This window comes from Amphiura filiformis, chromosome 11, assembly GCF_039555335.1.
Source record: "Amphiura filiformis chromosome 11, Afil_fr2py, whole genome shotgun sequence".
NCBI classification, from domain to species: Eukaryota; Metazoa; Echinodermata; class Ophiuroidea; order Amphilepidida; family Amphiuridae; genus Amphiura; species Amphiura filiformis.
Genome location: NC_092638.1, coordinates 31154765 through 31298943, shown reverse-complemented (window position 1 = coordinate 31298943; position 144179 = coordinate 31154765). Strand labels below are relative to the sequence as shown.

Here is a 144179-nt window from a genome sequence, read left to right as displayed (position 1 = left end):
AAAAGCCTAATAATTCCCGCCGATCACGAGCTGATCAGAGTATAGCAATGCCTTGTCTCACACAGTCTGTGTTTACACTACACGGTTGAGTACATAGCACGGGGCATAGCATCATAAGAGCTGTGTGAGCTTCAAGCTGGTACCGTCCGTAACTAGTGGAAAATACGGCATCTGTGATTGGTTGTTCTCAAAACCCCGAATGTTCCCTTCATCCAATCAGAAAAGTTTTTATATCGAACAAAAGCTAACACTTCCCTCTAAAAACACTTTTTCCATTACGTCAACAGATGACGCAATTCAATGTTTATAGCAAGGCGAAAGTGGTAAATCTGTTGAAAACGACCTATTCACACACAATTTTTTTGACCAAAACTCCGAGTGATCCTTAAAATATTTTTCAAATTTTATGTCATTAAAATCATAATCAGATTTCCACAACAAAACAAACGAACAAAACATGAAAATGTATTACATAATTTATTTTACTTTTTTAATTCATGCCTAACGGGCACCTAACCATAGTTTCTTTATTTCTCCCTACTTATTGTCCTCATTTCGTCTTTTAAATAAGACGGTGGTTTTAACCCTGGAATCATGAAAACTTTCGGGGCTCGTAACTGCTAAAGTGTTGGTCTAAAGATTAAATTGTTTTTAAATTCACAATTTTGAATGTGTTCGGCGCAAAAAGTGAAAAAATTAATGTTTCACAAATATGTTCACTTTAAATTTATACCCTCTCTAAAGAAGACAACTTAATTTGCCATCAACTTGCTGAAATCCTACATCATTAAAAGTGATGAAAAATGAAGTGCTCTCGCTCATGTCCCACAAAAAATACTGTCGAAACGCAATATACGCTCATTTTGGATCCCTTAAGAATATAAAGGTATATTTTTAGAATGGCAAAGACTTGATGAATTCAACTGTGAGGTCAAATTTGGGCAAAAAAGCTCATTTTTGGAAATAAATCCCCCAAAATGTGTGTGTTTTTTTGTTGTTTTTTTTACCCAACTTTTTTTAAAAACCAGATGAAAATATTTATAGGACTCGTTTTTTTTTCAGGCTTTTTATGATTTTTTTTGAAAATTTAGCGTTTTTTGACCATTTTGGTGCAAATTTCTCAAAGTTGGGCTATTAAAGCAAGATAACACTCATTGAAAACAGCTCAACTGATTAAATCAGATCTTCTCCGGTTACACGACACATGTTTCTGTTTTTACCTGTGCAATGAGCAATGAGCTGGTATTATAGTTTCAGTTAGGTGAACGATTATAAAGCGAACGCAAGGTAACAATATTGTATGCGCTTTTGTTTACGAAATGAGACAATTTTGTGCTTATTGTTAACCAACGTTCTTGAAAATGAGAAGCATAATGGTTTGCAGGACTTAACACGGTTTGGAAATAATAATTTCTTTCATATCCTTCCTAAAACACAAAAGTGCGAATATTTCCAAACACCTAAATTAGCTAAAAATTTAGGACATGTTACAAAACTATATTTTCTAGAATTTCAGAGAATACTTTAAATATTGGCCGGTTATTTTTCACACAGTGGCGTTAACTAGGCAATTGCCTATACTTCTAACATAAACTAGGCTACTTGTAGAGGTCACGCGTGAATTGTGAGAGCTCTGTGTATTGTGTATAGACGAATCCAACGAGCCAAGTCATGGTCAGGATTTGGTCGGCCATATATTAGGGTCCCCGCATGCACCAAACAGGTGTTGTGAGTGCCCAATTGGGTGGATTAAAATCGCTTAAGATTCGATGTGAGATTCTTTTGTGTTGTAAACTGTCATCATTCTTTGTCTACGTGTAACACGGGTGATAGAATGCAGTTTAAAATACCCTTCAATGCCGCATCATTTCACATTTTGGGTGATATAGTTGGGTCCCCGTCGCGGCTATGGCCGCCATTGAGGTGCAGGAATGCGTGAAATTGGATTCGTCTATAGGAAAACGGACAGTAACTGCAGTATGCCTTATAACATCGCGGATTAATATCAATAACAATCTTATTTGGAGAATTGTCATGTGGCATCTCGCCTGAAGTATTACAAATTATTAATTGAAGTCCCATACTTTGTATACTTTCTTTAACCATGATCAACTAGGCCTATATCACACTTAACGTACGGGTCTACTTTTCGACGTAGTGGTAAAAGCCTAATAATTCCCGCCGATCACGAGCTGATCAGAGTATAGCAATGCCTTGTCTCACACAGTCTGTGTTTACACTACACGGTTGAGTGCATAGCACGGGGCATAGCATCATAAGAAGTATAAGAGCTGTGTGAGCTTCAAGCTGGTACCGTCCGTAACTAGTGGAAAATACGGCATCTGTGATTGGTTGTTCTCAAAACCCCGAATGTTCCCTTCATCCAATCAGAAAAGTTTTTATATCGAACAAAAGCTAACACTTCTCCCTAAAAACACTTTTTCCATTACGTCAACAGATGACGCAATTCAATGTTTATAGCAAGGCGAAAGTGGTAAATCTGTTGAAAACGACCTATTCACACACAATTTTTGACCAAAACTCCGAGTGATCCTTAAAATATTTTTCAAATTTTATGTCATTAAAATCATAATCAGATTTCCACAACAAAACAAACAAACAAAACATGAAAATGTATTACATGATTTATTTTACTTTTTTAATTCATGCCTAACGGGCACCTAACCATAGTTTCTTTAATTTCTCCCTACTTATTGTCCTCGTTTCGTCTTTTAATTAAGACGGTGGTTTTAACCCTGGAATCATGAAAACTTTCGGGGCTCGTAACTGCTAAAGTGTTGGTCTAAAGATTAAGAATATAAAGGTATATTTTTAGAATGGCAAAGACTTGATGAATTCAACTGTGAGGTCAAATTTGGGCAAAAAAAGCTCATTTTTGGAAAAAAATCCCCCAAAATGTGTGTTTTTTTTTTTTTTTTTTTACACAACTTTTTTTTAAAACTAGATGAAAATATTTATAGGACTCGTTTTTTTTCAGGCTTTTTATGATATTTTTATCTAGTTAAAAAATATTCATAATAATAATAATAAAAAAAACCAAGATTTTTTTGTTACGTTGTCCGAAAAAAAATTGGACTTATAGGGGTAACTTGGGGCAAATTGGGACACAGGGTAATTTGGGACAGTGATTTTCGGAAATACTTTTATACCTTAAAATAGTCACATTTTGCCCATTTTTGCAACAAAATAACTTTGATATAATGTCTATTTATATTTCAAACCGTTTAAAAGTACCATTCTTCATTAAACAGGAACTTCTGAAGGCCGTAAGCTTAACACATCAAAATAAGTATTCCATTTTTTTGTCCCGTCTAAGCAGAGGTCACGACTTGTGGCTCAATATCTGAATCAATGGTCCGGATTAGTGTTTCTCAAATTAAAAAATAACTTCTAAGCTACCCTTTCAATTAAATAAGACAAAATTGTAACTTTTTTCTTCGAAAATTATAAGAAAAGCTTTCTTTTAGAAATATGCCAAATTATAAAATGGGACGCCATTGATTTACTGTGTGCTGACTCAAACTGTCCCATTTTGCCCCAACAAATAAAGTCCCATAGTAAATCAATGGCGTCCCATTTACCCCAGCTGTCCCATTTTACCCCAGCCTCTGTTACAGAAAAATCTTGCAGTGGGGTAAAATGGGACGCCTTAAAGACACCTTAATAAAATAATGAAGCCGGAAGCCGACCGGCACCAATTTTTGTGAAACGTAAGTCTACTAGACTCTTGGCGATGTACATTTTGTTTTGTAGTGGTCACTTGTCGCAAGTTGCCGGGTATTAGTATTATAGCCGAGTAAAATCTGGTGGGGCAAAATGGGACATTAGGTGGACCAATTTGCCCCACTTCCCCCTACCGTATACGTATACGTACACATATAGGCCTATGTGTAGGCCTACGTACCCAGCCAGAATTCAATACCCCCCGGGCAATACCCCTCTTCCCCCAGGGTCTGAACACCGAGTCTGAACACTCCCTTTAAAATCTGAGCTTCTGCACATTGGTAATCTTATTAGAGAATTTATAAGAGTTTCTAGATTAATTAACATTGCCAGTCTTTACTTCCTAGGCATATTCCAGAAAAATACAGCACCAACTTTTTGGAATTATATTATCTTGTTTTGCCAAACGAAACATAGCTGAATCCTAATTTTTTAGTCAGTTCTAACTGGCAATCAAAGTCAAATTTTAATATTTGGACAATTTGATGGATGGACCAAAAACATGCAATTTTCTAAGACTTGGCACAATAAAGCATTCAATTTGATTGTATAGGGTAAGACTGTAAGAGTGAGCTCAAATTGAAATATTAAAATGTTATTTTTGATAACTTGGTTATAGACAAATTATTACAGGGGGCCTATATTTAAAAAAAACCGTGTTTTCCAAAAGGTAGAATGCATAACTTGAAATTAGTCTTGTCACAGCATTCGAAAAACACCCTAAAAACGTGTGTTTTGGGCCCTTATTTCCAAATTGACCAAATATTAAAATTTAACTTTCATTGCCAGTTGTAACTAAATAAAAGATTTAGCTGCGTTTCATTTGGAAAAACAGGATAATTTTCATTTCATTAAAAAAAATTAGTGCTGTAGGGCCCTGAGACTAGTAATATAGGCCTACCTGAATAACCTGATACTAGTCTCAGGTATAAGGGCCCTCTAATAGGCCTACTATGGAATGATAATTGGTTCATTGCACATATTCTGTAGTCTATTTATAGCACCCTGAGAAGGGCTGAGAAGTTGAAAACTTTGGGCTCCTTCAAGAGAGCTCAAGAGATCAAAAACTTTTCTGTGCCCCCTAAAATTTTTGCCCCAAGCATTTCTGGACACTCTCTTTTTAAATCTGAGCTTCTGCACCATTGGTGCTCTTGTTTATCAAGTGTATTTTAATTATTTTAGGGAATTTGTTTGCGATAAGAGTTTCTAGATTTAAAATGACATTGCTAGTCTTTTACACATGCATAGTTCATTACACAGCTATTCACGATCAATTTCTCCGTCCGGGTCCAAGGCTAAGCAGGGTGTTTCCTCATGACGTCAAGATTTTGTTGACAGCGTGAATGTATGTGTCACTGTCGGAAAATATGTCGGTTTATAAAGTTTGTGGAGTGTCAGGAAATGACACAATCCCCTGACAGGGCAGCGAGTTGGCACAACTTGTGGACAAGTACCTTGTGCTTATTTTAAGTTATGTTTGGATTCTATTGACGCTGTAGAAATCGAGAATCAAGGACGACATTTTTACTTCCCACAACACGTATTTCACGTCAGCCAGTACACACTAAAAATACGCTGGATCAACGCGTTATAAGCATGTCGGCTGAAGCGGGGACCACCGGCAGTGCCTTACGTCCGAGCCCCACAAATACAGCAGCGGCGGGGCCAGTTGCCAATGCCGCGGCCGCTGCTGTAGGACAGCAATCTGCTGTGAAGATCAGAGGATCTCCCAGCAAATATGTGAAACTGAATGTTGGGGGCACTCTGTTTTACACAACTATTGATACATTGACTAAACAGGACAACATGTTGAGAGCTATGTTCAGTGGCAGAATGGAAGTCCTAACAGATTCAGAAGGTGCTTAAAATAATGACTGTCACAGTGTCACTGACATGACTGACACTGTTGAATTCGCCCTTTGCACGGAGCAGCCATCTTGCTACCTAAATGAGGTTCTCCCTGCAAATGTATGCAGAAAAAATGTGACAAAGTTTACGCATGTGCAATGTTATATTATATTACGCACACGTACGCAAACGCAAAACATTTGCGGGTAGAACCTTGTTTTGAGATGAACGTGCTATCGGCGAATAGTTTGTATGTATACTAAAATGCAGCAAACCTTTTACGAGCGCGACTACCGTGATGTTGCAAATTCGGCGCTAACAACGCGTACGGCGCACAGTTCATTCATAAATTTCCACTCAGCAACAATATATCGCCTTAGCAGCCAATCAGAGACAAGTGCGTAACGCAGTATATACTGCTGATGTATCCTTACAATACACGCGCTTGTCTAAGGTTTTCTGCATTTTAGTATAGTGCCGTAATTTATGTTGCTACTATAAGGCCAAGTAAAATAAAAAACATGTTTCACGTCCGGGTTTTTGAAAAAAAAAGGAGGAAGCTTGGGGGATTTTTATTTTTTATCGCAAAATTGGTGTAAATACCCATCATTAGAGCTCTTTAGGCTAATGAAAGTTGATTCCCAGTTTCCTGTTACCCTACTCCGCTCAAAACAATTTGCTGGCCAAATATTTCATTATTTTGAATAAAATGTTGATTTCTAACAAACTTTAACATACAAATAAATAATTGTGGTTTTAAATATATCATAAATCTCTTTCTGTTGATTTTCAGGAATTTTCTTTGCAGTAGGAGCATGGTATATGGTTAATAATGAATTATTAATGAATACCTACTCAATTCTCTGTCCCGCACTTTTTGATCTGCTCTGATCTCATCCCGTAAAAAATATTGTGAAACTTTTGATAATAGTTGTACAATCACCTTCATGTGCTTGTAAACTACATCTGTAAACTACAAACAGTGATTTATCACATTTATACATGGGTAGTTATTGGTTTACACATGTAACAGATGCAATAATGAAATGGTATAAAATAATGAATAATGAAATGGTCACCTACACAGTCATGAAAAATAATGTAACGGGAAACTGGGAATTGACTTTCATTAGCCTTATACAATAATGCCTGGAAAAAGGAGGAGGCCTCTTTATTTGCTGTTCTCAGAGATAGGCCTCTCTAACTATCACAAAACCTTATAATTTAGCATTTCTTGTATATTAGCAAAGGCTATAGAAAGCATCTCTACTTCCTAGACATATTTTTTGAAAAGTTATATTAAACTGAATTTCAAAAAATAAAAATGAAGAAACCTCAAAAAAGGAAGCGGAGGGGACGTGAAACCGGGCGTGAAACATGTTTTATTTTTTATTTGGCCTAATCTGTTGCAAGGTTCAGGATACATGGATCAAATCCATGGCTTCCTACAGTAAAAATGTCAACAAAACATGCTACTGCAGAACGATGGCACACATTCGATGGGTGTAGGTTCAGGAAGCATTGGTTTTTGTGTGTTTACTTAGTCCTGCAAGCAAGACTTCAGTCTTTATCATTTTACAATGTACAGACCTGAACTGAAGTCTTACATAGGAATTCACTGTACATTTAAGAAATCCAAAGTTCAAGCATCAAGAAATATACCGGGTACCGGTACCTATAGTCTGTCCACAAAACTCCACATAGAAGTACAAAGTAAATAGACCTCGGAAACTGAGAATAATTATTTCAGACAAGTGCAATGGCATTGGCGCGCCAACTGCTGCGCGATTTGTGCACCACGCTCTTTACGCGTCGCGCTCGCGTGTGATGCAAAGCATCGACCCCCGATGCCACAGATTTGGTTTGTACTTCTAAGTGGACAGACTGTATGAATTTTTCAGTTTTACCTCAGAGATGTTGTACATGTAGACCCGCTCTACACAGTGTAGCACTAGCAACATCAAAAGGAGAGTGAGCCAGCACTGTTCAATATATGATACGTATGCATGTACATCCAAATAATGAAAATTAAGAAATTTTGCAGAGCAATATTTTGACTACCGGTACTTTTGCAATTAGAACTTAAGAAGTAAATTACTCCCATGAAGATTGCAGGTTTTGCCAACTCAGGGAATGTTGAACCCACCCAAAAGATGAGATCAATTGTCTCAACTTAGTTGTATGAGGAAGTACAATTGGATTAAAAACATGCCTAAATCCCTGTACAATGGGATTAAAATCATTCACACATGCCTGCCCTTGAGACAGTTCCTCTACAGCTACATTCTTGGAGCCCAAAATGAGCCCACATATTTGTATTCCACTTGTTTACAAGTGGAACATGGAGCACTTCTCAGTAGGCCTATCCAATAACATACTGAGTTACAGTTCTCAACTTGCCTGGTTTACATGTATAGGGAACTAGTGTTCACTGTGCTCTGTTGCTGAAATGAATGTGCGTACGGTACATGTAATCTCTTTTACTTTGAATCAAGGGCTTAGGCAGCCAGCCGTGTAGGGAGTGTTTTACACACCCAAATGTGTAAATACATTGTATACACACCCAGTTTTTGTCTACCGGTAGGCCTACATGACCTATCGATACTTTGTGCACAAATCTTAAATTTACACACCCAGTTTTTTTAATTTACACACCCAAACCTTCAAATCCTGCCTAAGACCCTGCTTTGAGTCTTGTATGCTGCGAACTGTATCTTGAATAATGTAGTATTGTAGGTTGTACTAGTTCCAGTAACTGTAACTCATCATACCTAGAGTTACAGTGCACTCTATTGATATCTATATGTGGGCTCATTTTGGGCTCTAAGGATGTAGCTGAGGAACTCTCTCAAGGACAGTTTGGGCATGCACTGATGATTTTAATCCCATTGTACCAGGGTTTGGGCGTGCATGGATGATTTTAATCCCACTGTACTAGTCTATACTCACAAAGTTGAGGTAATTAATCTCCATTGATCTCATCTTTTGGGTGGGTTCAAAATTCCCTGAGTTGGCAAAACCTTCAATCTTCATGGGAGTAAAAATACTTAGTGCAAAAGTGGTCAAAATATTGCTCTGTAAAATGTCTTGATTTTCATGATTTGGATTTATCATATTGAGCAGCATTCTACTTGTGATGTTTCTACACTGTGTACAGAGGGTCTACAGCATCTCTGAGGTAAAACTGACAAATACAAGGTATATTTCTTGATGCTTGAAGTTTGGATTTCTTAAACGTACAGTGCATCCCAAGTGCCGTACTATTACGCAGACTTTCGTATTCGGCGAGGACGATTTCGACCTCCTGGTTTGTTTACAAACAGAGAGGTAGACGAAAAACCGTTCCGCTTGTCCAAACACTCAAGTATCAGAAGGATGGTCCTCAATAGCCTGATTCACGTAACATGAATAGGGATTAAAAAGCTGTCACGTAGAACCATGTGCTTCTATTGTCCAATTTGCCATCAAGATTTCATATGGAAACAGTTCAGACCCAGAACCAGACACTAACCTAAACATTATTTTCCGAGGCACAGAAGTACACCAAATTGGTGTCGGGTGACCTTTGACATTCTTTTGTGGCGAGTGACATGGTCTTTCAATTCACGCCGAGTGTCCTTGACAGGCTTGACTATGCTTCAGTGGTCATGAAAGAATTCAAAAGATAACCTCTGCCCCAATAATCCCAAGCTAATGTCTGAAACTGCACCTCGGAAGATGTATGGTAAGAACTCAGTCCTCAAATGATAGTCATATAACGACCAAAAGATAAGTGACTGACTATCATTGAGGACTGAGTTCCGCAGTCTAACCCAGAACAGGATCATGTCAGAAATTAATATTTTGTTCTGGGTCTGATTATTCGGACTAAGTGCATCCCTATGTACCGCTGCAAGATTTCAGGTCCGTAGATGTCATTATGTTTATGATAAAGACTGAAGTCTTGCTGGCAGGACTAAGGTTGTACTAGTACCATTCTCTCGCCCTCTGGATCGTGAGATGGAACAATCCCTATTTTTCCTGTGCAATTTTATAAATTTTCCAATCAAACATGAAACATCGCACTCAAAATTATCAAGAAAAACAAGCCGTCACCAGATCAGTTCAACAATAAATGTTTTATAATTATGCAAGTGAAATTCTGCATTCATAGACTGAGCTATTTTTATTTTGTTTTATTCCATACAGGGTGGATTTTAATAGACCGCAGTGGCAAACACTTTGGTACCATACTTAACTACCTCAGAGACGGACATGTGCCCATCCCAGAGGCCGTCACAGACATTGAAGAACTCCATGCCGAGGCCAAATATTACCTGGTCTCGGGTCTTGTGGACAAATGCAACACGGCATTAAAACGCAAGAAAGACGAGTATAATCCAGTGTGCCGTATTCCGGTTATAACATCGCAGAAAGAAGCACAAATGCTCATCAGCACCTCACATAAGCCTATAGTAAAATTACTATATAATAGACAGAATAACAAGTATTCTTACACCAGGTGAGTGCATGGAATTGGAAGTGAATTAGAGAACGAAGGAATGTTATTCTGAAGGTTCGTTATAAGCATAACATTGTTCCGATGGTTCATTACTCTGAAGGGTTTTCAGGTATCTTTCGGTTACCTATCGTTTTTCAAAAGACTGTTATTCTGAAGAGCATTATTTGGAAGGTTCGTTAAATTCTAAAGGTTGGTTACTCTGAAGGGTCTCTACTCCGAATTTACAACATGGCTCGTCATTCCAAACGGTCAATACTCCGAAGGTTTAAATATGACCCCTCAAAATAAACGAGCCTTATTCTAAACTAAATTCGGAGTATTGACCCTTCTGAATAACAAACCTAGTTGTAAATTCAGAGTAACGACCCTTCGGAGTAACAAACCGTCAGAATTTAACAAAGCTTTGAAATAAAGACTCTTCAGGATAAAAGTCCTTTTGAATAACGACTGCATGGAACCGCAAATTATGTACTTGTGTATACATTATTTGCTGAGATTGCGATTTCAGGTATGCAATTTCGGCAAGAATCATATAATCTAGTCTTGCATAAATTCTCCTGAACTTGGTTTGTGATTCACTGATAATTTTTATTTTTAATTACAATGTATACCGGTAATGAAAAGTTGTGTCAGCATTTTTATAGTACATGTATTTTATTTTAAGTTTGGAACTGCCAATTTTAAACCACTGGCATCCCATTATATTTCTGGGGTGTTGATGAGCTGCACTACCCCAGTTGTGCCACCTATGATACGTACATGATATAATGTACAATTTATATACCCTCTAGATGATAATTATGGGGGGGTAACTCATGGAGCAGGCAACTACAAGATTCAACCTCTACACTAACCAAATTTTGCAGTGCTCATCTCAGTCATCTGGAATGGAAATTGCCAGATAACTTCCTGTGCATATTTAATAATATTGTATATCATGCATACTTCTACAATCCTGCTTTAACCTAACCTGAGGTGAAATAAAAGAGGAAATGTTCGTATTACATATATTTTCACGCTTTTCGCATTCCAAGCTGCTACCCCCAAAATGCCAAACGCACAAATATATTCCTTTTGTGTAAAGGTCAATTTACAAAGCGCAAAAAATTAATCATGTGAAAATTTCCACTGTTACAGTTAAGGATGGTTTTGGCTATCCAGGTGATGGTGTAAACTTCTTCAACGTTTGTCCTCCTGTTGACACATGCCGATTGGCCAAAAAGAAGTTTTCATTATCAATTGACCCAATCAGCAACATTGTTAGAATAATTTCACCACACACAAAAATTGGGTGAATTATTTGCAAAGCTCCATTCTGATTGGTGATTAAAGTGAAAATATCATGTAATTGACCAATCAGAGGCAATGTTCGATCGGCAGGTAGTGCTCAGGCTAGGGGGTTAAAAACCTAGTATCTATAATTTATTACCATACATGTATTTTCTTTCCCACAGTAATTCCGATGACAACATGTTAAGGAACATAGAGATGTTTGACAAGCTGTCTGTGAGGTTCAATGGTAGGGTAGTCTTTGTCAAAGATGTGATCGGCGGAAATGAGGAGATTTGTTGTTGGTCTTTCTACGGTCTTGGGCGCAAGGTGGCCGAAATCAGCTGTACTTCCATTGTGTATACTAGTGAGAAAAAACAAACTAAGGTAAGGCTCAATTGAAAATTAGGTGGGCAATAACTGTAAATATAATTGTTAAGAAAAAAATAACCAACCTGTTTTCAATAAGATAATAAACACTACATGTAATGTGAACTCCTGAACACAATTCTTGTTGTATATATTTGAAGATTTATTGCACTGATCCTACGATCAAATATAAACAACGGTGACGATGATGTGAGCAAGGGGTTTTCCCCAAAGAGGTCAAACCTGATTTCCAGTTTTGCGATCTCTCTAGACCACTCTCTTGGTTTGGTTTAGCGAGATTGTGATCGCTAGACCACGCTCTAGTTGTGGTTTAGTGAGATTGATCTCGCTAGACCATACACTGTGTTACAACAGCATATGTGTAACTGGATGGTATTTGTCATGGATAACAATAACTCACGGAACTGAAAGTCTGAAATTATTGCGCTCTATAAAACCCCATTTGCTTCATCAAAACGCAAAAATAATTTCTTTTGCAAAAAAGAAAAAACTTCATGCAAACCTAGCGCGACCCCATGCATGAGTCTATGGCAACAACATTGGCCCCCTCCCAATCCATGTATGTTATAAAAGCTACTGCAAGGCAAGGAACGACACACTCAAGGGATGAGAGTAGGATTATTTGCCAGAGGAGGTGCAGCTCCCAGATCTGCGCATTACTGATGAAATCAATTCCGCACAGAAGATAAAACAAGAAATTATAGATTGTAAAACATAATTCACCATTTTAATTGAATTTTCTCAGAAATACACACACCCCCATCCCCTTATGGAAGACAAGGCCTTAATCTCCCACACAAGAAGTGTGAATTTCAAATGGGATTACCTGAATGGGAGAGGTAGTCCATTTGAAATCTACATCCCCTGTGTGGGAGATTAAGGTCATCCATAGGGGTGTGTAGATTTCAAATGGAATAGCTCATTTAAATGAGTCTACCTGTTAACATGGGGGTTCCATTTGAAATCTACACCCCCCTGTGTGGGAGATTAAGATTGTCTTCCATACAAGGGGTGTAAGAATTTCAGATGGTATAGCTCATATAAATGTGTCTACCTGTTAACATATCATGGGGTTCCATTTGAAATCTACACCCCTGTGTGGGAGATTAAGGTCATGTCTTCCATATACAAGGGGTGTGTGGATTTCAAACGGACTAGCTCATTTAAATGAGTCTACCTGTTAACATAGCATGGGGGTCCATGTGAAATCTACATCCCCCTGTGTGGGAGATTAAGGTCATGTCATCCATATAGGGGGTGTGTGGATTAAAATTGGAATAGCTCATTTAAATGTCTACCCGTTAACATACATTGTAGCATGGGGTTCCATTTGAAATCTACACCCCCTGTGTGGGAGATTAAGGTCATGTCTTCCATAGGGGGTGTATGGATTTCAAATGGAACCGCCCGTTTATATGTGTCTACCTGCTAATATTGCATCAAAATGTTTCTGTTTGATCTTGATACAGGTTGAATTTCCAGAAGCCAGAATCTTAGAGGAAACATTGAATATTCTGCTCTATGAGCGGTTAGACGGTGCCACAAATTTTGATCCTGACAGCATTCCGCAGGTTGGCGGTAAATTGGCCTCCATCAAGGCGCAGTCATATCAAAGCGACGAAGACGAGCGACCGTAATAGCAGCCACCGCGTTATAAACACTATATGACTTCCATCTTGGTTTGTTTTGTGATCCATAGCTGATAAATAATTACTCTTTGTGTTGGTCCATATTTGTGTTTTTTATGCTATCCCCAAACCAAACTAACACCCTGAGTGACTCCCCTGGAATAGACGGGACCGGGTAACACAGGGCACCCCTAACCAATTCACCCATGTGTGGTTAGGATTAGGTATATAGGAGATATCGATAGGATAAGGTAAACAGGATTTTAATTCACTTAGAAGGGAAACACAACACAGCAAAACAAAAACCAGAAGGTCACCTATGTACATGTAGCTGATATATGGTCCCACACTACTATACAGTCTAGATACTTTACTCGGGCCGGATTTACCATTGGGCCAGATGGGTCCGGGTTCAGGGCCCCAAAAATTGCCCTGTGCATGCTCCTTTTAGCCCGAAAACACTGGTCATGTTTTGGACCAAAATATGGAAAAATTGTGTGCGAAGCTCGCACTGGCCCTTTTTATTACACAGCAAAATCTAACTTCATTTTGGGCTAAAACAGTCAGAAATTGAGATATTTTTTTCTTTTTCTCAAAACTACAAAAATAAAAAGATTTATGGTAGCAGGGTGACAATGTTAAACATATTATTGAATCAATAGTCTGTCAACTGAGTAATTATTATGGGATATGGATCACAAGAATTCATTTTTGTATTTGGTACGTAAGCATATTTTTTGATGACATAAATATTATGATTTTAGGCTTTTAACATTTTGCAATTTGTGCATCTATAAACTGATGACCTCAGTTATATGGGTGATTTACTCCCATTCCAGATAAATACAGTACTAATTTTTAGGGATTAAAAAAATATGATCAAGTTCTGCAAAATAAAACATAGCTAAATCCTAATCCTTTAGTTAGTCCTAACTGGCAATAAAAGTAAAATTTTAATATTTGGCCAATTTCTTGAAAAAGAGCCAAAAACATGCATTTTGTCATGTTTTCTGACAATCGAGTCACAAAAATCAAAGACTTGGAACAAGTCTAAGCATTCAAAATCTTGAGCAGATGCCGCAATTTTGCTCTAATTTCCACTTTTTTGTGTTACTATAATTAAATAATGGGTTATAAAAATGAAACATGTCTTTTCCAAAAACTAGAATGCATAGCATAAACTGAAATTAGTCTTAGTACAAGTCTTTGAGCTTGATTGTCACAGCATACGAAAAACACCCTAAAACTGCATGTTTTTGGCCCTTATTTCCAAAAATTGGCCAAATATTAAAATTTTACTTTTATTGCCAGTTAGGACTAACTAAAGGATTAGGATTTAGCTATGTTTCATTTGGCAAAACAGGATAAAATTTTTTTTATCCCAAAAATTAGTGCTGTATTTTTCTGGAATAGGGAGTAGTTAAAATGGTGAACTTGTCATGGTCACAGTTTGGAAGTGATCAATGTTTTGCATACATTTGTGACATGATCAAGGGGAATGATTCACATGTTGACCCTGGTCGAAAATGTGTTATACAGTATACGTTTCCAAAGAGGACATTTAGAGCTTTCAGAAACTGAAAACCCCATGTTGATATGACTTTTCTTTGTGAAGTTACATCAATTTATCAATCGCTGAAAACAATTTAAAAACAAAAGAATTTGAATACTTTCTTTGCCAATATGTCAAAATCAATATTAGCGGCATCCGACTCATTTCCCTTTATCGTGTCACATACGTATGTGAAAGATTTGCCAAATTTGAAATTTCTCTGTTTGATAAAAGTGATAAATCAAATTATCTTACATGTATATGGAGAGCTTGGACGGTACAACACTGCTTAATTTCTGTGTAACTCCCCTGGGTAATGTAATGGACCTTTTCATTTATAATCCACATTACCCCTGTGGAGGATTTATGAATAATAGACAATTAGGTAACTTCCATTTGAAACACTCACTCCAGTTGTAGAAGATATAGGTAAAGCCATATACAGGGGGAGTATGGGTTTCAAAATGATTAACACTGACCAATTACATTTGAAAAACATACTCCCCCTGTCGAATATATTTCCCAAATCTTCCACAGGGGTACTAAGTGTGGATTTCAACTGGAATAGCCCAATGTAGTTCATGAACATGATTGCATTAATACACAACCTCACCCAGGGGAGCTAATGGAGATTAGACTGCGTTGCACTTAGCCCTCAAAATTTCATTCAAGTGAGAAGCTGGTATGTTGGTCTCCATCCACAATTAGTGTGTCTCGTCTCAAGGTGAGAGTATAGTGTAGTACCATGTTGGATTTTGCAATGGCAGATTTGAATTACACCTTTGTGTCGCAAACGTACGGCCAATGTCGCCTTCCTATGCGTGTGTATACGCCCGCTGTATTAAGTTAGCGTGCGCGATTCAATGCTGCCACTGTGAAATCCAACATGAAGTTACTCTCAACTTGAGATTAGACAGACTATAAATGGTCCCAGGGTGCACTACTCCTACATAAAGATGCACGAGCTCCCTGAACCTTACCCTAACACTAACCTTAATTACCTTATCCTAACTTCTGGACTTACTAATGAACCCTTTGTATGTTTTGGACTAGCAACCTGTTTTTGGACTCGAGAGTTAAGACTAGCACCTACAGTCCTACACACTGGTATGTGGACATGTTTAATTTGCCGGGGGAGCTTGGTGCATGAATGCTTGTGAAATATTGGCAACAAACATTATACAAGATGCATGATTTAAAAAGAATTTGTGTGATGGATTGAAAAGCAAAGTAAATTGGGCTGTTCCAGTTGAAATCCATACATGTACACCCTTCTGGAGGACATGACCTTAATCTTCCACACAGGGAGTGTGAATATTAAATGGGGTTACCTGAATGGGCGACTCCATATGAAATCCACACCCCCCTGTGTGTGAGATCAATGTCATGTCTTCCATAGGGAATAGCTCAATGCTAGGGCCAGTAATATAGTCTGTTGTTTTTGTGTCCGTTTTGTTGTTGTTGCGACAAATGCTGTATTGTTGCCGAAACAATTACCATTGTTTGAGGCAGCTTTGTTCTTCTTGTCAACATGTTTTTTTGCATAAAGGACAAACATCAAACTAAATGCTGGCCCTTATACTTTGTAATTAAGCTATAAACTGTTATGTATCATGAGATTGTTTTTATATTGCTGAATAATTTATATTCATATATGTAAAATGTCAGTGAAATACCCACACAGCAGCGTTTATGTTTCACATTGCCCAGCATTAGAAAGTTTCTAATGAATTTGTAGATTACACATGTGTACACATGTATAATTGAAATTTTTTTACATTTCTTTTGTTGGATTTAGTTACTGTTTTTATGTTTAACCCCCAGGACACTACTGGTCATCTAACAGCATTTCTGAATGGTTGATAACTTCAAATACTCATTTCAATTGCCAATTATGACTAGGCTTTAAACTATTTATGGTCAAACTTGCAATTGCAGATGATCTTATTAATACCCTTTTGGATTGGTTCAAAGCTGGACACGATATTCATTTTGGCCAATCGGCAGGTAGTTCTCATGGGGATAACCAATGATATTATACTCAAAGATTACCGAATCAAAATTACACCATACATGTTTCATGTAAGGTATTGGTAAATCTGCCATCTTGGTTTATCGCTCATTGAGGGCAGATAATGTACTTCTGGCAATTGTTGACAAGACCCGGAAACAAATAATTTGCATCTTTAAGCTTGAGTAATGAGTATTACAAACAAAATAGAACACTGCCTCCATGAGCAATACACAAACATGGTGGAGTTGGTACTCTTTGGTTCTACCTCATTGGTTATAACAGATGAGTAATATCCACAGAAATAGATATCCCTATATACTGCCCTCTGTAATGCCATTGTCTGCCATGTTGAGGAACCTTTGGGTAGGTTGTTTCAGAAGACCAAATGGCAATTCTGTTTTTTTTTTTTCTCATGTGTCTACCCTGTAAACACACACAATGTTTTGTTATGGTATGTTTTATAACATTTCGCAAACATCTTTGAAAAATGTTCAAAAATGTTGGAGCATTTTTTAATACAAAACCTGTCCTCTGTGAATTTTGTTCATTTTGAACAATTCCAAGTAAAAACGAAGTTGGTTTACTCACGTTTTAGTGACGTTTCACCACTACACTAGTGGCTTCATCAGACTGGCAACTCATCACTTCTGACTGCTTGCTTTTATAGGCAACAGGAAGCACCGAAGAGGGCGTGACGAGTTGGTCAAAGATGTTGTTGAGCGAGTAGGCCCCCTCGTCCTTGTTTAGAGTGTCTTGTCCTTTTCGGCGGATCCAGATGGCTTCTTTCAGCCACCTGGTGGTCTTGTCGGCTTCGCGATCAATCACTTTTGAGTCCTCCCAATTGATAGAGTGATTTGTGGAGGCTACATGATCAGTGATGGCGGATTTGTGAATGTCCGTGACAGATGATTGGCGTTTTGCTTTCGAGTAAATGGTTTTGATTCAAATTTCTCCACCTCTTTCTGGTGTTCTTTGAGTCGGATACCAAAGGCGACCAGTTTCACCAATGTAGGAACTTGGGCAGTCACCGCAGGGTATTTCATAAATGGCTTCCGCTTTCTGTTGAGGGAGAAGTTTATCCTTTGGATGGACGAGCATATTGCGGATGGTACGATGCGGCTTCATGGCTGTGGAAAATCCGTGTTTTTAAACACCCTGGACACACGCCGGATACGCCCTCTATATAGGGAACCACAACCATGCCTTTGGTTTTTTCACTATCATCTTTTCGTTTTGAGGAAAGTTTTGTCTTAGGAGTGGATCTGTCTTTTTGACTTTATTGATTGACCAATCCGGGTAACCGCCGCGTGGTCAGCGCTTCGCGGATGTTACCCTCCTCTTTTTGTCTGTCCGTTTCTCGGTAACCAACGCGTCACTCCTGTCTAGCAGCGTTCTAACAACACCCAGCTTTTGATGTAAGGGGTGGTGGGAGGAGAACTGAAGATATTGGTCAGTGTGCGTTTTCTTGCGGTACAGAGTTTCACTGATCCGTCCGGCTTTCTAGTAATTAAGGTGTCGAGGAAGGGAATCGAACCTTCTTGTTCTTGCTCGTAAGTGAACTTGACACTGTTGGTAGGGTCGATGGAATTTAAGTGTTCTGTGAGGTTGTCTACTTCTCCTTTGCGTACTATTTCCAACACGTCATCTACACAACATCTTTGACCAACTCATCACGCCCTCTACGGTGCTTCCTGTTGCCTATAAAAGCAAGCAGTCAGAAGTGATGAGTTGCCAGTCTGATGAAGCCACTAGTGTAGTGGTGAAACGTCACTAAAACGTGAGTAAACCAACTTCGTTTTTACTTGGAATTGTTCAAAATGAACAAAATTCACAGTTGATATCAACATTCCTAATGAACTTGTTCAAACAAAACCTGTCCTATTTTCAGGCTCCCAGGCATTTCTGAAGACCTGCAGTTAGGGATTATACTTCAGTTATTTAGCCCCTCTTTGAGTGAGACTCCCAAAATTGTAGCTCTTAGGAAAATTTTTGGGAAAATGTGGAATTATCATAGCTTCACAACATTTATATATTTTGCCCAATTTTAGTGAATTAAATCCAAAAAAAATGTTGACATTTCAGCTCAGAAGTCCCTATTTCATCAGAAAATTACTTCTCTGTTTCTAAAATCTGGTGGTCTACGCCACACACCTACTAAATTGAAAGTTGAGTGTCTCTTTTACCTATTTCTGTGGTCATGTAACACTGCAATTCTTTCAACTAATTTGTGTCCATCGTAGAACATGTATATGTTCCATGATAGCCACGCTTTTTTGTTGTTGAAAGACCTGTATATGCCATTTACATTTGTTAAAAGTCATGTAAGGGCAGGGTCATATCATATCAATTATCTGTGTTATCAATGTTATACATGCAGGTTACAGTCATATCAAAAAAATCATATTACAATGATGACAACATGGGTCATTGTTCATTTGAATTGTATATGAGGAAGTGATCATAATCGTTAATCGGGTCAGACACCACTGTATCATATCTCTGGTAAACAAACATTACCAAGTGTAAGGAGTGTCTGACGGCGAACCTGCTAAAAACTTACTATTCGCCTATTGCACGATTCCGCCATAAGCAAGGAGAGCCTCGAACTGGCAATAGACATGAAAGGAAGTATTACGTAACTTAACGCAATGTTATATGACTGGTTCAATTCCCATTCATGCATGCTGCCAGGTTGAGGCTCTCCTCGCATATATCGGAACCGTGCAATGGGTGAATTGTTGTAAAGAGTGAGATGAGTGAAAAGATTGAATTTAATTTTTCCTAATGGGGTTATAAATTCAGGGTTCCTACGGTCTTTGAAAGTCCTTGAATTTGAAAACACCTTTTCAAGGCCTTAAAAGTCCTGGAAATTTGCACAAGGTCCTTGAAAGTCCTTGAAAATTGGAATTTTACCTGAAGTATAATTTTGACAAAATTTGGAGAGTGGAGAGGAATTGTCACTTCAGTTAATTTGCAGCTTTTTTTGTTGTTGTAAATCCTTGAAAATCATGCTTTTGGACCTTGAAAGTCCTTGAATTTTAAAGGCTTCAAGGTGTGGGAACCCTGTAAATTACTCCAAGTGTGATCACCTTACTTGATTTTAATGTAAACTTTGATGAACTGAACAGCATAGCAAAGTTACAACTTTTTCATGTATGTGGAAATCAGAGAGATTCAAGACTAGCAGCCTTTTGAAATACAACAGTATATATTATCAAACTCTATGGAAAAAAACAGCCCCTGAAATTTAACTGTGTGTTCCCAAATTTCTTGATACGAACTCTTTCACATGTTCCCAGTTAATAACAAGAACTTGAAATGGATAGGCTTCTGATAAAGTTACTGAACAGCATTTTGCCTTCAGTATAAATAAAGTAAATTATTTACTTAGTCGTGAAGTCAGTCTCCTGTTGCGACTATTTGACCTTTAAGGTTCAATGTTCAAGTGGTCACTGTGATTATGCATAAAGCTATGCGAGGTTTGCTATCATTTTTTGTAATAAACTAAACCCTGTAAATAGTGTGTAAAGCATCTCGTTTTGTAAGGGATTGTGATACAGTGTACATTGGATTACATCTATTGCATTTTTGATAAGGAAACCGCATTATATTATATTGTACTCAGATTTATATTGTAATAACCAGTAGCCGTTTGTATGCATGTATAGCACTTCCTAGTTTGTATTGTTATAGAAAAATAATTTAATTTGTGTACATCGTGGAACAGTCAACCTGCTTGTTACTCTGCGACAAATCAGGCTAATACACGAGTGTACAACGCCACTCTACACGTCCATATTAGCGAGGTTATCTGCGTACAATAGCTTGCCACGCAAAGAGTATGTTCCACGATGTACACAAATTAAATAATTTTTCTATAGTACATAAAGTTTTATATGGAAGGGACTGGGGCCTCTCATCGGTGCAAAAATTGCCCCTCCCCCGGCCTGGTTCTCCTCCCATTCTTGAGTGAGATGGTCTCAAAAATTCTCATTTTAATCATGTTTTGATCCAATGAATAAAATTAATAACCAGTCTGGATTGAGACCAATTACTCATTGTAGCAAGCTGCATGGTATTCCTAAAATCCCAGCAAAATGACACATTAAAAAGAACAAACTTGAAACAAAATATTGTACAGGCTGTTCCTTAGGCACCAGAACCAAATTTGTTCGATCATTGGATCGACCGTCGATGCTGCTTCAATGCTTGTTGTTTAAAAATGAACTGACAACTAATTAATGAGAATTAATGCTAAATTTGAATTGGTAAATATCAATACATACTATGATTCATATGTTAAAATATTTCAAAATAGTCAATTAATTGATTTCTTAAATAATAAGGATTGACCAAGCATCGATCGAACGATCCAGCTAATTTGTTTCTATTGCCTTATGAATCCTTTGTGGTTCTATAGTATCATGGCTCAAATTTAACATTAGTCCATTAGCAGTTGAGAAGGCACTGGGCAAGTTGTAAAAAGCAGGATTTCTTTGCACAGCATAGGCCTACATATGCAATCGCGAGGCTGAGAGGGGCTTATCGGCATATATCATTTGAGCAGCCAATCAGCGACACTACATATAATTATGTGCAGGGGTGCTTATGTCGTGCTTCCTATTAGTTTTGATATCCAGTTGCAGGGTCAGAAATTCGGCAAGAATCCAATGAATCCATTCTCGCAATTTAGATTCTTGTCAACAAAATTGCAAGAATCTAAATGGATTCTCGTAAATATTTCGGTTTAGCATACAAAGTTATTGCAAAATACCACTGGGAGAATCCAAAAGGATTCTCGCACTTGGTTGCGAATTTCTGACCCCGAGTTGTAAATTTCACCTAAATTGTTGTTCTTAAATTGTCGTACTTTTTAACATCCGGATCTGAAATGTCAGCGGACAACATTATACAATCAGTGTCAATTGGGAAAGTTGATAAAACTGTGAGCCCTGTTTAAAACTAAATCATAATCAATTTTGATTTTAAAACCGGTTTATCCTTTTAATCTGCTTTGTTTATGTAAACATTTCGCACTTGGTTGCGAATTTCTGACCCCGAGTTGTAAATTTCACCTAAATTGTTGTTCTTAAATTGTCATACTTTTTAACATCCGGATCTGAAATGTCAGCGGACAACATTATACAATCAGTGTCAATTGGGAAAGTTGATAAAACTGTGAGCCCTGTTTTAAACTAAATCATAATCAATTTTGATTTTAAAACCGGTTTATCCTTTTAATCTGCTTTGTTTATGTAAACATTTCGCACTTGGTTGCGAATTTCTGACCCCGAGTTGTAAATGTCACCTAAATTGTTGTTCTTAAATTGTCGTACTTTTTAACATCCGGATCTGAAATGTCAGCGGACAACATTATACAATCTGTGTCAATTGGGAAAGTTGATAAAACTGTGAGCCCTGTTTAAAACTAAATCATAATCAATTTTGATTTTAAAACCGGTTTATCCTTTTAATCTGCTTTGTTTATGTAAACATTTTGTTGTTACAGGAAGTACAATGTATGTGTATGTAACCCTAACCCAACACTTTCTGCTTTCAGTTAATTTTGGTTTCCTATTAAAAATGCAATGAATGTATTATTAAATATTATTAATTTCATAGTAAAATGAGCTTTGTACAAAAATAATGATGTGCACAGCAGCTGTGCATGTGACATTAAAAGCAAGAATGCATGTCACAACAATTGAATGATTGTCTTTGTGATTTATTTAAAAGTCTTGACTTGCAGGGCTTCTTATAAGATGTATGGCTTCACAAATTCACAACAAATGTATAATGGGCTATTCCAATTGAAATCCACACTCCCCCTGTGGAAGAATTAGCTTAAGTCTTCCACAGAGGGAGTATGAGTTTTGAATTGAATAAACAGTTGGATAACTTTCATTTGAAATACTCACTCCAGCTGTGGAAGATATAGGTAAAGCCATAATACAGGGGGAGTGTGGGTTTCAAAATGATTAAATCTGACCAATTACATTTGAAAAACATACTCCCCCTGTGGAAGGTATTTCCAAAATCTTCCACAGGGGTAGTGTGGATTTTAACTGGAATAGCCCAATATGGACTGTTTGGAGAACAGGAATGTTATTATCTGTAAGCGACATCGGCATTACAAAGTCCTAAAGCATTATGGGATGGTTTTCGCAGTTTTTGGACATGTTGAACTTTGAGCTATTGGGGAAATTGTGTTAACTATTATTCATTAATGTTATCATTAAATTACTTGAAATAATAACCATGTTTTCATTTTTTTTAAATTTTAGTTTTGTTTTATATTTTGTACACACAAAAAAACAATTTCCCTGATAGGTCAAAGTTTAACATGTCCCCAAACTGCAAAAACTGTCCCACAATGCATTGCTAATTTTAATGCCGATTTGGCTTATTCCAGCTCCATAAAGCACCTCATTATGTCCCTCCAGTGACTGATGGCTATCGAAACACGTAAGCATTGTGGCATGTAAAATCTTGTTACTATCTTTTGCTCTAAATACACAATCAATACAATTTTATACAAGCTGCAACTGTTAAATTCAGGTTTTTTTTCTTTAAAAATATTGCCGGGTTGTTAATATTGAACGAAATGTGTGAATGAGGTATCAAAAGGCAAGTACATGTACATAAACCACCTTTCCTCCTATGGTACAATATTCAGTGGCGTAGCATAATAGGGCAGGCACGTGCCCCCAATCGATCTGTAATTTAACCCGGATTATGCCCCCCAGCCGACCTGGTGCCCCCCAATCATGGTCGGTGCCCCCCCATGTAATGACCCATGGTACGCCACTGACAATATTATAGTTCTGCAGCTATTCAAGCAATTTTGTAATGGCTGTGTTACTTTTTGTGAAGTCTTTAGATCACACTTATAAATAACTGCACAACTCACTACACACTATTCAAGCAATTTTGTAATGGCTGTGTTACTTTTTGTGAAGTTTTTAGATCACACTTATAAATAACTGCACAACTCACTACTTTATTAATGACATCATTTACTGATCTGATCCATGATCAGAATTGCACTTCATGTGACCTTTGATCCCACACTTTATTCAGTGCAGAAACTGATATATAAATTATACTGGAAAGCAGGAAATTTTTGCGGGGGTTTCATTTTCATGCTTTTCGAGGTCAAACAGGCAGCCGCGAATTTGTAATCCCGCGAAAATATTTATTACACATAGTACTTGATGTGAATATATTTGGAAATGTGAATTAAACACCCACTAAACTGTCAAGAATTGATAAAATCATGAAAAATTAACCCCGTAAAAATATCCCACTACAGAGTACAAACATATTTTTCATCCTTCTCAGCAAGTTCATTAAAATTAAAATTTACTTTGAGGGTGTAGATTATTTTTCAAAGAAAATTGGGGTCAACAGAATTGTTAAAAAATCCAAAGTATATGCAGCAAAATTAATGCGGTTGTAATTTTTAGTTTTCATAATAATCAATATACATGTATAAGGCTGAATAAAAAAATACATGTTTAGCGGCCAGGTTTTTGAAAAATAAGGAAGGAGGGGCTTTAAAAAAAATGGTGGAAAACCCTATTTGATCTCTGCTTTTGCATACACAAAGATACTTGGAAAAAAGGAGGCCTGTTTTATTTTGTTTTACTGGCAGGATAAACCCCAATACTGATCACAAAACTTTCCTGAAGTGCTTCTTATACATTTGTAAAGCTACAGAAGGCTATAGAACTTCTCAAATATCTTCATTAAAAAGTTATAATTGAAATTTTAGAAAATAAAAAGAAAATTTAAGAATCTTCAAAAAAAGAAGCGAGGGACACTGAACATATTTGTTTTTTACTTGGCCTAATTATGCAGAATATGCATGGAAAATGATACTTCATTTATTTAACAAGTGAAACCAATTTACTTTCAGTACTTACATGTACATTTTATACACATGTACTTGCCCATATACCAAGTGATTGTCATTAAAATTACACGCACAAAAGGTGACAAGTAAAAAAAAAAGTTCTACCGGCAGACAGCTTTTAAGTGGGGTTATTGTTTAAATGACCCTAAAATCACTGAAATCTGTCAACAATTGGCACTTCTTTGCTTCACCCTCATTTTATGAATAAAATCAATCAACTTTTAACAAAAAAGATTATTTTACATCATTAGATGCATATATCAACAACAAAAATCCCCAACATGCAAAATCTGGGTTGATTAGGCCCTTGGAACAGTTTTTCTCCATTGCCTTAGACATGTGAGGTTAAAAAAAAGAAGCGATGTCTCAAAGCCGTTTATGCCGTAAAATCATGAAATTCTAAGACATTTTGAAGAAAATTTACTTGATTTGATACTTGCATATAAAGCAATTGATATTTGTTCTTCAATTGTGTAAATCGGCCACAATTTTATGCTGTGTACTTTTCAACACTCAAAAATTACATTTTAACTCATAATTAAGTTTTAAAAAATCTTTAACAAATAATAATAATAAAAAAAACTTGTTCCGCATTCGTTTTTGAAACTGCCATATGGGCTTTGAGACATAGCATTATTTTTTTAGCTTACGTACAAGTATATAAAGTTATAAACCTACATTGTGATCCCAAGTAAGGCCTAAAAAATTGGCGTAACATAATTTTTTAGTGTTTCAGCTAGATCAAAAAAATATGCTATAATCTCTGATGCACTCATGATGCTGACGAAAAATTACATAGTACACATATGTACACATCTATTTTCAATATACTTTTTATTTTACACATTATAAAAATTATACATATAATATTGTTTGCAAAAATATGTGATTTACATGATTGAATATAATACATGTATACATTTCCTGATTGGTCCTATAGAAGCTATTGTACACATAATACTCTTAAGTGGACATTTTTATGGAACATAAATTTTCATGCTTTTTGTGTTCAAAGCAGCTACAGTGAAAATAAAATCATGGCAAATAAATAAGTTCTTTTATGTCTAGACCTTTTCATATAAAAGTTCCACATCGGAAATATTCAGAAAACCAAGTCACATACAATGCCTACGACTGTTCGTAGCATAATACGCTTGCGCCCAACAGCTGCACGAGCATACTGCTATCTTTGGAAAACTTTGATTTGGAAAAGTCTGCACATATTTGTGATGCGATCAAGCAAAATCAGTCAGAACTTCGGAAATATTGATTTTGAGATATAGCCAAACAAAGCGAATATTTCCTTGTGTTTCCTTCTGTTTTTGAAATTCTTTAATCGCTGAAGTGGTTGTTCAATTGGAATGGGGTTTTCAGCAAAAATGCAGCTTTGTAAATGCTATTTACTATCCTATAAGAAACTGAAAATTTAATATTTCCAAGTTTCGACTGATTTTGCTTGATCGCATCACATGTGATGCAGCACATCAAAAGGGGGGACTTTGCTGCAAAGCAATTTTCAAGATATAGATTTTATAGAAAAAAATAAGTTAAATAATAAGAATTTGGGATGCTTTTTCACTTATAAAATATGAATGCCTTAGCAAATGAGGTGTTATTTTAAAGCTTGTAAAATGCTTTGAAAACACAAATAATGAACTAAAATTTACTTCACCTACGATCGCGAAGTCCTCCCTTTTGATGTTCTGCATCACATTATAAGAAACTCTATTGCAAATTTGAAAATAAAAAAAAGAGTATAAAATTGGCAAAACTTGAAAAATTACACATGTATGCAAAAACTACCACTTTTGCAGCACAGTAATATGTGACTTGCATCAAAATATTCCACTTCCTATACTGCTGCTATAATTAATATTTCAAAAATAAACAATTTTTAAAGCAAAGAATACTTCTGGCATTTTGAATTCTCTGCAGTCATTCATCCAGCTGAAATAAATTGTTTAGGAGCTATGCAATAATTATGTGTACCCGTGGTGGTGAATTATCAAAATGCTTGCTTAAAAATCGCTTGCCACCTCCTTTGGCTATACCGAATGTCCCTCCCTCTCCCTTCAATGTGCCTTTACAAATACCAGGTTTTTGGGAAACAATATTTAAAACTTTAAATGGTCTATTCATGTAATGCGATCAAGATATGTTTTCCTAACATAATTTATTGCACACCTTTTGAGTACATAATATCGAAATGGTGCCCACCCCCCTCCCCCCCCACCCCAAAAAAAAAATCTGTGCCAAAAACAGCTTGCCCATCTTCTTTGACCTGCCAAAAATTCTTGCCCCCACCCCCTCCTTTGGACTGCCATAAATCTTTACCCCACCCCTTATAATTCACTACGCAGGGGATACACATAATTCTTGCACCACCCCTAATTTATTCCAGTTCTGAGACAATTACAAGGTAATTTTCTCAGTTTAAACCTGGCATCAGAAACTTGTTGTTGCTGTATCCCAACTTCCCAAGACTTTACATGTTTTCCAATTTTGTACACAAAACAAAATAATATATTCAATTTGACCTTTTCAAATTGAAAACAGTTGCATGTAAAAACAGGGTAATACAGCATAACTCATACTATAGCAAATTTAAAATACTTGTGAAATTCCTTGCTTGAAACTGAAACTAGCTACATGTACATGCAGTTTTGTACAAACAATAATTACCATTTGATTGGTGATAACGATATCATATATATGGATGGCATACATGTAGCTATCCTTTTTATCTTGCAAATCAACAGTGCTTATTCAAACATGATCATGTGATAGAAATCACAATTTATACAAATATGTACACATTGCAAATGTAAAAATTTTATTACCGTAGTAGAATGCATCCAACATGACATACATGGGCTGGTCCAGTAAATGGTTAACACCTACTGATAAAGGATTCCTGATACTGTAAAATATGTACTGTTCACAGAAAAAAAATGTGAATTTTGCCAGTGACAAGGATTCGCAAAAATTTGTATGGTTTGAAATATTTCTTTTCCCAAAAGGCCTTTTAAGAAAATGTATGAATTTGGCATAAATTGAATGCCACAAAAATTATGGTTCAATTCAAACAAAATCATAAATCACACATATTTTGAGCTGCGAAAATATGCTCTAGTATTTGTAAAACTTGGGCAATACATGTGTGTAGCAATACCATTAGCAAAACCAATATTCATGTATTGTGATCCACAGCCTCACCCCCAAGGGTGAAAATAAGTGGGAGACGGGAGCCGTCCCCTTGTTGATTAGAAGTAGCCCCTGGTTCCATTTCTTATTTTCACCCTTGCTCACCCCCCCCACCCACTCTTCTCAAAAAAGGTTGAGATTTTGACCAACTTGGTCACAATTTTTTGCTTGAAAATATATATTTTCTGATTTCTCAGATAAAAAAAAAAAATGGAGTAAACTTCATCCCCAAAACAAAATGTGTGCAGCCTACAGAAAACAAACACGTTTTTATATGGGTGAAATTTTCTATTTAAAGGAGGATTTCGTGATCCTAGCATCCTCTTTTTATGACATTTTTCAGTAGATATTCACGAAAAAAGCTTATTTCCAAAATTTCAGTTGATTCCGATTTTGCGTTTGCGAGTTATGCATGATTATGTGTATTACACTGCTCCATAGACAATGTGTTGTAATTTCGTTCTGGTGCACCAGAACGAAATTCAAATTTAGCGATATTTTTGCTAAGCGAATTAATTAAATATTTGGTACATAAACATTATGTAGCCAGAGGTATCCAGTGGTGTAAAAATCTCAACTTTTTTTGGGAAAAGTGTGGGATGAGGCTGTGGATCACGAAATGCCCCTTTAAGATTTTTCATCACTTTTAATGATGTAGGATTTCAGCAAGTTGATGGCAAATTAAGTTGTCTTCTTTAGAGAGGGTATAAATTTAAAGTGAACATATTTGTGAAACATTAATTTTTGCACCGAACACATTCAAAATTGTGAATTTAAAAACAATTTAAGTACAGTAGTCCAAAAATGGGCAAAGTGCAATGCAATGCAAAAAAAAAGACCACTTTTACAGTAATAAAAATATGGAATGATAGCGTACTATAAATAATATACCGTATTGTTTGTAATAAACGCCCCGGGGGCGTTGCATTTTTCCAAAAGGGGAGCGTTTATTGGAAGTGAATTGTCAGTGAAAAAAGCTTAAAAATCGGGTCCAATTTCCCGATGGTGCTCCTATTAAAAGGAGGGATTTACGACTATACATGATGGCGGCACCCACTGAAAAAGATATTTTCGTAGGAATTACAACAAAATTACAGCTGTAAGTGCATGGAATTAGTGAAATTCTACCATAATTAGGCAATGAAATGGATGGGAGTTGAGTCATAATAGGTTTTGTCCATTCAATTTAGCGATCGTGACTGACATGACTGATGCAAGTTTTAAGCTTACCTACACGATATGGCATGGAAATGGTTGCATTTTTGTCAATTTTTCACAGAAAAATTGGGAGGGGGCGTTTATTAGAGGGGGAGCGTTTATTACAAGCAATACAGTATTATTATATAATATGAAGCTTTTAGCTACATGTATATCAATATCACAAATATTTAAATACTGCACAGTAATTGCCATGTAAGATATTGTGATACTGAACGGACGAGCACATTTTGCATTGGCGGGTGCAACTTGAAGCGCTTTACCACGCATACCTGTGCTTGCGGAAAGACCAATAAGGCAGGCGTAAATATGCAGTTTGTTGTTTTGTACCGCTGGTAAACATGATGAAAATGATTATAGTATAAATGACTGGTTTTTAAATTGCACCAACATGTTTATTTGGGTACTTTGGCACTCAATAATCATAGAAAAAGCTTCAAATTATATAATAATAATAATATTGGATGGCTTAGTTATTTTCATGTGATACAAGAATATACCGCATTTGTCATAAAAATACAGGACTCGCATTCCGCTCGGTCGCTATTTTCATGACTCATACCGATGCGGTACATTTTCGCATCACACTCAAGCCATCCAATATTATATAAGTTACACACACATTATTAAGGTTCGGACCTTTGCACGATGGCATTATTAATTTTCGCAATTAATATCGATTGCATTTTTTTGCGCTTTTTTATGTCCAATGCTGTTCAAATTTGAAGTAAGCTTAAAATCAGCAAACAACTATGAAGTACATCTCACAGACCTGTTCAAATTCAATATTAAAGTAGATTTTGTTATTTAAAGAACTGAGTAAATCATATTTATATCAAACCATCAAAATGTACTCACATATCCAATTTCATCCCACATTTACCGGTAAATCATGACAACATGCAGAAATTGAACTTCCTAAATGAACTGGAAGGGAGATGTATTAATGCATTTTTTGGCCTGTTTTATAAGCGTATCAAATTTGTTTGCATTTTGTTGAAAACACTAGTGCATCTTTGCTGTCGTAAATTGCACAAAAGTCCAATCCTTGCATTATACTGTGAGGGTTAGACTGGTGTTGCATTTACTCTGCTTCAAGTGCCTGTTTCAGCTTTTCTTGGTCCTCTTTTCCCAAGCCAATATACTCTAGATAGCTTTCTACTGACCCATATCTGAAAAAAAAGGAAAGACAAGAATAATGATGTTGTTTTAATCCATGGAATGATTTGATAACTAGAATGATATTCCTTGTAATTAATGTGGCCACCACAACAAAGGTGTAAATACAAAGAATATGCAAATAGGATCATTCATATTCAGCACAACAGGTCATCATGCCCTATAATCCTACATGACGGCTATTGTGTTTCAAAGTGGATGATGGAACGTATGGCAAAATATGCAAATAATCTCATTAATATTCATATATTTAACATGACACAAAATATAAACATCACAAGGGGTCATCATGCACTTCCACCCTATCATCCCAAGGCATCCTCCTCAACATAAAAGCTCTATATTTTTAATACTGGGATTTTTGGGGGTGTTTACAGATGAATTTGGGGATGTGCTTGGTGAGGTGGGTTTCATTTGGGGTGTTTCGGGTTTGGTGGGGTGAACTACACAGGGTTCAGTCTGGAGTGTTCTGGATGGAGTTTAGGTGTTTTGGGTGAACTTGGAGGTGTTTCGGGTGGGGTGGTGTGAAACGGAAGTGGTCTGGGATTTCTGCGATTAGTCACTGTGTACTTACGTGTCATAAATATATTGCAGCGTTGTTAACATAGTCTCTTTCCTTGCATGTGTGAAAGACTCGTCAAAATGAAAACGATCAATGATTTCAACCTCCACCCTCTGCCGTATGCCTTGCAATCCTATCTGCATTATGAAAGTGAAACAATGTGAGAATTAAGCATGCAGCATGAATCAAATAAAGCAAGAAGATATAATATTTACTAAGTTATCTTTACATGAGTAACATAGACTATAATTATTATTTCTTTTCTCAGATAGAAAGGTGTACCTGTATTCATTTTGGATGGGTGTTTATTTTCTACATTGTTTAGGCCAACAGCACGTACATGTAAAAAAGGTCCAAAATATTAATCTAGCATTCCAGGGTTTCCATCCTTATCAAATTTTTCTTCTTTATTTCTCACAATTTCCATTTACTAAATTGAGAAAAATATATATGGCATTGCAGAAGCCAAAATCCTAGATGCGCTGGCTGAATTGTATACAATACAAGATCTTGGGATACCCCTATTTGTGAGTCCCGGGACACCAGACGATCTCATGTTATGGGAACTACACGTTGCTTACAGGGGTAGCGCTACAATGTAGAAGTAAACACTCCAGTGTCCGCAGGGACCCCTGAACTTGCAGAAAATTAAAAAGTAAGGGGTCCGGAGTAGAGTTTGGCGAGTCCGAGTTGCACAAATGCAGCATAAATAGTATGTCTGCAATAGCGCTAGATTGAAAAACTGGGGGTCTTCAGGGACCCCTGAACTTGCAGAAAATTTAAAAACAGGCGGTCCGAACTCTATTTTGGTGGGTCCGGGACCCCAAAAAGCAACCTAGCGCTACCCATGGTTGGTTAGCTACCTGGCCAGTATATCAAGAGACCCACGTGGCTACAACGATCTCTTATCATGTGCATAGCTGCATTAAGGATTGTGACATCACATTTTGTGAAATTGCTGCAAAATTGTTGGAAAAAAATCAATTTTAAAATAGACTCCACATTTTCACACTGATACCCATGGCCTAGTACATGTATTATGACACATTTCTTTTTGCAGGAAAAAGAATAAAGCCATCAGATATGTACTCTGAATGATCCCACCAGAAATTGGCTCTGATAACGCCCAGCTAGTTTCATGTTTCGGGATGCATTAAATAGCTAAGCACTTTTCTATTCGAGTGCCCAGGAAGATATCTCCCACTTCCCACAATGCATTTCTTTCCTGTACCGGTACTGATTTGCTAATTCAGTGCAACATGGGTTGATATAGTGACTGGAAATGCCTCAATTGCCAGATCTGGATGAGCACTGTTAATTGAGGTATTTTTACCACAATCGACACATGTTGCAGTGGTACTTACAGAATAGCAAATCAACACAAGGAAGAAATGCATTGTGGGAAGTGTAGGATATCTTCTCCGTCGGCTAATTACTCACCTCAGATAAGGCATATTCTTCTGCTACGTAGTCTGTTGATTTCCCCAGTAGTAACTGCACTAACGCTACAACTATTCCTGTTCTATCTTTACCATGGGCACAACTAATAAGGGCTGGAAGGTTCTCTGGTTCCGATAGCAAACGCAATGCTAAAAAATAAAGCAAACAGATTTGTCAAGGCACTAGTCTTTAAAATGGCATTTCCTGAATGATGTAAAATTTGTTCAATCTATCAACCAATCAGATTGCCGGTCTGTTGCCAATCAGCCAATCAGAACCCCCCTCTTTGTTTACGCTGTGTACGCTCATCACGAGCACGAGAATTCCGTTCATCTCTGGAAGCTAGTGTAAACATCTATCTTTACACTACTATTCAATAGTCTGTCCTGTCTCAAGTTGAGAGCTGTTGAGAGTACCATCAGTGCATTAGGTTAGCATGTACAAAAAAAAAATGTACAATTTGAAAATACTGCTGTGAAATCCAACATGTTGGATTTCACAGCAGTATTTTCAAATTGTACATGCTAACCTAATCCCTCAGGCCATATGCACATGCGTAGAAGGGCAATTTATCCGTACGCTGACCAAGCAACCTTGTAAATGCACTGATGGTACTCTCAACAGACAGGACAGACTACTGAATAGTAGTGTAAAGATAGATGTTTACACTAGCTTCCAGAGATGAACACATGGATGCAATACATCTTCAACAGGTCTAAAAAAGCATCTCATAAATTGAATATTCATAAGACGCAGGTAATTATTTTTAATATTTTATTTAATAATACTGTTATAATAACTACTTAAATTCTCACCTATCTGAATCTGTGTGCTACTGTACTCCAAAATATCAATATACTGTTGACCTAAACCAGCTGGATTGAGAACGGTAACCCCGAAATACCGCACAAAATACTTGAAATGATTCCTCATAATCAAATCCACGATGAGATACAAAAGAGAAATCAGCTGTTGATACCAGGTTGCTCTGACGAAAACCGCTTTGATGTAATTAAACTGGAAGAAATCAAACAGATACCGGCGTTTCACGCGGGATTCATATTCTGGGCCCGGCGGATTCACCGTAACTTTCTTAGTCCGTATTGGGCTGTCTCTGTTCTTTTTGCTTGGGACAAGTGTGGATACAATTTCTGTGTTGGCGTCAAATAGTTTATTGCCACTTGCCCGTTTGTATTCACTTGGGGAACGAAAGTCAAGTATAGTCCTGATACCAAGTTGGTTGAGTTTCTTACAATCTTCAGGGGATACCAAATCTTGTCTTGAAGAACGGAAGATTTTATTGGTGGAATCCACTCGTCTGAGGTTAGGTAGCGTCGCTATAGGGATACCTAATTCCTCCATGTTTGGTCCTGAGACTGGAATGTTTTTTGTCACATCTGCCATTCTGCAAAGACAATTGGAAATGAAACAAATGTGCAATTTTTATGGTTTTAATATCTGACTCTTGATTTGTGTCAATGCGATAGTAGAAATTTAAACTAGAATAGAATTACACGGTTCATAATTAAGGTGGCACCCACACAAAGGTGGGTAAATAACAAAGGTTTCAAGTACAAAAAATAATGCAAATTTCGAAGTCATTAATAATAATATTCATTATGCAAATTTAGCATGACAGAAACTATACAACACCCTACCAAGTACCAAGTTCGTTGGGAAAAATTGCATGTATAAACTTCAGAATGGAATTTTGCAAATAAGGTCAAATTCAAGTAACACAAAACGTGCAGGGTGGTTTAATGGTTAATGCTAAACAACTAGGCATCATCTGGATGATAACATTTCGCCTTCCACATATGTGTGTGGGCCAAAAAGGTTTTAAAAAGCACTGTTTGTTTTAACTTTCAACCTAAAAAACCATCTTGTTGTCAAGACCATTGTCGTTGTAATCAGCGTGATTGTTTATCACGAACTGTGTTTACGCTCATTGCTCATGAACACTCGGCGCGCACAGCACCCGGGCACAGCACAATCACCTGAGACAGAACTTCGGAAGTATTAAATAGTTTTTGTCAGAGAAGAGCGGCAGTTAACTTATTTAGTTTACATTTTGAGACCGTGCAGTGCGTATCACAGATGGTTCTGATTGGCTGAATCAATCATCTTACAATCATAGCAACTGACCGAAAATCTGATTGGCCGATTATGTATGCGTCCAAACAGAGGGCTGACAGTAAATTTCGCTGATCCCTCCTGTCGATTTAACACACGATTCCCGCTGTTGTTTTGGTTCCACTTTAGCACCCCCCGGTACACGCATGGAGGTCACCATTTGAGGTTTTAGCACCCACTTTAGCACCCGGCTTCCATGGCTATGCGTTCAGCATTGCATACAGTACGCGTTCCCAACTGTCAATCATTGGGGGTCAATCACCTCGAGCTTGACAACGATATCTGAATAGTCTATCGCCAAGTCTTACGTGTATGTGCGAAATTTAGGTTAATTTTCGTGATTGAAACAGCCTATGTTTCTTATATAAATCTTGCCCCGTATAAGCGGGATTGTTGGTTGATACATTTGATAAATTAGGTTCATGGATGTGCTAAAAATATAATTAAAAGTATTAAAAAAGCTGTTCAACATTTGAAAAAAATGCACTGTAGCAGGTAGGGTTGGGATTTTCGGGTAATTTTGTGCCCGGGTACCCGTTTAATTTTCGGGCGGGTACCCGGGTACCCAAAATATAAAAAAAAAAAGAAAGAAAAAAAAACAAAAAACACGCATCATGATTTCTTTTCGGTTTAGTAGTGTCCCTGGACCTAGACCTAAATGCTAGGATCATTCATGGTTGACCTAAAAAAAAAAAATTTCAAGATGTTTTGTATTTTTATTAATATGAAAATTGATAATTTGTATTCATGTCATAGTCTATAAATGATTCAAATTTGAATGCATTTTGAAATCATTTAAAATAGAGTATGACATACAAAGTATCAATTTTCATATTAAAAATGCAAAACATCTTGAAATTGTTCGATCGCCGATAACGATGTGATATGGGACTTACATAGGATTATACAGAGATATTTCTTGCCAAAATTTGACCATTTCTAGGCAAGTTGGCCCTACTTTGTCTGCGTTATGTGAAAAAGGAGAGTCTTTAAGTGCAACGCTTTTGATGTTTCGGGAGACTGGGAGGGATCATAATAAAAAAATGATGGAGCCTATTCTTGACTGTGTAATATTCCTTCACCACATTGCCGTACGGTAACAGTCTTATACGATGGACAGATAGTATCAGTTTGTGAATGAGGACATCGTATAGTTCGCAAGGCAAACTTAAAAAACCGGGCAAAACAGACGTGTCATTTATCGGTATGACATTTTCGTTATTGACGATGCCCTATTTTAAGTTTGCACAGACATGACAGAAGAGGCCTCTCAGTTTGAGTGCATCGATTTGTCAGTAAAGTACACATATACTCACTCTAAATTGTTCATCAAACTAATCCTGTGTTCCTTATGAAAAGAACCATATGCTGCATTGCATGGATTGTACAATCACCAAAAAAAGATGGCAAATGCCATCTAAAAACTTCAGTACATGCAACCTACGGCACTAAAATTGGAAGTCATATTTTATGTGTCAAACTCTAATTACACAGGGCGAATTACTCCAAAGGCTTGATTCATAGACTAGTGCACATCGTTTATTAGTTGATTGCGTACGGCCATGGGTGGCTTTTGTCATAATTGATGCTTTTGCAGCGACTGGGAAAACAGCCTAAACATCGCTTTTGGCCAGTGTTCGAAATAAGCACTTATCCTCTTGTCCTCTTGTCCACAAATCACTGGGGACAACCATATTGAGCTATGTACTTATCCTCTGGACAACCACTATATTTGACCTCCAAAAGTATGACACATTTGGGGACAACCAAAATGTATTGAGGACAAGCAGAATTCATGCTTTAGTTATCCTCGGGATAACCTTCATATTTTCCTTATTTCGGACACTGCTTTTGGCACAGAGCTGACATGTAGGCCTACCACGTGACATCTGATCATGTGATATTTCATATTTACGGCATTAAAAGTTGAAGTTACATTGGGATTGTGTGCTCCGGAAAACTTATTTTTTTCTGGATTCATAATGGAGTATTAATTACAATTTCAGCCATGCACGTTTAGGTAAGAAGTACAACAACCCGTGTAATTAATATTATGACAAACATGCAGATCTATATTTAAGCTTCTGGAGCCTTGTACTGTTTATTAATTGCTCTAATTGAAATTATGTTGCACTCGCTTTCTGCATACAGATCCTCCCATACCGTACTAGCAGAGCTAAGCTTACGGTATGGGTTCCTCGTACTAGACATCGTATAAGTTCCTTGTACTAACACTGGTAATGGAAAACTACTCGTATTGGACACTTCTACTCGTTTTCAAAACCTCCTAACAATGAGGAATTAACCATTGTTCCTCCTTTGTTATGTTACCCAATCCACTTTAATACGAGTAGCAAAAACGAGCATCGCCACTTGAAAAACGAGCATCGCCACTTGAGAAACGAGCAGCAAAAACGAGTAGCAAATCAGCAAAAAGCACCCAATGCACAGCTTGGGTGTATTGGTTATTTTGGGAGCTCCAAACCCACTTGAGCCGAGATAAGTACCGTACATACTTCAGCGTCGCCGAGTGATAAAAGGTTCGATCGATCGTAGCAAATTGTTGGATGTCAAATCAGTAATATAAATAACCTAATTTTATCAACATTACTTTTAGCATGACCATCTTCTTGTCTCTAGAGTTTGCCGTTTAATATTTCTGTCACTGATTGCAACACAACAGCAACACGTGTTGATCACCAAGTTAAAATATAAATCACTCAAAATTTACATTATACTTGGAATAGGCCTACGAGCTCATACGTATTTTTTATTCATACTTTTTTTTGAACTACGAAGGAGAAAATCATGTGTCAATTAAAATTAGATTGCTTGCGTCTTTAATTAATAATATTTGTTTGGCTGGCGATAAATTGTGTTGTCCCGCTCTGCCATGGATCCGGAGTAGGCCTACTAATTAATAACCAATGGATCAAGAATATCTATAAATGAGAACTAAGATCATGACAAAGTCTTTTATATCCGTTGTTTTGAAAGTTTATAAATCGGCACGGACGTGACGCAACGTGAAAAAAACCAACCTGCGTATGTAGTTTTATATGCCTACCGTATTTTTGGCTTGTAACTTCTTTCATCTCGGGTTTCATCTCAATTTATATTCCTTGTAAGTTCATGAGTTGTATTGTTTGACGGACGTGTTCTGCTCCTTTCCAATTTTTTAGAACCAAAGCACTACACATAATTAATAAATCACGTACTTAAGTCCGGATCCAAGTGCAAGCCCATAAGTTATGAAGGCCGGGACAGTCCGGGATGATAACCCACACCGCACCGAGACCCACCGGCCACCCAGCCCGGCAGTTCCTGGCCGGTGAAATAACCAAATTTATGCAACATGCCGAGCATTTGTGAATTTAAAGTTGAAAGTCGATAAACCACCAACAAAATTGAACTGAGTCCTGAATTGAAAGAGTCGATCCTGCAGTATCGGGCAGTAGGCCTATTCGTAGTCGTACTCCGTCGTCCACGAATCTGAAGAAAGCCCGGCCAAGCACCAACGTGATCTTCATCTCCGGTCTTCATCTTGTTTTTACTGATATGATAATGCAAATGGACCGGACTCGTGAATGTCTCTCGGGAATGTCCATTAAGCAATTTAAAATTAGGCCAGCGCCGCCGGATCAGTTGACTCGATTTCAGCCCAACTGAACATGCTGAATTGATCATTTTCATTGCGATACATTTGATTTGTTTATATTGAAAGTTGAATTCCCTCATCCATGTGTATTAACTGACTTTGATGAGCCGAACCTCATTGATGTTATTTCTGGGAAGCGGTCGTGACCGCCCTAGTTATTTAAATGAGGGTATCCATGCCCAGCTAGGGAACACATGGTATATGGTACCTATTTTTAGAACCACATTTCGTCGGAGAGTACATGGTTTACCGCGCGCACATAAAATGTAAACAAACGTGTAATTTGGGGAAATTATATTTTCAATTTCATCAGAATCTGTATAATTATGTGCTTGTAATTTTACGAACTTGTTTAACTGATTTTCAATTTTTTTTTAAATCAAACCATTACAATAGTCTGTATTTAATTTACACCAATACTGAGACCATATAAGGGGTGGTGCAATAATTATGTGTACCCCGGAGGGGGTGAATTATAGGGGGGGGCAAAGATTTTTGGCAGGCCCGAAGGGGGGGGGCAAGCATTTTTGGCAGGTCAAAAGGGGGGTCAAGCGATTTTGGCAGGTCGAAAGGGGGGGGCAAGCAATTTTTGGCACAGATATTTTTGGGTACCGTTTCTACATTACGCCCTAAAAAAGCACAGGAAAACGTTAGGAACACATTCAAATATGCAAAATTTCCTGCTCGCTGCGCTCGCATATATGATAAGACAATTTAAGGTTTTAAATTTGGGTTCCCCAAAAATCTTGCATGTGTAAAGGGGGGGGGGCAAAGAATTTTTGGCACGTCAAAGGGGGGCAAGCGTTTTTGGCAGACCATTTTGAGAATTCACCCCAGGAGTACACATAATTATTGCACCACCCCTAATAATGAATATAAATAAAATCATGCGCTAAAAGGATCTGTAGGAAACCTGGAAGAAACATCAAATAGAACACCCTAATAAAATCTCCGACTCCCAAGTCATTATTTATTGTTTCTATTTATAGGTTTTTAGGTGGCGACAGATGATTGCGACAACATGGGAAAATCCCTAGCTAGTACCATAGCTGCAGAGTGCATGTACATACCAATTGATGATTTTTTTTTAGTTTTTGAGGAGTGTTTTATTTATACCAGACGAAATGGCGCCTACACAGGTGTGCGTGTGTGCGGTCACAATTTTTGGTCCATGCTCTGATCCAAACATTATAAGGGACGCACCATTGATACTCAGGGGGTAGGAAGTTGGGGTCAGGGGAATTTTTTTTAAATTTCATCCATTTATACACAGTTAGGTGGGGGAAGTTTTTTTGGGTTTTTTTAGTGTTGGTGGGGAAAGTTTTTTTTTTTGCTCATGTAGTGAAGTTTTTTTTTTGAAAACTTCCCACCCCCACCCTGAGAATCTAATGGTGCGTCACTAAATAGACCACAGACCTTGTATTAAAATGCGCAGTGGCGGCACGGGGAATTTTTAGTGGGAGGGTGGGAGGGGGTGCTTTTTCGAGGTGAGCATGGTGAGGGTGCAGGGCCCATGTGCATGTTTACCGGCTGGGAGGGGGGGGCAGAGTTAATGCAGGGCGGTGGTGGGTCCGACTGGGTCGGTAAATGTGGAATGTTTTCTGCAATGATTTATGGTTAAAGGGGGTGGGTGGGTGCCCCATGGGCGCCGACTCTTCCCCGAGCGCGTTAAAAAAAAACCACGATGGGTGGGTGTAGTTCTGTCCTGGCAAGAAGGTTATGTTCGTAAATCATCTGACCTCAGGCCCCCTCCCAGGGGTCATCTGAGGTCAAATTACTAAAACTGTCATATGGGCATGAAACTTCGTAGGTACAGTCAACATTTAGAGCTAAAATTTTGGAAGATCATTTTTGGGGTCATCCGAGGTCACTCAGGGGTCATCTGAGGTCAAACTACTAAAACCTGTCATATGTGCATGAAACTTGGTGGGTACAGACAACATTTAGAGCCAAAATTTTGCAAGGTCATTTTGGGGTCATTTGAGGTCACCCATGGGTCATCTGAGGTCAAATTAGTAAAAACTGTTGTATTGGCATGAAACTTGGTGGGTACAGTCAACATTTAGAGCCAAATTTTTGGAAGGTCATTTTGGGGTCACCAGGGTTATCTGAGGTCAAATTAGTAAAAACTATCATATGGGCATGACACTTGGTGGCTTCAGTTACCATCAGCCAAGTAATCGCGTCCAGCCGAGAACCGCCAAATATGGGTAACCGCCAAGTAATATTATATTTCAATGTTTTGGGTTTTTTTTTCATTTTATGCCAAGGGGGAGTAGATTTTGTTTGGGGTCAGCAGGTCCCCCCACGTTCATCCCATTCTATACACGAACAACAAAAAGTACAAGCACATAATTATAAAATTCTTAGATCATGCTTGTATTGAGCGCATAATTTGGAAACGAGAGTTCAAGTTTTGCGCTCATGCATAATACCATGTAGGCCTATTTTCATTCAGTCATTACGGGATCAAAATTCTAATAAAAAATGGATAGTACAAAATTAGAGCGTCCATCCGACCCACACTTACACACGAACACCCTCCCCAGCACCCCCCACACACACACACGCACCCCCACCCCTACACTCAAGCACCTAAAACATTGAGCGCAGAATTCGGAAACGAGACTTTAGCGCTCATGCATAAACCGGGTGATTTTTATTTATCATTACGGGATCAGAAACAAATGAGTAGGAATTCATTTAAAATTGAATAGCACGATATTAGAGTGAACACCCGACCCACACACCCCAGCAGACACACACCCAAATACCCCCCAGCATTATGACAAAACATAATTGAGCGCAGAATTCGGAAAAGAGAATTTTGCGCTCATGCATAAAGAAACTGGGCGATTTTCATTCGGTCATTACGGGATCAGAAACAAATGAGTAGGAATTAATTTTAAATTGAATGGTATACGAAATTACAGTGTATACCCGACCCCAAACCCCATCATACACACGCCCAAATACACCTAAGCATTATGACAAAACATTTAATATTGAGCGCACAATTCGGAAATGAGACTTTTGCGCTCATGCATGAAACCGGGTGATTGTCATTCGATCAACAGAAACAAAATGAGTAGGGTTTCAATTAAAAGAGAATAGTGCGATATTAGAGTGTAGGCCTACACCCGACCCATACACACCAGCTGACACACACCTAAATACACCCCAGCACATGATAAACATTAAGGGGCGCACCATTAGATTTCCAGGGGGGGCATGGGAGTTTTTTGAAAAAAAAAAAACTTTGCCCACTAGTGAGAAAAAAAAAAAAAAAATTTTGCCTCACTGATGAGTAAAAAAAAAAAATTTCCCCCACCCAACTTTGTATAAAAATGTACATTAAAATTGAAAAAAAATAACTTCGCCGCCAAAGGCGGCAAAAAAAAAATTTGGTGCTCTTGGAGGCGAAAAAAAAAAAATTCCGCCGCCTTCGGCGACGAAAAAAAAAATTCTGCCTGACCCAAACTCCCATGCCCCCCTGAGAATCTAATGGTGCGTCCCTAATGAGCGCAGAATTCGGGAACAAGACTTTTGCGCTCATGCATGAAACCGGGTGATTTTCATTCAGTCATTACGTACCGTATGCGTCCGGGATCAAAAACAAATGAGTAGGGAGAACCTACAAAGTACATCCGTCGGTCTCCGACCCACACAAACACACACCCTACACTCACCTAAATACCCCCAAGCTCATGTGATTTATAGGTTAATAATTTTAGATGCAAACACAAACACAAATTCGGATTTAGGTGCGCAAAACTAACATTTTACATTTCCGGGCTCAATTCTTTGAATTGGTTCGTGAAGGTGTGTGTGTCATGTAGGGGGGGTAATGCAGAGTTTCGGGGGGGCAAGGTGAAACCCTACATACCACCAAGACTATATAACATAAAACATAGCATGAGTAGGCCTAAGCAGGTGATAAAACATTATTGAGCGCAGAATTCGGAAACACAATTTTTGCGCTCATGCATAAAACCAGTTGATTTTTTCATTCGGTCATTACGGGATCAGAAACAAAATGAGTATAGGAATTCATTTAGGTGGAGACAACGATTTTTTTTTTCAGTCGAAGGTGTGGGAATACCGTGGAAGTATGAGTTCCATGGGTACTAGTCCCGGGTATAGATACTTGTCTAGTCTCAGTCCATATCATATGCATCATCACTCCGGGAACACGTACATGTTTCATGCCCATCCAACAGTTTATACTAAAATTGACCTCGGATGACCCCTGGTGACCCGGAAATGACCTTCCAAAATTTGGCTCTAAAATGTTGAATGTAGGGGCCTACACCCACCAAGTTTCAAGCCCATATGACAGTATTTACTAATTTGACCTCAGCTGACCCCTGGATGACCTTGGACGACCTTCCAAAAATTTGGCTCTAAATGTTGACTGTACCCACCAAGTTTCAAGCCCATATGACAGTATTTACTAAGTTGACCTCAGATGACCCCTGGATGACCTTGGAGGACTCTGAAATGACCTTCCAAAAATTTGGCTCTAAATATTGACTACCCACCAAGTTTCATGCCCATACAACAGTTTTAGTAATTTGACCTCAGATGACCCCAAAATGACCTTCAAAAATTTGGCTCTAAATGTTGTCTGTACCCACCAAGTTTCATGCCCATACGACAATTTAAAGTTATTTGACCTCAGATAAACCCAAGGTGACCCCGGATGACCCCAAAATGACCTTCAAATATTTGGCTCCAAATGTTCGCTGTACCCCTCAAATTTTATGCCAATATATACGAGTTTTAAGTTATTTGACCTCAGATGAACCCTGGGTGACCCCGGATGACCCCAAAATGACCTTCAAAATTTGCCTCTAAATGTTGACTGTACCCACCAAGTTTCATATACCCATACGACAGTTTTTGCTCATTTGACCTTAGATGACCCCTAGATAACTTTGGGTGACCTTGACCCACTAACCAATACAAACTTGTTCTGTATTGGGTCAAGATGCACCCACCAAGTTTGAGGAACGTGCGACCCCTAGTCTCCGAGAAAATAGGTGCACCGACAGACTCACAGACCGTGAGAGTCACAGACAGCCTGACTACCAGTATTAATCATATAAATTATTGATCACGTGACCCACGTTTCTCAGGGTGGGGGTAGGAAGTTTTTAAAAAAAACCTCACCCACAACATGAGCAAAAAAACAAACTTTCCCCACCAAAACACTAAAAAAAAAGAAGTATTTTCCCCACCTATGCATGGAATTAAAAAATTCTTTCCCTGACCCCAACTTCCAACCCCCCCCCGAGTATCAAATGGTGCGTCCCATCTTGAAAGATTCGTAGATATGATAATTAGCAAAACATTTATTATTACAAACAGCCTGGGACAAATTATCAATTGTTTACAACTTCAAAACTTCGCGTATATCGTATCTCTTCCGATGATTTATGAAGACAAGCAAGCACACACGTGTTATGGTATCATCCCGTCTTAACTGTGAGTTACCATGGTGACGGTGGATGGACCTGGTACAATGGAATGCGGCGCAGCACATATACCCTAGACGGCGACCCTGTGTATTCTACAAAACCCTGGATTTGCATCTGGAGCCGTGGGAATGTTTTGAATTGTGCGCGCGACAGCAGGTGCGTTTCAAATGAGGACGGACGACTGGTGAAATGTTTTGAATGATTTGGTTGATACGGGATCTTCTCCAAGGAATCTTTGATCTTCTCTTCCATCAACCCTTTTTCTTGTGCCTTTCTTAATCACTCTCTCTCACACACATACCTGGAATAAATAAATAAGGAAGTATCAAAATAGGAATGAACAGCTCTTCAGGAAAATGAAAATCGTGAATACATCCCAGGATTTTATCGCCTCAAAGAAGAAGACGGAAAGGCATTCGATGTCGGGCCATTTCTATTTAATGGAACATCTATGGACATTATTTCTGGAATATATAATTGCAGCTTTTATATTTTCGATGATAGGATTTTATCGCCTCAAAGAAGAAGACGGAAAGGCATTCGATGTCAGGCCATTTCTATTTAATGGAACATGGACATTATTTCTGGAATATATAATTGCAGCTTTTATATTTTCGATGATAGATTTAATATAGGCCTAAAGGTAAGATATTTAAGCCAAAAAAAGGCCGGGTCCTCAAGCTCCCACAGACGCACGGGCCACGCCCGGGGGCCACGGCACTTGTCGACTCGGCAAGAAACATCAATGGTGCCCGGTAATGGTGATGATGATTTTGTGGTGAAGAACGTAGAACGTGAAGAAAAAGCTTCATAAGTAGCCCGAAACTCACGACCTTCTCTTTCGTATCCTCACATGAAGACTGTTGAGTGTTTCGGGCTATCGACGTTGTTTTTACATGTAGATAATCTGAGTGATACCGGCGATGGACGGAGCTCGGGAAGTCATTTGGTTTGGTTTCATGCTTCTTTGTTTCTCTCTTCAACTCTGGTAGCAGAATAATCTGGGTATGACCCAGAGCACAGCAGAGAAATCCTACTTTGTGCGGTGACATTTTGTAACGAACCGAAGGGAATAAATTTAAGCCCAATGATCTAGGGCCTAGGCCTACTGTATATTTTCATCATGTTCTTCCATCGATACATGTTATTTATTTTTCGGTGGTTCTTCATATCTATTTCTTTTTTTACAATTAGATATTGAGTAATGATATGATGATACACACCCAGGATACGATCTTTCTCAACTTTCCTGGATACACACATTTGCACAAATTGTTAGCTACTCTATTACAATACATCTTTATGAAAAATACATTAGAAACTAAATGAATACAAATGTAATTTTAAACATGTAACTAGTACGCCCTATAATACATAACATTTTAATCATGCCCGGTATGAAATTTACATACGACCGGTTTAGACCATGTTTCAGAATTTTTTGTGAATAATCAGCACGTTGTTTTATACTTGAACACGGTCAAGAAAGGAGTTTTAAACGACTGTATTTGATTGGATTGGTGAAGTACCTCTCTCAAATGTGTTTGTACTTATCAAGTGCTCGACAAAGAAGAGCAAATGGGATAATAGGCTTTATATGCCCCGCACCAACCCGCTCATAAATGATAAATCGCTGGGCAGTCGTGGCTGAGTAGAATAACTTTCGACGGTATTTTAATTTATGTCTTACGGATTTTTATCAATTGATAAATCCTCTTGTACTTGCGGTGATTTGTATGTTTATGTTTGCTTTTTCTATAAAAACAAAATGACCAAAAAACAAACGTTTAGTACTTTGTATAAACCGTAGACAAAGGCTCAAGACTAGAAGAAGACAAGGAAACTTGCCGTTATTAACATGAATAAATATGCGCGACAGGTTTATGTTCTTCAATCATGCATGTGTGATCCATCGGTAAACTTTTTTTGATAAAAAAATGCTGATCCTGCATGACCTGACATCTCGAATTTACATCATTAGATGATCCTGACATCACGATTTATAATAATATTAAAATATGATAAACGCGAATTGTAGCCTACTGTTAAATTTTTATCTCGATGGTTTGATGCTATAAATAAATAAACAAAGTACCGGCTGTCGCGTGCGGTATCGATCGCGAGGGTGTTGAATACTGCATTCATTTTGGATGGTCTTGACTGTCGACTGCATTGGGTGGAAATCATATCGATTAGGGTGCTCTGTACTACTGTCGTATTTGCTACTCGTTTCTTTGCCATCACAATGGTTTATGGCCCATTGTTAGCTAGAGATTGAATACGAGTAGATTTGTCCAAAACGAGTACTTATGGTTTCACAGTGTAAGGCTAAGGCTTAAGCCCAGCTGCTAGTGCAGTAGTGGCAGCTCTGTAGCTCATTATTAGGCGCTCACATCAATCTGAGCAAGGGATTGCCGTTCTTCTCAGAAACTCAGTGTAAGAATTAACTTTACAGTCAATGTCATGTATCAAATTGATATGCTGCAGACTAGTCTAGGGCAATGCACACTGAATGACTGATGCATGCAATTGCAATGCATGATTCATTCAATTATTTTTTAGGCCAGCGTCAATTTCATGTCCTTCCCATGTTTCAAATGAAATGGCACACCCAAAACAAAGCTGCAGGCTATCTGGATTAATTTTAAGTAAGTCTGTATAAACATTTGTACTTACATGACTGATTATAGGTGAAATAATATACACATTTTTCAGACCGTGCAGTTGATTTTGGTCACTGGTACACACCGGCTACAGGCGTGATCAAATCAGCTGATTTATAAATCACATCATCCTCAATGAACACTGATTTCAGCCAAAGTTCAGTCCGGCTTTCAGCAAGTGTACCGCACCTTCCGTGTGAAAAGGACATTGGCTTCTTCGTTGATGTTATTCTGAAAAATCACGGTTGCCAGTCGGTTACTAATTGATTGCTTTGCTAAAAATCATTAAGGCAAATCCCTGATGAGATCATAAAATTAGGGAACGTTCAGAAAAATACTTGTTTAGGCTAAAAAAAGAAGAAGAAGAAAAAAAAAAGCAAAAGACAATCTGTATCAGACATATTTGGTAAAAAAGCTAAGTGCTATGCTTTTTTTAATTTTCAAAATTTTAAGAAAATGAGCTATGCGATATCTGGTGGGATTTTTTTTTTTTTACAGCCAAGGCACAATGAAAAAAATTTAAAATGACAGCCGACGACGCCCCGGAACGACGCATTGAGCTTAGTGCAAAATTGTAGTTCATATAGCAATGCGCATGGGTGTCTAAGAATCCAGTGGCGGCGCTACGGGGGGGGGCAAGGCCTGGGGCAAGGGAGGGGGCATTTGAGGCAAAAACCCAAAATTACGTACATTTCCGCTTTTTGCGGCAATTTTGCAACAATTTTGCTGATCTTGCCCCCCCCTCCCTGAAATTCACTTTTCCCCCCAATGCCCACCGAAAAAAATTCCTGGTGCCGCCACTGAAGACAGACTTTTCTTTATTATGGCCTTAGGGGTCGGTCGCTGGTCATCGGGAGCAACATGAACTTGTTTGATTATATTTGTCTTATATCTGAAAATGTTTTTTTAATTTAAAAAAAAGGAGGAAGTACCGGGGCCTACTAAATTGTTGCATGCTGACTCATATTGCCCCAACAATAAAGTCCTGTTTTTGGAAGATCGAAGACCATAGTTTTCTCTTTTTAATGAGCTCTTTTAATAGATTAGGCCTATATAGTAATGCAACCGGGAATTTTTTTTTGTCTTCTCCCCGATTTTTTTATTTTGTCCCCCATCAAGAAAGCCCTGAGGTTCTTCAGCAGTGGCACCCGGGGGGATTAGGGTGGGGGGCAACATGAATTTCAGGGGCAAAATCAACACATTTTGCGCAAATCACCACAAGAAGTGGACATTTTCGTAATTTTGGCTTTTTTCTTGGGGCAACAGGGGGGCAAGAGTTCTGACTGGGGGAATTTTCACCCTACCCCGTGCCCCCCCCCCCCCACCACTGCCTTTAATCTTCAATCAGGGGCTTCGAGTCAGTACGGGGGAAGTTGGGCGGCACATAGGGCTGCGGTTCTAGAGCAGTTGGGTGGGGCCACTTCACTTGTAGAATATGAAAATGGACCGCCGTTTGTTTAGTTGAAAAAAAAAATAGAAAAAAAAAATAATTAAAAAATGTGATGAAAATCTACAAATTCATGAAATTGAGAATTGTCACGTTAGGCAACAGCTGATTTAAATGAGGGCGCTATTGCATTCCTGAAAATCAAATATGGCGGCCAAAACAAAGGATGAAATTTTGTCTGTTTGGCAGAATCAAACTTGTGTTTTATGCCAAACTTTTATTTTCTAATGATGCAGAGAAAGCGTATGGAGTTCTTGAGGATATCATTATGTATTTTTTGTATTTCAGTGGTACAATCCCAAGGTAAGAAGTGAAATGTTTACCTTCGTTACCGGGATTGTTTACGGTGACTGTGGAATTCGGCAGTCTTGCATTCTGGTTCTGGTTCTGGTTCAGGTACTGCTAACCACCCCCTTGCGGGAGCCAAACTAGCAGGACGGTGCCCCGCTTGGTTACTTGGTGTTGACGTAATACTGATTTACTGCTGCCTTGAACTTGTCTTTGTCCTCAATTGAGGTGATGTGTTTGGGTATGGAATTCCAGTCCACCAGTGTTTTTGGGATGTAGGAGTACTTATAACAGTTTTTATTGGCTTGAATCTGGGTGTATTTGACGTGTCTTGATGAGCGTTGGGTTGGGCGCAAGACCTTTTGCATTGGGATGGCGAGGCTACCCTGTAGAGCTTGGTGGAATATTGTCACTCTTGAAATCTTCCTACGCACCTCCAGAGGCTCCCACTCCAATTTGGTCTTCATATTCGTTACACTGCTTCTTCGTTCATAATCCTGACAAACAAATCGAGCCGCCCTATTTTGAACAGCCTCTAGTTTCTGTTTGAGTTCTTGTGTGTAGGGATCCCATACGGATCCACTAAACTCCATACACGGCCTCACAAGTGACTTGTAAGCCAAGTTTTTTATATTTTGGGAGCATGAAAACAAGTTTCGCCTAACAAACCCCAGAGTTCTGTTTGCTTTGGACACTATACCATTCACGTGTGGGTTCCATGATAATTTTGAGTTAAGTGTAACACCCAAGTATGGGTGTTCATTTGTTTCAGATAATATTGTATGATTGAGAGTATATGTATGAGTTTGTGGTGTTCTTGCATGTGTTATCCTTAACACAAAACATTTTTTTGCGTTAAAACTCATTTGCCACCGTGATTGCCATTCAGTGAGTGTATCCATATCCTTTTGCAGTTCGCTAGCATCCTCTGGTCCAGCTACCTTCCTATAAACAATACAATCATCTGCAAATAGCTTCACGTGTGAGTTTATATTTAGTGGCAAATCGTTTATGTATAACAAAAAGTCCATAGGCCCAGTTACTGTGCCTTGGGGACACTTGATTCCACCTTTATCCATTCTGAACTTTTTCCCTCAATGACGACCCGTTGCTTTCTCTGTGTAAGAAATGCTTCTGTCCATTTAAGTGTTTTACCACGGATTCCATAGCGGGGCATTTTGAGCAGCAATCTTTGATGGGGCACTTTATCAAACGCTTTCGCGAAGTCCATTATAATCATGTCAACCTGTTGTTTTTGGTCTAACTGCAAAGCTATATCTTGGATGGTGTTGATAAGCTGCGTTTCACATGAATGGTTTCTCTGAAAAGCCGTGTTGATTTTCACACAATATATTATAGGTATCAAGATGTTGCATTACATTGGATTTAAGTATATGTTCAAAGATTTTGCTGCACACAGATGTTAAATTCACCGATCTATAATTCCCTGTTTGAGTTCTATCCCCCTTTTTGAAGATTGGCGTGATATTTGATAGCAGCCAGTCTGTTGGTACCACTCCAGTGTCGTACGACAACTGAAAGATGATCCTTAGTGCCGAACCAATTTCGTTGGCCACTAACTTCAAATATTTTGGTGATATCTGGTCTGGTCCCATCGCCTTGTTGGGGTTCAATTCCAGCAACAGTTTGATAACACCTTCTTCATGTATTACCATGTCTGCCATTGATGGTATACCGCTATCTGGTTCTACAGGAAAATCCTCCAGATTCTCCTTGGTAAATTGCGATTGGAATTGTCTACCTAGGAGTTCTGCTTGCTTAGCGCTATCTGTTACGAGAAATCCTGTGGATGGGTCTTTCAACGCTGCAATCCCAGAGTTATCGTTATGTAACGACTTTATAAAACTGTATAATTGCTTTGTAGAACCCAGACAATGATCATGAATATATCTCCTGTATGCTTTCCTTGTTCTCCTTTTCACTTCTTTCCTTATTTTTTGAAAGTTTTCCCAATCAAGTTCTGAGTTTGTTTTCATAGCTCTATTGTATGCCCTTCTTTTACGCCTCTGATAGCGTTTTATATCTTGGTTAATCCATGGTGATATATTTCTTTTCTTTATCATTTTACTTGGTACATTTTTTTCTACTGATGACTCTACCCTATCCTTGAACTCATTCCAGAGATCATTGACCTCTGCCCTGTCAAGATCTTTACTCTCAAAGTCCTCGCTGATCTTCCGGGCATCAGTCATAAGATCCTCAGAATTTGCCCTGTGATAGAGGTACACCTTTCTTGGGCATTTTTTGGATTTTTTTGCAACCATGTCAATTGTTATAGATGGAATACCATCATGGTCGCTCATGCCTGGCAAATTCACCGCCTTAACTACCAAGGTTGGATTTGTGGTTAGAAATAAGTCCAAAATACGACCCTTTCTTGTGGGTTTGTTTACCATTTGCTCCAGACCGAAATCATTTGCCAAATCTATCAACTCCTTACTTAAGGCACCTTTTGGACAACCTGGTTTGATTGTTTATGGGCCAGTCAATATCCCCAAGTTTAAGTCCCGGCAAGCCATATATTACTATGCTGAGACTTTTTTATCTTGTTTAGGGATTCTCTAAGTTGCCTGAAGTACGCCATATCTGATTTTGGCGGTCTGTAGTACGCTCCAACATTGATCGACTTGGCTCCAATGATTTCTATCTGTGCCCAAACTATCTCGCACTCAGTGTCTAAATCCACTCTGTGCAATGCAATGATATCATTTTTGATGGCAATCAAGACTCCTCCATACACTTTACCATCACTGTAAACCGTTCTGTCCTTCCTTATTACTTGATAATTTGAAGGAAATAACTCACTACTTTCGACATTGCTGTCAATCCACGTCTCCGTTCCAATTACTAAATCTGGGTCGTTTACTTCCAAGCATACCGCTAGCTCTGCTGTTTTACCACGTATACTTTGAAAGTTCACTACCAGAGTTTTCAAAGGTCGGGAGAGATTCTTAGACTTTGTTGTTTTCTTTTGTGTTTTACCCTTCACTTGCTTAGTTTTTTCCTCCTGTGTGTGTCCTTTAATTTTGTTTCTGTTATGCGGAGACGAGGTAGCAATAGGTGATGTAATAGATTGCATCTCGTCCTCATCCATTGTAATTGACACGATAACAATAAAGGGAGTCTCCGGCAATCATAACATTATGCCTAAGTTATATGTTATAAAAATAATTATCAAGCACGAATCACATGGTTTTATTTAAAACAAACTCATATTGACCAGGCATTAAAACGAATAAAAACAGTCCGCTCACACAGTCCTTCCCTGACTTAGTTAAGGTAGGTATGTGTGACCATTCCTTACCTGAGCATGCGCAATATTCAGCCTCTCTCAGCATAGGGAAATCGCGCACCCGGCGCCATTTTGGACATTCATTACCGGTAGTAAATTTTACGGCAATGTTTTTGAGAAAAAAAATTGGTTGGAATTAGATCGAGTTAGAAACAATTATACAATTCCAAAGCTTACAAGGTCAAGTCAAAAGGTTAAACTTGATCATAACCCGGAAGAGGGCAGATGATTCGCACGTGGACGCTGCAAATTTTGGCGACTTTTTAGTAGGTTTGAAAGTGACGATCTCGATCTAATTTTTTTCGAAATTACTCTCCAAATATCTAATTAACGGAGTTGAGCGGTAAGTTGAATGAGCACGCGGTGAATAAAGGTAGTTTTTTGTACATAAAAATGTTTGGTTTGATGAGATTGGATGGATGCCTTGCGCAAAAAGTGAATAACCTGGGGACTTTGTGTAGTACGAATTTGGCGACTTTTGCCAGTGAGTGAACATGTTTAACCCGGCATGGTTTATGTGATACGGTACTAATTGAATGGGCTCATGCTGTGGATGCTGGGATAGATTCTCATTCTGCGCCGACTATGAGTCGGGGGAAGAAGCAAATTTGGACCTTTCCTATTCCTATCCCATCATGCATAGCGCTAGCCAGAGTCTTAGCCAGAAATCAGAAACCACCCGTCCAAGCAGACACCAAAATTTGACCCTCAAATATAAAGCAACTTGTCTATACCCATGGAAGGGTCACTAGGGTCAAATATGTCCTGATTTGGCCTTTACATGTCAATCTGAATTAGTCTCAAGTTCATATAAGACCTTAAAATCATCTGTTTTAGAGCTATCACATCTGTAAAATCCATTAAATCCACCCGGCTAAAATTAGATTAGGCCGTCATAAAGACACGTGGACGCATGGCTGGCTAAGACCTTGGCGCTAGCAGATTTTTGCTATGCTGAATGACTAGTACCGGGTAAATGACTGGGGTGGGCACATCGGGTATGATGGCCGGGGAGGGGGGGGGGGGGGGGGGGTGGGGACACAGGCCGTTTTTTGGCCATTTTCCTATTTGATTTCCTAAAAGTTCAAATTGATGGGGGGGGGGGGGTACTCCTATGACGCTACGTCATGGGGGGGGGGTTTAACTTGAGCAGGAGTGGCCCCATTCTGATGATCAAGTGAACTGGCCCTCGAGTTTCCGCAATGATCTTCGGAATAGGGAGCTTGCGCCAGCCAGTGCTCCAAAGGGTGCCTGCTCAAAGACAAAACTTAAGCTGGGGAAGGGGTGGGGGTCATACTTGAGCAGGAGTGACCCCATTCTGATGATCAAGTGAACTGGCCCTCGAGTTTCCGCAATGATCTTTGGAATAGGGAGCATGCGCCAGCCAGTGCTCCAAAGGGTGCCTGCTCAAAGACAAAACTTACGCTGGGGAAGGGGGGGGTTCATACTTGAGCAGGAGTGACCCCATTCTGATGATCAAGTGAACTGGCCCTCGAGTTTCTGCAATGATCTTTGGAATAGGGAGCATCGCCAGCCAGTGCTCCAAAGGGTGCCTGCTCAAAACATTTTCCTGGGGAGGGTGTCAATGCATCAGCTAGTGCTTATAATAATTAAACATTTTAAAGGGTGCCCCCCTCAAAACAAATTACCCCCCCCCTTGTATCAGTGAAAAGGTATACTCCGGTGGGTAGTATCAAAACCGTGAGTTTTCAATGACAAAAGAATAAAAATAAGACACTTGAACACAAATTTCATTGTTTTGAATAAGTTTTTCTTTATTTTTGCATTTGGTGTTGGCCCTCACTGCGGTTTCCCAGGGACTGCCTTTTTGAGGAGAGCGAGAGCAATCGCTCTCCACTGCTCTCCTTAAATCGGATATAGGAGAGTGATTTAGTTGACCATTCTCTCATTACATTTTATTGTAAATGTTCTAAACAGCTCTTGAAGGCTCTAGAAGAGCTATTTAATGCTCTCCTGCAAATTCCAAAAAGACAGTCCCTGGTTTCCATCCTCTGTAAAAGCTGGAATCTGCATCAGAAAACAGAAATAAAACAAAATGTTACTCATACATGTTCATTACAAGTATATTAGGGGCTATCATTTTCTGCGGAAGGGGGCTCCCAAATTTACAAAAAGTCAGCATCAATAAAATTGCAACCCCCCTATTTCGGCCACAAAATTTTATGACCCTCTCCCCCACCACCCACTGATACAGCTTACAATGTACATGTATCCCCTGAAGAGGCTAAATTTGTATTCAGTCTTTTTGAATTTAACACACTATCTGTGGTCATCTTGCTACTCCCTACATTTTGGTCATCAAAATTTTATGACCCCCCTATTTTTCTTTCCAAAAAAGTATGCCCCCCCCCCCTTCCAAAGAAAATGATAGGCCCTTATGTTCACATTCTAGGATTACATTTACAGTTCAGTACCGGTAAATAGCAAGTGCTTGTTTCTTAAAATTGTGTACTCACAATGCACAGTATAGGCCTATAAGCATTTTAATATGTGCATGCACAAAAAGTTTGTACAGGAAATTTGCTGAAAATTTTAGACATTCAAATTAGCATATCTCCGCAACCACATGTCGTATGACATTCATTTATGCCTCATCAGTTTTCTTTCATTTAGCTCTTTAATATGAGATTACTTTGATGAGAATTTTTTGTATTATACGGTACCTAGTTAAGGCGAGTGGTTAATCACTCGCTAGCATGCAAGAAGTCAAATTTTCACCACTTATTTGGGTATACTACTATCAAGTCGAGCTTCGTCTTAAAACGGTATTGATGTATTTATGTTAAAATGCACGCGAAGCGCTGTAAAATTTGTGAGTTACTTTCTGTGCTTGGAGGGGCACAGAATCAATTAAATGTTGAATTGGCTGATTCGATGGCTGATTTTTGGGTGATTCGCAGTGCCAGTGAGTGATATTTTGTGCCTATGGCGAATGGAGAAACGCTCACTAGAAATCGAGTGTGGCCGAGTGGTGGCGAGCGAGAGCGATCGCTCGCCTCAAACGGCAAGGGCCTGCGCTCTCAACACGCGATATTCAAAATTCCTGCGCTGCAATGTGCAATGCCACTAGCACTATTAATGCTTATTTGTGCTCAGTTGTTGTCAGCCTTCATTGTATTACTGGGACGTCACTGCACTTGACAATTTCGGCGCCCGAGAATTTTGAATATCGCGTGCTGAGAGACAGACAATTTTGTTTTTATGATCACTACGAGGGGGATACCCCTCGTATATGAGTTTGTTTTAAATAAAACTATGTGATTCGTGCTTGATAATTATTTTTCTTACATAAGGCATATATTGTTAATTGTTAAATGTTGTGATTGCCGGAGACTTTTTCCTTTAACAACAAACAGGGTTATTCCCTTGATCGAGAAAGCAAACTACTATCCGCGACGACACGATAGTTGCTATAACTGCTTCAGTCTCTCAATCATCGCCAATTTTGAAACGTATTATTTGGCAACTTGCTCTACAAAAATTAACGAAATTTTAAAATAAAATGCAAGGAAAACAAACACAAATTAGACATGCCATTCATATAATTTGCATTGTAGATTCACTCATGCCACTCGGCAACTTGAAAGTACCAGTAGAAATAATTAACCCACATTGGTTCTCGCAATGTAGTCTATTTAAGGTTTTGAGGAATTTTGAAATTTGACCTGTGTATGAACTTTAAAGGACATACATGTAACTCTTGTCTTAGCAAACTGTTGGAGATTTAAATGAAAATAAAAACATAACAGTATTTATTGTCACATGTTTCTGTCTGTAGGTGACATTCATGGAACTGTTAATGTGGGATACTGCATTAACAGTCCTGAGAACAACAAGACTGACATGACACCACAACTAATCACCGTCACAGAGAATGTACCGTCAGCAATTCTACCTGTTTACTTTCTCTTGGTCAACAACTCACAACCAGATCTCCAGGATTGTCTTGTCTTAGATGAAGATGTAAGTTTTGTCGGAATAATTCTGGTATACCCTGCACACATAACCCTAAGGCCTAAAAATGTTTTGTGATTGGTGTAACCGGACTGACCCTAAAAATAGGCCTGACCCTAGACTTTTTTCATAGAGTGAGAAAATCAAATAATCAATAATCCAAAATAGTTGTTCTAAGCTAAATTTATTTTAAGTAATTCTTGGCCAAGGTGGAACTTTGGCCAGGGGGCACTCAACTTAAATTTTGGTAGGGGTGTGCGGCGTGGAGCGCGGAACTTTGGGAACTAAGAACTGATTTTAAGGGCTTGATGAACTGAAATTAGGGCCAAAGGGAGTTAAAAAATTCCAATGTTAGAATTTGAGGCTCAAAAAAACTGGAGCAGATCCAAATGTGGGTCTTAAGGAACTGCCGGAGAGCCTGAAAAAGGGACCCTTGATCGCTGCACATACCCGTACCACCTTTACATGTGAGTGCCCCCGTACATAGTGAAAGGCATGTGTATGTAATCTTCTTTGACTGTGTTATGTGTTTGGTTATCGAACTTATCATCTAGAGCTAATAACCATGCTGAGTATTCCTTCTTGAGCAAGCATAAAAAATACATAGAGTGGGAGAATCATAAGATCTCACACCACCAAATTCCAGTGCAATATAATAGAGATGTGGATTAAATTTGCCTTCAGAAAAACATTCACAAGAGTAACTTGGTTCTTAGTGACAGCTATAATTATTGAAATCAGCCCTTGCTTGATCTCTCTGTCTATGAAATACAATAGGTTGACTGTTATTATTTTTATGATTGACCCTCAAAGTCTATGATGTCTGGGAATTACATGCTTTCCATGCAAAATCATGCTACATGTATCTAGAGCTTCTTGACAGGAAGCATGACAAAAGGGTTTCTTACATTGAATCATTAAAAATTAGTCAATCAATCTCTCATTAAAAATTAGGCAAGTGTACCATAGGCGTAATGTTAAAGCATTAACATGTACAGCTGTAATTCATTGGGTGACTGAAATCTACACGTCTTGTGTGAGCGATTAAAATAACATCTTCCATAGGGGGTGTATGGTTATAAACTAGAATTTTAAAAAAAGCGCAGTTATAGTTTATAGTGCGCTACGCACAGGCCTCAGCACACTTTACACTTTAGAATAGCCCAATGTCTTCATTTGACCATGAACATGACTGTTCATTACAGGTGACAGTATCCTGTAGCATCAGGATAAATTACACAGATGGTGACAGTGTGGTAGAGTTGATGGATACTGTTGTCAGTACTGGACAAGATAGTGGTGCCATACCATTCAGGTAAGTCTTGCCTATTTGTGCTGGTTTTTATGACAAGCAGTGATGTGTGCAAAGGGGGAAGGGGGTGGGCAGAGGCCACAGCCCCTTTTTTGTCAGTCAGTCGGGGATAATGCACACGGTCGGAATTTTTTTTACCTATTACTATTTTTGAACAGTCGGGGGAATCGCGACCTGTGGCCACCCGCTTATTGAAAACCTTCAGACACCACTGATCACAAGGATTACAATTATAATACCCTCTCTAGTGAATATTCCATGTCACACTCTTCAGGATATTTTGTGTGGTCTTTTAAGTGTCAGCATTCAATTTACCTGGTGAAGCACTAGCAGAGCAAAATGCTCCCCATTTTGGACAACCTGCTGCACAAATATCAGCTTGTATAGCAATTTTTACAATGTAAACATATATGGTTATAATAAGGCCAAGTAACAAAAATAACATGTATATCGTCCCCGCCCTCACCGATTTTTGGAGATTTTCAAATATTTTTGTTATTTTTCCTATTTGTTCCCTTCCTTTATTTCTAAAATTGTTGTGATGAAAAGACATGTTCAGAAGTTCTTGGTTATCATTTATAAACACATTGCAAACACTTCCTTTAAGCTAGGGGTAGGGCTTTGGGGAAATAACAAAAATATCTGGGGGCCTCCCCGATTTGATGATGTGTTGACAAACACTTTGCAATTGCAATTTTACACAGAAATGAATGGTAAAAAAATAACACTAATAACAAATAATAAGAACCTCCCTCACCGATTTTTGAAAAAGTCCGGACGATATACATGTTATTTTTTTTACTTGGCCTAATATCGTACTATAATTTAACATCACCTATTGATATGCAAATTTTTTGAAGTGAATCAAACCCTGTTAAGTGATCAAGATTAGATATCTACATTTAGGGATACTGGAATAAGCCAAAATTGTTAGGGGCCATTTGTGCCCTTGGGTTAAACATTTTCAGACCCAAACTCAAAATGTTAACGTTACTCTGGTCCACAATTTGTGACACTAGGTGTGTGATTGCAATGGTATGTACCGTAAAAAAAATGGCATGAGCATTGTAGTAGAGCTTAGAAAGCAGTGGCATGTGCAAAGGGAAGGGGGGCACTTTTGCTAGTAAGTAGGGGAGAATGCACCGAGTCGGGTGAAATTTGGGATTTACCTATTTTTTGAACAGTCGGGGGAATTGAGACATGTTTCCCCCCACTTTTGAAAACCTGTGGACACAAGAAAGGCAAAATGTTCAGATTGGTGTAATGGTACCAAACCAACTCTAGAAAGGAGAGGCTATAAAGTTTCTTTTAATTGAATTGAATTTATTCCACCCTCAAAATGATCTGTGTTATGTTTAAAGAGTGTCAGAGAAAGGTTTCTGTATAAATTTAGTCTGAAATTGAAATGTGTAAAATTCTTATACTAATTATGTAATTTGTCATTGTACAGTGTTGTTCAGCAAGGACGTGCAGTTGAAGTAGAATGTTCAGGTGAAACCATCAACCCGGGGACATCTACTCCATTTTTCACAACCAACTCATCTGTAGGAGTAACTGGGTAGGTTCTATGCATGGTACATTTAAACCACTCCACACGGGTATTAATTGATTGCAGACGACAAGTTCCAAATTTTCTTTTAAAATTCAAAAATTTCAGAATTGTACATTTTCTTGACCATATGTGATGCAGCACATCAAAAGGAGTGACTTTTGCATATGAAGTCAATTTTGAGTTCAGTATTTCTGCTTTGAAAGCATTTTGCAAGCTTTAGTGGCTAATGACTCTGTCATCACATATCAAATGTGCACTGTACGCTACGTTCCCAGCGCCTGTTAGCGCCCCATACATGTGTCAAATGTGTGATACATATTGATGATCACGCTCATTACTTAAAATCTAGCACCTCCTGGCAGCTCCCATATTTGTGTCAAATTTGTGATTCATGGTAACTTATTTTCAGGCTCCCTAGCATGCAATTTTGGCTAGTCCAAGTTTTTATGGGGGGGGGGGCGGGGGGCTGGTGCAATCTATAAGCCTTTGTGTAAAGAGAGTTTTGGAATTAAATCTAATACTGGAACTTACTTTTTGCAACTATTGCGACGTTGCGTCTGGAACCACCAGACTTCATCAGGCAACTGACCTGTTGGTCACGTGATAGACGGCTATCACGTTCTTTATCTTTGTGTAAAGAACTTGTGAATCTATTGTTTTAATGATTGGTATTTATCATTTTCAAATAGAAATGTTGCTGTAAAGAAGAGCCCTCAAGTGAGTCTATGTGATGACATAGTTATAGTACCTAATTCATTGTTAATAGAGGAAGGACAAATAAAGCTACAACTTAGGTAAGTCATTTTGACCTCTGACCCTAAATAGTGCCTAATTCACTGTTGATAGAGGAAGGACAAATAGAGCTATAACTCAGAGACATCATTTCAACCTTTGACCTCATAAATAATCACATTGAGGCCTGTACCGAAACAATATGATTCACAAGTTTTGAGGTAAATTGCAATAGCGGATTTGAGATTAGTAGCAAAAATGTTTGTCGCATCGGCAATCATGGATGTGGGTTCCTCATTTGCTGAATGAGCAGAATCCTGTGACCCTAGGATGGCCTGACATTCTTTTACACATTAAAATCGGCATGTGCAGCTGGGTGTGTGTGTATTCCAACTGGGGAGATTCACACACCCACATTTAAACTGGGGACATTTTTATACACAAATCTGAAAACAACCGCCATACTGTGGAGGTCATCAAATCAGAAAGTGGTATGTAGTATACCCCCTGTATGGTGGTAAGACCCCGTTTTGAATTTTATCTCCAACTGTGGAGCTCCACGGTTGTTAGCAGACTCCATAGTTGTTATGTGGCAAAACATATGCACCTCCACAGTTTGTATGCGGTTACAAACACCTCCACACTTGGCAGCATTTACAAGAGGGTGTGAGTGTGTATGGGACTCTGCCAATGAGAAATGGCAATGCTGATCACATTCCTCATAGCAAATATTCAAACCAGGATTGTGAAATTTAATGAAAAAAAGTGAAAGATATCAGAATTGGTATTATGGTAACTTTTGTTTGTTTGATTTTGGTGACATTATAAATAGTTTGTATTTTTTTTTTCAGTGAGCCTGTAGCAGATAACAATGTGACAGTATCATGCGAAATAAGTGGTATCACTCAAGGTAAAATGAAATAGAAACACTGCTGTAATTTATGGAATTATACAGTATTTTCCAAACTGGCTGAAATACTCTGTATTTTATATATTAATCAGGTTACAGTTAGTTAGAGATTTAGTTGTGTATAAAAGTTGATTAATGTATGTCTTTGTGTTTATTTTTATGCATGTATGTGTGTTTTTTGATTTTACTAAACAGCCGAGGCCTCAAAAGTCAAAGAGACATGTTTTCTATGGTCCCAATAGTGTGTAGACGTAATGCGTCGACTCGCACATGCTGAACCGTGTTATATCGTGTCATATATAACACGGCTTGGAACCAATAAGATTGCAGGAACTTTCTCAAGTGTTTAAAAGGAATGTGCCATCTAAAGAAAAGTTTTGCCAATCACTTACAAAATCACTGTGTTAGTTTACAAGTTTATTTACATTTTATGTATGTTTATCACATTTTGTTTTATTGTATTAATTACTACTACTTCTACTACTACTACTACCACCTTCCTGTGTTCACAATACTTCATGCACTATTGCAATTTTTTGGCACAATGGCACACTGACTGCACACACATTTGCAGAGATCAACGGGACAGAAGGTAATTAACATTTATTTAACCTTTGACCCTGATTAGCATTTTTATTCCTGGCCTGTAGGATTCAGTATTCGACTTCCTTCGTTTTTTATTGTTTTGAGCAAAACTAAAATGGTCAGTCTGGAATTGTAAGTCTGATTATGATGTAATTTTCAGCAGAATTAAGCTCTGAAAATGGCTCATGTAATTGAAAATTGATTTTGATTTTGATTGACATCAGACTCATTTAACTTGATTGCATCACATATTTGACATATTTGGCAAGGTAGACAGGACACCAAACTTTTGGAATTAAGTAGCCATTATTATAGGCAAGAAGCAATGTCATCATTGTCATGAGCACATTCAAGCATTGTGTTTAATGCACATTAGTTCTCAACATGTGGCCTGTGCATAACCCCAAATTGGATCACAAATTCAAGACTTTAGGTATAAAACCACCCAGAAAAAAAATTGTCAACATGTCCACTGCTCAGAAAATGGGAAAAAGTAAAGCAAGCAATCAAGCAAAAGTTTTTACTGTAAGTTTTTATAAGACTGCTCCCCAAACAAATCATTGCCAGGATGATGTCATTTGATGAGATTGTGCTTGGTGTACAGATAAAGTAATATTCAGATTTCCTTTTACAAATTAAGCGTACTGCTAGCGGTCCAGCGCGTATTATTTTGCACAAGGTCCAATGCACGCGCTTGACGTCGCGCACATATACGCGATGGTTATGCTGTAAAAGGAAATCTGAATATTACTTTATATGATTTCACAATATCTGCAGGTATCATTTGGTTCAACATCCTGTGATTGATTCCTGGGATGGTGGGACTATGAATGTTTTGTTTTCCATTTTGCAAATCTGTGATTCAAATAATCATCTTATCTCATTTCTAACTGTGTCACATTATTGTTGTATATTTTCATACAACATTTATATAAATCTTTACGCACCTTTTTATCCAATTTGCACAGTTTGGGTTACAGTTGATGAAGGTATAGTATAGAATCTGATTGTAATATTACTCCTGCAAGCTTATTTCAGCAAATCTAACTGCTAAAGTCAACCCCAGCTTTTTCAGCATCAAATCCCTCATGTCCGATTTTTCTCTTTCAGCTACATTTACATTTTCTTGCATACTAGATTGCTTTGCATATAATATGTGCTGTACATGTATGACCATAATAGAATTAATGTTTCCAGCATAGGTGTCAACTTTTAATGGGAGATTTGCTTGAAGTGGTTTTATGATATTTCAACTGACTGACATTTATCAGTTAAGATGACACAATAAGCTTAACAGCCATTAACACCTTTAAAGCATTGAAAATGTACTCTATTTGTATATGAGAGAGGATGAGAGAGTGATGAGATGGGGTGCGTATGTGTTTACTGTAAAACGAGGACACGCACATGACATTTAACATTTAAACTGTAGACCACTCTGCAATGCGGGGACTGTCCTCATTTTCGGAGGTCTGCAAATGACCACAATTGCATGTTGCATTTGCAAGATACGCCCGCCCTCTCTTGTGTATTAAATAAATATATCGTCCGCAGTTGCTAGGTAAAATTGCATCATTCACATACACACAAAAAATGGCGAAAAAACATCCCCAAGGTTTCAGATGTCTGCATTTGCACAGTCCTAAACTGTGTCCACATTTGGAGGCAAACACCGTAGGGGTGTGTGTGTGAAAGAAAGAGAATAGAGTGAGCAAGAGAGAGAGAGAATAAAGGAGATGATTCTAGACTTTGTCCTGCATCAAAATCGTTTACATAATTTAAAGGAGGATGGTCAGATCAATAACCTCATCCCAACTTTTATCTTTTATACATCAAAATGGACATTTTGGATTAGTAGTAAGCCATTGACTCTGAAAGATGTTTTGTTTTGTTTTGTAAGCCAAAATTTGTGGGTTAACCCACTATTTAATATTCATTCAGTATTCAAAATACCGACAAGAAACTCTTTAGGTTGGGTCAAGGTCCAAAATTTATTATTTATTATTTATTAAGGTCATTCTACCCAAGTGAAAACAACATGTTATGAAATCGGATCATCCTCCTTTAATGTAGACATATCCCCATGATCTTCAGTGTGAATCCATCTGAGCATTGTCATCTTATTACACATCAGGGTGGTCTGGTGCTATACATGTATGTAGCTGTGCATCAAATCGCATCACAATGCTTCGTAATAACACTAGCTAGTATAAAACTAGACATTGGGGCAAACCACATGAGAATTGAAAGATGATCTGCATTAATATGCATCATTGTGTACTCCTATGGCCTGAATTTAGTCAATATAGGTGTATGGTGATACTGCACTGCGCAAAATGTGTACATGCAATGCAGGTTGTTTGCTAACCACCCACCCACCTGTCATTTTGGACAGGCAGATTGCTCCTGGGATAGCCTGACAGGCAAAATTAATATATACAGTCCGACCTCTCTTATCCAGACCTCTTTTATACGGATCTCTCTGTTATCCGGCTGTGAAATCTGCACATGAAAACATTTTTTGATAATTCAACACCTGAATTTTATGTTCTGAATGCTTAGAATGACATATCTATGTTGCATAAAGCACTCAAATGCCATCTTTCATGTTATTATCCCATGTTAGAACAATTTTTTGTTGATCCAATTTTATTACTTGGGACAGTCAATGCAGAATTACATGTAATTCACTTATCCGGATTTTTCACATATCCGGACATGGTTTGGTCCCATCATGGCCGGATAAAAGAGGTTGGACTGTATGGTTAATTTTCAAAATAAAGCTTGAATAAGTTCTTGGGAACCAACAAAAGACCAGACATGTAAATCAAGGCTATAGCAATAGCTTTTAAAACTGACTGAACCCCTAGAAGAGGCAGAGGTCTGGCTTTTGTTTTCAGGGTCAAATTTTGGACAGGTAGTGTGACAGACACTTGTCAAATCCTAGTTAAGACCCTGATGCAACATTCTTTCGTGGGACTTTACTGCGTCTTGAAAAGCAATGCTTAAGCCATGTTTCCTCTACAAGTATGTGGTGCATGACATGCATTTATGCAGCTCCACGTATTCCCCTTGCTGATATGTTACAACACTTACTTTGTTGGTGCATGAAATTTGCATTGATTTGGGAAGAACCACATTGATGATAAGTTGATAACTTTAGTGTCCTGTGTAGTTTTTTCTCCCCATAAAGTAATGTAAAGCTGCGCATGTGAAAAGCGCTAAAAATGCTGTTAATATTGCATAGCCACAATCCCTGTCATAATTGTTTGAACACTTTAACATGAGTACTATAAATATGTCCCCCCATTCCTCCGGATTAATGTTGGTCGTTATTTATTTGGCCATGCACCCTTAGAGACATCCAACATTGATTGGAGAGGAAGGGGGAGAGCTGTAGTAGTAGGAATGGTTCAGACTTTACACCAAAGAAAGCTAAATTTCAGTATGTTTAGTATAACTAAAATACGGGTTAAAACAATCCTACTTTTACAGAAGTGTTCGAACGACTTATGGCTGGGATTGCAGATTATTTATGTTGCTAGTATTATACAAGTTGTAACCAATGTCCCTATAATTGCTATATGAAGATATTTGAAGTAAATCTGAGATTTTATAACAAATGTGTAAGCTTGCCTTTAATGACATATGTATGTAACCATAAAACATCCACTATCTTTCTTGAGAGTCTGTTCTACATTAAGCTTCCCATAACCAACTCACTTTTTTGCTAACTCATAGTCATAAAACACATGCCAGTACTCGGGAATATGGTGAACTAATACTTGCTTAACCTTTGCTGATCATTAATGGGAAAATAATAAAAAGAAGCAAAATGTATTTCCCTTCAAGCAGTGCAACCCATCTCTCTATTAGCTGGCATATGGGTGATTGTATAGACTGCTCAGGCCTAATTGGCACAAAGATGTAGACCTATGCTCATAAGGTGCTATGCATTTGTGGAGCGCTTGACAGCATAAAGAAGTAAAGTTCTCCATATGAGCCATTTGCAATAAGATGTAATATTTTGTAAAACACAAAAACCATCTTTGTTACCTTGGACGATTTCAGACTTACACCCTTTGACCTAATTCTAGCTAACAAGCTGATACCAAAGAAATTATTGTACCTACTTCTCTGGGTTGATAGGGTGAAGAGATTTTAATTTTTACCCTGAGCAGCCAGTGACATAAACGTTGGAAAAACAACAAGAACAAAACAATTCATCTGGCCGGATTTTAGCATGTGACCTTTATAGTAATAGGACAACGATCTAACCACCAGAGCCACAGAGGCACACTGCAGGGTCTATTCTTCTGCAGTGTGCCTCTGTGGCTCTGCTGGTTAGAGTGTCGTGCTAATGTTATGGTTGCCGGTTTGAATCTGCCCAGATGCACTGGTTATTTTTTCATTATTTATGTGTGCTGGCTACTCTGGGTAAAGATTAACATTTGTTCAAGTTGATCCTGAACCACTGCCCACTACACAAATTCATGCAGCCAGCAAATGGACATATCTCTGTAGGCTTTTTGTGCCATTGACCGCCAGACAATTTAAATGAAACCATTCATACAGCAGCCAATGTCGCTGAGCTACTAAATGGGTAGAATCTCCTTTAATTGATGATGGCATTTTGTTCTTCTGACTCAAACAATTTTCTTCCATAACAAGAAATTTACAAACAGCCAGATTCATAATGAAACAAATGGCAATGATATGCTACAAGTGAATTTTGGCACAAATGAGATTTGTTAACATTTTGGGCAAACTTTGTACAGCTAAGTCATACTTCTGTCACACTGACAATTGTTTTTTTTCTTTTTTGTTTGTTCTTCAGCCGTAGAGGACTCATGGCTGTATCTATTATTTGAAGACGTATATGCTACCATTGGTACTACTGATATACTGGTGAGTGGAACAAGTAGATGTTATTAGGCAAACGAAAGAAGTTGTATTACCCTTTTCCGACAGACTCAAAAATTAGGCAAACAAAAGAAGTTGTATTACCCTTTTCCGACAGACTCAAAAATTAGGCAAACAAAAGAAGACTCAAAAATTGAGAAAAAATATTCTTAATTTTTTCATATTTGAATTTTCATAATTTTTGTATAACATTTGCAAAATGTTTTCTTGTTTGTGATTCATACTGCATTTAAGTTTAATATAGGGTAAATACGCCTATTCTCGGTCACTTAAGAAACAACCCGCTCTATTTCTTGCGTAAATGATTATAAAAGTTAGCTATATGGGAACGTGCATTCCACACAACACCCGCTTAACATACCCTGCATGACATCTTCCATTGAACTTGTATTGGAAGTATAAGGTCAAAAGGTCAAAGTTAGCGACAACTCCTATTCTCGGTCACTAAACTCCTATTCTCGGTCACCGTATAGTTTTTCTATACCTATTCTCGGTCACTCTCTTTTGGAAGCCTGGTTGATCGGTATGATGCGGTTTTGATAACTTAAACCCATAATAAAATACGTGTGCAGTATTCTCAGATATATTGACAAGGAGCGATCCTTTCAAAACGGTTTATTGGCAACAATTTTCGTATCATCCGATCGGGGTCCGAGGCGGTCCTATTTTGTGGGAGCGCACAGCGGAATGCGGTGGCACGCCCGACTAGTCCAGGAGCAATAACACACAAGGCCCTAAATAAGGAGTTCGTTTACCCCCACTACATACAAGGTTTGACACCATAGGTAGTTAGTATGGACCCTCTAGATCACTGCTAAGTAGGTAGTGGTCTCAAATTGTGGTAACACTTTTTTACAGGTCATTTTATATATGGAGTATAATCACATAAAATCACAAAAAATAGGGCAAAATTAAGGGGTAGGGGAGATATAAATTCCCATAACTCAACTTTTACTTATAATAATGAATTTAATTTGGTATGACTATGTAGCTAATTGATTGTTCTAACTTTCTAGTATTATTTGAAAGCAAACCTAGGTTTCATTAGACCATGATTGGAAGTGGCCAGTCCATAGACCAGTGGAAAATGAGATTTTTCACAACAATGCGTAGGGTGGGTGTTTTTATGGCACTGGCGTCAAATTTTACTATTGTGCCAATTTCTATTTTCAAAATTAATTAATTGAATAAGTTCATCAGGTTTGTAGATTAAATAAACAAGACATTTTTGAGTGACAAAACCAAGTGAAAATTAACTCACTACAATATTTCGTCCTTCACGTCGGAGGACTTCATCAGGTATGACTGATATGGTCATCTGATCCACTTTCCCGGAGATGGGTTTCCAGTTGGGCTTAGACTCTTTCGCAGTCTTCAAAAGCGGATCATATACGTGGCTAAGGAAATATGTGCCCTCCTCTCTGTTTAAGGTCCCCCTTCTTCTAATCTCCATGGCTTCTCGAACTTCTCTAGACTTCTTGTTGTGCTCCCGCCCAAGGATCTTTGAATCATCCCAATTGATAACGTGGTTGGCTCGGGCAACATGATCAGAAATTGCTGATTTGGTCTGTTCTTTTTCTGATAACTTGCGTTCAGATCGAGTGTACTTTTTGTTAGTGGCCTTATTGACTTCAGCTTTGTGTTCTGACATCCTAGTTCCAAACATGCGAGATGTTTCACCGACATAGGACTGATCGCAGTTTTGGCATCCAATTTCATAGATACAATTGCCTGTTTTTTCTTTCTCGCGTTTGTCCTTCGGGTGTACTAAGATAAGAAGAAGGGGGAGCAAGACCTTAAACAGAGAGGAGGGCACATATTTCCTTAGCCACGTATATGATCCGCTTTTGAAGACTGCGAAAGAGTCTAAGCCCAACCGAAACCCATCTCCGGGAAAGTGGATCAGATGACCATATCAATCATACCTGATGAAGTCCTCCGACGTGAAGGACGAAATATTGTAGTGAGTTAATTTTCACTTGGTTTTGTCACTCAAAAATGTCTTGTTTAAAATTAATTAAGCTCCATTTTTTAATTTTGTTTTTAATATCAAGCATATCTAGGCAAACATTGATGTTCTGGTTCAAATATTTATATAAGTGCATGTTTGCGTGCATGTTGGTTTGTGTTGTGTAGGTTTGGGGTAGGTGGGTGTGTATGTGGGGGTGGGGTGGGTGTGTATAGGGTTCGGGGTTGGTGTGTTTTACGTGTCTTAATATGTCACTCAGCTGAACTATATAAGTTCCATTAACAAAATTTGTTTGGTAAGTTACCATTCATGTAATATTTTGAATATTAATATGTGCGGGGTGAGATCAACCACTGCTTGTCAGGAAAATAGACTTAAAATGTAAAAAATAATTACTTTTCCACATGTAGCAGCGCGTGTAACAATATTAAGGGGTAGGGGAAATATAAACCATCATAACTCAACTTCAACTCATGATAATGAATTCATTTTGGAATTAATATGTAGCTAATTGATTGTTTAAATGTTTTAGTATTATTTTAAAGCAAAACAAACATTATTTGTCAGGTAGATAGACATGAAATGTGAGAAAAGGTTAATTTTTCATGTATAACCATGTCAAATATGGTATTATTAAGGGTTAGGGGAAATAAAAACCACCATAACTCAACCTTTACTCATAATAATGAATTCATTTTGGTATCAACATGTAGCTAATTGATTGTTTTAACTTTCCAGTATTATTTTTAACAGAAAAACCATCAGGTCTACATAAAGTGTGAAAAAATGTTAATTTTCCAATGTGTAACAGTGTAAAATATGACAATATTAAGGGGTAGGGGACGTACAATCCAACATAACTCGATGTTTATTCATTATAATTTATTCATTTTGGCATCAAAACATAGCTATTTGGTTCTTGTAATCTTTTAAAGCAAAATGACCATTAGTTGTTAGCTGTATAGACTTAAAAATGTAAAAAAATATCGATTTTTCAAGTGTAGAAGCGTAAAATATGACAATATTAAGGGGTAGGGGGGCATACAAATCACCAAAACACAGGTCTTACTGATGAAAATGAATTCATTTTGGTAACAATATGTAGCTAATTGATAGTTCCAACTTTCTAGTATTATTTTAAAAGCAATTAAACCATTAGTTGTCAGCTAGATAGACATAAAATATACTGAAAATGTTAATATTCCATGTCTAACAGCGTAAAATATGACAATATTAAGGGATAGGGGACATTCAAATCACCAAAACTCAAGTTTTGGATGAAAATGAATTCATTTTGGTATCAATATGTAGCTATTTGATTGTTCTCATTTTCTAGCATTATTTTAAAAGCATTTAAACCATTAGTTGTCAGGTAGTTAAACATAATATATGAGAAATATGTTAATATTCCATATCTAACAACGTAAAATATGACAATATTAAGGGGTAGGGGACATACAAATCACGAAAAACTCACGTTTTGCTGATGAAAATGAATTCATTTTGGTATCAATATGTAGCTAATTGGTTGTTCTAACTTTCTAGTAATTATTTTAAAAGCAATTTTAAAAACCATTAGTTGTCAGGTAGATAGACATAAAATGTGAAAAAAGGGTCAATTTCCATGTATAGCAACATAAAATAATAACAATATTAAGGGGTAGGGGACATACAAATCACCAAAACTCACGTTTTACTGATGAAAATGACTTCATTTTGGTATCAATACCACTGCAGATCGATCAGTGTCGTAACTACGGGGGGGGGGGGGGGGCAACAAACCTTGGGGGCCCCAAATTGACCAATTTAGCATCCAAGCGATGAAAGTCAAATTTTTTATGCGCTTACGGGCACCTAAACAGCGCCCTCACGCAATTTCAGCCGACAATTTCGCCTCCTTACCAGTTCGCCTTGATATTATTCCGACAGCCTGTCACTAATTCACAATCGATTTGAAACATTTTTTTTTTATTTTTTTAATGTTGAGGTCCTACTCTGTTGTTCCCATAAAAACAAGCACGATTCACTTGAATTTAGTACCCACGAGAGGCTGATACATTTTGCTCAGGCGCTAGTTTTAACCGAACTATACAAGGTTACACTAAATACGGAAGGATTTAGTGTTGTGCCCCCTTGAAGAATAGCACAATAGCGCTAATAGCACGCTATAAGGTCTAGGTCATTTTAAGAATAGCACAATAGCGTGAATAGCACCCCTCCAAGTGTACAAGAATTCAAAAATAACATTATTGCGATAATAACGCGCTATATGCCTCCTAAGGCCAAAACAATTTCCAGAGCACAATAGCACTAATAGCACGCTATAAGGCCTAACCATTTTAAGAATAGCACCATAGCGCTAATAGCACGCTATAAGGTCTAACCATAAGAATAGCACAACAGCGCTAATAACACCCCTCCAAATAATAGGAGAACTCAAAAATAGCATAACCATGATAACTGCGCTAATAATATATTAACATTTAAAGCTATTTTTAATGTCCCTAATGGTTTTTTTCTAAAAACAAAAAAAATAACACTGTCAATTGCACAAATAGCACACCCATGAAAATAGCGGTGCTATTTGTGCTAACATGTATATAAAGTAATGACTAAATTGCGCTAATAGCACGTGTAGGCCCGAGGAGATAGTGTATGTTATCTGCGCCTTATCTCGGACCAGGGCAGGAACCATTTTTGCCAACAGAAATGTGACATTGTTGACCCAATTTTTCCGACCGAAAAAGCTCGAAAATACGACAGGGTAGGGGATGGGTAATGGGTAGAGGAGGGGAGGGGCGGGCGGTCACAAATAATTTCTCCTCGCTCATTTGAATTCGACAAATGGCTATAGGCCTGCAGAGCAAAATGCAACACTTCTCATGTGCTCATGCATGATCATTTGTAGGACACATGGCAACAACAATGTCAACATAGCTCATACTAGGAACACTGACCGAGAATAGGAATGCCAACGGAATTCGTATGCCTATTCTCGGACACCCCTGTTTCTATGGGAATTTACATAAACACAACACCAATCATTTGCTATGGTGTTATTTACGATACAGATGGATCAACTTGTTAAAATTACAGCTTTAAAATACATGTACAATTTCGCATCACTGATTATATTACAATATCACCTCTTAAATGACGTCATTATTTTTTTTAAATGCCGATATTTCAGGTCACCATACCATCTCAAAATCTATCATTTGAGGTGAACTGTGCTGCCGTGATATTAAAAAGTCACCAAAACCTGCAGCACCGGTACGGCTAAATGATTCGTTCGGAAGACACGACTGAAATTAAAGCAACGATTGTCAGCGGTTGTTCAATACGCTAACTGACCGAGAATAGGCGTGTGACCGAGAATAGGCGTATTGACCCTATTCCAAAAATGAGTCAGACAAACAGTATAATCATTGTTTACTGAAAGGTCTGAATTTTTAATGTGTATTTTCTTATGTATTTTATTGATTTTTTTACTTCATATTTTTGCCTTTATTTCAATTTCAAATTTGCCGCCTCTGGCCCTGATGGACCAGATCATGTCACATACCGTAAAACCTCGTCTACAAGCATATATAGAGATTATGATGAAAGCTAAATTAATACGATATATGCATAAATATGCCAATACAATATATTGGTCTTACAGTAACACTTGTTTGTATATGCTTGGATCTGTAATTTATTTGCTCAAATTCCTGGGTGCCTAGATTAATTAAGCTTTCATCAGAAGCACTCTATATGCTTGTAGATGAGGTTTTACGGTATATGATTACATTTTCTCTACAATTTACTACTTTTTTCCCTTCAGATGACGTATAACATATTCAGACGTGGCTCTTTAGTTCTTGTAACATGCAGAGCTGAATCAGAGAATGATGGAACCCAGTACCTGAGAAATACATCAGTCAGTAAGTTAAAAACATGTGTTTTCAGATAGATGGATGTTAGAATTCTCATTGCACAGTGCAGGAATCAACCTTATACTTATAATTTCAATATTTTGTGGATCTTATGCACTTGCTGATGTGTTGTCCTCCACATGCGGATAAACTATTTGTTAATGTGCCAATCTCTGGTGGGGGGGGGGGGGCACTCAGTACAAAATGACCATACGTGGACATGCCGCAAACATGGGGAGCATTATCTCATCTCATGGTGGGGAGCTTCATCTCATCTCCAGAGTAAGAGAAGTACCATGTGAAGTATGTATACAATTGCTGTACTTTGTCTCATAGGGAATTGAGCATAACATCAGTACCTTTACACTGTTGAGCCACAGGAGTGCAGACAAACAACCCTTGTATGCATGTGCTGAGACTAGTAACTACTCTCAGTAACTAGTCTAGTAATTAGTCTCAGTACACTGTAATTAGGTGAATCCTATACTGCAACCAACGAAACATTCCCCTACATCACTCTAAACTCACAATGAGACTCCTCAGTATAGATTGGTACATTATTGACGAAATCTTCCACATGAGGACGAAATATCTAATGTAAAGTCATTATCTTGAACTGCAAAATTATACATGTAGGCTATTGCAGCAGAAATCCATAGACATGACTTTAATCTAGCATAATTGTAGCATGATATAGAATTCTGATATTATAATGTCTATAAATCAGACCTGTTCAAGAAAGAATATTTTATCACTTTTTTCACCACCAGGTGTATCAACTGTGTTTGTGCTAGACACCGGCTCAATCCAGCTTGTCCCGGAAGTTTCGCTGATTCCCACACCAAGATTCACTGCCTTTGTGGTGCTCAATAATCCTATCAAATCCAATGAAGGAGAGGTGTTTTACTCTTGCTACTTGAATGCAGTCAATGACTCAACAGAAGCCAAAGAAATTGCTGAGAACCCAGTGTGTAAAACACCTGATGAAATTCTTGATAGGCCTACAGCTGCACCAGGTATGATAATTTTAATAAAATATGTGTGGCACAGTGTCAACACCCTGTATTATAAATACTTTTTTCCATACAGCTCAATACTCCGTTGAAATCAATATTCTATTATTGACACAGATAAAGAAAGTTTACATATGCATTGTGTTATAGGACGTACACCTGGAACTTAACTGAATGGGCTAAACGCGTTCCTTTATACCTTGTCACTCTCAAAATTAAATATATCTCAATTTTTACTTTGGATTTCAAATTTTTTACTTTAAAAATGCAGTAAAAGATATCCACAGCAAGCTGCAAGGCCCTGCTAATTAGTGTACTGCTTTTCGAGTGAGTGTACTGGAAACAAAATCCTGGTTTTACCTGAAAACAAATTTTTTTCTTGTAATAGAAACATCATATGGGGTACTAGAGCATGCACAAATCGTAATAATGTGTAGAATATAGAAACGCTGTGGTATCTCATATGATAGTCATGGTATGCTTAGCCTGAGTCGATCGGCCTATCTCGAACAAAATCGCGATGCGTAGCTGTTAAAAAACGAGAGGATTCGCTGTACTATCATGGCAATTTTTAACACGAAGATATAGGGATGATGACGATGTTTGTGGCTAATTGCAGCTTAGGTAACAAATTATGACTGCTAACAAGGGACGTGGCTTACGCATCTTGCACTGGAACATAGAAACATTCAAAATTACCAACTAGTGCACAAGATCATATTAATGATGCTTAATCATAATTCTTAATATATCAATATACAGGAGAAAGAAGAACCATGCATTGCACACTAGCACAATGTAACATGAAATTACAATGGAAACATAACATGCATAGGCAGATAAACCAGAGAAAAAACTCTGGGCATACCTACCTGTGCGAGGACTTGAACCTGAGACTTTTATGACTGCTAGTCACTAGTCTAGTAGATAATCTGACCAAAGGTTAGGTCGTCTAATATCATTCTGATGTACATTATGGATTGATAAGCATCGTTTAATTGTGGGTTTCGGATGCAAAGGTTTGGTACACATGATGGTATCTGCACACACTCACTCACGCACCCCTACTTGAAATCCTTACACCCCTATGGAGGTCATGACCTAAATCTTCCACACAGGGAATGTGACATTCAGATGGGGTTACCTGCATGGGTGACTCCATTTGATATCTACACCCCCTGTGTGGAAGATTAAGATCATGTCTTGTATGGATTTAAACTGGAATAGGTTATGTTATTAGGTCAAAAAAACATGTTTGTTTCCTGTAGCAGGTCAAATGCGAAATGCAGTTTTTTATTTTTATTTTTTTTTATAATCCATGTCTTCAAGTGAAAAAAAGCAACCCTTTTTTTGCTGCAATTGGAATGGAAATTTACAGTGGGTCTCTCCGACACACAAAAAAATCATATTTCTTCATTATTCAAAAATATTTATGATCCCCTTTCAACCTGCTGATTAAAAAAAGGTACGGTATTAAAAAAAATGTGTGATGTTTTCTCCAGTAGTTTTTCACTACGCTTGTTTGTTGTGTGATGTGTAAATGTTTACTCCAGTAGCATTTCATATTATTTTTCGCAATCTTTTCCAGTTTGGTTTTTTTTTCTAATGCGCAAAATAAGCCGTCAAAAACGTAATGCGCGCGCTACAGGAAACAAACTTGGGTTTTTTTGGCCTTATATGGGGGCATGTAGGCAGCAGTGCATCCATTAAGGCCCCAACTTGTTTGTTTGTCATGTAACATCACCCTGTTCTCTTTATTATACCAGTATGCACCCCGCAAGGCAACAGCACCTGCCCTCCAGCAACCACTCCTGACACCAATTCTACCCGCGGCTCTTGGATCCTGGAGGAATCAGAACTTATCTTCACGGAAGGCGACGTCTACAAACCAATCAGAGCAAGGCTTGACTCAGAAACAACCCAATATGTGGGGGCGCTTGTACTCACCTGTTGCGCGCCTTCAGATGTCAACACCAGTCCGCGGTTTACTAATACGTCTGCTGCATTGTTGATGCTGTCGAATGTGAAGGGGTATCGGCCAATTAATTGGACAGAAGCAGGTGGTAGGTATTGGATGGATGATACGGTACAATGGGCTGTTCCATTTAAAATCCACACTACCCCTGTGGAAGATTTTGGAAATATCTTCCACAGAGGGAGTATGAATTTCAAATGGAATAAACACATTTAGGCAGTTCAATTGAATTTTATACACCCTGTGAGAAAGATTCAACCTGAATCTTCCACAGAGGGAGGATGAGTTCTAAATAGAGTTGATTAATGTGTGAATTCCATTTAAAATTCATACTTAATACTTCCAAAATCTACCACAGGAGGGGTGTTAGACTGACCCACAGTCTTGGTTCAGTTCCATCTCTGGATAATGTAACACTAAATAATTACATAACGCCGTATGAAAAAATGCCAAAGTCCTGTAACCCCCCCCCCCCCCCTAGTTTTCTCAGTGCCAAAAACCCATTCCTCTTCCTCCACAAATCGACGCCGCTGATTACACACACTGCTGAACCATGCAGCAATATAAAAATCTACTCGTATTAGTGAACACGAAAGTCCAGTGAGCGCTCCTATTCCGAGAGTGAATGAAAGTGTTTCAGATCTTTCTTCCAAATAATCGTTCAAGAAGCCTGGTGATTCCGATGTCAATTACGAAAGCCCCACCCCAATTTCAATTCAAATATGGTAGCACAAAGCTATATGCTGCGGGATGTGACGCACTGCCATGGAGATCAGGATGGGACACTTGTCAACAACTGAGAGGTATTGAGCTCAACTAGGTACTGGCACGCGTCTGGTAGATCCATGGTATGCGCAATATAAAAGGCAACCACTCGACTCTGGCTTATATTGTCCATATTGGGTATATTGTCGCGTGTGGTTTGCAAATGTTTGCACATTATTTATTTAGGGAAGCCTCTTCAAATATCATCAAGCTGCATTGATTGGTCAGATGCAATATCTGAGATCTGAATAATGATTTATCTTTTGTTACTGTACTTTCAGAGACCACTTACAAGGAGACATTGTTTCCAAACCCAGCATATGTTGAGATGTCACCGTGTCCATGTGATGGGATTCAGAATCAGTGCGAAACCGATTGCTGCTGTGATATGGTAAGGAAAAAAACTTCTTTTATATTCTTACACAGCATATAGCTACTGATTTAAATGACTTTATGAAGCTCAAGCAAACTGATATATGATCAAATGAGAGAGTTAAATGATTTAGCAGTCAAGTTAGCTCAATTGATAAGGCGTTTGACTATGGTGCAAGAGGTTGCGTGTTGCCTAGTACGCTCTCATGGAAAAATTGGCTTGAAATTCCCTTGGACATGGAACTTCTTCTTCATCTTACTGCTAATTTGTCTCGTTGTAACCCGTACGAAACTTGGGGGCTGATCCTGGTTGCGAAGGTTATTTGTGGAATGTCTAGGGTGTGCGCTCTTGAAGCAGCAAAGTCCCTGAATTGTTCTTAAATGGTTTATGGAATGTTGTGGGTCCGTAGTGGTCAGCGACAACCTGTAAAGTGTGCTGAGGCTTGTGGATCAACGTCTAGAAGTTGTGCCTGTGCTTAGTGCACTATAAATCACTGCACTTTTTTTTTGGATCAAATCTCAGCGGTAATTAAACCCCGGTCACTTGATTACCGTTCAAGAGTTTTACCACTAAATCCACCTGATATCAGTGATATGCGATTATATTATACATAATATGATATTATTCCTGATATTTTTACTCTCTCTATTATATGTCATGTTACCTGAGCTTCATAAAGTTGATTTAAGTTTGTAACATTTTCAGTAGATTAAGGCAATAGAAACAAATTAGTTTGATCTTTCGATCAAACATCGATGCTTGGTCGATCAGTATTATTTATGAAATCAATGAATTTACTATTGTTAATTGTGATAAAATAGTAATTTGTACCTGTAGTGATTTTGACCAATATAAATTTAGCCTTAATTATGATTGATTAGATATTAGTTCATTAATAACAAGCATCGAAGAAGCATCGACGGTCGATCCAATGATCGAACAAATTTGTTTCTGGTGCCTTATCTGCATTATTTTTCTGATGTGTGGTTATATTTTTTTAAACTTCTGCACCGTTTTACAATACAATGCATCCTCATGAAGCGGTAAAGCTCCTCTGTCCAAAGAATTAATTTTGTACAATATTGTTGTTTTTTGTAGGACTGTACCGCAGATGACCTGGCAACATTCACCTGTACCCCTGGTATACCTGGAGGAGATTTTAGCATAAGTAGCGAATTCAGCTGTACTAATGTAACACTATACACCCCAGATTACTGGCCTTTTTTATGCGTTCAGATATCCAATACTCCATACCTTGGGCTGTACTACTCCATGGTGTCTGGCATCAGGGACTTGGCAACTTTTAACGGTCGCAAAGGATTTTACACCGACGATACCTTCACTAGTTTTAGAGATTTGGGTAAAAGAACGTTGGAGTTTGTCGGCGACGAAAACAATGTGAGATTGTATCAGGATGGCTATCCTGTAGAGCAGCTGTACAGTGAAGATGTCAGGGGGTTCCTGTCTTTGCCGCAGCGGGTACCTGGCGGAAGTTGTCTTTGGACATCTCCGCTGAAATTTCAAGAAGATTTTGAATCTACGTGCGAGTTGATGTCAGATCAGAATTTATGTCAAGAGACTTCTATGCTGAGTGCACGGATGTTCCTTCAAGGGAGTTCGGTGTCCTATCCAGCATGTCCAGATGCTCCACAAGTCGTGAGCAAGTACAGTAGTAGTGAGACTGCTCCTACTGATGTTGCTTACTACTGTACTGATGATGCGAGTCCATATCGGGTTTCAGACACAACTGTAGATCCTTTGGATCCAAATAGGCCATCTCTATTTTCGTCAGGAGTGGAAGAGGAGGAAGATGAAACGTATCCACGGTGTGAGTGGGATGATGGATACTCTAGGCCTCGGTTCCGCAATATGATAATACCACGCATCTATGCCACAATGCTGTGTTGGATGTACAATACCAGCTGTTCTGGAGAGGAGGAGAGATAGTCTCCGTTCAGGCAACCTTACTTCTTGGTTCCATAGGGTTGGGGCAGATAGCCGGGATCCAGGAAGAAGAAGAGCCGGTCATTGATTTTGTTCCTCCTCCTCCCATCACTGCTCCACCTACAACAGAAGGAAAGTTGATAACAAGTATGATTGTTGAAAACGATACGGAAATAATCACCAACATCACCGAAGTGTTTGAGAATTATACATTCACTTTAGGAACTGAAGGTACACTGGGAACGGATGGAACAACTTTAGCTGTGGAGGTGTCAACTAATCCGGTAGTGACCACTAATCCGAAAACAGAGCCAACGACTACTGCGGCTGTTCCTGCCATTCCAACCACAGGTGCAGCAACTACTCCATCAGGCTTACCTACTTCCCCTGCAAGACCTCTAACCCCTAGGGGAACTACTGAATTCACTTCATCCACCCCACCCCCACCATTGACACAGCGTATTGAAGATGCCACCCCTGCTGCATTCATTCAATACTTCACTGCCAGATTTATACATCTTCCAGAAACAACATACGATTCCGACACAGGTTACAAAGTGGGGCCTGGAGAACAGAGTGAAAGATCAGGCAACCCAGGCTACATCGTAGGGAGTCGAGTGCTAACGGGTGTAGCGATCTATGAGTATTTGCCAGATTTGGACTGTACAGTGAATTCTACTGATGATTGCTCGTCTTTCCCAGGGAATAATGGAACCTTTGTTATGGTGGACGATAGGGAAGAAAACAGGCTCAATGTCTGGGGAACAGGTAAGTGCTGTTTTCATACTTTCTGCCGCTTGCTGCTGAGAGGCGTTACGCTTCATCATGCCGCTTGTACTTTCCTGCAAGCGGAGCTGCACGCTGCTGAGGGACAGCGACACGGCTATGAAAGCCAATGTTGCAAATCAGCAGCCCCAAAAATCTTTTCCTGTTCTCATACATTGGAGTGGTGCTGCTCCCGAGTTGACTTGAATTGAACTCCTAGCAATCTGCCGCTGGGCAAAGAAGTGGTGTGATGGATATATCAGCTTGCCGCTGGTCACCGCTAGCGTTTCTGCTGTGACTGCGCAGTGAAGCAAAATCATCGTCAGAGCGGCAAGTGGCAGAAAACTATGAAACCAGAATAAGGAATGCTACCTATTCCTAATTAATACCCTGTGGGGCAACCCAAAATACACCGGACTGACAGCGTATCAGATTTTTAAATGTTGGGTCGGGTCGGGTCGTGCAATTTATCGAAGGCCTGGGCTGGGTCAGGGCTTATTATCGCTAGGTTTTAACAGCCGGGTTTCTTTCTTCTGTTTCAGTGCAGGATCAGCAAAATGTAGTGCACTGTTGATATTTTGAGTAATTCTTGGCCCTTGTTGAACGTATCTGTGGAGTTCATGTAGTTTACTAATAGTGTATGCAGTGTAAGGCGTGGGCAAAGACAGAAATACTATGTATTTTTTCGCAGAGCTACAATTAACAAGCATGCAGATTGGGTTATAGAATAGCGTTAACATTACATTGAACAGAGATTTAAGCAAGTGGTGTAGCGTGAGTCACCCTATGAGTCATCAACCGTGAATTCGGGGCACTGGGTCTGATTGGTGGCCACAAACCGTTTTTCAGCAATTTTCCTATGGGATTTTCTAAATTTTCAGGGCGATAGGGGGTGACACCACTGATTTAAGAAATACAGGTGTTCGTGTTGTGTTTGAATTGATTCTTTTTGTCGGTCGCAACACATAGTGGCCTAGATTGATTTTTCCCAATTTTCCATTTCACATAGTGACATATGACTTGATGAGTTTTTAAAGATACAGTTTAATAGTTTGAACCTTAAACTTCAATTTCAAATGGAATTGGGCCACTGAGAGATAATAGTGGAGGAGTATCGACTACGATATTAGTAACATTCTTCAAAAATGTTTTTCTCAGGAATGTATTTTGTCCTTCACAAATGCCACTGTGTTGTGACCAATGTTTTGTTTAAAGTTAACCGATGAAAGAACATACAGTAATATGTTATTGTTTTCTTCTGTAGGTGCAGGCAGTTTGTGTTCTGAAGCAACCATTATGGATGTGCCGTATGGAGATGACTTGATATCTGGATGTCTACTGAGACTGGGCCTAGCTCAGCTACAAAATTGTTCCATCCTTAGAGAAACACTCATAGAGGAGCTAGCAAGTTTAGTACCGTCCAATGTCATAGGGAAAAGGGGGAATGCAAATGTGTCCATTGCTGAAGATTGGGCACCAGTTTTTGGGTGAGTGTTGTTTGTAGTGTAATCATAATGTTAATAACACTGTGTGGATTTTTTTTTCCAATGGAATGCTAAAAGTATGTGCTCTCACCAGGTTAAATGGACTTTGTTTTTGTGGTCATCGGTATTGGTGTGTAGTTGGGTGACGGTGGGCAGGAACAGGAAATGAAAATTTATATTCATGAAAAAGCTCTCGGATCAAGACAAAGTCCTTAGAGCAATTCAGGTGTCTGATTATTCTCACTCACCCACACCTCACACCACATAACCAGTGACATCAAAATGCATGACAAAAAGACGACATGCTACACAAAATTTTACAGTTAATTTTTTATTTCTTCTTTGGTCAAGGTATTCTCCCCTTATACGCGCCGATGACCAATGGGTAAACCATTTTGTTGCCAAGACTGTTGATTAGCCAATCGGTGTGATTGTTTTTCACCTGTGTGTTTACACTCGTGTACATGATACGCACAGCTCCGACCACGGAAGAAATAAAAAATAAACTGTAATCATCATTAACGTGTAATATCCTTCCCTAACTTTATTATAAAATTTCCTTTTTTAAAATTTTTATTTCTTTAGTTTTGATGATGAGCCGTATGAGCCTGTTAATAGTACCAGCATGCCTGATGAAGCTCCAGCCACTACTCCTGATCCTTTGACTACCAGGTTTCCAGGACAACACTATGTGCAGGTAAGCAAGTGTCAGCATATTCAACAACTTTGAAGGTGTGGATAATCCTAGCTATGAACATCTTATCTGGGAAACCCAGAAGCTATATAGAAAGAGACACGTGTAGCAGCCACCAGGTGCATCCTTTCAGGAGCAGGATCAGAAGAAATCGGAAAGCGGCATAAAAAATGATGGTGGCTGGTGGCAAGAATTTTCGCACCACATACCCCAAAGTTAACGAGCTAAACGTACGGGTTACAACGAGACAATTAGCAGTAAGTTTCTTGTCTAGGGGAATTTCAAGCTAACTCAAAATGGCAAAATTAAAGGGGAATTTCATGATCCGCAGCCTCATCCCCCACTTTTCACACACACAAAAAGTTGTTACACCACTAGAAACCTCAAAAAATGTCTTGCACTTTGTTTCGTTAAGCAAAAATATCATGAAATTTGAATTACGTTCTGGTACACCAGAACAAAATTACAACACAGGCCTAAGGCCTATAGAGCAGTGTAATACACATAATCATGTATAACTAGCAAATAAAAAATCGGAATCAAATAAAATTTTGGGAATAAGGTTTTTTCATGGATATCTACTGAAAAATGTCACATAAAGAGGATGCTATGATCACAAAATACTCATTTTGTTGCCGTGTCAATATTGGCAAACTGTCGTATGCTGATTTTTGGGCAAAATGAGTTATATAAACTTTCAAAATCTGTGAATGAAACTCTATATATTCACAAAGTTTTGAGACCTAAATGTAATTAGTTAATGAGATATGACATTGTTTTTATGTAACCCCCGATAACGCTCATTCTGACATTTTGACATACAGTCGTATCATGATACGTCGCCACAGGCCACCGTGTAACTGCAGTTGCGTAGTAATGAATAAAAAGTTTGTATCATGTTGAGAACATAATAATAATAAACATATTTTACTTTGGCGCTCTCCAGTTGGTCTTCAAAAATTGCAAAAACTTTAAATGCGATTTTCTCAAAACTGCATTTTTCGTCATACGACAAAACAGCGACGATTATTTTATAGTAAAGCTATTGTGATGTCAGAAATAAAGATTGATTTATTGTCTCCCTTGCAGGATCCACCTCCTACACAGATAGCTGATCAGCTGTCAGGAGTATGTTATGACATGCCAACAGGGATAAATATAGAGATAATCACAGCAGATGTTGGTGAGAATAGAGGCACTGTGCAAAAAGAAATCCTGGGAGCTAGACTAACGTAAGTGTTGAGGCAGTGTGTTTGCTGATTATTCCATTTTCTAAATGATTTGTAAAGGAAAACTTTTTATGTATCAGTATTTTTGTGCACCAGTGTGGAATCTTAACTTTTTGGCCAACTTGCTTGTGGCTCAGATTGCTGCAGGTCACACATGGCTTGCCATCATATCAACTCACCCATATTTAAAAAAAAAATATTTGTGGGCAAACTTTGATAATTCAAGCTTTGTGTCATGTGTGACTTTAGGTGAGATTTTAACAACAGGCATGTGGCCCAATTGACAATAAAGACAGAGTCATTAAAATATTAAAGATAAGCTTAAGATCACCATTATTTACCATGAAATAACTTCTAGGTATATAAAAAAGTCATAATTGAGCACAAGATGACAATGATATGGGGGATTAATAGACTTTATTTTGTAATGGTAAGCTACCGATTTGATTACGTGTAGTTGACAGTGATATTTCGATATAAATAAACGATGTATACACCTTGGTCTGGGGCGGACATTTTATAAATGAATTTAGAAGAGCAGCAATGACACCACCTGCATTACATTCCAGATGTTAAATCTACATGATATGCAAAATTTGAGGAAAAACGAACGAGTCCGTTTTATTTTAGGGCCATTTGTCTATAACTGGTCTTTACATCCCTAGTAAAAATATTAACCTCAGGTAACTCTGTAAACTCTGTCCAGAGCTCTGTCCAGAGTAAAGAACAATGGGTTACAGAGTTTGTCCGGAGACAGTACAGAGAAAAAACTCAGGAACTTGGATCAGTATTACAAAAGAAACTCAGGCATCTCAGGAACTTGCTGGAGTATTCCAGAGAAACTCAGTGACATAACTGTCAACAGTTATACATCATCCATTGTCCTCTATACAATACATGGCCAACTTCCTCCTCCCACTTCTCCACCCACTTTATACTTTACTTGTTCCACAATAGGCACTTATTGATTACCTATGAACCACTATGTATCTCCATTTAGTGCTCTATATCAGAAAAGTTGACTTTCCTGTCTGCCTGTAGCATTCAAGTTGTAACTGTTTTAAGTTGATATTTTTTGACAGTTCCAAGTTGATATTTTTACCTACTTCAATTTGATATTTTTAACTGTTTCAATTTTAATTTTTTACCTTTCATGTTGATATTTATTACTTGTTTTCTACAGTTGATATTTTTTACCTGTTATAAGTTGACAGTTTTATTATTTCAAGCTGTTATTTAATTAGGTAAAAAAAAAGGTTTGTCTCAGGGCGCATTTGTAAAATCGCATGCATTTGAATTTGAAAAATTGCAGATTTTTTTTTCCAAAATACCATAAAAATACCAAGTCGGGAATTTAGAAAAAAAAAAATCGCATTTCGCATTTGTTTTCAAACAACTTGTGAGATTTGAGACAAACCTTTTTTTTTGCCTTACCTATTTCAAGAATAAAATTTTGGACCTTTTTGTCCTGACTTGGCATACTATCCCGATGAATTTTTTTTTTTTTTTTTTTTTTATTTATTAGATATATATTGTTAGGTTTCCTTACTGGACAAAAACTAAAGAGCCACAATCCATTGAAGACAAGCTATACATGTATCATGGGTTACTAAATAGGCTTTCATTTATTAAGTCATACAGACAGGGACAGTAGAATACGGTTCCTGATAGATCATGCTGTTTCATGTCCACACTCAACATACATGTGCTTGAGTAGTTGTGGTTAACACAGGCCTATCATTTATAAGCTTGTCTTCCAATTTATCAGCTTAATTATTACATGCAATAGTACATAAGACCGAGTAAAATATTAACATGTTTCCTGTCCCCTCCCATTTATGCTAAATTCAAAGCCAAATGTGGGTATTCCGGTATTTACACCCATCTTTTGATAAAAAAATGAAAATAAAAATAAAAAGCCTTTCCTCCTTTTTTTTTCAGAAACCCGGATGAGAAACATTTGTACTACTAATTTAGTATACCTGAAAATCATATTTATTATATTTCACAAATCAGGATAATGCATCTTTATATAGAAAATATATTTTTGTGTGTTGTTATTTTCATGCCTGCATGCCCACTCATGAAATTCATGAAAATGCTTGCTTAGGTCACTAGCATAGAAAGTTAGTAATGCATCTACTAAAATCTCACAAAACATATAATATGAAAAAGCAAGTGTGAGAGTAATTTGAAAATTAGGTAAAACATAAATTCAATTCAGAAACATAATTTTGGAAATACAAACTGTTGTAACATTATATAATATCAAAAAGGAGAATGCGGCCTCGGACTTTTTATTAGACATACAATATTCATATTGTATGTAACATATCTACGGTATTTAATCTATTGCCATTCTATTTCCAGTAATGTTTAAGTTCTAACGAATGTTTGATGACGTAAAATTGATATGTTACATACAATATTGTAAGTCTAAAGCATATTGCTTTAAACCTCACTCACAACTTGAATACAAATTTCCTACAGGTATATTGCAATGGGTTTGCATGGGTCAAGTAATTAGACATGGTGTGGCACAAAATACAAAGGTGACCACTTAAGTTTGCTTTTTAAACTTATGCAATAATCAATTATATTGGACCAATTTTGTACATGTATGCACTTGGTGTCTGCATGTTGATGGATGTTGGACTGATATCATAAAGGCCTATATATTTTGTTTTTTATTTTCAATTTCAGTTCAAGCAAATAGGCCAGATTATTTTTGTTGTAAATTCTGCTTTGAAGTAAATATTGATTAAAGTTGATCAACTAACCCGAAATATAATAAAGTGATAGTAGAGCTGTCATCCCTTACATAATTACGCAATCATCCAGAATAAAAATGTGTGTATGTGTACCGGATGGGTGTGTGCAATTGGTTTCACAATATACCAAATGACCCTATTGACACTTAGAATAAAATTTCAAGAAAACAATATTGAAATATATGTGGCATTTTCCAATATTATTATTTTTATTATTATTGATATTAAATCTACTTGTTAAGGGTAGACGAGGTATTGTTGGTCGAAGCAACCTAAAAATCGATTTTCATTATCTAGATCAATATATTATTGAAAAATAACACCTTGATGTTTTGCAAAAGTTCATTCTACAAATCGTATACTTTGCAAACTTGCTTAATTTATTGTTGTTAATGAGTTATGTACGTTTTACAAAAGTGTTGTTGTTTCAGCCCTCTTTACAACGTAACTCAAGAACCGCAGCACCTATAAAAATATATCTGTGATATTTTAATTCTTCTACACACTCACTATGAATTGAGCAATGCAGTTTTTGCCAAAGCTCACTACCATTCGTAAGATGCTGTGAACTACCAAATCACAACAGTTTAAAATAATTAATAACCTTAAAATGAATGATTGATCATAATTGAAATGTTTTGAGCATAAGTCAAAAACTATAATTCTGTCCTCTGTGTTGTGTCTGAACTTGAGTCAAGTTTTTAGAAGCGAATTTTAATTCTACAATTCCTTCCTTTTTTTCAGTTATTTTTTTGTCATTTTCAGTTCAAGCAAATGGGTCAGATTATTTTCTTTTGTAAATTCTGCTTTGAAGTAAATATTGATTAAAGTTGATCAAGTAACCCGAAATATATTAAAGTAATAGTACAGCTATCATCCCTTACATAATTACACAATCATCCAGCATAAAAATTGGGAATTTGTTAGGATTTTCATTCTTTTGAGGGAGTACTGCACACACCCATCAGCAGACATGCCGCCAACTTTGAAATCCAGATTTCCATACTCAGAAGAACAAAATTCTGTATTTTGCACCCTAAACCCGTATTTTTCAAATATGTACCTGCCAACTCCAAAGTGGAACACATAATTGCGAAGGAGCACTTGTGCGAAGGAGCACTTGTGCGACCGAGCACGTAACGGCGGGGTTCAGGGGCTCGCCTTATGAATTTGCAATCAAATTTGGCAATGAAAGAAACATTCCACCTAAGTAATAAATCAATACAGAAAGATGCTTCCTTTACAAGTTATCACTCATTGAAAGTGCTACTTTGCTATACTTTGCATGGAAAGCGCCATCTTAAAGTCGTCATATTTCCTTAATCACATGACTGATCAATCTGATTTTCAGATATGTGATGCACAGTTGAAAATTAATTATTAAAAGATTTGGTGACCTCAGTCGACCTTTGACCTTGTATGTGACCTTTGACCTCACAAAATTGGATAAAGTATGTAGAGGAAACAAACTGATATATTTCTGGAAACAATTGGTTTTGTTACTTCTGATGTATAGAAGCATGCTTTGTTAAAACTTTCCAAGTTCAGAAAATCATTGATCATCATCATCATCATCATCATTATAGTATCAATTGGTAGGCCTAACATCGGGTTTTGTTCATGTATTCCAAAAAAAAAATTAAACAGGTTAATGTCAATGTCAATTAGAAGACTGTACTGGGTAGGCCTATATAGTAGAGAGTCTAAGCATGGTTTAAGAAAAATATTACAAATATTACAAATATTAATGTGCCACTGGTGCACCATTGAGAAAACAAAGTCGGAAAGCATCTTGCAGACTTGTTCTTTTGCAGACCTAAATAGTGAACTAAACACCTCCTTCTTTAATGTGCATGCATGGTGCGAAAGTCGGAAGTAAAAGTAGGCCGGAAACCTTCTTGTAGGATAGTTAACTAAATACCTTCAGAAGACATAGCATTAGGTGGTTAATAAAAAAATATTAATGTGCATTAAAAAAATCTGCAAGTCAGGAGAAGATTATTTCGGAAACCATATTTTAGACCTTTTAAATATTTCTTTAATGTGCATGCATCATGCATGGTGCGAAAGTCGGAAGTAAAAGGAGGTCGGAAATTTTCTTGTAGGCCCTATGCTTATTTGCACCAAGAGTAAAACTAAATACCTTCAGAAGACATAGCATTAGGCGGTCAAAAAAAATATTAATGTGCATGAAAAATCTGCAACTTAGTCAGAAGAAAATTATTGCGGAAACCATCTTGTAGGCATATTAAATACCGTATTTCTATTTAATGTGCATGCGCTGCATGGTGCGAAAGTCGGAAGTAAAAGGAGGTCGGAAACCATCTTAATGCTTATTCTTTTGCACCAATAGAGCTAAACAGTTAACTAAACATGCTAAATACCTTCAGAAGACATAACATATACTAGCATTAGGTGAATAATATTAATGCGCATGAAAAATCTGCAAGTCAGAAGAAAATGATTTCGGAAAGCAGCGTGTAGGCCTATTAAATAATATTTTTTTAATGTGCATGCGTCATCGAAAGTCGAGAGAAAAACGATGTAGGCAACCACTTTATCAGACCAAGAAAGTGGTCAAATGATATCAGTAATTCAGGCGGTAGTCTAATCTTGCAGCTGTTTATCTTTTTAAGACACAACATTTATTATTTTGGTCAAAATTCTGGAATTCCGGGTTTGTTTTTTTTTGGGTGACCGTGCTACCGTATTTTTCATGTTTTACCGTACTAAATACGGTGAAATAATAGCCTTCGGGACTGTTGAATAATTGTTTGTTCAGGAAGAAGGAAACATAAAAATAAAGGACAGAAAAACAAACACAAAGAGACTTGTAATGATATCCATATCAACTTTTAGCGTAAGCCTATTTTGCTAGTACATGTACATTTTGCAATTCCCTAGATAAATTTAAAGATGATAAAACTGTAAGACTTTAATAAAATTTCCATGATCCCTTTATTATGCAAGTCCTTAAATTTACATTTAAAATTATAATATTTTCTAAAGGTTTAACCCGGGGTTTTAGCTTGAATTACAAGATTTTGTCATTAAAGATTTTTCGAGTCCAGAAATATACTGTTTTCCACAAGAGGGGCCTACATGATAGGCACATCTGGATCTTTGCATTTATTTCAACACAAACAGAGTATACTCCCATGCATTTAGAATGTTTAGGCATTATACTCTGTTGTTGGTCATGTTTACAGAGATACTCCGTCAGATTTGGGCTACATGCCAGAGCTCACTGGGCGTATTCTTTTGTTCTTGCTCCGTTATTGACGGAGGTCTGTCAAATAAGCCACCATAGGAATACACATAATGGTTGAGAGACTCCGTTAATTTGGGCTCTCTGTGGGTGGAATCTTTTGTTTCTTGACGGAGGACTGCCGGAGCATGCCGGAGTATCAGTGGCATGGTTCCTGAGTGGGAAGGGGGAAAGTAAAATGCGAAAATTTTTCAAATCTGGGGCAGTAAAAGTTGTCCTATATATGGTAGGCCTATATATATATATTAGGAGCTAAAATAACCGAAAATTTGAAGTCGACAGTCGTTTATGCCCCATTCGCCCTTAGTTACTAGTCTCAGGTTTTATGCAATAACAGTTCGTACATTTACGGTCGGAACTTAACCAAAAGATGGTGACTCTTTCTGGACTCATGTAGGCCTATTTGCAATTTTAAATTAACACGCCCGCAGAACCCTGGCTGGATGACTCGACTAGATAATGGTACTCATTTATCATGCATGTGGTCGTCAAATCTTGACTTTATTGAGCCTGTTTCCATCGGAGTTTATTATGGGACCAACACTGATCGTGTCAACGGTTTTGTGTCACGGTCAAAAACTCATCTCTTTTTTCCTCAATGAATTAGGTTAGTAGCGTGTAACATGTATTAATGATGGATGTTTGAGATGATGCTGTACTGCTGCCGTATAGGCCTAATATCAAGTTATTTTAAGTCTAAATGGAAGCAAACTTGAGTCATCATTATAGAAATCTTATAGTATACCCCTACTAATCATATGAGTCTGAAAACTGAAGTTGGTGTTTTTACTTCAACCTTTTCATGCTTATCACTTGACCTTAAGTATGTATTGGCTTTGACTGCTATATAAGCCTATAATTATACGATCGATAAATAAACCCTGGGAAACAAACCAGAAACGTTTTGTTCAGCGTTCTATAGTATAAGTTATACTATATACTTTCACTGAGTCTCGGTCTCAATATTACAGCCTACAGTTCTGTTAAACATTGTTAAAAGACCGTGGTATTTTTAATTAATTGTTTGGTCAGGTAGACGGAAAAGTCAAAATCAAGACAAAAATAAAATAAAATAAAAGAGAGAGAGAAAGTGTTGGCCTTTGCTAGTTCATCTCCCATACCATGAATACCCTATAAATTAGAAAGTTATATTTTTAAAGGTGACAAAACTAGGTTTTAAAAAATACGATCACTTTAGAATTATGCAAGTCCTTAAATTTGTACTTCAAATTGTAATCTTTTTAAACGTGGATTGTAAGCTTTTGTCATTCAAGTCTAAGACCGCGGGTCTGAAAAATACTTTAAAACGTTTCGAGTACAGAAATAATCTTCTTTTTTGTAAGAGGGCTAGATATAATAGGCCTATATACTCCTTTTCTCTGGTTTTTTGCATTTCAACACAATCAGTATGAGTATACTTATTTAGCATGTTTAGGCTCCAACTATTATACTATGTTTGTTGGTCGTCATATTTACAGAGATACTCCGTCAGATTTGGGCTACATGCCGGAGCTCACTGGGCGTATTCTTTTGTTCTTGCTCCGTTATTAACGGAGCTCTGTCAAATAAGCCACCATAGGAATACGCACAATGGTTGAGAGACTCCGTTAATTTGGGCTCTCTGTGGGTGGAATCTTTTGTTTCTTGACGGAGGACTGCCGGAGCATGCCGGAGTATGACGGAGCTGCAGTGGCATGGTTCCGATCGAGAAGTTTGAGAAAGAGCCTCGATCAGAGTGGGAAGGGAAGGGAGCTCAGTTTTGTAAAATTCGACTTATTTTTAAATTTGGGGCAGTATAGGTATAGGCCTCGGGTATAAGTCAAGAGATGTGAGCACATTTTCCACCACTTTTGATTCTTTAAACCTTTACAGCAAAATTTTCACCCGACTTTTTCGCACGCACGCTCAATTAATATTTTTGTTTAACCCTTTAACATATATAAGCTAACATGTTTAACTGACTTTAAAGTCAATAAATATCATTTTAATATAAGTTTAAGTCAACGGTCGCAGAAAAACTATAGTAAAATCCTGTGTCGTTTTGTCCCCTGACTCTTTCTGGATTCATAGTCCCAATTTTAAAATAAAAAGTCCTAAGAGCCCCGGCTGGATGACCCGTCTAAATAATGGTACTAATTTAACATGCCTATGGTCAAAATCTTGAATCTTTATTGAGAACATGTTTCCATGCCCAAAATTGATTAATTTTGGCCCATTATCGGACCGCCAGCATGCTGATCGTGTTGTGGTTTGCGTTAAAAAACTCATCTCATCTTTCCTCAATGAATATTACCCTAAGAAGTATGTAATGTGCATTAATTAACGATGACGTTTGAGATGATGTTGGACTGCTGCTGTATATATCAAGTTATGTTAAGTCTAAATGGAAGCATATGAAATTCTTACATATGTCGTATAGGCCTAATATCAATTTATGTAAAGTCTAAACATGCTAAATGGAAGCAAACTTTGGTCATATGAAAATCTTATACTAATCATTGTCTGACGTCATATGCAATGGTCAAAGGTCACAGATCCTTAAATGTAGTTGCTGGACGGCTGTTCTTTTTTTCAAGAAAACTTTATTTTAAAAAAGCTCTATCTCATGACACAGTTCATATAATTATAAGCGGCTCAGTTGTCAAGTTATGAGCCTTTAAACATGTTAAAGTTGACGCTTTCACTTTTCACACATTTCATGCACTTTAAAGTGACAGTTCCTTAAACACTGACAGGTCCTTAGATGGCATTTCTTTGTAAAATCCTCCATATTTTTTTCAGGAAAGCTTTATTTTAAAAGTCTCTATCCCATGATGCAGTTCAAATGTACGCAGGTGGCTCAGTTTTCAAGTTATGAGCCTTTAAAGTTGGTGCTTTTACTTGAACCTTTTCATGTATTATAAATCCTCCTTATATGGACTTAGTTCCTACTGACGGTTCCCTAAATGGGGCTGTCAGACAGCGAAGCTCTGTCCATTTTTTTCAAGAAAGCTTTATTTTAAAAATCTCTATCCCATGATGCATTTCAAATATACGCAGGTGGCTCAGTTTTCAAGTTATGAGCCTTTAAAGTTGGTGCTTTTACTTGAACCTTTTCATGTATTAAAAATCCTCCTTATATGGACTTACATGTAGTTCCTACTGAAGGTTCCTTAAATGGGGCTGTCAGACGGCGAAGCTCTGTCTATTTTTTTTTTCAGGAAAGCTTATCCCATGATGCAGTTCATATGTATTCAGATGGCTCAGTTTTGTTACGAGCCTTTAAAGCTGGTGCTTTTGCTTCAACCTTATTTTCATGTAATAAAAATCCTCCATATGGACTTAGTTCCTACTGACGGTTCCTTAAATGGGGCTGTCAGACGGCGAAGCTCTGTCTATTTTTTTTTCAGGAAAGCTTATTTTTAAAATCTCTATCCCATGATGCATTTCAAATATACGCAGGTGGCTCAGTTTTCCAGTTATGAGCCTTTAAAGTTGGTGCTTTTACTTGAACCTTTTCATGTATTAAAAATCCTCCTTATATGGACTTAGTTCCTACTGACGGTTCCTTAAATGGGGCTGTCAGACAGCGGAGCTCTGTCCATTTTTTTCAAGAAAGCTTTATTTTTAAAATCTCTATCCCATGATGCATTTCAAATATACGCAGGTGGCTCAGTTTTCAAGTTATGAGCCTTTAAAGTTGGTGCTTTTACTTGAACCTTTTCATGTATTAAAAATCCTCCTTATATGGACTTAGTTCCTACTGAAGGTTCCTTAAATGGGGCTGTCAGACGGCGAAGCTCTGTCTATTTTTTTTTCTTTCAGGAAAGCTTATCCCATGATGCAGTTCATATGTATTCAGATGGCTCAGTTTTGTTACGAGCCTTTAAAGCTGGTGCTTTTGCTTCAACCTTATTTTCATGTAATAAAAATCCTCCATATGGACTTAGTTCCTACTGACGGTTCCTTAAATGGGGCTGTCAGACGGCGAAGCTCTGTCAATTTTTTTCAAGAAAGCTTTATTTTTAAAATCTCTATCCCATGATGCATTTCAAATATACGCAGGTGGCTCAGTTTTCAAGTTATGAGCCTTTAAAGTTGGTGCTTTTACTTGAACCTTTTCATGTATTAAAATTCTCCTTATATGGACTTAGTTCCTACTGACGGTTCCTTAAATGGGGCTGTCAGACGGCGAAGCTCTGTCCATTTGTTTCAAGTAAGCTTTATTTTTAAAATCTCTATCCCATGGTACATTTCAAATATACGCAGGTGGCTCAGTTTTCAAGTTATGAGCCTTTAAAGTTGGTGCTTTTACTTGAACCTTTTCATGTATTAAAAATCCTCCTTATATGGACTTAGTTCCTACTGACGGTTCCTTAAATGGGGCTGTCAGACGGCGAAGCTCTGTCAATTTTTTTCAAGAAAGCTTTATTTTTAAAATCTCTATCCCATGATGCATTTCAAATTTATGCAGGTGGCTCAGTTTTCAAGTTATGAGCCTTTAAAGTTGGTGCTTTTACTTGAACCTTTTCATGTATTAAAATCCTCCTTATATGGACTTAGTTCCTACTGACGGTTCCTTAAATGGGGCTGTCAGACGGCGAAGCTCTGTCCATTTGTTTCAAGTAAGCTTTATTTTTAAAATCTCTATCCCATGGTACATTTCAAATATACGCAGGTGGCTCAGTTTTCAAGTTATGAGCCTTTAAAGTTGGTGCTTTTATTTGAATCTTTTCATGTATTAAAAATCCTCCTATATGGACTTAGTTCCTACTGACGGTTCCTTAAATGGGGCTGTCAGACAGCGTAAGCTCTGTTCATTTTTTTTTCAAGAAAGCTTTATTTTAAAATCTCTATCCCATGATGCAGGTCATATGTATTCAGATAGCTCAGCTTTCAAGTTACGACCCTTTAAAGTTGGTGCTTTTGCTTCAACCTTTTTATGTATTTTTTTTTATACATCCTTCATATAAACTTATTCCTGTATAATTTCAACTTCTGTATTGATAAAATACCTCCCCATTGCTAGCGTTGATTTCATTTAATGAACTGCACATTATAATTCTTAGGAAGGCAATAAGACACTATGAACCCTATTTAGCTATTGATAGTGATATTTAAGAAGAAAGTTCTTATCTTTCTGGTATAAAAAACCTCTGAAACATCCTTTGCCATCTTTTTCTTGTTAAACATGTTAAAGTTTCTCTTCTTGGAAATAATTTATAACCCCACTACATGTATATCAAAAGGTATATGAAGCCAAGTTTAATGCTGCATGAGAGCAAACCTAATGTGATTTAATATTTTTCAAAGTTTTAGGGGCCTGAGCTTTCGATCCTAGCAGGATCTTTATCAAAGGCAGAGTGACAAGACAACACACAAACATGCATAGGAAAAAGAAATTAGCAAGACAATAGAAGACATAAGTGTTTCTTGGGAAATATCAATAGGGGCAGGAAGTGGGATGTCATGAATGGAAGTAAGAGGGACAAGGATATGAATGAAGACAATGGGCTGAATAGAAATATGAAAATGAATGGCAACTACATGAACAAATTACAAAATGATAGATGTAAATAGGAAATAAAAACTAAAATAATAAAGTGGAGGAAAAATATATAAAAAATAAAAAATAATTGGGAAAAAAAATTGGGAGGGGGGGGCAAAATATTATGATGATTAATAGCTACTTTTCAAGCTTTACTGTTTGATTTTGTTAGACTTAGTTCCCACCAACAGTGTTCTCTGTGGGGCTGTTGGACAGCGAAGGAAATGGCTTTTGGCATTAAGCTTACAGAAATTACTGTCCAATCTTTATACAATAATAATTGATAATGAATAATACTGCTAATTAATATAGATCTATAAAAAAAATGCCTATATGATTTCATAAATATTGTGTCTCGTGATATATTATTTTCATTTAGTATTATTGATATTCATAATATTATGAATGTAGTAAAATTAATATTTATCACTTTATTACATTCATTTCATTTCAAACAAATTGTCATAGCAGTATAAAGAAAACTTAAATGCAACAATTTTACAATACACATTACGGATTAAAGTACATTTAAGTACATCAAAATCATTAAGATTAATATATTTACTCAGAGAAGATGTACTATAATAAAAATCTGTTACTACATTCCATGTATTAAGAATTAAATTAATACATACCCTGAACTCTTTGAACACTGAGTGTTTCAAGTTGAACAGCAATGTTGCCAATGTAAATGATGCATGCAACTGAAGATCATTATCCCTCTACATGTGAAGATCATTAGAATATCACTATTATAGAGCTCATTGGATCATGAAAGACCATGAAGACCTCATGAACACTACCACACAGCACAGGGCATCAATAAACATTGCTGGGTTTTAAAGCATTGAAATAGTTTCATGTACTATTTCCATGGTTAAAGCATCCACACACCTTTATTGATTAAACAGTACTTGAGACCAGTGATTGACAGCATGTGTTACTGAGCTTATTGTTAAGCATTTAATGATTGACATTTGGTAGGCTCTGGTGTTTACCTGAGCTCAGGTAGGACTCTGGCCTGAGTTTCCAGTGAATATGCCTGAGTATGCCTGAGTTTTCTTTTGAAATTATGTTTCTCTTGCTGGAAACCTGAGTTTCCAGAGGATACTGCTCCGGACAAACTCTGTATGAACTCTGGCATTAGTCCGGAACATGGAACAAGAGCTAAATTATTTTTGTTAGGGATGTAGCACTATGGAGAGAGTGCCCGTTGAGGGCGCTATAACTCCCATTTTAGGAACAAAAATGTGATTTAAAAAAACGGACACGTGCGAATTTTTTAAAATTTTCAGAGTATGTAGTATGAACATGTAGAAATATAATCAAGTAGTTGCCCTACCTGCTCTTCTCCGAAAAAATAAAAATAAAAAGTCCTATACCTCAATGATAATGAAACCTAGGTGATAACATGGTCTATGAAGTTAATAATTGGGCTTTATTGATGAATTACTTTGTTGACAACTTGCTGATGTCGAATCTTGAGATTTGATGATTGTCAACAATAAAAATTCTTCTTGACAACAGCCCTAATTTTGGGGTATCAATACAAATGAGGCATGAAATTTTGCAGAACAACACTTGGGTTTGTCTTTGTTATTTTAGTTTTATTATTAGATGCATATATTTTTAGTTATATATCTCGTAATGGAGGGGGGGGTAATTACTTTATGTGAAGTGTTTAGTTTAGGGATTAAATCAAAACTCCACCGGCGGTTGACTGCTGGTTCCCGTCTGGTTTCCCTTGTTCTAAACTATGGAAACCGGACAGAACCGGGCCAGTCGAGTTTCGATTTCATCCCTTAACAAGTTCCTGTAGATATACTGGAGCAGGTCCATTAATGCATTGCTTTCGGTTGCTTCTCCAGGTATACAACTTCCAAACTTCAGCTTCATTGTTCAGCAGCGTCAGGTGCAAGCTGCACGGTGTATAACACTGCTTTATCTGGAAATGAGACGGATGACAACAGTACTAATAGCAACAACACTTCTTGGGTCCAGTCTTTCATTATAACCAGTACTGTTACATTTACCAAAGTACCAGCTCAGGAACCAACGCCTCTTAACTTGTAAGTATTCTTAAAGATCTTATTCTTATTGTGTCCACACATGCTATAATGAGTCTCATCTCAAGTCGAGAGTAACACATGTTGGATCTTGCAGTGGTAGATTCGAATCGGTGCATTTACATGTTTGTGCCGCTAGCGTACGGACAAATTGCGCCTTCTACGCGTCAGTGTACGCCCTGCCGGATTCGATTAGCGTGTAGGATTCGAATCTGCCACTGTGAAATCCAACATGGCATTACACTCACCTCAAGACAAGACAGACAGATCTTTTAGCAGTATCATTGTTCTCTTCCATGAGAACTACCTGCCGATTGGCCAAAAAGAAGTTTTTATTATCAATTGGCCCAATCAGCAACATTGTTAGAATAATTTCACCACACAAAAAAATTGGGGTGAATTATTTGCAAAAGCTTCATTCTGATTGGTGATTAAAGTGAAGATATCATGTAATTGACCAATCAGAGGCAATGTTAGATTGGCAGGTGGTGCTCAGGGGGTTAAGGTCCTCATCAGCTTTGCATTCTTGCTCCATTAGAGGACATCTCAATAGGTGCCCCTTAATTTTTTGGATTTTTAAACTTACTCACACAAGCTATCTGAAAACTTACTCAGAAATTTTCATGACAAATCCAAGTTTACTTCCTCTGTTGTGACTGCTGGTTGAAGTGCTCTATGGTTTGCGGTTCAGTGCCACAATATGCAGGTCACATCTTTGGTGTTTAGATATTCCCCACTTAAAGAGAGTTGAGGCATTTCCGTTCAGCCTAGTTTGAGTTGGCACCAGGGGTAAGTTCTTCTTTGGCACTTACTGACATGGATGTTGTTGATGACAGGTTGGCTAGCTTCTCCTCCCATAAAGCAACTGTAGTACCTTCAGCTTCTTTCAAGTGTAAAAGATGAACTGATATCATCACCCTTGAAACATAGTATTCTGTGATTATTATGCCCAAATCTTAACATATCATCCTATTCCGAACCCCAAATGTGACCTTCCACCATGAATGAGCTGTAATGTTGCCAGAGCTTGTTTTGAGATAATTGCCCAATGACGGTGGCTCAGTGGTTACGGCCTTGGACTCATAATCTGAGAGCTTGAGGCGCTTTGCCTCGCTTGCCTCACCCCACCCAGGTGCAATGGGAAGCTGTTAGGGGTAGTCACAGTAGTTGTACTGATGGACCCTGCGCCACTTGTAGGCTGCAAACGTGGTTCCGACATATTCTAATGACGGCGAATAAATGTAAAGTGCTTTGAGGCTGTTTACGGCATAAAGCGCTATATAAATATCTACATTTTATTTTGTTTCAAAAAACAATAGAAAACAAAGGATTTTTGATGATATTTCCATTTAAACAATGCCTGGAAAATTGTGGAATCCAGGAAGCTCATTTACATTGAAATTTTTCTTCCCAAGAAATGCATTAAGAAATTGTGGGAAATATTGCTACTTTTCTAGGAAATTTATCTTATCTTCCCCAGAAATAGATATATTTTTATATCCAAGCCTGTCCATAACAATATCTCCATTTTACCCCCATGATAATACATATATTCTGTAATATCACTTACGTTGTTTTATTATTGTGCTCTCATTTTACAGGTATCGTATCGGTAACTCTGATGGTCTGTGCCTACAAAACATATGCTGGAATAGTGCATTTTATCCCTTTAAAAGAGAATTTAAGGGGGACAACTTTGAGTATGTTTTAGGGGTCACTATGCTAAGTGTTTTCTTCAGTATGGGATATCTAGCAGTAGCTCAACCATGGGTGCATTTACCTTGAAGTCTTTCATCTATACACCCTTGCATGGGTTTGGTGATTTGCATGGTGTGGTTGCAAGTGTGGTTGCAAGTGTGGTAGCCAATTTGGGTGACCACCACCACAGTATATGGATAAGGAAGGTTGCTGAAAGTGGATGGATGCAGGCCTCAAGGTTATCGAGCAGGGCTTGAATTGGCACTTGGCCACTTCAAATTAGACAATTCCAGGTGAAATCCATACAGCCCTTATGAAACACATGACAAATCACCCCTTACACAGGGGATGTAGATTTCAAATGGAGTCACTTATTCAGGTAACCCCATTTGAAGTTCACGCTCCCTGTGTGGGATATTAAGGTTCATGTCTTCCATAGGGGGTGTATGGATTTCAACTGGAATAGCCCATTGTTTCTGGCAAGTTGTAACACAGCTTTTACTTGCCCGTATGTCTGGTTGTAACTTCTGAAATTAAATATCAGAAGGTGGAATGATATGTGACAACTAATTGGCAAGGCTAGATGAATTGCTGATGGGGTATAGGCAAAATAACTCATTCTCGATTATGAGAGGATGTACCTTCTGCATCAGCTTACTTTTCATAGAATAACACGATCGCACGACTTACATGGTCATTGTCTAGCAAGGACCGTGTGATTGGTCAATTCTCAAAAGCTGTGTTTGCTCCGTAAGCCTCAGTCTTGGCGTAGTACGCTTGACGCAAATACCTGTGCGTACCCAAGTTGGCTCTCATGATCTAGAATTAGATATTTTGCCTATAGTGTGAACCACAGCAACTGGTCCAATGTAGGCCAGTGCGAGATTCAGCAGAAGTCCTTGATTGTCACGTACGTAGGATACAGAATAAATAATTATACTTTAAAACAATGTGTATTGTTGTTTATTCCGTATCCTACATGAGAAGTTGGGTACCCAATAATACATGGAGTAGTGGTTCATGTTATAGGATCCAAAAACTGTGTGAGCTTTCAGATGTGTTTGATCAGTTTGTTACAAGGGTAACATAAGGTATTTTAATGAAATACAATGGGCTATTCCAGTTGAAATCCATAAACCCCCTATGGAAGATATGACCTTTATCTTCCACATAGGGAGTGTGAATTTCAAATGGAGTTAACTGAACTACAGGCCTTGCCGTCTAGATTTCAAAGGCGAGTGGTCAATCGCTCGGTACCTTGATGCTAGGCGAGTAATCGAATCACTCGCTAGTGATCGAATCACTCGCTAGTGATCGAATCACTCGCTAGTGGTCGAATCACTCTCTAGGTCTGAAAGAGCAATCAGTATGACACACTTACGCGCTGCTGATATCCTGTCTTTCAGAAATCAAGACTAGTTTATTACGATAAATTGAATACATTGGAAGTGCTAAAATTTTCATTCATTTTGGGTGATTCGCAGCGAGCGATATTTATTGTCTATGGTGAGTGGAAAATCGCCGCTAGAAATCTAGTTTATGAAGGTGGCGAAGCGAGAGCGATCGCTCGCCTCAAACGGCAAGGCCTGGAACTAGTGACTCCATTTGAAATCTACACCCCCTTTGTGGAAGATTAAGGTTGTGGCTTTCATAAGGGGCATATGTGTTTCAACTGGAATAGCCCACTGTATAAGCTAAGTAAGGAAATGAAACCTGCTTAATTATGCCAAGGAAAACAGAAGAATCGTTTTTCTTTAATCATGGTTTTGATTATTTACATGTGTTCTTTTTACATGCTTTGTACAACTTATGACTAAAACATTTGTTATTACACTTAGTTATTTTTAAGAATAAACACTCAGGAATGTATAAAATCTGACCAATATTTGTGATATGATCAAGCAAAATCAGTCGGAAGTCGGAAATATTGATTTTAAGGTATAGCCAAGCAAAGGAAATATTTCCTTTTGTTTCCTATTGTTTTTCCTATTGTTTTTGAAACTATTTAACTGTTCATATCTTTTGGACTGGTTGCCCAATTTCAATGGAGGTTTTTGCAAAATGTAGCTTTGCAAATGCTTTTTACAATCCAATATTAATAAGAAACTGAAAATTGAAATGACCGATTTCGGACTGATTATAAGATCACGTTGTCTTGTCAGACAGCAATATTATTTAGGCCTATATCAGACTTCTGAGTGGATGATAAATCTGTGTATTGCAGTGTGTCTTTAAAGTACTCGGATGTATGTGTACATGCATAAATATCTCTGATCAGCTGTACACTCAAAGTTAGGTCAAATTTAATTTAATTTTACCAAGTCATTCTGATAAAAATAAATGGTTCATAGAAAAATATTGCTTTTGTCTTCAACTTGTGCAATATTTTTTTATCTCATGCAATTGATTATTGCACTCAAGCCATTCAATATTACATTAATATGTGACACGGTCTGGTACATGGAGGCCAAAGGTGGCAAATTTGAATTTGAGATAAAGCAAAAAACAATAAAATACATACGAAGATAGACATAACAAAACTTTAGAACCATGTATATAGACCTTTGGTATATGCCAGCCGTAAGTTTGTAAAAGGTAATAATAATAATAACTTAGTTTTCAAAAATGCCTACTTTGTCCACCATAGACCAGATTGTGTCAAATATTATTACTATGTGCATTGTGTACATACATTAAAATTGTACAAGTCTGTTATGTACATATAAATATTGTACAAATTTTACAATCTGAGAGATCAGAATAAACTACAAAATAAACAAAAAATATTGTTGCACCAATTGTATATCTTTAAAATAATTGTTATATTTGTCCAAATTTACATAAGCAAAATGTGGTTAGAGTTACACTTTCATTCGGCAAAAAAAAAATGTTTGCTTGCCCTCCAGTGGGATTTTTTGAACGGTTCGGTAGGTCGGAAAAACTACTCTATTGGCCAGGCATTAGCAATGAGCATTGGTCATGTGGGAAGATAAATCAATACTTCAGACCGTCAATACGCATGACACACCATAGAAATAAAAGGCAAGGTAAAGGAGACAATCCTGTATAAGCAGTGATCGGAGTGCCCATCTCTTTCATTGGCGATTGGGCCAGACTCCTCCATGTAATGTTGCTAAATAGGGGGATTGCTACACCTCCTCTACAGCGAGTCTGTTATTTTCCCAGCATTTAAGAATGCAGGTACCCATTTAAACACCTGAGTGGAGAGGAGTAATCGAGATGAAGTGCCTTACTCAAGGGCACAACACGATGGCGTCGCCGGGGCTCGAACCCGCAACCTTCCAATTATGAGTCAGTGCCCGTTCCACAAGGCCACCATGCTCCCTAGAAATAGATTCACTTAAGGGATCCAAAATGAGCGTTTATTATGCTTTCGACAGTATTTTTTGTGGGACATGAGAGCACCTCAGACCTGTCGAATTGCATTCTGAATACTGAAGCATGTCTTTCTGATATCAAATAATTTTCTTTTTTTTTTTAAATCACAATACAATACAAATTTTATGACAAATTATAAAAATTTGATATTTTTCAAATTTTTGATATATAACAGTCCTCGGTAAATTATATAAATCTAATGATATATTCTTAAAGTGTATGTAGCAGGAGGAAAAGCCGACGGTCAATTGAAAATTTTGACCTTTCATATTGAAGATATGGATTTTTTTCCAAAAAGACCTAATTTTTTTTTTTGTGTTTTGGGAAAAAAATCCATATCTTCAATAATGAAAGGTCAAAATTTTCAATTGATCGTCGGCTTTTCATCCCACCTACATACACTTTTAAGTATAAATCATCAGATTTATAAAGTTTACTTCAAGTACTGTTAAATATCAAAAATATCAATTTTAATGATTTGCCATAAAATGTGTATTAAATGGCTAATTTCATAAAATCAAAATTATTTGATATCAGAATGACATTCTTCGATTCAGAATGCAATTCGATATGTCTGATGTGCTCTAATGTCCCAAAATAAATACTGTCCAAACGCTCATACCCCAGCCCTTAAGGTGACTGAATACTTAACAGGCATAAGACGCAAACATTTATTAGAAACATGGATGCCAGAATGGACACTTATGAAATGTTATATGAGTTTGATTTTCTTAAGAAAATGTTGTTGGCCAGATTTAGCTTTGAAAAAAATTTTAGACATAGAAAAAAGTAATAAAAACCATTAAAATTATTAACTAAAACTAAAATAAAAATTAAGGGCTGACCCTGATTTTGGCCAATTTTGGGTGGGTTGGTGGAGGGCAAACAAACAAATTTTTTTTTTTTTTTTTTTCAAAGACAGTGATAAGATTCAGAGTGAAGTAAGAAGTAATATGTGATGCGATCAAGCAAAATCAGTCGGAACTCGGAAATAGTGATTATGAGATATAGCCATCTTTTGTTTCCTGTTGTTTTGGAAACTCTTTAACTGCTCATATCTTTGGAACTGGTTGTTCAATTTCAATGGTGTTTTCTGCAAAATCCAGATTTGTAAATGATTTTTACTATTCTATAAGAAACTGAAAATTTAATATTTCCGAGTTCCGACTGATTTTGCTTGATCGCATCACATATATGCACATAATATTAAATGAACTGTTCATGCAGAACAGTCATAATTGATAGTGTCCATACAGAGTAGCTTCTTAGATTTCAGCACGGTTTTGGTCCAGTTCACTCCCTCACTAAGCTGGAAACTCTTCAGCAGAGCTAAATTTCGGATGAAGGCTTTATATATAATATAGGGCCAGAGATGCCAATCTTCCGATTTAAATCGGAATTCCGATTTTTTTGTATTTTTCCAAAAAAATCAGATTTTCTAAAAAAATTTAAAATTTTTTTTTTTTTTTTTTTTTTTAATTTTCAAAAATAATTACTTGTTATTCAAGGTTGGAAACCATAGAAATACTGCTATTTAAAAAAAAAAATTGCCAATTTTATTTTACAAAGTTGGATAAAGTTGTACATTTTGATTACTTTTGCTTCTATTGAACAGTCAGGAACACATTGAATTAATATACATTGCTAGCTGTTCAGTAGAAGTAAAAGTAATTAAAATGTACAACTTTATCCAACTTTGTAAAATAAAATTGGCAATTTTTTTGTTTTTGAAGTAGCAGTATTTCTATGGTTTCCAACATTAAATAACAAGTAATTTAGGGCATATAACTTGCATTTTTGGCCAAAAATATTTTTTGAAAATTTAACAAAAAAAATAGGGGGGTCAAAATTTGATGAATCATCGCTTTTATATTACGCATTATATATATCCATTTTAGCCATGTAGGCCATGTTATTAGGCCAAAAAAAAAATACTTTGGAAAATGTCTCTCATGTACAAAAGTATAGGAAACTGAACATTTAAAACCACTTTTTTGGGATGAAGGAAGCATTTTTTTCAAAAAAGTCTAAAACTGGTTTTTATGTTAAAAATGGCCTTTTGGGGTGCTAATTCTGCTAAAATTGCCTGGGCTTAGGTACCTAATTTGCATATTTTATGGTATAATTTTGAGAAAACAAGCCTTGAAGAATATTACATGTATAATAGATAGTCTTCAATACTGCTATCTAGGCTTGTTTTCTCAAAATAACCTTATTTTTTAATCCATTTGAATGTAATTTTACCCTCAGAAATGGTGTCTCCTGCAGTGTAAAATGTGTAGAAACCCTCTGGCTTTGGGGCTTCGCCCCTCAACCCCACCGGGCTTTGCACCTGATTCCCACCAGGGGCCCTTAAGCGGCCCCTGGACCCCCGGCCGTGGGGGCGAGACTTCGGTCGCTTCGCTCCCTACGTTCGCAAATTTCAGATTTTTTTTCATAACCCATTGGCATCTCTGATAGGGTTCACAACTTTAATGCTTTAAAAAAAATCAAACAATATTTGACGAAATGCAAATGTGTAAAAAGGTACGTGTAGCCTTATTTGCTTTATAGGCGCAGTATCTCAAACAATGAAGTTAGGCCTGTTCATGTGTTTTTAAAGAAAACCTGACTGCTATGGACTCAGGTGCAACTTTTAAAACTTTTATAAAATGGACTCTTTTCTTACACAATTGACCATTGTGATGTGTGATGCTATAAATTGGTCCACATGTGTAAAACAAATGGGCTACACATGCCTTTTTACATTTCGTTAAAATATTTTTCAACTTATTTTAAAAAGTATTAGGGGGACTTAAAAGTTGTGGACCCTGACCATCAACATGCTGGAGGTACACTATTTTGGATTTCCCAATGTAAACCTGTGCGTTCCTTGGATATAAACAATTCATATTGCAGGTAACAATGAATTGCTGAAAAAGCTCACCAATTGTGTCTGCCTTCTCTCAAGAATTGGATTTAACAGACAAAGGACTCATTTTACACATCACAAAAGTTTCTGGATGCTGTATCACAAATTCAGGCTCTCACCAATACTCAAGTTCCCGTCCGTTCTTGGCCTACCTGGATCAAAATTCATGGGTCAAAGTACCCGATTTTTTTACAAAATTTGAAAAAAAAAGTTATATTTTATAGACCCTTAATTATTGCTTGTTATTCAACCAGAGAAATATTGCTACTTTAAAATTTTTTTATTTTTTTTAAAAAGTTGAACAAAGTTGTATATTTTAATTACTGTTGTTTCTATTGAGCAGCTAGCAATGGATACTAATTCAATGTGTCCCTGCCTGTTCAATAGAAGCAAGAGTAATTATAATGTACAAATAATATCCAACTTTGAAAAAAAAAATGAAGCAAATTTTGTTTTTGTTTTTTTAATTAGCAGTATTTCTCCGGTTTCCAACCTTGAATAACAAGTAATTTAGGGCCTATGACTTCTTTTTTTTTTTCAATTTTTGTAAAAAAAAAAAATTGGGGTACCTGGATTCACGCCCAAAAATTCAATCGGGTACCCGAGTACATAATTACCTGTTAGGTGAGAGCCCTATCACAAATTCAAATTCAAAGCAAGCGTTGTTGGAGCAAATTTCATAACAGTCTTGTGAAAATTTATTCATGGATAGTTTCTTCAAGAAGAGCCATTTTCTCCATCACAGTCTGACTAGGTATAGACTCCTGCGCAGTCTTCCAATGATGTAGTTCTACTGAGATGCTGACTGTGAGAGGAGGCGGCGGAGGTTTCTCTTCTTCCTCGTCGCTGTGCTGAGATTTGCCCGAGCCTGGTCTCTTGGCTTTGGATTCTTTCTTGTCTGGTTTTGAAGCTGGCTTTTTGCCTGTTGGTGAGGAAGGACAATTGTGATAATCAAATGGAACACATCTACAGTGTACTCTGATATAGTCACAATGCATTATATATTATATACCTCATATATAGATTCCTCTCATCTGATTGGTTAAAAGTGGAGTCATTAAAATAGCTGTGCCCCCTTTTTCTATCAAGATGACGTCATAAGCAACAACTGTGCCCCGGGCATAGATTCAATGTGCCCGCTAAATAATTGAATATTCGCAACCCCGAATACCCAGATCGCTCGTATACATTACGCACCGACTATACGGCTGGCGTTGGTTACAGTGTTGTAAAAGAGACTAGCGGTCACAGTTCGCGATGAATTTGACCTCTCCTTGCAGACGAAGACCTTTCACCGGCCGCCTAGGTTTACCTAATCTTTCGCAAGGGACGTTTATTAGAGACAAATTTACTTATGTTATAAAAGGGTCCTAAGACGTTCTACAAGTAGTAGCTTTTCTGGTGCAGAACATGCATTGCAAGTTTATACAGGACTTGTTAGTCCTCCAGCTATTTTACTGTATTGACGTCTATCTGTCACTTCAACATTAATGTTACCCTTTAACAAATTGAAAATACCCTGGGTGGGCGCTTATTGGGGCATGGGCGCTTATTGGAACGAATACGGTACTTGTTTCATAATTTGTATTCACCTTACTATGGACTGTTTGTAAAAAAAAAAAAAAAAAAGCGCAGTGATTTATAGTGCGCTACGCACAGGCACAACGCCTAGACGTTGTTCCACAAGCCTCAGCACACTTTACAGGTTGTCGCTGACCACTACGGCCCCACGTCATTCCACAAACCATTAAACAACAATTCAGGGACTTTGCTGCTTCAAGAGCGCACACGCTAGACATTCCACAAATAACCTTCGCAACCAGGATCAGCTCCCCGAGTTTCGTACGGGTTACAACAAGACAAATAAGCAGTAAGCTCCTTGTCCAGGGGAATTTCAAGCTAACTCAATTTTTCCACGAGAGCGTACTAGGCACCGCCAGGGTTCGAACCCGCAACCTCTCGCACCATAGTCGAACGCCTTATCGATTGAGCTAACTTGACTGCTTAACCATATAATACTTCAGGATCTGTGATTCCTGTGCCTCAACTGTAACACATAGATTTCTCTTGTGTGTCTCATTGATTGCCGGTGTTTACAAACCCACACACTCTAATACAAGAGGGCGCACCACCAAATCACTCCACGATTTATGTACCAGTGAAATTCGGTTAAAATAGTCCACCGCTTATTTCAGCTTGTTGCGGCTTTATTTTCTATAGATATTGTCAAAATTCGCTTGTTTTCAGCTCATTTGCTTCCGACAAGTGTCTGCATGAAAGAATCTGAGAAAAAATCCCAATATTTTATTTCAGAGGTGAAGTTTTGGCGCGAATTTGAACAACGTCCGGTTTCAAAAATTGAGTGATTTTTTAGGGTTAAATTTGCACCTTTTTTCTTTGCAGCCAAATAGCAAAAAAAGTAGATGGTCACCAATATATTCTGTTAAAAGAATAATATTCTACACGTGATAAGCTTTAATTTGATACCAAACCTTTGATCTATATTACATTTTTTGCAGTGACAAAACGCCATCCAAACGTGCGTATTTTCCTGTGTTATCCAATGGCGCAATCATTGGTGGTGCGCTCTCACAAACCGACAAATTGGACTAACCTTTGTCTTTGCCCTCTTTGCTCTCCTTCCCATCTCCTTTGCCTTTTTTGCCTTTCGGTGAGTCACTTCTTTCCTTCTTTTTCTTTTTATCCTAGGAACATTAAGGAAAGAATATCATTAAAAAAATTTGTAGATTTTAATGAAACATTTTTACCTGTAGCAATTTAGAGCAAATACTGTCCAAACGTTCATCCCTTAAGTGTGTATAGTGACATCTAACTTGTAAACAAGCTTGCAAAGGGGGACCCACCTTCTTTGAATCTGTTCCATCATCCTCTTCCTTCAGTGCTTCCTCCTCTCCTGTTGTGGTTCCTTCTTGCCCTTTGCATGTGCATGTTTCATCTATCATGTACTCCCCTTCGATAAACTCTGCCAATTCAAGAGTGTAGGTTCCTAGGACGTATACTTCAGGAGGTGAATGCACTAATTCAACTTCTGGTTCTTTCTTCTTCTTCTTTTTGTCCCCAGTAGGAGGTGGTGGCTGTACAATAATGGAAAAATATAATCCAGTTGAAATTAAGCTTGAAGTAATATTTTCTCTTGTTATATACCTGTCATTTATATCATCTCATTTATGAAAATTAAAATAAAAATTAAAATTAAAGTAGATGGGCTTTCTCGATGGGATTTCATAATAAGTTATTGTATTTCTTTAAGTACGCTTATCATACTATCCGTGCAGCCGGTGTGTGTGAGAGTAGTCTAGCTTTCGTCAGATGTGTCTCTGACTTCATTAGTCAGAGACACATCTGAGGTGGAGATTTTGTTAGATGTGTCTCTGACTTCATCAGTCAGAGCTTTCGTCAGATGTGTCTTTGACTTCAGATGTGTCTCTGTCCTCTGACTTCAGTCAGAGACACATCTGTGTTGGAGATTTCATCAGATGTGTCTCTGACTTCATCAGTCAAAGACACGTCTGACAAAAGCTTGATCACTCACACATTAAGGACCAGCTGCACTGGTAGTATGATAACTGACGGTGTACTTGTAGAAATACAATTATAATTACTTCTTAACATTAAAATCTTTTCTGATCAATAATTTGACATTAAAAATATATTGTTGCAAGAAAAATGCATTCAGTTCCTCTATAAGAAGAACAAAAAAGACACACTAAAAAAAAAAACACCCCAAAACCAACCCAAATCATAACCTGGCTTCACTTTTCAATTACATGTTTTGTTAATCATTTTTACTGATATAAACCCTGACATTAATTTTCACCAATTCTTACATGTCAGTGTAGATGGATCCAGTGGTTAATGTTATAAGCATGAGAAAGAAATTGACAAAGAAAGTTTAGTATTCACAACTTCATACGTTTGTTGATTCAGAGGGGGTGATTTGGGTAGGTCATTAAAAAAAGTACCAGCAGAAATCCTCAGCAACAATTAGTATGATACAGAATATGTAATGTGAAGTTAACTGCTTCATCATCCAATAGAGGTTATCCGTGTTCTATAAGTTGCATATCCTATCAGCGACTGCTATACTTTGTTTAGGACTTTCAAAAGAAGTACTTGCATGTGCAACTATGACTGTTTCAAAATAGTCATGCAGGCAACTCCGATGTCGTGCATTGAATTGGTTTGAATGAGGAATACTACGGGAACCAGCGCCTTTTGTTAAATGTCATGCATGAGTAAAGTGGATAACCTCTATATGATGCCTGTATTTCATCCTGTAGTTTTCAACACTTGAACACTAACTAGATGAACAAAATTGTGCTGAAGAATTGAGGTGGTGATTTAGCGGGTTTAGGGGTTATGTTATTGCAAAAACCTCTCCTCGTGAATATGAAGAGGAGAGGACCTCTTACTTTTTACAGAGTTGGTTGGATTTATTTTAAATACTATAGGCATATTAGCTAAGCATTTGTTGACTTGTTATGGGCAAAATCCATTTGTAAGCCAATTTGGGGTTTAAAGTTTGGTTGATGTTTAAGATAAGGGTTCAAGTAAGGGTTAGCATGACATTTTGGTTTGGGTTACATTAGGACTAGATGACAAACTGTTACAAAGAGAAATAAAAGAAGACTATGTTGACCATCTTAGCAACAGGACTGAAGTAATGATCACAAATGAAATGAAGTAACAAACACTTTCATTTGGTGCTAAGATGGTGAATAACTGATAAATGTTTTTGCTAAGTTGTATACAAGCAAATTAAATGAGCCTTTTATTTTACATTATATTACTCTTACGACCCATTATTCAAAATCGTGCACTGTGATTTGTTAAAACACGTCACATGAGAGCCCATTATTCTGCAATAATGGGTCAAGCGCCGTAACACATTCTACGCACAGCATTACGCTTTGGTTACGTGTGCAATATTTCCGCGATCACGCTGTCACTTACGCCAGTATGCGCTCCACCTTGAAGTAAACAACTTAAAATATTTGTGCCAAAAAATGATATTTTCTCTTTAAATTGCACTATTTTCTGGTAATGGAATCGAAATAAAGGGTGCAGCATTATTCTTTACACGCAAATAATGTGTCCTCGACAGTAAAAATGTTTAAATAATGGGTTCAGCTGCGCCTCACCCATTATTTATGTTTTTACTGCCTCAGACACATTATTTGCGTGTAAAGGATAATGCATTACCCTTTATTTCTTAACTACAAAACTGAAAATTTAAAAACAGAATAGCTTGGTTAGTAGTTACATAGTAATAACAGGGCTGTCAACTTTTTGAAATTGCTTGTCATGAGACACTGTCGAACAGTAGCGTACTGGGATGGTAGCGATTAGGCCAGACATGTTGCTGTCGGGGGATCGCCACACTTCCTCCACAACAAGTCTGTTAAGAATGCCGGTACACCTGGGTGGAGAGGAGTAATTGAAATAAAGTGCCTTACTCAAGGGCACAACATGATGGTGTTGGCGGAGTTTGAACCTGCAACCTTCCGATTATGAGTCGGAGCCCGTTCCACTCGGCCACCATGCTCCCAACAGCTACATCCTTTCAGCTAGCCTCAGTCCAGTTAATGTCACAATTTTCTGACCCAGGATCCACTACTTTTATACATTGAACATACACTTTACATTGTTGCAATAGATAGTAGGCCATTATATGACTACTTATGTAAAGTAAAAAAGAAAGTTACAACTTGATTTTAAAGAAATAGGAAACAGTGACTTAAAATTAAATATGCTATAATTTAAAATGAAAAAGACAATACATGACAAGCATACACATCCCAGACGTATAAAACAATAAGCTAATTCAGCATTACAAATGCACTGTGGGACGATTTTGGCAAATTTTTGTGCAGCTGAATTCTGGCCTAGTGCAAAAATTGCTTTGTTGTGTTTACAAAATAAAAATTGTTTGACTAAAATTAAAGAAAAATATTGAAATCTCATTTAGAATATACCTAATCATAACGTTATTACAAATATAAAATAGATAATTAAAACAAATTTCCTGCTAGGTCAGAGTTCAACTGTACAAAACTGTCCCACAATGCATTGCATATATAATTTGAATATGTCACACAAAGTGGATCATATTGCCGGGCATACAATTTTAAGGAAAATGCTTGTTTGTCCATAACAGTGGCATCAGTGGTGGTGCCAGGAATAATTTTATAAAGGGACGGGAAATTTGGGAGAAGCAAAAATGAGAAAATTTTCCTGAAATTGGGCAATTATGGCCCATAATAGGCCCTACTGAATTTTCTGTGATTTATTTGTCCTGGGGCCATGGGGATGGGGAAAACTGGGGTAAAGAAAATTTTGTTCAGCTGACCATAATGCAAATGTCTTGGAGAACTAATAACAAGCACAATTTACACATCAACTATAATACAGTCTATTGAACTTGACCTTAGGGAATTAAGAACAGGGTTCGTACACCTAGCTCATCATGATTTTCAAAGGACCTAAAATCCCCCGAAATACTATTTCAAGAGACCAGCATTCCAGTAAACATTGGTTTTATCCACTTGAGGGTGCCATAAAGAATGCCTTAATCTGCATATTGGCACTGCTTTGGAATCATTAATATTTTTATCAGTAAAGTCAAATGTCAATGACTTTTGAGCACCAATCCTAAATCCAAGGAATTTCAAAGGCCTTGCAACTGTCAGATTGTAAAATTCAAAGGCTTTCAAGGACCGTACGAACCCTGCATAGCATATAAAGGAGACAATGAGTACCCATGCAGGTTCCCCTAGACGTGATGACATCTTGGACTGTGATCTCATGCTGGTTCCCACTCGCAATCTAGAGGGCGCTCCACCCCCTCTGACCCGAGATTGTGCACGTGATCCAAGTGAAGGCTTTTGGAAACTTTTGAGACCTCCTAGTCTAGAGGCATTGTTTCCCATCCGAGAGGCATTGGTGCCTGCTCGTGAGGCATTGGTGCCCACTCGTGAAGCATTGTTGCCCGCTCGTGAAGCATTGTTGCCTGCTCGTGAAGCATTGTTGCCCATACGTGAAGCATTGTTGCCCATACGTGAAGCATTACTTCGAGTGGAGGCACTGCCTTTCACTGAAAACAAATCATCTCCATCCTTTGTAGGCATTTGTGTATGGGTAACAACATGAAGGATTTAGTAAGCTTATGATTATACAAATGAACACAGAAAGAAGACACTACATGTCAGACTTGTAGTACCTGCACCGCACTGCATCTGCATTCTGCATTCGAGTCCCACTTCCGCACTGCATTACCCGTGCATTGCATTCGTGGCTTCGGACCCGCACTGCACCCGTGCACTCATGCCGTAGTTTGACTTTGTACCCGCATTCGCATTGCACCCATGGACTGGGACCCGCACTGCACTGCACCCATGACCTGGGACCCGCACTCGCACTCCGCACCCATGGTCAGGGACCCGCACTGCATTCGCACTCATGGTCAGGGATCTGCACTGCACTCCATGGGTACGGGTACCATACAGTACATGGTTACACAAAATGCAGGAAAGTGAGAATAGAATACTCTCACTTCCCAAATGCATGTTAACTCCACTCATGAATCCCACTGTGAGTCCTCTGATCATAAATTCATAATTAAAACAAATAGGTTAGGCCCACTAGGCCTTCATCATGGATGGGGTTAGATGGGGAGTATATAGCAAATGCCCTTAAATTTATTTTAGCCTGGTCCAGGGCCCTGAAAAAGATCAATCCAGCCCTGGCTACACAAAATGAACATGAATGCTGCACATGTAGATCTAAATTTACAATGTTGCAGCCTGTGCACACTGCCACCCATATCCATGACATGTATTCTACATGTACATGTCTCATTCACACAATGACTGATCAATACAGAAAAAGACCCATCAGCAAAGATGTTTTCTTTTGTGGTGAATTTCAAGTTATCATGTTAAAATATCATTATTTTAGCTTCTACTAATCATTTTGATATTTTCCATTCAAATACACTCCACTACTTGTATGCTGCACATATGTATAACTAATGATAATGTGACTGGTGTGACTTTTCTGCCAGCCACATGAGCATACAGTGTACATACTTCTTGTGCCAGGCTTGGGCTAGTGCATCTGAGACAAATGAATAGAGAGGGCCTTACCATACAGGAATTTGGGATTTGATAAGAGATTTAAAGGAGTTTTAAAATATAAAATAAAACATGGATATAATTATCCAGATGTGCATAATTAATGGTAATAATTACAATGATTAAGCTAATGGAAAATCTGTTTGATGTGTATTGTGTATATGTGCATGAATGTACTTTGAAAATTGAAAATTATTTTAATTCCAATTGATGTTTAAGATAAATATTTTTTCCACATTGTACATGGATTGATTGGACTGGAATCGGACTGGGGTCGACTTCGAGCCCGAGTCCTATTTTTTGACCGAGCTGAGCTAAGCCTTTTAATGTTCAATTCTGAGCCGAGTCCGAGTCCAACAAAAAGTGGACTTGAGTCCGAGTCCAGACTTGCAATATTTAATCTCTTCTTGTACATGTTTAATTTATTTATTTATACTCATACCCATAATTGGACCCATACAAGTCCAAATTTCCATACCTGCACTCCATGGCCTGCACTCCGTACCCCATACTGGGACCTGCACCTGCACCTGCATCGAGTCCCAATTTCCGCATTCTGCACCATGCACTCGCACTGCGTGGCTTCGACCCGCACCTGCACCGCACTCATACCCTATTTTGACTTTGGACCCGCACTGCACTGCACTCATGGACTGGGACCCGCACCCGCACTGCACCCATAACCTGGGACCCACTGCACTACCCGCACTCCATGGCTTGGGACCCATTACACTGCACCGCACTCATGGTCCGGGACCTGCACTGCACTGCATACTCATGACGGGTCCCAATACTACAAGTCTGCTACATGTACTATTTTCTTCAGCGTTCCATCTTCATCTTTGATTGATAAAAAGAAACAGTGACAGTATCTAGATTTACTTGGTGAAACCATATAAAAAATAAGTTGCATTTTGAATACGAGGAATGTATATTGATTTTTTGAAATTGGTGATATAATACAAATTTTATGGCAAATTATTTGAAATTGATATATTTTAACAGTCCTCAAAGTAAACTTTATAAATCCTATGTTATATACTTAAAGTGCATGTAGCTGCGATGAAAAGCAGGGCGATATATTCAAAAATTGTATTCATATATTTTGTATCAATCCTCTTATTATGTCGCTTCTACGGCGTTAGAGCCTGCTATTTTCTAATCATGAATGGGCCATTCCATTTAAAATCCGCAAAGCCATGTGGAAGATTTTGGAAATATCTTCCACAGGGAGAGTATGAATTTTAAATAGATTGACCACTTTTAGCAAATGAAAATCAAATGGAGCTGACTAATAAGCTAATTCCATCTGAAATTCATACTCCCTCTGTGGCAGATATTTTCAAAATCGTCCACAGGGGGAGTGAGCATTTTAAATTGAATAGCCCAATGTATTTCATAATGTGTAGAGGTGCTCAATATGCTGTCGTAATGCGCGTTAGTATATGACTGTTGCTAGGTCAACTGGATCACGCTTTCTTTGTTACGAACCACTGATCAAAATGATCGCAACACAAAGCCTATGACATATCAAAATTCGGAACAGGTGTATGAGCCCAGGCTTGAACCAGTAACCAATGGTTACTAACATGCACTACGACAGTGAATTACTTCTTTCTTTGATTAAGACATCTCTCCTGTCTCTACATATGTGTACATCCATATCAAAACGATGCACTTGTCGGCTGCTACATGTATCTCATTTCACATAATAGCTAGGAATTAATACCAGACTCATCTCAAGTGGAGATCACTTCCAATCACCCCAAGTCACATGGTTAAAGAATGTTCTCTGCATTATAAAAATGATTTGTGAAATCTATTCTACAATGCTGGGTTGTTTGTCTCTGTGAAAATGGCCTAGAATTTTATAATTATATAGCAATCAATTGTCTCTTGTGCCTACCTTGTCTTTCCCTTTACCATCCTTGCCACCCTTGGGTTCTTCAGTACTTTCTTCAGTTTCTGCTGGTCTTGATAATATCTATGAGTAAGTAATAATATTGTGATGTCAATAATTTACAAGATATTGCCAAACCTGTGACAGTAATGTCCCTGATATGCATGCCGACTTTATGCATGCGCTAAAAATATCATTAAAAATAGCTTTTCAACATTTGAACAAAATACACTAGCAGGCTTGAAAAAGTCTAGCTGTGGATGCAGCAAACAACAATTTTACAGGCAATTTTATTGCTTGAACATGGAGCACATTTTTATACACAAAGGAGAACATTTTCGATCAAATGGGCTATATTCGAGTTGAAATCCATACACCCCCTATGGAAGACACAAACTTAATCTTCCACACAGGGGTGTAGATTTCAAATGGAGTCGAGGCGTAGATCCCGGGGGATGGGGGATAAGCCCCCCCCCTCCATATCTTGCCAGGGGGCTGGTCCATACAATCATCCCCCCAATGTTGACGCCTGATAATGGGTTTCTGACCAAATTAACCTCATATTTGCCCATTTTAGCCCCCAAAATGCAAATTTTCGCACGCTTCGCGCGCATTTATTCCACTTTTACACCATATTTCATCAGTTTAGCTTCAAAATAGCAAAATTTGCTACAATATGCTTATTCTGTCGCCAAAAGGTGCTGCATTGACTATACTTTAAGAATTTTTTCCAACTCCATCCCCCCCAATGTCAAAAAGAAATCTACGCCACTGAATGGAGTCAACCATTCAGATAACCCCATTTGAAATTCACACCCCTGTGTGGTAGATTAAGGTCATGTCTTCCATAGGGGGTGTATGGATTTCAACTGGAATAGCACAATTCTACTCACCTTGTCCTCTTTGATTGACAGTTCCATTCCTTTCTTAAAATATTCCTTCAGCGCTGGTAAATCATCAATCACTATATCCTGAGAGTACTGGAACTGAAACCCTGCTTCTGTCCAGTGAATACCTTTGGTACGGTAGGGCACCAACTTGAGGGTAGGGGGTGGGGTATGAGATGGGGTCAGGGTGGGGTCTTTGGGGTCAGGTTGCGGAGAAGAAGTTGAGGTAACATCAGATGATTCTTCTGTTTGCATGTAACAGATAATTCAAATTTATAAAATAGTGAAATGGCATAAAGTTAAAATGTCATACAATTTATATGAACCAGCACGCACTCCACTCACAACATTGTGAGTGTGTGCTGGTCTGAATCTGAATGGTTCTGATTTTTTTCTCTCCTTTATTATAGTGCCAGTTTACCTGTAGCTTCATTTTCATTTTTGATAATTTATGACATATTATGAAAGGTTTTTTTCTAACGTAGGCTTAAGGAGGGTCAGGTTCAGATAAATAAAATTTACCGTTTCAATGATTCTACCTGTTCAGTAATTCCTCCTGTTTTAGTGAACGCTCTCCCATTTACTCACCTAGCGGGGACCCGCGCATAGCGCGGGTGTCCCGCTAGTTATGCCAACATTTCAAATAAGATTACAGAAAATAATTGATCACTTCCTGGATCCTACAATGAAAATATATTCTGAAATATATTCTGTTTATGCATGTGTCACTGAACTCACCTGTTATAGTAACTGGACTCTCTTTGTCTCCACCATCATCACCACCTGCTGGGTTGCCATTGGCAACAGCATCCTTCTCTTGGTCCTTATCCTTTTCCTGTTCTTTCTTGTTGTCACTTTCTGCTCTTGTTTTTGACTGGAAATCTTCCAGGAACTTGAATTCTACATAGTATGTGCGTGTTGTGACCGGATACAGGGGGGCTTCCTCTGTACTCTGTGTGAATAGAAGAAATTGAATATATGAATACAAAAGCCACCTAAGTCCATACTTTGGCCAAATTGAGTTAAGCATGGGAAATTGTTGCTATACATAGGCCTGTCATATGCATGAAAGAACAACTCAAATTCATTCTCTGTGTCTATTGGGCATGTGAAAATAGCATGTATGAAAGAATCACCCAATTCCATGATTTGAGTCTTGTAACACATTGATTGAAATCCAGTATGTATAAAAGTCCACTTGTAACACATTCATTGCTAGAGAATGACTTTTGAACAAAAAATGGGTTTAATAAAGGAAAGTGTGTGGTTTATATTACATGGCAGAATGCTTATCAACATTATACATACCTGTGTGCTTTATTTTGTATTATCTTACTAGTGGTAATCTCATTCTAACATTGTTGTCTTTGTATATGATTCAAAAACCACCTAAGTCCAAAATTTAAAATGAACCCCACGAAGTCCCTGAAATGCTAATCGTCATACCTAATACAGGTTAATCCACTCATTTGCACATAAAACTTACCATATTGACCAGGTAAATCTAACTGAAGGAATTAAAATGATACACGGGTTTTTCTCTCAAAATAACTTCGCATGGACTTAGGTGGCTTTTGTATTCATGTATTCAATTATTAGATTAGAATTATGTGAGTTAGTTAAAAATTTGTTGGTATATCCCGAAAGCCTTTTTGATTAAAACCAAGAATATGTCACTTTGATGGTGCGATCGTCACTGGTGTGTCGCCAGAATTGGGTTTTTGGGGGATGGGGATTTTGCAAAATGTAGGCCCCCCCCCCCAGATCACTAACATAAAAGTGGATTTAACTCCGAAAAAGGACTTGTCAATGCTATTTCAAGCAGTTTGACATGGAAAAGTGGTACCTTTGTTAATTTTCTTTGTAATTTACCTTGGAAAGTGGACTTTTTGTCAATTTGAGTCATAGATCCCTGCACCTGCATGGATAAGCGCCTTGTCACTATGCATGTTTGACTGCTGGAGAGTGTGCATCGTCCATGTGCCCATTGACACTGACAATCGCTAAGGCTTTCATGAATGGTCTGTTGTACATGTTTCTTCAAAGGTACATATTTAATCTCAATTCATCCGTAACTGATTTTATATACAAAGTACACGTAAGGATCTTTTAACAGCCATGTTTGATAAAGAACATTGATTTCATCTTTCCTTAATTTAATTTTAGAGACAAGAGAATGGTGTAAGAAAATTATTCACTTTTGTTTATGTTCTAAAATTAGAACAATTAAGCTCAATCAACTGTATATAGGCCTAGTGATAGGGAAGTGACTTGGCTATAAAACTACAATACTAGCAACAATAATTACTTTTTAATAGCACGATCGAAACCCCAACGAGGAAATAAACAATATATTCTGACCAGTTTCACTCTTACTGTCAGGTGTCCTAGAAAATGTTGGCACGGTGAATATAAAAACGTATTTTTTGTTTTGTGCTTTGCCAGAGATTAGGGAGACTGCTTGCATGTGCCTGAATTGCAAACAAATAAGTGGGGTAGCCAGGGAGGCCATAGCTGCCACACTTTTGTACAAATCAATTTTTTAATGTTTTTCTTTATAGCTTTATTCAAATTTTGGCGTATATTTGTATTTTGGCTGCCCCACATTTTGATGGTTGCGAAACAACCTTGCTACAGAGCTCTACAGCCCTGCTGAATTGAACACATCGTCGGTCTTTTGACATACTATCGTATGACAATTTTTTTTTGACAAAATGAGTTATATAAACTTTCAAAATCTATGAATGAAACTCTATATGTGACACGATCTGGTCCATGGGGGCCAATGGCGGCAAATTTGAAACTGAGATAAAGGTAAAAATATGGAGTGAAGAAACAATAAAATACATAAGAAAATAGACATCAAAAAACTTCATAACTTTAGAACCAAATAGGCTGGACCTTTGGTGTTTTCAGTAAATGACAGCCTATTGTATGTGCAATGTAATAATTATAGTAACTCAATTTTCAAAAATGCCTCCTTTGGCCCCCAAGGACCAGATCGTGTCACATATATTCACAAGCCTATTTGTCTATACCAGTTAAACTATAAATTTCACTGTTGTACAAATAAAACATACCAGCATTTCTGGTGGTGGTGGGATTCCAGTTGCTGCAGAAATTTTGACGGTCATTTTTGCCTCATCAAGAACATATTCTGGGGAAAAACATAAATATTTATTCAATTTGTAAAAATTAATACATAAAACAAGAAGCAAACAAACAGCACAAAATGTCACAAAATAACACAAACCAAAACAAACATTAAAAAAGGCAGACACATAGTATTGTACAGAGTGTATGCAATAAACTAACCAGAATGGTATAACAATTAAAATGGCAGCCATATTGGAGGACAGTTCTGAGATAACTTAAGATGCTGGACGGATAGGACTCTAGATCGATTTCACAACCATTCATAATAAACCATCACATGTTTTATTGTATTATCATGCAAATTGCCATAATTATATTACCTAATGGACGAAAGAATTTTATTTAAATGAGGTGATGTCAAATTGAACACCCTCTATAGCTGGATATTTTAGCAGCCATTTGAACTGTTTTGACCATTTTGCAGTTTCTTGTTTTTGTGGTTTCAGTGCAGCTGCAAATTAAGCCTTATATCTAGCATACACCAAACGTTTTGCAGAAAACCTTTAAATATTGGATTATATAAAGGGTATAAAACGTTTTAATAACATTCAGAAAATATTTTTTGAAAATTTGATGTAAAAAATGCTAATGTTATTAAGTGCTAACAGAATATTTTCCAAAAATGTTTGCCAAAACATATTTTCCATTTTTTGACAACATTTTAAAAATGTTGTTGTAGTGTTTTTTCATATAAAACTTTAAAATGTTTTTATGACCTCATATAATCCGACATTTAAATGTTATTTACTATTTGACCAAAACATGTTCATTTCAGACATTTTGAAGGAGTCTGGCTCAATTTCATGAGATGGCAATCCCAACCAGGATGTGCTGAAAATTGTAGCCAATTGAACTACTTTGTGATGACTTTAAAAGTGGTAAAATTTCATGTAACATTAATTTTCATGTTTTTCCCCGCTCAACACAGCTACCGCAAAAATTGAAATGTGTGAATATATTATTTTCCTATATAAGAAAACTAAAAGTCACGAACTTTAAACAACCAAAGCAGTTCAAAATCGGCAACGCCCACAAATTTTCATACGCTGAAATATCCAGTTTTCTAGTATTTTCTTGGTATATGTTGTTACCTTTCCTCCTGGCAAGACCCTTGAAGTGGTGTTTTTCATCAGCTGATATCATCAAATCATCTAAGATATCTAGTTTACGTAAGCTGTCTATTGTAAACCCTCGATAACCTGGAATTAACTGAATAACACACAGATAATGGAATATAGTCAGATTCATAATGTATGGTTCATATATGGACAACTGGTTCATATATGGACAACCAGTTCAGGAGTGTTAACCAATTAAGGTCATTCTGGGCGGGGCCGGGTGGGCAAAAGTCCAGTCATTTAAAAATATGCATGTTTGCTGGAAAATGATCCAAACTGGGGTGTTTTTTGATTGTGTATTACTATAAGCTTCAAAACTCTATCCGAAGTTTTAGTAATAAAAACAGCAACATTTTGCTCTATTAGGGCTATTTTGTTTTAAGAAGACAGTCATGCATGTCTAAGGATTTTTAATGAAAAACTAACCCACTTTTGCTATTTTTGAAAGATTTTTCAAAACATGTCCAAGGCCCCTGACTTTCTGTAAAAAAAAACCTGCCCCCATGTCAAGGGATTTGTGAACAGATACATCTGGGTGGCATGGGCTATAATATCATTGGAACTGTATTTCACCAGAAGTATTATTCTACTACCCAGCCTCTGGTCGTGCACTCAGTGGCGTAGCAAGGTTGGGCAAGGGGCAGCTTTCCCCCTGTGAGAAGTCCCCCCCCCCCCAGTTGGAGGCCTTTTTGTAATTTTTAGCCCATTTTTGATCATTTTCTTAAAAGTTGAACCCCCAAGCCCCCGGTTGTATATGTGTCAAATATTTTAATTATTATCAATACTTACTGCAAGGGGATTTCCCAATAAGACTAGATTTCTCAGCTTGGGTAATGATGATAACTTGTTGATTATTTCTATTAAATCACACAGATTGTTGTGACTCAAATCTAAAGATAAAAGACAAGGCCTGAAACAAAGAAATAAACCAAATATGAAAATCCAGCATTACATCACAGAGTAAATGTTTAACACTTAATTAATGGTAGAAAAAGAAACATTTTAAAGCATGTTCAAGTCATATTCCGTCTACAGAAGTTACTAGTACATATATTTGATTATAATTTAGGTAGTTGCATGCTCTCTAGCCCAGTACATCAACACAGAGGCAACTATAAGAAAAAGAATGTTATGACTGCCCAGGTCTCTGTCTTAAAGGCCTAAAAGGGGGGGGGGGGGCACTCACATAAATGGTCTGTACGCCTATTGGGGCCTATTCAGTGATTTGCTCATCCAGAAGATTCTAAATATCATCAAGATTTTGGCATGTTTATTAGCATCATAGATATACTAACATAGCATGCTAATTAATGGTTAAGCCAAAAGCCGAACAGGTACGAAATTTTACATGAATCTGTAATTTCTCTATTTAAGTAGAGAAATTTAATTTACCTGCAAGTATTTGCATGGGACCTCATTCAAAATTTTTCATTTCAAAAAATATCCGGTGACAATTTTAATGACTTATCCTTCACTTTTTGACAACCTATAGATATTGATTGTTTTTTTACATTTTCACTTGGATCAATGAATATAGGCCTTTAATGGAATGGAAGTAACCAGTTGCTTTATAGCTGAAAAAATTTGAATAGCTGCAATTTTGCACAGTAAAGGGTACTGTATAATTGGTGACAGTGGCGTACGTAGCATCAATGGGGGGCACATGGCCCCCCATTGATTGCAATATTTAGAAAATTTAGGAAAATTGCCAAAAACAGCTTATGCCCCCCCAATCAGACCCGTGCCCCCAATCATGGTTGTTGCCCCCCCAATATGATGACCCATGCTACGCCACTGACTGGTGGTGTGTATTCCCTTGTGATGTGTGTGTGAGGAGGAAGTCCCACCAGAGCAGTTCTTCTGGGGTGAACCAATCCTGCCTGGTTATCAAATTAATCAGTGACAAGGTTATCTCTGAATTTGACAGGTGCTAATTGATGTTTTTAATATCATTGCATCAATTAGCACCTGTCAAATTCAGAGATAACCTTGTCACTGACTTATATGTTTGATTCACCCAAGAACTGCTCTGGCGGGACTTCCTCTTTAAGAGCTTAGGCATGGCCACTTACCAGTAGGCTCCAGTGATGTAATCATGTAAAGCTGATATGTTATTCAACCCAAGACCTAAATGCTGCAGTTCTGGAGGTGGATCCTCACATAGCTGCTCCAAATCATCTATTTTATTAGCTACTAACTCTAAAACCTACATTGGAGAAAAAAAGAAGGACATTTTAATTATACAACAGTGTTGCTGGAGGTAAGTTATGTGTGAGGGGGATACTCATGAAGCATTATACATGCTGACTCAATCAGTGCCATCATTTTGTGTGTATATATACCCATATTTTTATAGTACGGTCATCCAATGACCCATCTTCCTGAAGAAGAGTTTTATCATATTACACCAAAAATATTTCATAATCACTTTTGCCCTCCTCAGTCTGAATAAAAAAATCACTGAAATTACAATTGTTTTGGCAAAAAATGCCAAATATTAGAAAAGTTTACACATTTTTGATTCCCTGAATTTCTGAAATTCACTTTCCCTCCACCATGCCACCATAAATTTCTGGTGCTGCCACTGGTTGCAAATGAAGAGGTGTTAAGACCCACAATATTAAATTAAAGATCCCTGTATTTGGAAGTGCCTGATGAGGAAGTCATATTTGAGACCATGCACGGAATGGGGGGGGGGGGTGCTTTGGTGGCTGCAGCACCCCAGGGCATGAATCACAACAAAAAAAAGAGAGAGAGAGAGAGTGGAAAGAAAAATGTTTGCACGAATTGAGTTCAGAAATGCAAAATTTCCCTAGGCATGTGGGGCACTGCCCACTAGACCTACTAGACCCCCGTTTTGGTCACTAACTTTACAGCACCCTGGGGGAAGCACACCGTTCGAAATAGGGCCGGTCAGCCGGCCATTGGCCTGTAACTTTTTGGCCTGGCCGGTAACTTTTCTGACTGGCATCTAGTTGCCGGCCCGGCTGGCCGGTAACTTTTTAAGATCAAGCCCGGCTGGCCTGTAACTTTTTGAGGCATATTTCGAACACTGGGGAAGCAGTCCTGGATCTGCCGGTGTTTGAGACTACACCCACTTCACTCTTGCAAACTTGATTTGTTTAATAGGACAAACTTGATTTTCTTTCAACCATTTTAGGTTCAATAATATTGACATAAAAATAGTAATTACCTTAACAGTTTTAGGAATATTTTGACTATGTACAGTAGTGAGATGATTGGCAGTGACAGTCAGTTCTTCAAGATAAGGTAGTTTTAGTAGTCCAGTGTCAAGATGGTGCACCTATCAAAAGAAAACGAAAACAAGCAAAATTAATTGATGCTACGATTGAAGAAGTTGATATTCATGAATTAAAAGACATCAGCTTTTACTTGGGGTCGTTCTAAATTCTGCAAGCTCTAGGAGACTTTCAGAAGCTAGTGCCAGAAGTCTCCCAGAACCTGGTTTGTTATCATAGTCTTACTGGAGATATAGTTCAAAAAAGTCTCTCAAAAGCTTCTGGAAGATATCCAGGAGGATACTTCCCTAAAATGCTTATAGAGTTTCACAGAACAGAGTTTTGGGATACCTAACTTGCATGTGAAAAAAGTCGGAGACCTCCTGGAGACCTTCCTGAATACAGGGGCAGGGGTTTTGTGAGGCATAAGAGAAGGGGACAACGATTTTGGCAGGTAAAAAACCATTGTAGGTTTGTAATTAGATTTTCCAATATTTAGCATGTGCAAAAATGAACAGAGGATATTTATACGGCAAGTAGAGTGGGGACGATTTATCATCTCACACATACTGGGGACACTGTTTGCACATTGAGCCAGTAATTATTGCACACCTTGTATCATGGCAACTACATTGTTAGATCTAAAATTGAGGTGATTTATTTATAGCCTTAAAATGAAGATCCCAACTCAAGTATGATTTACACTACTTTGTTGTTTTTTGATTTCAACATGGGTATTACATATATCATTCAATGTCATGCAGACACCATTCTTCCATGGACAGCTAGGCATTACCCTGATCAGAACTGGCTGTGAGGTCTTTGTCATTCACTGCACCTGATTCATATTAATTAAAGGAGAGCGGATAATGAATTTGTGATATTTGCTCCACCAGGAATGGGGACCTCTTGCATCAGAGTCAAAGACCTTAGCCACTGTAATGGGCCACGGGCAGTCGCGCACCACCCTTGTGGTTAAAATTCATCAATTTACACTACCATTTTATATCATATACCGTACTTACATTTTTATCAACTATTCTTAGAGTTTTGAAATGATTGTGAATGAAATCTTCTGTTATAAGCCAAGGACTCTTGACAGCAATTTCCCGTAATCCCTTAGCTTCATCACTCCAACTGTAATCTACGCTATATGGAGAAAACTTTGAAGTAACAAACTCCTCAAGCGCTTCCTCCTGTTCTTTATTAGCACCATAATCTGAAACAAACAAATAAAAAAGTGGTTTGAGCATGGGTGGAACAACAATTGAAAAATATTTATTACCTTAAGACAACAACAAAAAAACCCACATCACTGACATGCTTTGCAGACAGACTTTTCAAGTAGGGTGAGCCGGTCAGAATTTTTTTCTTCTGGATAAAGAGACCTGATATATCACTGACAGTTTGAAAAGTCTGAAAAATATGATGATTTGTTGCAAAAAGAATATTTTGATAATGTTCTGAATTTTTAAAAACATTTTCAGTCAAAATTTTGGCCAAAATATGGCTGATTTTACATGATTTTAGCCAAATTTCAAAAAAATTATCTCAAAATGCAAAAGGGTAGGTTGAGCCCGTAATACAGGCCGTTACATTTTTTGTCAACTTAAGGGGCATTCTGTGATCATAGCTTCATCCCCACTTTTCTAAAAAAAAGTTGAGCTATTGATACCATCAGAAATGAAACCTTCGAAATTATATTGCACAGTGGCCTGTTTTGAGCAATGTAAAAAGTAATCATATGCATATAACCTGCAATTCAAAATCAGAATCAACTGGAATTTTGAGAATAAACTTTGAATATCTACTGATTCTACTCAAACATACCAAAAAAAAAAAGGATGCTAGAATCACAAAATCCATACTCCGTTAATCAGTAATTGTTTAAGAGATTAAATACACTTACAGTTTATGATATTCACAAACATCAAATTTCCCTCTTTATGTATAAGTTCAAAAGTGGTTTACTCCCAAATATTTTCACTGATTATTTTAAGAAGAGTAATGGCCAATTCCATGCCAAAAGTGCCTTTTGTAACGTCCGTAACAAAATTTTGGAACATTATTGCTCAAAACAGGAGCATTCATTTCAAATTTGCTAATGATGCCTCCATAGATTGATGTCAGACCTACTTCAAGATAGTAAAGAAAAAATCTGAGGCAGCACACAGTTTTTTTTCATTATGAAAAACGTTACGGACGTTACATTTGAGATAAAATGTAACGTCCGTAACACTAAATTAACAGTGTAGGACGATACAGGAGTATTAATTTCAAACTTGCTTTTCATGTTTACATAGAATGGAGTCAGGGCTTGCCCAATATAGTTAACAGAAAAAAACACAGAACTGAATGGAGATTTAAGGATATGTACCATCTGTCAAAATAGCAGGCACTTTCGCGTAACGTCCGTAACACTCGTTTCTAATTTCTGTAGCTAATTAACTAAGAAAGCCAAAACAAAATTGCTTCATTATATTGAACATTAGAGTGTGTACTAGTAGCATACAAAGAAATAAAGTGTTATCCTAACAGCAAACATGTGTGCTATTCATTTAAAAGTTGCAAGTTGCATGTATCTGTAACGTCCATAACGGTGGAATTGGCCTAATACCTTCCATTCTTATGGAACCAGGTCAGCTGAATTGTATAGACCTCACAACTTCAGAACAGATCTTGCAAATAACACAATTAAAAGACAGGGCCCATTAAGTTGGAATGTTATTGATCTCAATATTCGTAATTATATACCTCATATATAGATTCCTGTCATCTGATTGGTTGAAAGTGCAGTCATTGAATTAACTATGGCCGCAAAATGAACTATGGACCGGTCCATGGAAATGAACTATGGACCGGTCACGTGCGTCACGATCAAACTGCGCGTTTTCCCAGCGTAAAATTATATTACGCACGCATTAATGTTTTCACACGCTATAATTACGCAGAAATCGCAGATTGTAATATGTGTGCCGTTCGCATTGAAACTATTAATTTCTCTTCCCAAATTCGATGCTTTTAACCAAACAGATGACAAGAATCTTAAGATTTAGGTAGAAAACAAATATTGACTGCTTTTTATTAAGGGCATGGTTAAAATTATAGGCCACAGATCTCAAAACCATGACTATACCCGAGGCTTCACCGGGCATAGTCATGGTTTTGAGATCACCTTGGGCCTATAATTTTAACCATGCCCCTCATAGCAGTCAATATTTGTATACTGTAACACCGTTAAATGTTTTAGTAACTTGTATATAAAGATTCTCTTGTATCACAATATGAGTTGTAATTAGATTGCTTGGGGTTTTACTTATAGATCATGTTGATATCCAATCAATATTCTTGTGACTTTAAGTCTCGTAACCATCTTTTTATTATCATGATTATATCGTCATTGCCAACATATTTGTCTGTCTCACCTGTGTTGTCCTGTCTCGCTTTGCATATTGTAGTTTTGTCGCTTCATAATGTCTCTCGTCTTTGTACGTAGTATTTAAGTATTAGTAGTTCTCTTATAAATTTCTTTCAGGGTGGCCAAACTTGTACGAGCCTTGTGCTCTTTTTTGGTCATCCCTCCATTGTAATACCGTTTGTTTTGATTTATATGATTCAATTGGTAAATAAAACTGAAACTGAATTGTAATTTTATTTACACACAACACAAATTCACTAAGTGAACTTTTAAAAACAATTATTGTGTTAAAGTTAACTTAAATAGTAATAGTACCTTTTAAAGTTACAGTAAAACGTGTATCAGAAACATTCTTCTCAGTTGATGTGCGCTGCAAAGGAAAACAAATCCAGCAGAAAGCAATATTTAATAAATCAAACTTACAAGCAGAAAATCTGTTTTACTAGTTTCAATGCATCAAATTTATTGAATCCAAAAAGATGTTCAGAGGGGTTTAAATTCAACCCTGCACTTTTTTAAACTAAAAGTTAAACCCCACCACAACATTTTTCAAATGAGTGTTTGCATGAAGCCGACCAAGGAAGCCAAACAGGCCTCGAAATAAGAAAAAAATACAAGGGTCGGACCCTTGCCTTTAAAATGTCAAGGGTTGAAAATTTGATGGGACACTAAAATGAAAGTGCACTCAACTCAAGGAGCTGGATGTATATTTGTGAACCAGATTTTCCAGTGGAACAACAAAACTAGGATTTTCTGTTCTTTGCTTGGTTCAATTTTTACGCCCCTTATTTTGAATGCTGAAGCTGAAGACTGAATTGTGTATTCCAGGCTGCTTCTGAAATGATTTTGCAGCTCATTTTGACGATGAAGAAACTAAAAGATTTAGGAAAAATTAATATTCTAAAATACAATTTTACCAAATAATAACTTTTTTTTTAAATTCTTGGTTCACAATGCGAGTGAAATTTCATAACATGTGCGGATGACAGGAAACAGGAAATTTGAGTTTCAAGTAGTACAAGTATTAGGCCTATACATTGTCCTCTGTCCAACATATATAAGGCTGTTACCATAAATATGTATGGGGAATTGTTGAAGGAATTTTATAAAGTACCGGTACAGAATAGGACCCATCATCCACTGTTCAGTCTGTCATCAAAGTAACAGGTGTAAGTCAGTTCTTCAGTGGCGAACTGGCCAAGCGGGGCTTCCAGTTTAAGTATAATGCTAATTAATTATGCAAATATGCAAATTAGATGGGCGGGAAAATCACATGTTAATGTTTTAGGCCATAGAAACACATTGGCAAAGTTTCATGTCAAAATCATATAAAATAAAAGTAGTATGAAGGTTTATTCATAAGATATTGGTATAATATTGGCAAATATGAATATTCATGAGCACATTTTGCCAATTTTCCTCATTAACTTCATCAATATAATTTTATTTTTTATTTTTGGCAAAAACAATAGAATACAAAGAAACTAAAAACATGTTTATCTTGACAACCGTATGTCCGATTTCCTTCAAACAAAAACTATTCTGCTCAGTGTATTTAGCTTAACTTATTCAATCTATTCAAATGGTTCTAAATTCAGTTTCTGTTTTCCAGAAACATCGTTTCGAACCCCCTTAAATGTCGGGTTATATAAAGGTCATGAAAGCGTTTTTAAAACGTTATTGAAAATATTTTGGGCAAACATTTTTCGCAAAATATTTTTTTCAACCCCAAAATAACATTCTGTTTAGAATGTTTTGTGTCAAGTTTTCAAGAATGTTTTTGGAATGTTATTAAAACGTTTTTATACCGTACCCTTTATAACCCGACATTTAAACATTTTCTGCAAAACATTTTTGTTTGCTGAGCAGTAGATTATCAAAAAATGTTTTTTAATATGAAAACGTTTTATACCCTTTATATAACCGGACATTTAAACGTTTTCTGATAACCTTTTGCGAATGATGTCGAAAACGTTTTGGGTCAGTCCATGTCAATTCAACAGATGGCTCCCGCACTACCCTCTCAGAAGTTCTTTAAATTTCACTCAAATGTTACACCTATAGCCATTAGAAAAACCCACAAGTTTTAGATCCCTAGCCCTTATCGTTTTCCCGTGGGGGCCGATCAAAAATTGGGGTGGGGGGTCTATTTTTACCATCAAATCTGACTTTTGAAATAAATGGAGGTTTTAAATGGGTCTATTGGCTAAATTATATTGGCTATAGACTTGAAAATGGCTATATCCCTTACGAAAATGGCACGCTTTTTTTGTAAGCGTGCAGCATGAATGCGCACACATGTCGCACATGTGCATATGAAGTGTGCGCATGCGTGTTTTTGAAAAAACACGCATGCACATGCATGCACCGTGCACGGTCTGCACGCATGCAGGGCTGCATGCATGCAGGAGCTGCACGCTTGCAGGAGCTGCATGCACGCGTGCAGAAGCTGCACGCTTGCAGGAGCTGCATGCACGCGTGCAGAAGCTGCAAGCACGCGTGCAGAAGCTGCAAGCGCAGCTCCTGCATGCGTGTTTTTTTCCAAAAACACGCATGCGCATGCATGCACAGTCTGCACGCTTATATAGCATGCAGGAGCTACACGCGTGCAGGAGCTGCACGCATGCAGGAGCTTGCCGCTTGCAGGAGCTGCACGCGTGCAGGATCTGATGATAATATACAGGTATTTATACACTTCATGCATGTCTGCTGAATTCAACACTAACCTCATAGACTATGGTTTCCTGGGGAAAAGAATCGCAAAAAACACTTTTGAAACTTACGCAATTCGATTTTTCTTGCAGAGACAATTCTTGATATGCTCAACATCAACAAGACAATGATGAAAACCCCTAAAATACACTTCAAACTTATAAATTTTCAAAGTTATTGGGAGCTTCTGAGGAGCTAGCACTTCTCTGATCCTTGGCAGTTGGTGACCTCTGATATCCCATACTGCACTGCTGCTTCCTGCAATTATGCGTGCAAGTGGTCAATCGTGCGCTGCACGCTTCAAGTTTGCGTGCAGAGAATATTAGGTGTGCAAATCGTGCACTGCACACTTAAAAAATGCGTGCAGGGAAAAATGTGCAAGTTGCGTGCAGCGCACAGTTTATTATATGTGCAAATATGTGTGCAATTGATACTTGCGTGCATTGCCTGCACGCACATGGCTAGTTCGCACACATGAACACGCTCTTGCTCGCTTCTGCACACTTTTGCACACTTATTTAAGCGTGCAGCACGCTTCGGCACACATTTTTTTTGCCTTCATTTTCGTAAGGGATAAATCAATTTGGTAGACAATTTCATGAAAATGAAAAAAAAATGCATTATGAGATGCGTGTGGAATTGTCGCGTCATTGAAATTGCGCAATATTACGTATGATGTTTGCCAAAATGCAAGTTTGACCCCCCCTAAAATCACATTTTCTGACAAAATTCATCTTTTTAATGTTTATGAATGTTAAGATCATGTTTAAAATATCTCATCTACAGATTTTTATGAACATTAGTCGTTTACTTTATGAACAGCGCCCTCACAAAGTTGGAAAATATCCTATTTTTTCCCTTTTGGGGGGGTCAAAATCCAATGTGGCCAATCTTAGATTTTCATTTTTATTACTTTATTTTGTAGAGAAAATTATCTTTTATAATATCCACCATGTCCCAGCGCGGGTATTTGCCTCCTTTATGTCAAACGAAAAGGCCAAAGTTGACACTTTGTTGCAAATCACATACACGCAAGGTTGCCGAATTCGGCAACCTTTGAATGATGTGTGCAGTAATGCAAGTTTGACCCCCCTAAAATCACATTCTCTAACAAAATTGATCTTTTTATTATTAATGAATGGTAAGATCATGTTTGAAATGTCATTTCTACAGATTTGTGTGAACGTTGGTTGTTTACTTTATGAACAGCGCCCTCACAAAGTCGGAAAATATCAGAATTTGTCCTCTTTTAGGGGGGTCAAAATCCAATGTAGCCATATTTAGATTTTCATTTTTATTGCTTTATTTTGTAGAGAAAAATGTCTTCTGTAATATCCTTTATGTCCCAGAGCGGGTATTTGTTTCCTTCATATCAAACAAGAAGGCCAAAGTTGACACAAAAATAACTGAATTTTAGCCTCAAGTTGCCGAATTTGGCAACCTTTCACAAGTATAATTTTTTTTTCAATGGGGATCACCTGACATGTCTCATAGAAACTTGTGTGAGTGCATTTCAGATGCTGCTGATTCCATCATGGAAGTTGGTAAGAGTAAAAAAAAATTTTTGTCAAAATACTTTGTCATATTTTGCGAAATTTGAGTGAAAGGTTGCTGAATTCTGCAACTTTAGGCTAAAAATTTAGGCCTTTCCGTTTGCTATCAAGGAGGCAAATACCCTTGCTGGGACATGGTGGATATTACAATAGACACTTTTCTCTACAAAATAAAGTAATAAAAATAAAAATCTAAGTTTGGCCACATTGGATTTTGACCCCCCCAAAACGGAAAAAATATGATTTTTTCCAACTTTTCGAGGAGGGGGTTGATTAAATAAATGACTGATGTTCATAAAAATCTGTAGATGTGACATTTTAAACATGATCTTAACATTCATAAATATTAAATAGATGAATTTTGTCAGAAAGTGGGATTTTAGGGGGGTCAAACTTGCATTTTGGCAAACAGCATGCATAATATTGCGCAATTTCAGTGGCGCGGCAATTCCACACGCATGTACGCAATCCTTTTTTTTTTTTTCATTTTCATGAAATTAACTACCAAATTGATAAATAATGCCATTTCCAAGTCTCTATCTAATATAATTTAACCAATTAGACCCCTTTAAAACTTCCATTTATTTCAAATGTCAGATTTGATGGTAAAAATAGACCCCCACCCCAATTTTGATCGGCCACCACGGGAAAAAAAGCGATAAGGGCTAGAGATCTAAAACTTGTGGGTTTTTCTAATGGCTATAGGTATAACATTTAAGTGAAATTTAAAGAAATTCTGAGAGGGTAGTGCGGGAAACTTCTGAAAAATCTGTTGAATTGACATGGAATGACCCTTTTGTGTTTGCTGGGACTTGATTATCACCATAAAAAATCATGGGTCAAGTGAAGTATAGAAAACATATTTATGTAGGTTTCCTTCACCGACCTATTCTCGAAAAAAATTCAAATTTTTATGTAAAATATGCATTGTGTTTGGGCCCCAGTCTCGGCAAATTTCGCTGACTAGCAAATGTGTTAACTAAGCCTAAGGTTTGCCTGGGATACCTACAATTTGCACAGTCTGCCACAGACATATATATCTGAAAATTTGGTCAACTTAGTACCCATCTTATCGTCAAAGTTTTGCCGAATTCTGCACCCTTGTGAAGGGTGCAGAATTCGAATCGGGAATCAAAATACCCGATCTTGCGATCAAAAACACAAAATTACAACTTGGCAAAAGACATTATTGCCAAACAATATAAGAGTAGAACATTTGATGTCAACTTGTCAAAATATTGAAGAAATGTGCTCCCCAAACATGTGGTGAGTAGACAAAATAATTCCCATTCAAACGCGTGGGAAACTGAGATTAGTGCATAATCCAGTCTATGCCAGTGAGGTAAGCTTAAAAATTGAATTCATCACGACGCATTTGGACGAGCTGACAGATACCCACCCACGATCCGCTGCCACACGGAAACTCATTTAAACAAAGTGTCCGTAGTTGACTTTGAAAAGCAGTAAATGCATCTGTTCTTGAAGCAACAGGCATCATCATTCAGATGAAGTTTATCGCTTCCGCTGCGAGTAAAAAAAAATCATTTGTTGTAGCAACGGTCCGCCATATTTTTTGTCGGTGACGTGCTGTTTCATGCTGGACGACGGGTTGCAAACTAGGGAAACGCAGGGCGCGATGGGATTGGGAATTCCCCTGTTTAAAATCCCTCACTGTAAATATGTGTGAAACGCAACACTGTGTCTATAGAAACCTTAAATAGAAACCTCGCTTATGTGATCAGCTTTATTTATAGCCGACTTTTATAGTAGTAGTCCATCTTACCATCATGATACAGATCATTTTAGTACGTATGACGCACACTTGTGACTTGTGTGCAATCATCATCACGAAGTCCAATCAATATTGGTAAGTCAAATTTATAGCTCAGAAAACTTTTCAAACAATTCACCTTGTAAGGAAAAGCAATCAAGTTCACACAACTTTGGACACTGAACTTTGCAAAATGTTTTAGGCAGCTTAATGGAAATTTGTGGTCCACTTCGTAAATTTTGGTCAACTTTGGTCAATTTCACCTGTGACATATGGGCCTCATAAAATTCTGATTCAGAGGCGTACCTACAGGGGGAATTGGGGGTTAGGCAGGGGGACAAGTTGCCGCCTGGCCCGGAATACCAGGACAAAACTTTATATGTCTGCAGTTTCAAACTCCCCATGAGTATGTAAGAGACCAGAAATGGGCTGAATATTAATTGGTATCATGATTCCATTGTTTTAGGAATCATGGTACTTACCAATGAAGACCCAAATCATAAACAGATTTAATAAGAGTCATGAATAATTGATAAGCTTGCTAGGTAGCACCAACATTCTAAGTGGACAAACTAAGAAGGCCAGTAGTGCTAACCACTTCATTATCATATGAATGGTCACTTAAGATCAGTCTAATAACCAGTCGTGATTCCTCATGATATGAGCAAAGAGGTAGTCAGACCTCCCAAAACATCATGATAATGTGTTTACCAACACATCTTAAGTGGCCTCTTATCATATTAATGAGAGAATAATAATATAAACTTAGTTTGGAAACGCCCAGGGAGTTGGGGCTGCCTAGATGATCTAGTGGGCAGTCGATCTCTGATCTCAGGACTGAACACACTGATACCAATGAGCCTCTCTACTAACAAGAATGGTTACTTCATTAAAAGACATTAATAAATATACCTTGTGTCTTTGACTTTGATCATTGCCTGAGTAGATGAACCCATGCACGTTGATAGGGAAAACCACCCTTCAACAAGTATTTTGGCGGGTATCATCCAAGATCCAGGAAAAGCGATTTTGAAATATGGATGTGGCCTACAATCGGTATTAGGCGCTAGGCCCACTGGTCATTGGAGTTGGACATTGTGTTGCAATAGCAATTATCATAGGCCTATATGGTTAAAAGTAGGTACATGAAAAGAGATCAATTTGATAAAACTTTTTTTAATCTCTCAAGTGATCATTTTGGGCACGTCACATGGATTCTCACTTTGAGATACGGTACTGTTTTCCAGGCCGGTATGCAGGATTTTGTTGGGGGAAAAATTGGGCCTTTTTGGGGTGATTTTGTAAAAAGTGGACAGGGCTCTTTCCAAAATTTGGACTTATTTGACCAAACCTGATTTTTTTTGTTCAACATGCTCTCAAATAATTATTGGGATTAGAGACTTTTTAATCCTAAATTGCAAATATACGGGCTTGCTATTTCCGAAGGGTGCAAGGGGAGAGGCAACTTTTAAAAAAGGGTCGGGTTTGACAAAATGGCAACCACGCAGTCCAAAAAAAGTGAAGGGAAGCAGCCGCGCCCCTTGCCTTGTCAAAATGATGATGAAATTCAAAAATAACAAAAAAGTTAATGGTTCTGCTACTAAGTTGTCACATTTTTACTTAGTTACCCCAGTATGTATTTTACTATACTATAGTTGTTTTATATCACTCAATAATCTGTAAAAAAACTCTCCCGCAAACTCTGTCAACTCTGTCGGGTTTTTTTTTAGCAGTTACTCAAAAAATCACTCAATAATCTGTAAATAAATTACAATTTTCCCTTGCTCCACTCTAATATTTTGTAAATATTGCATGCACCAGTGCATACAGCATTAACCATCAAGCTCAGTCCACTTTTGGCCCCCAAAACAAGTGATAATAATATACCTGTATTATGCATCACAGCAAATCTAAACAATTTTGTTAATTTGCTGCCTCTCCTTGACCTTCAATATAAGTAACAAAATAAATTCAGGTAAGAAAAACCAAACAATAAAAATTCCCTTTAAAAGGGAAAGCCAGCCTCAATGTAGAAGAGATCTTGTAATTAGTTTTGGTCAATGTGATCACGCTTACATCCATGTTACATGGCAGTCCACCAAACCATCAACGATGAGAACATGTACACTGAAACAGCAGAAAACATTAATTCCTAATCTCATGTCAACTCTTTAATTCATTACTTCATTTTTTTTTTTTTTTGTCTTTTCAGCTTTTTACCCACGATATCTCAATTTCCAATTTTGTAATACCAGAACTTACAAACTCAATATCTTCGCTTAGGAATGTCCGATTTCACTGCTTTCAAGGGCGTGAATCGGGTGGGGGACAGGGGGACACGTCCCCCTCACTTTTTAAAGTGGGGGGGACACAATATCAAATGTCCCCCCCACTTTTTGGTCCCCACCACTAAAAAAAAAAAAAAGGAAAAGAGAAGAGAAAGGGGAGAAAAAAAGAAAAAAAAGAGAAAGGTTAAATTGCATGTAATTGAGTATGCCAATCACTGCCCATGCCTACAAAAACCGCACAGTCGGTTATATATAGGCCTGTGGTTATTTTAGACATTGCGTGAAGGCGGGTCTACGGCCCATAAGCGTGTGAAAATTCCTGCGGGCCCGTCTATATGCAGGGCCTGTCACATTTTATCACCAAAAAAAAGTCAGTAGGCCTATTAAGATGGACTCATGACATGCTGATTTCAACATCAATCCATGCATGCTTTAGTAACTTGTGAATTTCAAATCTCAAATAGGGAAAACTTTTCCACGAAAGGCTTCATGGACCGTCATTTCACAAATTTTTGGCTTTTTTAAACTAAAATTTTACACACTAATTAGACACCCTGCGTAGTGGGTAAACAAGTAGCCATTTTCACTTCTGCTTTCCACATTTGCCAATTTATGTAATTTATAGGCCTACAATAATAGGGAAAACTTTTCCACGAAAGGCTTCATGGACCATCATTTCAAAAAATTTTGGCTTTTTTAAACTAAAATTTTACACACTAATAGTGCCAAAATGGGCCATCAAATCGCTTCAATTAGGTATTCATTTTGCAAAAGTTTCTTACTTACATCCCCCTCAGACACCCCCTGCATCGCGCAAGCTGACGCGATGAGCCGCTTCGCGGCCATTTTTTACTGTATTTATTGATTTCCCCCACTGTCAGTGTGTCCCCCCACTTTCACAAACGGATTTACGCCCCTGACTGCTTTCGATATACCACGTCACAAATACACTGCCAGTTTGAGTTAACTTACATACTATGTACATTTTATTTTAAAATAACTTGATATTAATTCGCAATGTATAGTTTAAGCCTACTATAAGCCAGCACATTTATAAAGGACTGATTACTCACTACAATCTTCACTCTTAAACTGTGTTTTTCTGAATGTGCTGATCATGTTGATTGCTAGTCGGAAACTCCTGCGAAGCTATGGACATGGCATCTTACCTACTCCATTCTATAACAGTCTGCCTAGTGCCTTGTGTGTTTTCTCTTCAATCATTTTGTTGAATGTAATTTTATGAATCAAATAAAAAAGATAGAAAGTGACTTCACATAAGTTATGTGTCATTTTATTTATAATAAAGAAGTTATTAAATTAATAAAGTAAGACAATTTATTTATCTATAAGTGCATGTCAAATGGGGTACATTGTTCAATACTATAGGCCTACATGCATAAATTATGCCCATATTATAGCTAGGCCCTAAAAACTTTATTTTGCATCGAATTTTTCCCGTTGAAAAGACAAAACTGATGTGATAGCAACCATTTCATCAATAACATTTTGAGTCATTTTTATCCATAAAACGACACAGGATATGGTAGATAACTACTTTCAATATGGTCCATATGATCACAGATTGTTGAGAATCTGTGATATGATGAAGATTTTGTCTATAGATCTGTTATCAACATGATATCACGCTGTTCAGTGGTCAAGGAGTAAGGACCCCGGTCAAGGACACTGATATGACATCATAGGTGATGTCATTTTCTTCTGCTGACCATATGATGCTGTATATTAACTAATATTGTTACATCTAGGCCTACACCTAGAACTTTTAAAGTCATAATTAGTTCAAACATAACTTTGGTAATACTCACTCATTTTCATTCGTTGAAACGGCAAAACATACTTACTTTTCCTTACAAATCGAATAACAATAATTTTAAAACATTCCCCCTCAAAAAGTAAAATAAAATAATTCTTACCAATACCAATAAAGATAATCTCTTGAGCATACAAACCCAATCTCAGAAATAGATACCAGCCCGCGTATGGGCTGGCGAAAAGCAATGACTATCTGTTCTGAAAACTTTTATGACAACAAATGAAAAGTTAAAACTAAACAGGGTTGAAAAAATTTCATCATACTTCCAAACAAAAAGTCCCTGGTGCTTTTCAAGTATAGTTTACTATAGTACACAATTTCCTGTGATAATGATCTACCTGTATTATATGCTAGATGTCATCATATTCAGTTCATTGAGTCCGGGTCATAATATAAAGTATTGTACTTTATTTTTGGATGCTAGCCAGCCAGTATAACTTATTCAACTGTAAGAATTAACGAGCTACATGTAGAGCCAAGCTGTCCGAAATTCTCACATTTTGTGTAGGCCTATATAGATTTGTTACACATCACAGTCAGACAGGTAAGGTTCATGTAGAATGGATATGTGTTGTTTAATAATTAATTGCAATTATTGCAACTTATAGGTACCTGCACAGATTTTGACTTTGTTCCACAGTAGTGACTCTAGATCAGGCCTTCTGCAACTACCGTAAAACCTCGTCTACATGAAGCATACATAGTGTTTTTGATGAAAACTAAATTAATACGAAACAAGTGTGAATGCCAATACAATAGATTGGTCTTACAATAATGCTTGTTTATATATGCTTGGATCTGTAATTTATTGCTAAATTATTGCTGATTAATTTAGCTTTCATCAGAAGCACTCTATATGCTTGTAGACTAAGGTGTTACGGTGGTTTATTTGAAGTGCCAACTGGAAAATTTTAGTGTTCATGAAGTACCAACATATATCAAGGGAGGACTTTGCGAGGTAGCTTGTGTGCATAGCGGGTATAGGTGCAGTGATGCTTTATCAGGGGTTCAGTGTCTCCGGACGTTCCTGGATTTTAAGGTTTTTAAAGGCCCAGATTGGTTATTTTCACCCTTTTTTGTTCAAGATTTATGTGAAAAAAAGCCCCCATGTCACAAGGGAAAACGCGGTAAAATGAGAAAATCGCTCAAAAAAGCTAAAATCGCCAAAATTTCCCACAAATTCTGCTAAGTAAGCTTAAAATCTGGAAAAAGAGGAGAGATTCTGCAAATAATGTGCGATTTACCGCGTTTTCCCTTGTGACATGGGGGCTTCTTACTTGCAGATGATTTTACATGCAGAACTCAAACAGGTGATTAAACCATTGGGCTATTCCAGTTAAAATCCATACACCCCTATGGAAGACATGCCCTTAATCTTCACACAGGGAGTGTGAATTTCAAACGAAGTTACCTGAATAGGCGATTCCATTTGATATCTACACCCCTGTGTGCGCGATTGAGGTCACAAAAGCTACAAAAGAAGAAATGTTGGGCTATTCCATTTGAATTCCATACTCCCCACCCGGCAAAGACATCTTCCACACAGGAGTGTGAATATCAAATGGAGTTGCCTGAATTTGATATCCACACTCCTCCGTGCAAGATTGACGTCATGAACTCCATCTAGAGGGTGTAAGGATTTTAACTGGAACAGCCCATTGGCTGCATTTCACACATCGGACATATGCAGGTAAGGTGCTGTATCATTGTGTAAGCACATTGTGTAGGCCTACTTTGGAACTATGGAGCAAATTTGATTTACCCGCCTTTTTTTTTTTTTTTTTTAAATTCAAAGTCCGCAAGTAATATGCGCGTTCTCGAAAAGAAACTTTAATGTGCGATCAATTCTATTTTTTTGACGACAGAGGAAAAAAGCACTTGAAATCCCGGAAAAAATCATTTAAAGTTTGAATTCTCCCATTGAACCCTGTGGTAAAGCCACATTTTGGAACTCAAATTGGGCAATATCCTAATATGATATATTGACTGCCTTCAAATTGCAGGGGTTGAAAGTATGGGCAATTTCAAACATTTTATTTTTTTGGACCCCCCAACACCCACCCACCCACAATGCATTTTTTTCCCCTTCAAAAAATTTGGTGCATATGTAAGGCGGGTGATATAGCCCCCATGTCACAAGGGAAAGCGCGGTAAAATGAGAAAAATCGCTCAAAAAAGCTAAAATCGCCAAAATTTCCCACAAATTCTGCTAAGTAAGCTTAAAATCTGGAAAAAGAGGAGAGATTCTGCAAATAATGTGCGATTTACCGCGTTTTCCCTTGTGACATGGGGGCTGAAAAAAATTATCAAAATTACAGTGCGCGTGCACCCACTTTGACTGACTCCAAGCGCCACAAGTGGTGTGCGCTCCACCAGTTGAGAGGGCCTGCTCCAGATCATATTTTTACACAGAAGTTCATAAGTGATGAAATATCATTTTGGGCATGTCACATGGATTATATTAAATTGTTATTAATTGCCTTTAGACTCAATCCCTCCAGGCAAGGGCGTAAATCAGGTAGGGGAGAGGGGGCACGTCTCCCACTTTTCAAAGTGGGCGGGGGGAGGGAGACACACAATATCACTTCCCCCCCCCCCATCCCACTCACTTTTTTGCACATGTTGTTTTGAAGAATTGTGAGAAAGCACCCAAATGATTGCCGGTGCATGGTGTCTTAAAATCTGGACACCAGATTTCATATTTCCTTCAATTTAATATATGTTGATTTTTGGACATGTTGGATGCGCAAAATGCTTAAATTTGAAGTGAGCGGGTACGGAACTACAGTCTTCAGAGTTGGTATAAAGTGGCAAATACACTGTACAGTTTATAAACTTGGTTGATTTTAATTTACATCGGGATCAAAAAGTAAAATACAAAGTTAGATTTTGACAGTCACAAATAGAGCACTATTAGCAGTGGCTCCGGAACCGGGGGGCCTGGGGGGCCCGGCCCCTCAATAATTTTGGTGAGGGGGCCCAAGTACCCTAGAGCCCCCCCCCCCCAATAATCTGAGGTAAAATTCATTATTTTAGGGTAAAATTCATAAATTTTCGGGTAAAATTAATAATTTTCGGGTAAAATTAATAAATTTTCGGGTAAAATTAATAAATTTTAGGGTAAAATTCATAATTTTAGGGTCAGATTCATAATTTTAAGGTAAAATTCATAATTTTAAGGTAAAATTCATAATTTTAAGGTAAAATTCATAATTTTAGGGTAAATTCAAAATGTAAGGTGCAATTCATGTAAAAATGTATGCATTTCAAAAGCATCCCGCACCCACCCCCTTCAGCGTTTCGCGCCTCGAAGGAGGCCAAAATTTTGGGCCCCCCCAATATTCAAAATCTTTTAGGCTTTCATATTCACCATGTTCACATGACATAGGACATTAATGTCTGCTGTGAGAAAATAATTAGGCGCGTGAAAGTCGATTCCGAGTTTATCGTCCCCCGCCCGCGTCACTTTTTGGAAACCAAAAACACCCGCGTCAAATTTTCAAAAATGCCAAAATAATTCATTATTTTCAAAGTATCGGTGTTTTCACCAGTTTTAGCAATTGGAAACATATATTTTTGTTTGTAAAACATATAAATTCATAACTTGGAAGCAAAACCAGGCTCTTTTCTAACTTTTCTAGTCTCTACCCATATAAAAACCTGTTTATAAATAACATGTATGAGTGTGGCTTTAAATCAACACGCATTTTAGGTCAATAATGAAATCTGATGAAATAATGAAAAATGAAAAATTAAAAAGTCACCTCACCAACCCGGGGGAAAAAAGGGACGATAAACTCGGAATTGACTTTCATGGGCCTTAGGTTGCCTTTGTGAACTTACATTGTCAGCTTGAACATGGCTTGAATGTGTGATTCATGGGTCAGTAACCATGGATACATGAACACCTATTGTTTATATAGAACCATTGTCAATTTTGTTTCGGTTGTAATGATTTTGAATAAAACAAAATATGAATTGAGTATTGCGCGACTACTGCACTTTTTTATATGTGAGCGTAAAGGGTCTTTATTTTTTCTGTACTAATGTACCAGTGGCAACATTTTCCACTTTATTACCTGATATTAGGCATGTTAGGCTACTATCAGTAATTAATTGGGATTTGTGTTTATGACAACATTTCTATCTTTATCATGGTCATGTTTATGATAAAGGTTTATGACTAATTATAGAAATAAAGTCGCCCATAGGGCCTAGCTTATTCTTTAAACACAAAATGTTTCCTACAGGAAACTTGACTTTCGTCTAATATGTGACACAGTGATACACGAATACCAACAATATTGTTTTGCAATACACCCGTCAGATCAAAGTCATCCGAGGTGAATTAAGTAATGTCGATCACAATTCTGCGCCAAAATTGTTACAGGTCATCTGAGGTGGACTAAGTATATATTTGGATTGTCAGAACACCTTCCCCAATCAAACACATTTCTCTTGCATTTGATCACCTTCTACTCTTCCCTAGAAAAATCATTATAATACCAAATCTACACACCATGGAATTCCCCATATCACGTGCAAGCTAACATTGGGCGCCCCATTCCTTTTTTAAAGGAATTTTTATTTTACAATACACCCGTGGGGGGCACTAGACTTTGGAAGTTACTTACAGGGATGTGCGGACAGCAGTTTGAAACTAGGGGTCTTTGGTGAGAGCCTAGACACTGAAAAAGGGGTCTTTCAGTGAGAAGGTCCCAAAAAGGGTGAAAATCTGACCAAAAAGGGCTCATTCAGTGAGACTGGAAAAATTTTCGAGTCATGATATAAAAGTTAATACAAAATTTTCAAAAATTTATCAAAATTTGAAAATGTTTGAAGAAAAATAATGAAAAAATTGGGTAATTCAGTGAGAGATTATCAGAAATTTTAGAAAAAATTGGGTCTTTTGGTGACAGGAAAACCAAAACCGGGTCATTGAGTGAGAGGGAGTTCAGTAAAACAAAAATGGGGTCATTGGGTGAGAGGGAGTTGCAAAATGGCCTAAATGGGGGTCAATGTGGCCACACATCCCCGTCACCCATTTTTAGTGAGTGCCCCCCCCCCCTGCAAATTTATACACTTGTCAGTTCAAATATTTGAGGAGTAAAAGTGTATACATCATTGTTTACTCATATAAACTTAGCAAAAGTTACTTAAATATTATTGACACAGGTACAACCTTTGTAGAACGTTACCTACTTTTGTAAAAATTGATGGGTCAATTTGTAATAAGTTGCACACATTTCACTCCTGATTCCAATAAATTATAGCAATAATATATTTTTTTATATTACATATTATATATAAATATTATCCGGTTTTGCCAAATGAATTGAAACATACATGTACTTAAATTCTATTCCTGAACTGATTTGAACTAACCAATTTTATGTTTCATTAAAGACCTTGTCTATATATATATATATATATATTCAATTTTTGTAAACATTAGGCCCAATATCATTTTTTGTTTTTTCATAGACCTAGGCCTACTATTTTTATTTCTCAGCAGTTCTTCACAAGCTGTTTGAAATTCACTTGCAGGTTGCCTGATAAGAACCCATGCATATACTGTATAATTTCAGTCCAAAAATTAGCCAAATGTAAAAACTTTTATTGCCAGTTAGTACGAACTAAATTGGTATTGCTATCTTTAGCAGATTGAGAATGATGTTTTTTAACTCAAAAAAGTTATAGTTATGTATTTTTCTGGATGGAGGAAATCAATGTAACACCCACATACGTGTATTTTAGGGAGGGGGCATTTGGGCACAAGCCCCCCTGAGGTAAAAGCAGGGGGCGGCAAAAAAGAAGGGGTGGCAAGAAGAACTAATTGGGTCAACCTTTTCGGGCTGTTGCGGCAGAGGTGGTAAAATTTACATTTTCTGAGCCCCTAGGGGTAGGAGCAGCCACGATACGCCACTGACCCAACACACGATACGCCACTGACCCAACCCACGATACGCCACTGACCCAACCAACGATAACACTTTTTTATTTGTTACTATCCTGTTTCTCTTTTAGAAATGAATTTGAAAGAAGCATCCAGCATGCAAATCGCTATGAGCAAACCTCACTTACCTCAGCATTTTCATAGTATCCAAATACTGAGAGTGTCTTCACAATGAATGATTCGAACAACCAACGTCTCCTTCCGTGCTTATCAATAACTTATAATCAGTGGAAGGAGCAACAAAAAGTCAGCCTTCCTGTATATGATCCACGAAGAACGTTAGATCCTGTAAAGAAAGTTAACAGGAGGAGCAGGAATGGAATGCAATATAAACAGATTGTTGGGAGTACTGAAGATGTGAAGGATCAAAAAGTTCGAAAAAAGAAGGTGGCACAAAATCGAAATGTTGTGGACAACAGAACTATCAAAAGGTTGGTGAATGTTGTATTTTAATAGTGTATTAATGTGAACTGAAGTTCAATGTTTACTTTTGAAAGTCATGCATGCAGTATGTGCAGTACTTAATAGTAGGGCCTATTTACACCATTTCCTGGTTATTAAAGGGGCATTTCATGATCCACAGCCTCAACCGCCCACTCAAAAAAGTTGAGATTGTTATACCACTGGAAACCTCTGGCTAAATATTGTTCATGTACAAAACAGTTCTTTCAGATTAATTTGTTTTATCAAAAATATCATCAAATGTGTATTTCGTTCTTACACCAGAAGAAAAAATTTTTATTTCATGCTGGTACATCAAAAATAAGTTTGTTATCTTTGCTGGTAGTTTTAAGTCTGGAACATGGGATATGCTATAGCCCTTGGTCTGTCGTTTATTTAATATCAATGTGTTTTAAAGTTTTGACACATAGAATCTGTGCACCCTTTGATAAAATGTTACATAGAATAATTTTTCAAAGTTTTAACAAAGGTCAGTCAAGCAACATAGAAGTTATTTGTAGACCAAAATGAAGTTAAATTGTTAGTGAACACAAAACATTTTCATAACATTTTCAAAAGGGTAACATTTCTGAAAAAAGTCTGAAAATTCATCCATAAGGCTAATAAAAACATGCTTTTAAATTGCGAATACTTTTGAAAATAATTACAAAAGCAATGTTTGTATAATTTATATGAGTATGGATCTATAAATATGATAAATGTCACCTATGTATTAAACTGGTTGCAGATTAATGGTTTTTGGTGATTCATGAACATTTGTATTTTGATTCTGGGTTGTTTTATTTATTATTTCATTCATTTACTATTCATTGAGTGCACTTTTTGATTGAGAATATTTACAAATCCGATGTTTTTATAACAGTTACAGTACATGTATATTGATGAATATGAATTCATAATATGTCATTTGTCGAATATAAAACAACTTTACATGGGCCTACATTTTTTCAGTTAACCAATAATTTTACCTAATTATTTTGTCCAAACATGCATAGATCATCACATCAGTGTTACCAGATCTTCCTCAAGACTCCACTGAATACCAAACTATGTCTTCAGCTGGACTCACTGACTTTAGTGAAGACATTGAGGAAAAAATGGCTAGGGAGTTGGGTCTTGATGCTTCAAAACTCAAACTTATGATGCGATCAACTCAGGTATGTGATTCACATAATTATGTGGTGTGATCAAGCAAGTCAGTCATATTCAATTTTCAGTTTCTTATTGGATTGTAACAAGCATTTGCAAAGCTACATTTTGCAACAAGCCCCATTGAAATTGGACAACTAGAAAAGATATGAACAGTTTTAGTTTCCAAAACGATAGCAAACAAAAAAGAAATATTTCCTTTGTTTGGCTATATCTTACAATGATCTTAATATTTCTGACTTCCAACTGATTCTGTTTGATCACATCATATTTTGACCACCCTGTCTTTAGCGATACTGGGCCAGTTTCTGAAAGCATGGCTAGTGGCCAGGCTTCCTAAGTCATCAGGCTTAAACCAGTGCTTAAATTGTTCATATCATACATCACCTAGAAATATATCAAATGGATCCACTTAGGGCTAGCCAGCTGGCTTAGGAAGCCTGACCAATAAGCTTTGAGAAATCGGACCAAAGAGGGATATTGTGATTGCCATTGGACTTTGCAACTTTTGCTGTGATTAGCAGTAATGAGTCACATTTTTATTGCCTTAGAAGTACTTTTCATATTAGTTATTCACTATTTTACAGTTGTGTGATGCGTTGTCTTTGGAAGATAATGGTGTCAAGAATGAGACTAACATTGAAGTCAAGATTCACCTTGCTGATGGGCTATGTGGTGGAGCAGATGACAACCCAGGTAGGTCAGGGAAAATCTGTAAATTTGTGTAAAAATGGAGGAGAGGCAAAACCCAAGTTGCCCATCCCTATCACTAGTTTCATACATTAACTGCCTTAGAACAGGATTAGTATACCAAGATATTTCCTTAATGCTCTGCGTGCTAGCCATGCGCTTCAATGGAAAAAGTTAAAGTTTTGACATATTTTCTCAAAATATCAAGAGCTATCTTAAGAACCACTGGACCAATACTAGGCTTGTTTGTACTCATTTTAATGCATTTTTCAAGCTGATTCCAAATATGGTCATGAAAATTTACATTTCTGAAATTTTTGAATTTTGAATTTTTTTTTGAAACTTGTCGTCTGCAGTCGACACCCGCGTGAAGAGAGTTAACTCAAGATGTATCTTATGTTACAAAACTTTTAAATATTGAACTTGTATACTATACATTGTATACTGGTAAGTTACACAAGATACAATGTCCTAGAATATTTTGGTATCATTTCGAAATGCATGTCATGACTGCCAAGCACTATACAGGATTAACTACACTGTGACTGTTTGGCAATATTGTGTACCTTTTACTTAACTTGATACCTTTATCAAGATTAAAGACCAGCCGTAGCTGCCCTATATAGGTTTTATTTGAGGCAATATGTTTTGGATATGTTTTATGCAATATTTATATTTTAAAAGAGT

General features: G+C 37.5%; 5 protein-coding genes and 1 long non-coding RNA gene across 7 annotated transcripts in view; 4 read left to right on the top strand and 2 right to left on the bottom strand.

Moving 5' to 3' along the window:
* The first annotated feature begins 5058 nt into the window (after positions 1–5058).
* LOC140164726 (BTB/POZ domain-containing adapter for CUL3-mediated RhoA degradation protein 3-like) lies at positions 5059–14234 on the top strand. Its single transcript, XM_072188084.1, has 4 exons — positions 5059–5602; positions 9781–10093; positions 11548–11749; positions 13222–14234. Exons 1-4 carry the CDS (start codon positions 5341–5343, stop codon positions 13387–13389), a joined length of 945 nt encoding a protein of 314 aa, XP_072044185.1. The 5' UTR covers positions 5059–5340; the 3' UTR covers positions 13390–14234.
* A 4585-nt stretch (positions 14235–18819) lies between these two features.
* LOC140164725 (uncharacterized) lies at positions 18820–22650 on the top strand. Its single transcript, XR_011860565.1, has 2 exons — positions 18820–19574; positions 19638–22650. It is a non-coding gene; the product is annotated as an uncharacterized lncRNA (long non-coding RNA).
* Positions 22651–30194: 7544 nt separating this feature from the next.
* Positions 30195–46590, bottom strand: LOC140164724 (uncharacterized). Its single transcript, XM_072188081.1, has 5 exons — positions 46412–46590; positions 33280–33869; positions 32465–32613; positions 31037–31161; positions 30195–30455 (listed from the first exon to the last, which is right to left on the bottom strand). Exons 2-5 carry the CDS (start codon positions 33866–33868, stop codon positions 30368–30370), a joined length of 951 nt encoding a protein of 316 aa, XP_072044182.1. The 5' UTR covers position 33869; positions 46412–46590; the 3' UTR covers positions 30195–30367.
* Positions 46591–47986: 1396 nt separating this feature from the next.
* LOC140164729 (uncharacterized) lies at positions 47987–97049 on the top strand. The gene is given in 20 exon segments (XM_072188086.1): positions 47987–48148; positions 55246–55430; positions 56627–56736; positions 58184–58291; positions 58975–59079; positions 59869–59927; positions 60502–60519; positions 61481–61501; positions 65350–65420; positions 71231–71330; positions 72092–72337; positions 74101–74397; positions 75356–75465; positions 76546–77302; positions 77305–78159; positions 79421–79643; positions 80226–80337; positions 81424–81566; positions 94998–95198; positions 96797–97049. Coding segments are annotated over 20 exon segments (4002 nt in total). The 5' UTR covers positions 47987–48051; the 3' UTR covers positions 96981–97049.
* Positions 97050–102754: 5705 nt separating this feature from the next.
* LOC140164723 (leucine-rich repeat-containing protein 43-like) lies at positions 102755–130926 on the bottom strand. Of its 2 annotated transcripts, none has more exons than XM_072188079.1 (14): positions 130739–130926; positions 125390–125444; positions 122682–122875; positions 121611–121721; positions 120490–120623; positions 119207–119327; positions 118391–118508; positions 117224–117300; positions 114882–115095; positions 114150–114388; positions 113263–113340; positions 106068–106298; positions 105818–105908; positions 102755–104125 (listed from the first exon to the last, which is right to left on the bottom strand). In XM_072188079.1, exons 1-14 carry the CDS (start codon positions 130838–130840, stop codon positions 103902–103904), a joined length of 1989 nt encoding a protein of 662 aa, XP_072044180.1. In that variant the 5' UTR covers positions 130841–130926; the 3' UTR covers positions 102755–103901. The 2 variants fall into 2 exon arrangements, with proteins under 2 accessions (XP_072044180.1, XP_072044181.1); XM_072188080.1 differs by having other exon boundaries at positions 114150–114337.
* Positions 130927–142545: 11619 nt separating this feature from the next.
* The window catches only part of LOC140164721 (NLR family CARD domain-containing protein 4-like), a 6070-nt gene continuing 4436 nt past the window's right edge, over positions 142546–144179 (top strand). The window contains exons 1-2 of the mRNA XM_072188078.1: positions 142546–142810; positions 143390–143498. Of these exons, the coding sequence (XP_072044179.1) occupies positions 142703–142810; positions 143390–143498 (217 nt within the window). The 5' untranslated portion in view covers positions 142546–142702. The remainder of the gene's footprint in view (positions 142811–143389; positions 143499–144179) is intronic.

What these genes read in the sequence shown, in the direction of transcription:
- LOC140164723 (XM_072188079.1), bottom strand. Translation starts at nt 130,840, where the DNA reads ATGATGATGCCTGTTGCTTCAAGAACAGATGCATTTACTGCTTTTCAA. An exon ending in TACATCACTGGAGCCTACTG is followed by an intron (nt 119,328 to 120,489) that starts GTAAGTGGCCAT and finishes TCTTTGTTTCAG; the next exon opens with GCCTTGTCTTTTATCTTTAG. An exon ending in TATTGGGAAATCCCCTTGCA is followed by an intron (nt 118,509 to 119,206) that starts GTAAGTATTGAT and finishes TGTGTTATTCAG; the next exon opens with TTAATTCCAGGTTATCGAGG.
- LOC140164726 (XM_072188084.1), top strand. Translation starts at nt 5,341, where the DNA reads ATGTCGGCTGAAGCGGGGACCACCGGCAGTGCCTTACGTCCGAGCCCC. An exon ending in AGTCCTAACAGATTCAGAAG is followed by an intron (nt 5,603 to 9,780) that starts GTGCTTAAAATA and finishes TATTCCATACAG; the next exon opens with GGTGGATTTTAATAGACCGC. An exon ending in AACAAGTATTCTTACACCAG is followed by an intron (nt 10,094 to 11,547) that starts GTGAGTGCATGG and finishes TCTTTCCCACAG; the next exon opens with TAATTCCGATGACAACATGT.
- LOC140164724 (XM_072188081.1), bottom strand. Translation starts at nt 33,868, where the DNA reads ATGGCAGATGTGACAAAAAACATTCCAGTCTCAGGACCAAACATGGAG. An exon ending in AAGAATATGCCTTATCTGAG is followed by an intron (nt 31,162 to 32,464) that starts GTGAGTAATTAG and finishes TTCATAATGCAG; the next exon opens with ATAGGATTGCAAGGCATACG. An exon ending in CTGCAATATATTTATGACAC is followed by an intron (nt 30,456 to 31,036) that starts GTAAGTACACAG and finishes CTTTTTTTTCAG; the next exon opens with ATATGGGTCAGTAGAAAGCT.